A 144,179-nucleotide genomic window follows, 5' to 3' on the forward strand; every position below is an offset into this window, starting at 1 on the left:
ACAGAGCAAGAAGGCATCTAGGTCTCAGGAATAAGGAATAACGAAGACCTAGAGAGCTATCAGACTGCCTTTCTCTGCATGACTGCTTCACTCATTTGCATTTCTTTATTCTCAGGAACTTTCTCTACCTCTTTGGATCATGGACAGAAGTTTACGTGTTATACATCCACATAGACAGATTTGTAATCTCTGAATGGCAATTCCACATTTCCAGGATAGGGAAACATATTGGCCCAGTTTACTTCAGGTTTCTATTCCTAATCCTACCAGCTGTGGTTGATGGAGTGAGATCACATATATGAAAGTAGCTAAAAGAGAAATACCCCTAAAGATGGGGAGGTAGTTCCCAGAGAAAAGAGATTGTTTAGAGGTAAGCAGATAGTCTCTAAATTGTCCTTATACATCATATATTTAGCCCAGAATAAGCGTTGTGGGAACAAAAGAGATGCTTGTGTTATAATCCCTGTCATTTTACAAAGGTCGTAATCTCATAGAGCCTCACATACACATGAAGGAGTAAAATTTAGTACTATGATTAAGCACTGAAGTGATGGCTCTGATCAAAAGGGAGCTGGATATAGTGGAAATGTGATGAAATATAAAATGAAAAGACGTGTTCAAATCTTGGCTCTGGCTCCTACTCCTTATGCGTCCTTAGACGGGCCACAGATTCTTCATTTGTGGGTCTTTGTTTTATTGGTATAATGTGGATGATTATATTTAACTTAAAGGCATTTTGTGATCATTAAATGCAGCACCTCCCAAATACATAGTACACAGTGGAATCCAGGTTACCACAGTGTGGTTCAATGAGCATGTGTTCAACACACAACCTTGGTGAGGCACTGGACAAGATGCTGGCAATAGAATTAAGACATAGGTCTTCGTTGTCCTTAGGGAAATCACAGCCTGTTGGCGCAGGAATGGGGAGGTGGGAAGGAGACAGATGAACAGGTAATTTCAATAAAATTGAGTACGTTTGTTGACTCTGATTCTGGATGGGGTTTGGATTGATCTGAGAAGGTTTCAGGGAGGTGCTAGGACACGAGCTAGGCCTTATGTAAGTAGACAGGATTTGAACAGGAACATTCCATATCAAACTGAGGTAAAACCTTGAACTGAGCTGACTCAGCTCTGAAAGGTTGATAGTTCATGTTTTCTCTGGCAAGGAAGCTAAAGTAGCAATTAAAAAAGACTTTTTCCAAACACTGCTGTGCTGAAATAAAGGGGCTAAAAGAGATACCAAAAGAATTTTTAAGCAGGTTTTTACATGGTAAAGAAAGCCAGAAAATCCACAGTGTAGATAATCTCCCTTTCGGTGATTGAGAACATATTTTCTGTGCTCAGTGAAAATGAAAATACTCAAGAACAGAAATGTACATTTGATTTAATAGTATAAGTTTATAAAATTTATGTCACAATCTAACAACTAGACAAGTTTCAAAACCACTCTTTAGTAGATTTAACTGGGAAAAAAAAGAAGGAAATGATAGGAACATTTCACTATTTTAAAGTTGCTGCTTCAATACACTAGTCAAAGCGATTTACCATCTCAGAACAATTTGTTCACTTCACTTAGAAATTAGAAGTGTGTTTTGGCCAAAAAACCTAAATTTACTTTGTAGTAGTCATTTTTCTTAATGGAAGTGTTTTCCAGATGTTGCCTAAGTCTAGTCGTCTGGGCCCTGTTCCAAAAAATGAGGAAAGTTTGATTTCATAGGTTGTCACTGTTGATTTTGTCTAACCTTTGGACTAATTGGTTCATCTCAATATATTTGCACTGATATATAAGACCTCCAGGACACTGGAGAAATTCATCTATCCTTTTACAGGTAAGTGTCAAAGTTAACTTGCTTCATGGAATTAAATGTGTTTTCAATTCAATAGGGATATCGCTTATTAAAGGTGTTGGAAAAAGATTTATAAGGATAGCAGTTGGAAAGTTTTGAAAAGGATCACATTTATGCAATACACCTGTTGGAAGCTTGTAAATTTATACGGAAAGTTAAGGGAAAGTTGGAATGATAACTCCTCGGCTTGTTAAATTAAATTTTACTGAAGCTGGTTATTTTTTTCCCCGAGATAGGATTTAAACCTCGCACTGTAAGTACATGCTATAATTTGAATAGAGTTTTAAGATAAGTATGTTTTCTATTTGGGGGAATTCTAAATATTAAAATGGTCAATAACATGACTGAAATGGTTAGTTGATGATTTCTTCAGCATAAGATTAAATCTAATGGTCAAATATTGTAGAATTAAGGCTGATTACTTTTAAAACTCTTGTTTCAAGAAGGGGATGGTTTTATCATTAAATTGCATTTTGAGAGTTACTGAAACAATGTATGTAACACTGGCATAAATAAGTAGTGAGATTAAAGAGCAGTTTTCTGATACTTTTCTTTTCTTTTCAATGAGGGCTCAGTACCTGAAAACAACCATGGAGTGGAAAATACTTCCCATTTATTTGTTGCTGCTGCTGTCTGTTTTCTTGATTCAGGAAGCTTCTTCTCAAGGTAACATAGCCATCAAAAATACTTTTGTTTAACAACTATTGCTAATCATTCAATTCTGACTTTTATGAAAAAGAAATAGATTTCTAAAAACATACATTTGTTTGAGCATAATGCATAGTCAACCTCAAAATTTTGTAAAGCATTGTAGCATATTTATAAGCATTTTGGAATTCTCACTTGTTTCTCATGTATTATGGAATGTTTCAAGAAGTTTTGAGCTTTTCTGTATAATAATTTTTGTATTCATTATTCCTATGGTTCTCTCAAAAGTTTAAAAAAATACAGGCACTTATGTGATAAAACTATGCTGGAGTGATACAATATCGTTAGATTAACTGAAAAAAACAATATTTAAATAGCATATAATTTTTGCCTACATGTTTGTGAAGAAATTTAACTAGTCTTTTACATCAAATAAATTATTGATAAATAAGTTATTTTTTAGCATCATGTAGATACAGATATCATATTACAATGAACATTTATGGTGTCTCAAACGGCATTTTATTAATCTTGAAGATGCGCTCTCTTTCTTGCAAGGGCTATTCATCCAGATATAGACTTACACAGAAGCGAAGGTCATTTTATAGCATAATATAGAACTATTCACAGTCTTCCAAAAATAGAGTCAGTCCAGGATGACAGTTCTTGTTATTCATCTTTAGAGAATGTTGAGGTACATTCAATGTAATCACTTTAGCAAAAGTCTCTAGTATGTGAACAAGGTTGATTAGTGACAACAATACCAAGCTTAGGATTTTCATTTCCTTTTTTTTTCTTTGATTAGCAAAATCTGAGAGAAGAAAAATCAAGGTGCATAATTGTTATGATGAAATTACATTTATAAAGTAGGCATTTCCAGTAAAATGACTAAAATTCTCATGAACCTGAGCATGAGAGATGACTGCCTGCTATGGACATAGTTTCAGAATCACTTAGATAAGAAAAGGTGGAAAAACGCATGAAAGCAAATATAAACATTTCATAAGGAATGATGACTACTCTGGTATCTCCAGACTCTTTTGCTCTCTGATAATAATATTACAAGGTTCATAACACTGGGGGCACTCCCTAATCTACCTTCCGTAATAAAATTGGTTGTTCACTAAGACAGTTTCACTTTGCTTTAAATAAATGAATTTAAAATTAGTTGTTAAAAGTAATAGGAATAAAAGTAGGACAGACATTTAATTTATGAAAATAAGCATTTCCTGTAAAGATAATTGATTTCCCATTTCAGAAATCTGCTAAGTGTAAAAGAATAACATTTTGATGTTGTCTTGCCTGCTTTTCTTGCCTTCTCAACCTCTTCCCATTCTGTTTTTTCTTTATATATAATATATGTATTTATATACATACACTATATATGCATTTTTGTTATGTATTGTGCACATATGTATGCAAAAAGTTCTGAAAGTCGACCTAATATTTACTGTTTTATTTGTGTATTAAGACTTTACCTTTCCTGGACTCACTATTTTGAGATTTTTTCAGTGTTTCAACATCCCTCTATGGATTCAGGACATTGCGCCTGCCAATTTCTATTCCAGAGATGGATTCAGTTGTTGCATTGCTGTGGTTATCTCTCAGGGAGGTTTTCAAGGTGTTTTCCAAATGATTTTAAAAACACAGTTGAAGATGATTACGCTTTTGTTCTTGTTTTGGTTTTGTTTTACCTAGAATAACTCCATTCATGCCCTTTATATTCATACCCAGACGCTATTTCAAGAATTATCTATTTTGTACTCACTTTGGCAATGGTTATAAGCATCTGACTGCTCCATTTACCCCACCAGTAAAGGGAGGAGGAAGTCTAGGAAAGTTCGTGCTGGCGTAACCAGCTTGCTTTAAAATCATCATCAGGAATGAGAGGCAATGTGATTGGGTGGGAAAAGTTTGGGCTTTAGAATCAAATAGATCCAAGTTCAAATTCTAGGTGGGCAGTTTACTTAGGATGACCCTCTCATTTATTATCCAAATCAGGACACTTCTGAAAGTGAAGGAGATCAATACAAATAATCAATAGGTGCTAGTCGACCTGTGCTACATATACACTGGAACTACTAACTAGCTGGGTGGCCTTGAGCATTATTACAATTTTGTGTTTCAGCTTCCTTATCTCTAAAAAGGGCTCTTAATACTCTCCTGGCAACATTTTCATAAGCATTAGAGATAACGTATGACTCAGTGCCCAGCACAGAGATGCCCACTAAATGGCAACTAGCCCTCGTCTTAACAGCATCAGTAGAGCTGTAGCTGCCACCTCTCCCCAGGAATATCACTCTCTTTATGCAAAGCCATTACTTTGCCTGATTTTCAAAAGTGTGGTTATCTTCTCAGTCTGGTAAAGGATAAAATAGCACCATCAAGGTCGCCTGAGAGATCAGGCAAAAATCACTTGGACCCATTGCCAACCCTCATTCCCAACATTTTCTAGTCAATATAATTCTCCCTCACCTCTCACCCCTGGCTTTGTTCTCCTCATTAGATCTCTTCCTTTCCATAAAGTGGTTTGGCCATGTTTACGCTAGTATTGTATAATTTTAGATGTATCAAGCTGTGCAGGGAGATGTGGGGAAGGGTATTCTAGAGATGCCACCTGCAACTGTGATTATAACTGCCAATACTTCATGGAGTGCTGCCCTGATTTCAAGAAAGTCTGCACCTCGGGTAAGTCCTGAGAGCTGGTGTCTCCTCTGTCAAGCAACACTGTTCTGTGAGAGTCCCCGTGCACCCCCTTGCAGAGCTGTTTTCACACTATTTCACACTTCTTTTTGCTTAAGTGCCTTTCCCTTCACTTGCATAAATGTTGCAGTGTGCTGTACGTAACCATGGTGTCAAAGCTTGTGACTACTGGGGGAGGGTAAGGCAAGTCTGGAAATCTGTCACTTGCACAAGGTTATTGACTAGTGCCAAGTAAAATGTCTTGTTTTAAATAGAGAATAGTGTGACTTGGGAGTCATTAAGTCAATAGTAACGAGTAATTATTTACTGCCAATCAAAGATGTAATTGCTTAGTGGTGGGGCCCTTCAATAGTTTCATCAAAAGAATCCGTGGATATAAAATAATCTAGTCTACTATATGACTTTTTGACATTAATATGTTTCTAAATTACCTGAAAAAGGCAATTGAAAGATGAAGCATTACTGTTTAATGAAGAATTTCAGTTAAAACTCAAAGAATCTGAATTTTAAATTATGAGTGGTATTTCATTTGAATATATTTTCGTCAATTTTGTTATTAACACAGAAACATTTCATATTTAATTTATGAAAATTATAATTAAAATTGTTTCAAAGTTACATTTGTTTTAGAATTTACATGTTGAAGCTAATAGATATGTTGTTGTACAATTTATGTGATGTGTAAGGTAATTATTTCAAATAGGCCTCAGTGAGTCATTGTGCCTCTATGAGGCTTTTTTGGAAATGAGTAGCCCTCTGTCACCATAGTCCATGCCGTGGGATTAGGCTAAAATCTTTCAACTCTACATCTCGCCTAGTTTGTTGTAATAAAGGTCTCTGCATTATTAATAATTTTTGAGCCTAAACAGTGACCCGTTTATATTAAGCCAGCTCTTTGGAATATATTGTAGGATCTGAACGTTCAATGAACAAAAGTCTATTACAAAGCAGTGGTGTGTAGAGGAAAGGGTGGAGGGATTTCATATGAAGAGTACTTCACTATTTAGACATTTCCCAATTTTCCGTTGTGCATACATGTAAATGACTCAGGCAGCATTGGGGTGTCTCTTGGAGCCTTGAAGGGCAAGAAAATTTTCCCTAAGTCACATTTCTTTCTTGACTTGGGCTGTCTCCACTTGGGAAACCACCCATTTTTTTACTGGGTGATGTCATCCAAATTGCAAATAAAGGACTCAGAAATGCACTTTTGGAACTCTAGTCAGCCTTAAGATGGGAAATGGCTGTTAATACATGGGTGTGGCTGCATCATCAATAATCTATAATGTCTTATTTTGCTCTGGGTAGAGCTTTCCTGTAAAGGCCGCTGCTTCGAGTCCTTCGCAAGAGGAAGGGAGTGTGACTGTGATGCAGACTGCAAGAAGTATGGCAAGTGCTGTTCCGATTATGAGAATTTCTGTGAAGAAGGTAAGCATCACAGTACCCATGATGCTTTTGGGTACAACCGGATCTGGGCACCTGTCTGCGCTCCACTGACAATTTCTACACGCAGTCCATCTAAGGTCTTGATTTTACTAACATACAAGCTATTTCACACTAATTTTGTTTCACCAAGGTGAATTAAAAAAGGAAAGCCTCTTCTAACAGCAATCCCTGGCTCAGCCAGGCTCCAGGAACACCAGAAATCACTGGTTGACTAACAGAGAATAGGGGCCAAGTGTACAAGCTTTTTTCTTCAGGTGTGGTTCAATTTCAGGTTAAATCAACAGTAACCAACTCACTTGATGGTTTCTTGTCTCACCCTAATGGTGCTGACTTCACAAAGTCAACTGTTCTTTGAGCTATCTGTGCTTTTGGCTTCAGTGTTTTTGAGTGTATATTTTAGGACAGAATTGACACTTGCAGCTTCTCTGACCTAGTGAATTTCTGAGTTAGTTTAAAGCACTAAATTTACAGGCAAACCGCCCAAGAAGTTGTTAACTATTCATTGTTATGTCTCTTCCCATCTCTACAGTCCCCTCAATAGTGTCTATCCGAATGTCTGTGTGTGATAGAGTCAATAAAAAGGCATAGTCCCATTTTGAAATCCTCTTCTCTAGTCACAGGTCCTGAAGGAGTACTCTGAGAGTATAAACCCTCCAGATTTTACAAAAAACAAGATTTAAAAATTTACTTAAATAATGATTCCTTTCTTTTACCAAATGTTTGTTCTTAAATCCTACTTAATTAAAAAAAGAATATTTATGGAGGTAAAAGTGAAAATAAGCATCGCTTGCATAATCTTGTCATTTTATTTAAACAAGGCTGTACCTCCTGCTTCTTTCGAACAGTGGAGAAATAGGGTGGAAAACTGTTAATTAGCAAAGTTGGGGGACATTTCTTTTTTTTTTTTTTCCTGCATTTTTTTTTAATTTATTTTTTATTTTTTTTATTTTTTGTTTATTGCAGTAACATTGGTTTATAACATTGTAAAAATTTCAGGTGTACATCATTGTACTTCTATTTCTTAGTATTTTGGAGGGACATTTCTTAACTGCTCAGTGTTTGCATTGGAAAGCATTCCAAAAATAATGGAAACAACACCCCGGTAATCAAAAACTTAGAGTGCAGAGTTCCTGCAGCTTTCAGAAGGACCTGTGATGAGTGATACATATTTATTCATTGCCCTGATAATTGTTTTGGCTATGAGACCAAAAATACTAAGCATTTATTTGGGGCAGAGGATGGGTGGGGAGGGAGGATGGTTAGAGAGTGATGAGGCATTGTTAGAACATCTTAATAACGACAATACTTTATGCTACTAAGTGGTGGGTCAGATTACCTGAGATTTAGGTAGAACTCAGTGAAAAAAATTGATGAAGATGATGCTTCATTTACAGAATTCACAGAGATAGTCAGGATTCCACCTGAAAGTAAAGCAAGGACCCAGAGCTTCAATACTTTATTTTTTAAATATAACAACCAGACTATCTTGCAACTCATCATTTAGTTGTTTCAAGATTGCTATAGATACTGTTGTAGGCATCTATATGTCTCAAAATCAAAACATTTCAAGAATCAAAAGAATCACAGCAGTCAAGTGCCTCCGATTGTGGGTGAGAAAACAGTCCAAGAGGTTAATTGTTTTGTTCCAGATCACTTAGCTAGTACATGGCAGAACTGTTTCTCAAATTGAAGTATTGGTATTTTTCTTGGGTGGGAGGAGACAGAGGGAGAGTTATGGCGGTCAGTTCCCAGAGACTGCAGCAATAGAGCTCTGAGGAGATGCTGGGTACAAACAGCAGGCTTTATCACAACTCTTCTCTACCCAGAGCATCCCCACTCTTCTCTGCTTTCTTGTCTTTCAGGAGTCCCTTTCTTTCTCCTGGCTCCTCATGATCGAAACATGTCCCACGTCTTCTCTTCTAGACATGAAAAGGGCTAGGACGAGGGACAATAAAAGGTTTAAAACATACACATCACACCATTAACAGTTGTTTAACTTGGAGAAGGGCAACAAATTTTGAGAAAAGCATACTGTGAAGGTGTGAAATTTTTACAAGTAAATATTCGTGTAAATCTTTTGTAATTAAAAAAATTAATGAAAAGTTATTTGGCATCATTTGATTTAAATTAACAGGAAAAATGTAGTTATTATATTTCTCTTCTTGAGATCACAAATACCTGTCATCCACATGTGGTAATTATTTTTATCATCACAGAAGGCTGGCACAAGCGATGGACCTCATAGAGTCAAGTATTTTTTAGTCAGGGAAACACCTTCAGAAATCATCTAGAATAAACATCTCAATTTGCAGACAAGAAAATGAAGCTCAAGAGGGGTTAACCCATTTGCCCAAGGTCTCAGTGGCAAGCCTTGCAGGCCTCGGACTGGAGTTCAGGTCTTCTGACTCCTGAGCCTTTTCTCCGTGTCATAACTTATAATTTAAGAACCAGTATTTTATAGCAATGCATCCTTAGAATTAATTGGTTTGCAGTAATTAGTGTTGGGCTAGAGCCTGCCTGCGCTAGTTTTCACCAGCATCTACTCTTGGAGCCAAATGCATCTGAGCCTTTCACAGTTAGAGTCACTGATGAATATGAACAAGATGTTAACCAACCTGTCTTGCTTGGCCTCAGTGCATAATCCCACATCACCACCATCTTCAAAGACTGCACCTCCGCCTCCAGGAGCATCTCAAACCACCAAATCAACAGCCAAACGTTCACCCAAATCACCAAACAAGAAGAAGACTAAGAAAGTTATAGAATCAGAGGAAATAACAGAAGGTAGGAAGATGACAGATGTAACAAAAGGAAGTTTCTGAGATGAAACAACCGTAGATGGACTACTTTTATGACTCCTCACAGAATAGGGTAATCTTATGAGTCATTAAAGGCCCATTACATTTTGTTTATGTTTTTTAAGTCAACGTTTAAGCCAAAGTATAAACCCTCAGGTATTTATTTTCCTTTTTTCCAAACCCAGTATGGATGGGTCTAGGTTAAAATAATCAGAAGAAACAAGTGTTACTGTAAAACAAAAACAAAAACAAACAAAAAAGCCCATGATTTTCTTTGCAGAATCATTAGATTCTGTGAGATATCAGAAAGTTGAGAGAAAGTCATATAGTTATATTGTGAGTATCTGTGATAAGCTCATGTGTTGTTTTTAACTGACAATTAAATTAAAATGGCAATTGATTACATTATTGATAAAATAAAGGCAGAACACAGACATTTGTAGACCAGTAAACAGCATTTCTTGTTGTATTTGGACTGGCAATTCTTTTTTGCTTTAAATCACAGTTGGTGTGATCAACCTTTTTATTTGATTTATAGAACATTCTGTTTCTGAAAATCAAGAGTCTTCCTCCTCCTCTTCCTCTTCCTCTTCAAGTATTTGGAAAGTCAAGTCTTCCAAAAATTCAGCTGCTAATAGAGAATTAAAGAAGAAACCCAAAGGTTTGAGCATTGATAAAGATCCAAGACTATATCAATGCCATGCTAACAATAATTATCTAAAAGTAATGTGTGTTGGTAGAATGATTTGAGGACATTTCAAGATTTGGGGGGTATATAACTTTATAAAAATTATTTTAGAAGATACCAGTGAAAACTTCCATAGGAAATTTGTGTCAAGCAGCTAAGAAACCACTCTTTAAAGCAAAGCATAAAAAGATGCTATAGCAGCAACTGTGGAACCACAGGCTGGCACCAGAGATGATTGTATATGGTTTTCTATTTGGATTCCTGTCTATCTGATATAATGTTTCTTTCTTCTCCTTCTCTCTCTATCATCCTTGTGTTTTCATTTTTCTTTCCTCAGATTTTTTCTTTTAACAAACACTTATACTGCTTTAAGTGTTTTAAAATGTTAATCCATTAAATTCTCGTACACCTCTCTGGGAAAGGCAATATTATCATCCACATTTCACAGATCCTCTTTATTATTTTCCTAATAAATTATACGTCATATCTGGCTGATTTTTCTGTAGCAGAGAAAGAACTACAGAGTAGGCTATTACCTCCTGAAAAGAGATTCTCTTTGTTCTGCTTTTTATAATTTCCTGAATTTCTAAAATATATTCTCTTTCTCCAGGAAATACTGAATTTTGGATACTGGAGTTTTGAAGAGCTTATTTCCTGGGTGGTTCTGACTTCCCTTGAAGTCTTCTCTCTAGCTGAATAGCCAGATGTTTAATCTTTGAGTCATCCAGAGAGTCTTGCTTACAATAGAAGTGCAATACATGTTTGCTAAATGGAACTCATCTCAGTGATGCGCCCCTTGGTCTTTTTAGTTCACCTATGGGGTAGCTGCTATGGGAAATCCTGTTAAATAGAGTCTTTTTGCTGCCATGGCATCCTAATCTCCGCTCGATATCCCCTGGGACTGTCGAGTTTAGATGGGCAGAGGAAAGAGAGCAGCTAACAGCCATGTGTATGGAAACCGGGCTCAGCAGGGATCATGGGGGTGACTGGAGCAGAGTCCTTGGGTGTAGTTGTAGAGGCCTCTGAGGTAATTCGTGCAGTGAATCTACAAGACGTTGGAACTAGGTTTCCAGGAGGAAGGAAAGGGCACTGAGCAATGAGGAATAAGAGGAGTAAAGAAAGTGAGGGGCAAAGAGCATTAATATAAAGAGATGCATTAGTGTTATTGATTGTGTTGGTAATTTCAGTTGCCACTTGTTTCCATGTGTTACTTGTATAGCGTTTTACTTGTGCTTTTCACCCTTTATCTCATTTATTCCCTAAAATAGTCCAATAAGATAGGTTGAGTATTTACCATTTCACAGTAAATTAATAGACATATTAGAGGCTAGCAATTTGCCTAGAGACACGTAGCTAGTCAGTGATAAAGATGGGATCTTTATGTCACCATTAAAGAAAAAATAACTATTACAAAATAAAAGATGTATATATTTTTTTCTCTAGTAAAAGACACTAAGAAGAAAAGAACTCCTAAAAAGAAACTTACCCCAGAACCACCAGCTGTAGATGAAGCTGGAAGTGGACTGGACGAAGGTGATTTCAAGCTCACCCCAACTCCTAACATTCCTACCACCCAACGCAACAAAGTTACCATATCTCCCAAGATTACAACAGTAAAACCAACAAATCCCAAACCCAGTCTTCCACCTAATTCTGATACACCCAAAGAGACATCTTCGACAGCCAATAAGGAGACAACAGTTGAAACTACAGAGACTTCGATAACAAATAAACAGACTGCAACTAGCGCAAAAGAGAAGACTACTTCAGCTAAAGAGAGTGCAGAGAAAACATCTGATACAGATTTTGCACCCACATCTGAAGCTCCTACTAAATCTACACTCCAAGCTGAAACTACAACCAAATCCCCTGCTCTCACCACCACCAAGGAGCCCGCTCCCGCCACTCCCAAGGGTCCTGCTCCCACCACCACCAAGGAGCCTGCTCCCACCACCACCAAGGAGCCTACTTCCACCACCACCAAGGAGCCTGCACCCACCACTCCCAAAGAGCCTGCTCCCACTACTGTCAAGGAAACTGCTCCCACCACTCCCAAAGAGCCCTCACCCACCACTACCAAGGAGCCTACACCCACCACCCCTAAGGAGCCTGCACCCACTACTGTCAAAGAAACTGCTCCCACCACTCCCAAAGAGCCCTCACCCACCACTACCAAGGAGCCTACACCCACAACCCCTAAGGAGCCTGCACCCACTACTGTCAAAGAAACTGCTCCCACCACTCCTAAAGAGCCCTCACCCACCACTACCAAGGAGCCTACACCCACCACCCCTAAGGAGCCTGTACCCACCACCCCCAAAGAGCCTGCTCCCACTACTCTCAAGGAAACTGCTCCCACCACTCCCAAAGAGCCCTCACCCACCACTACCAAGGAGCCTACACCCACCACCCCTAAGGAGCCTGCACGCACCACTCCTAAGGAGCCTGTACCCACCACCACCAAGGAGCCTTCACCCACCACCCCCAAAGAGCCTGTTCCTACTACTCTCAAGGAAACTGCTCCCACCACTCCCAAAGAGCCCTCACCCACCACTACCAAGGAGCCTACACCCACCACCCCTAAGGAGCCTGCACCCACTACTGTCAAAGAAACTGCTCCCACCACTCCCAAAGAGCCCTCACCCACCACTACCAAGGAGCCTACACCCACAACCCCTAAGGAGCCTGCACCCACTACTGTCAAAGAAACTGCTCCCACCACTCCTAAAGAGCCCTCACCCACCACTACCAAGGAGCCTACACCCACCACCCCTAAGGAGCCTGTACCCACCACCCCCAAAGAGCCTGCTCCCACTACTCTCAAGGAAACTGCTCCCACCACTCCCAAAGAGCCCTCACCCACCACTACCAAGGAGCCTACACCCACCACCCCTAAGGAGCCTGCACCCACCACTCCTAAGGAGCCTGTACCCACCACCACCAAGGAGCCTGCACCCACCACCCCCAAAGAGCCTGTTCCTACTACTCTCCAGGAAACTGCTCCCACCACTCCCAAAGAGCCCTCACCCACCACCTCTAAGGAGCCTGCACCCACCACCACCAAGGAGCCTATACCCACCACCCCTAAGGAGCCTGCACCCACTACTCCTGAGGGGCCTGCACCCACCACCCCCAAGGAGGCTGCACTCACGTCCCCTAAGGAGCCTGCACCCACCACCCCAAAGGAGCCTGCACCCACCACCCCCAAGGAGCCCACTGCCATCACCCCTAAAGAGCCTGCACCCACCCCCTCTAAGGAGCCTCCACCCACCCCCACCAAGGAACCTACACCCACCACCCCTAAGGAGCCTGCACCCACTACGCCTAAGGAGCCTGCGCCCACCACCCCGAAGGAGCCCGCACCCACGACCCCTAAGGAGCCCGCACCCACCACCCCCAAGGAACCCGCACCCACTACCCCTAAGGAGCCTGCGCCCACCACCCCAAAGGAGCCTGCACCCATGACCCCTAAGGAGCCCGCACCCACCACCCCTAAGGAGCCTGCACCTAGCACCACAAAGGAACCTGCTCTTACCACTTCCAAAAAGCCTCCTCCCACCCCCAAGAAGCCTGCTCCAACTTCTCCTGAGACACCTGCTCTAACCACCTCAGAGGCCTCTACTCCAACTACCACCATGGAGCTTCCCACTACTCCCAAGAATCTTGATGAATCAACTCCTGAGTTTCCTGCAAAACCCACACCAAAGACTCTTGAAAATATTCCTCAGGAGGCTGCTGTACCTACAACCAAGGCTCCTGAAGTGACCAAACCTGAAGTGACTACAACAGCTAAAGACAAGGTAACAGGAAAAGACATACATACTATACCTGAAACTACAACGGCTGTACAGAAAATTACAACAAAAGAGACAGCAACTACAACAGAAGAAAAGACCACTGAATCCAAAATAACAAGTACAATCAGGCCAGTAACATCTACAATTGAAGATACCACGACATCATCCAAAATTACTCCTAAAGCAACTACTCTTGCACCCAAAGTAATGACTGCCACAAAAAAGACAACTACAACCGAAGAGATTATGAGTAAACTGGAAGAAACAGCAGCGATACCAAAAGATACAGCTACTAGTTCTAAAGTGACAACTCTCAAACCTAAGAAGCCAACCAAAGCACCCAAAAAGCCCACTTCTACCAAAAAGCCAAGCAGAACACCTAAGAGAAAACCAAAGACTACACCAATTCCCCCAAAGATAACTACAACAACAATGCCCAGATCCAACCCTACCTCTTTAGCAGAAGCCATGCTGCAAACCACCACCAGCCCTAAGCAAACTCCTAACCCAGCAATAGTTGAAGTAATTCCAAAGAAGGAAGAGGCAGATGCTGCTGAAGGACAAAAACCTCCCATGATTCTCAGGCCCCATGTGTTAACTCCTATCGTTATTCCAGGCACTGATTTCTTAGTGAGAGGACCCAATCAAGGCATTGGCGTCAACCCCATGCTTCCAGGTAATAAGAATCAGTTACTTTCATTTTAAAAATTGGTAATGTTATCTTAAATCTATCTGAACTAACATGCCCTGATTTAGGATCACTCTATTGATATACATTGCCTAGAAGCCCGAACTTAACTTGTGAAGTTTTACAGCTTCGCTGTGGGTAAGCAGAGGAGTAATCACAATAAGCTTATTTGGTCTTTGGAAAATTGAATAATAACTTAGTGTCAGGAATTTAGCGCATCTGTGTCTGTAAGAAGAAGAGATGGTGCGTAGAATGTCAGAAACATCAGTTGGGAGTCTATCCTTAAAATACAATGCAAAGCAAAAATCTGCAATAGTATTTTCTTTTCCAAACCAATTCCCAAGGGCAATCAGAACTGAAAAGGAGTTTCATGTTGAGATCAAACAACCAATAATTGTCTAATTTACATGAAGATCAGGTAACCTGGCCCATTCCAATTCATAATTTATTTTTGTATGATACTTTTAAAATACTATCAGCTTTAAGTAAAAAAATTATGAAATATATCACTTCTTTGTCACTTCTGAAATACACATACCTCAAACTATACCCTTCAAGAGCTTACAAAAGGGTGAACAAAGGAAATGGAACCCCTGTGGGAGGATTTACAGAAGACATTCTTTTCTCATTTTGTTTTACATTGGTTTAATTTTTTGTCAAAATTTGTTTTAGATGAGACTAATTTATGCAACGGTAAGCCAGTAGATGGACTGACTACTTTGCGCAATGGGACATTAGTTGCATTTCGAGGTGAGCTATGCACACATTTCTTTTTCTGCCTGTCATTTTGTTCTTGGTATTTATGAGAACTGAAGCCATAGGAGAGTGGAAGTTCGGATTGAGCTTTCTGGAAAGGAACCTGATTGACGAACTTACCTCACACAATATTATGAGAACCTGAGAGTAAATACCAAAATATTGGATTAACAAAATTAGACACATTGTAACAAACAAAATAAATAGCTTGAACTGATACTACTAAGATTTTTCCTACTGTTAGGAATTAAAAGGTAGTTCAAATTTTAATTTCGTATCACATGAAATGACATCAGGATTTGCATTGCCTGCTCTATTTTATTTGAAAAGAACATCTTGATTGTGATGTGCTCAACAGTGTTATACTCTTTGTGGGAGAGGAATAGAACAGCCGTTATTTCATGTTAATTCTCTGCTGTACCATCTGCTAGTCTAGTCTTCTTCGATTTGGATTAAATTTGAACGGAAACAAATCACAGACTCCCACAGTAGAGGCTCAAGAGATTTTTGTAGTCATTTAACTCAATTCTAAAAGATAAAGAAATAGAGAGATAAGTGACTTTCTGTTACAAAGCCAGAAGGCTCTTTCTAGAGAAACTGGAAAACTAAAATATTTCAAATGTTATGCTAAATTTCAGACTTGAGAAATACCTACTCTCAGAAATGCTCAAATACTACCTTCTGTACTAGCACTCACAGTTCTGACTCAACTTCTAATCATACAATGCTTGTTAACACATTCAATCTGTTTTTATGATAAACTATTTCAATTTTCTTCTTCTTAGTTTCTTTTGGGACGTATGTTAGTATTCATTCAGCTTGTAGGCTGATCCATCACTTTCACTCTTAGGTCACTATTTCTGGACGCTAAGTCCATTCAGGCCACCATCTCCACCTCGCAGAATTACTGAAGTCTGGGGTATTCCCTCCCCCATTGATACTGTCTTTACTAGATGCAACTGTGAAGGAAAAACTTTCTTCTTTAAGGTAAGAGAAACATCTCTGTGAGAGAAATCAGCAAATAGTTATTTTATGTTTATTATGACAACATAAATTAGCTTAACCTCTCATTTTAGAATGGTCTCCGTATTTTAATGAATTATCCTATCACCAAAATTTAATAAAAAGTTAATTTGATAACACGAACGGTCGACTTATTCAAACACTTAACCAAGTTAAAACTTTCTCCCTATACTTAAATCTAAGAATAAGTTCCTAACCTTTTTTCCCCAAAACTGTTAACATCATTTTCTCTTTCAACATATCAGGATTCTCAGTACTGGCGTTTCACCAATGATGTAAAAGATGCAGGGTATCCCAAACAAATTTCAAAAGGATTTGGAGGACTAAATGGAAAAATAGTGGCAGCTCTCTCAATAGCTACATACAAGAACAGACCCGAATCTGTGTATTTTTTCAAGAGAGGTATGTGCTACATAATTGACAAAAATTACAAAACTTTTAAGAATTTGCCAGGGAAATTTTATTCAATATTCTCATTTATTATGAGGTTTACTGTCAGAAGATACCTTTAATGGCTAGAATCAAGTATTTTCAATGAAAAAATAAAAATTGAGGGCAGTAAGAACCCTTTAGATCTCATGACATACAAGTTACAATTTCTTCTGAGTTCTCAGGTCATTGATACAAAGAATGTCGTCATTTATATTCAAACAAAGTTAAATGTGTAACTATGCAATTTGTTGGCTTTATTCATTCAACAAGTATTTCAGGATTCAGTAATTATTTTTATAGTACGTACGCTTGACTAATAGCCATCATTAACGTCTGGACATATTTTATGAAAAATATGAAAAACAGTGATTGTTTCCTCCACCTTATAAAGGCTCTTTTCAATCGTTTTTTGGGGATTAAAATTAATTTTCATATTATATGTGATTTTCTAATATACAACAGGTGGCAGCATTCAGCAGTATATTTATAAACAGGAACCTGTCAAAAAGTGCACTGGAAGAAGGCCTGCTATAAATTATTCAGTGTATGGAGAAACGACACAGATTAGGAGACGTCGCTTTGAACGGGCTATAGGACCTTCTCAAACACACACCATCAGAATTCACTATTCACCCGTCAGAGTCACTTATCAAGACAAAGGTAATGTTTTTTACTGTTAAAAATTCTTACATATGAAGTAGATGTAATACAGTTTCTTGCAGATTAAGCCATATTAAATATAAATACTGACCAAATAGCCCTAATACTTTAAGCTTATTGATGCAAAACATCAATTTGCCTCAGTGAACTACCAAAGATCAACACTCTTTTTCTGTGGATAAGGAATGCACTTTATTCATGTTTGTTAATTTTAGTAAATACCATTTATCAAGTACCTCTCACCAAGAACATTATATACAAATCTGTAACCCTCGAATAATCCTAAAAGGCAGGTATTCATGCCATGTTTGAGAGGGCAAAAACCGAAGTTAAATATCTCACCCAAGGTAACAGAGCTACTAAGTGACCGAACTAGGATTAAAGCAGTTCTGTCTGACTAACAGCTGCTCTTTCCAACATAGTACATTGTCTTTCAATCTGAGATCTTTAAAGTGTCATCTACAGGTTTCCTCCATAATGAAGTTGAAGTGAGTACACTCTGGAGAGGACTTCCAAATATGGTTACTTCAGCTATATCACTGCCCAACATCAGAAAACCTGATGGCTACGATTACTATGCCTTTTCTAAGGGTAAGTTATCTTAAGTAAAATCTTAATAGTTTCCCAAAGATGAGATATAATATCTGCAATGTGAATATAATCAAAGCAAAAACACCAAGTGTTCAGTGGTGACTGAAGGTGAGAAGTTAAACTGTAACACTTACTCTAATTGTTCTGAAGAAGAGAAACTTTAGATTTTTGCTTTACTTTCAATTAAATTGAATAGATTGCAATTCAATTCTGCCCTATCCTTCACATGAGATTAAAAACCTATTATGATAAAACAATCAATTAATTGAGTAAAATTGCTACTGAAAACAATAGTTTATTTCTATTATCTGTGGTCTTTAATGGAGGCCTAGTTTGCCACAAAATTATACTGATCTGCATCAATACACAGTCTGTAAGACCAGAAAGAAGATCCAGAGAAACTAATTTTGTTAATTAAATTATACTATTTTTCCTTGAAAAATCCAGAAATCTAAGTTATTCTGTCTATGTAAATGACATCAGAATGTATTTTTTTAAAAGGATAAAACCCAAGTGAATTATTTTTTAAACTAACTTGTTTTTCTCAAATTCTTACTTTGAAAAAGGAGAGTTGAACCTAATTTTACTGAAAGATGGTGAAAGGTCAATCTGTCCAAGTAATTGTTTTTCTTTTTTTGTCTGAAAGTTCAAGTTAATTATTAATACAAACATTTCTGATATTAAAATGACAAACACTGAGTATAATAATCAATATAAACTATTTTTAAGTTCAAGTGTTTTATTTTCTTTTTAATTAAAAAAAATGATTTCTCTTCTATTTAGATCAATATTATAGCATCGATGTGCCTAGCAGAACAGCAAGAGCAATTACTACTCGTTCTGGGCAGACCTTATCCCAAGTCTGGTACAGCTGTCCTTAGACTGATGGGCAAAGGAAGAGTCGACTAATTAAAACGAAGAAAAGAATGATACATTTTGACACTGAAATACGTTTTATTAATAAAGAATGTTGAGATAAGCATACCAATTTAAATACAAAAATGTTTTTAAACTCGACAATCATTACACTAAAACAGATTTGACAATCTTATTCACAGTTATTGCAGTTTACAGAACATTTAACTAATATTTCCTCTATTTATTCCTCCTCTCCCTCCCATTGCATGGCTCACACCTGTAAGAGAAAAAAAAGAATTAAACAATGCATCTTTTAAGAAGTTAGCTCAAAACTAGAGTATTCATTTATCCTAGGTTATTATAAAAATTTTTCTCAATATCAAATATCTAGGCATGTAGATATAAAACTGTGCTATTTCACATCTTTAGTGGAAACTATTACAACAATTAGAAATATTTTTATGACATGAATGCAATTTCTAATAATTACATTAGAAATCAGAGATATTAAAATTTTACATTTTTTTACTTGCTAAACAAAGTCACAAAGCCTTATTCTACTGAATAAAAAGTATAATAACGACAGGCAGAGATGTAACAAATGACTATATAGCACTATAACACTTTAGTTTCTCCAAATCTTACTTTGAATTCAAGGAAGAAATGGAGAAATATATAAGCACATATTCATTGTATACCTATGGTATACAATTCCATCTGTAAGCTTATAGATTAGTAAACATCACATGCTCAATGTGTAATTATTTAATCAATCCTTGGAACATTTTTTTTTAAAAACTAGATACAAGTTGTAAGCTTAAGGACTAGAAAGTTTGTTCTATTTATTAGTATCTCACATCCTATCACGTACTCAATGTTAGAAATTTACCTCTCTGTCTGTTAAACTGACGACCACGAACACCTTGTCTCAATGTTGTCTGAAGTCTGACTCGTCTGAAAGGCTTTGGCTGATTACTGCTAGTATCTAAGAAGAAAAACATTAAGATATAAGAAAGCAAGTTAAAAAACAAGAAAGCAGTTATAATGGCAAAAACTAATTACTAAATGAATGCATGGATAAAATGAAGAGGTGTCTATTTGCTTTCAGTATTTAAAAGTTGTTTGTTTTTAAACAAGAGACATTTAACAAACAAAAAAGGGTAAAAAGGAAAAAAAAATTTATTTGAAAAAAAAGGTGCTTGACTTTTTTCATTCATTCACTCAACTAATTTAATAAATATTTATTTGGTGCCTAAGACACTGTGCTAGGGGTTGGGAAATACAATAGACAACAAAATATCACGTCCCTCAGGAAACAACAGTCCATTACAATATAACATGACTCACATCTGACTCTTCTCTTTTCTGGACACCCCAAATCCAATTATTAGCAAATCTTCCCAGCTCTAATTTAAATATATATCTTAAATTGACCTCTTTTCACAACCTTAACTCTATCATCCAGCCTAAAATACCATCATCTTTACCCTGAATTATTGCAACATCTTCCAAACTTTCTCCCTGTTGCTGCCCAATACTCATTTTCAGTCTCTTCTCTACACAGCAGCCAAACTGATACTGTTAAGTCTTTAAGTTAGATCATGTCACTACTCGATCTGAAGCCCTCCAAAAGCTTATATCCCGGAAAGCCAAAGCAATTCCAGTGATCTACCAGATCCATCCTCCCCAACCCCCATCCCATCTCCTGTGAGGCTCTCTCCGTCCTTGCTGGGCTGCGGCCGCACTGGGCTCCCTGCTGACCTTGGACACCACACGCTGCTGCCTTATGGACTTGGCATCTGCTATTTCTCTCGTCCTGGAACACTCTTCCCTCACGTCACTGTGTGGCTTCTCTCCCTTAGCTCTTTCACGCCTTCGCTTAAATGTCTCTTTCTTAGTAATGCTTTCTGTGAAATTGCCCAGCAGTCGAATATTTGTTGACCAAAGGAATAACTGCTCAGATGCGAAGGTTTAGTATTTTAGATTATCAAATAAACTTAAAGATATCTTAATTTCATATCATACTGTAAAAGGTAACAAGAACTATATTTTCTGATGCAAGCCCTGGTAAGATATAACTAGTATCCATTCTTCCGTTGAGGAAAGAATTCTCATGGGACATCAGAATATAACTGGGGGTACAGAAATTCAGTAAATGTATTATTAATAATTATGATAGGTAGAATTTTTTTCAGCCTTGTGTGTAAAGCATTGAGATGTATACTTTACATACATTCTTTCTTTTTTTTTTTAATGGTATTTTTTTTTTTTTTGTGAGGAAGATCAGCCCTGAGCTAACATCCATGCTAATCCTCCTCTTTTTGCTGAGGAAGACCGGCCCTGAGCCAACATCCATTGCCAATCCTCCTCCTTTTCTTTTTTTCCCCCCCCCCGAAGCCCCAGTAGATAGTTGTACGTCACAGTTGCACATCCTTCTAGTTGCTGTATGTGGGACACGGCCTCAGCATGGCCAGAGAAGTGGTGTGCCGGTGCGCGCCCAGGATCCAAACCCGGGCCGTCAGTAGCGGAGCGCGCGCACTTAACCACTAAGCCACAGGGCCGGCCCTACATACATTATTTCTAATCTTGACTGAAAGATTAGTTATCAATGTCCATACTTCATAATGAAATGTGCAGAGATTTAGTTACTAGCTGTTAAAAGGTGGATATGGGACTTAAATCTAGGGATGTTGGCTAAGAATTTGACATGTCATAGAAAAGCAGCTGAGAGGGAGAAGAAGAGATTTTGAGATAGCAAAGTTCCATGACTGAAAAAAGTAACAACTGAATAGATCTTCCATAAATCCTGAGAGTTCCAGGACAGTTTGAAAAGTACTGTTATAAAAAATTCAAAATGAAAATAATCAGAGTGGATGACTGAGTACTACTGTATTTCTTCAATAATAAGAGTAATTCCCTACCTAAAAATTGTGAGGTAGACAAGCTAGTATAGTGTTTAAAAGTGGAGTTTCTGGAGCCAAATTTCTCGAGTATGCATCCTGGCTTGCCCATAATTTACTAGCTATGTGACTTTGGAGAAGTTATTCAACCTTTCTGTGCCTCAGTTTCCATATCTATAAAATGGGGATAAGTCCTTACCACATTGGGTTGTGTGAAAATTAAATGAGTAAATAACATGTAAAGGGCTTAGAATACTGCCTGATACACAGTAAGTGCTCAATAAATGTTACTTATGTTTTAAAAAGTGATACAGAAATAATTTTTATTGTAGGAAAGGTACAAAAAATAGCCTTTTTCAAAGTTAACTTAAAAAGCTACACTTTGAAACTGTTTATATCAGTAAATTTCAAACATTTTTTTGAAGCAACAACCTCCCATCCCTCAACTCTCCGTATCAAATCTCAAGTAGAACAAATAAAAATGGAGCTGCTCTGGTTTCAACAGAGGCAGGAGACCTGAAGTAATACTCCTTAGCTTCCCTTCCAGTAATCCATCCCCCACAGCCCCTGGAGCACCTCTAATACAACCAATTTCCTTTAATATAAACCAAGTTCCCTTTAATATAATAAAATTTCCCTTTTAAATAAAGCATTTTAGGGGCCGGCCCTGTGGCTTAGTGGTTAAGTGTGCGTGCTCCACTACTGGCACCTCGGGTTGGGATCCCGGGCGCGCACCGACGCACCGCTTCTCTGGCCATGCTGAGGCCGTGTCCCACATGGCCTCATGGTCCCCGTGTGTTTTGCAAACAAGTTTGATGTATTGAAGTCAAGAGCAGGAACTTACCTACAGAAGAACTGGAAGGAGGATCCTGGCTGGTGGAAGGAAGGTCTGACTCATCAGATGCTTGAACAGGCTCTTCTTCCTGCTGGCTATCAATTTCCAGGCCTGCTTCAGAAGTAATACTAAGAAAGGAAAACAAAAATTGATTAGAAAATATCAAACTCATCCTAGAATGCATTCTAAATTATTCCCAAACTCTTTCTGATATAGTTTGACACTCAAATAACCTAGAGCTCCCATCCAATTCAAAATTGCAGCTTGATATTGGCAACCATATATTTTTTTTTTCAGGGACGGGGGAAAGACAGCTCAAGTTGCTTTCCTCACTCTGAGTTCTCACTAGGATATGTTCCGATTTAAGTTTTTGTTTTTCCTCTTCTTTTGTTCTTTTTGACAAAGGATATTCACATTCTTGACATTCACAAGAGATACATTATCCAGATTTTGATAAATCTCAGAAGAATTTTCTAGGAAAGCAGAGAACTAAAATAATTCACAACTATTAACGATACACTACTAACTCACCATGGGCTCTAGCCCAGATGAGACAGGCTGTGGGTATGTGAATTCCTGGTTCAATGGCTATAACTCCATCTCTCTTGCTCCCATTTAAGAAAGCACACCAAAAAGCAAGTGAGGAAGATAAGAGTACAAGAATAACTTGGATCTGCTCCAGTTTTTATCATTTGAAAACTTCAGTACAGTTATTAGTAACAATGCACCTGAAAGATCTCTCTCGAGATCTCTCTACGTGCTGAAGTTGGGAAGTGCCCGTGAAGTGTAAAGCACATCAGGCTGAAGTCAGGAGTCAAATCCAGTCTGAGCCAGTTACCAGTGGCATAGCTTAAGCAAGTTATTTTAACATGCTCTGAGTCTAAGCTTTCTCATTTGTAAAATGGAGACAATACTTTGCAGAGATATTGTGTGGGTTAGAAATGTCATATATAAAGTGACTTGCATATATGGTAGGAATTAATGGCAGCTAGTATTCTCAGTAGGGTCTGTAACCTCCAAAAAATTAAGTAGCGCTGTGTTAGAGCATAATAATAAACGTGCTTTTTTCCTCATATACTAGAGTTGGCCTATAGTTACACTAAGAAACACTGCTAAGTAAAACAAAATCTTTGAGCTTTACCTAGGAAATCTGAGTTCTATTTTGAGCTATACTTCTGACATGAAGTAGTCTTTTTATTTTATAAAGAATTAGGTTCCACCTTGACAGATAAACTTCTCCAAGACCACTGTCCAGTGGTTCTTTATACTAAATTATTCCACTTCCTTTGGCTTAAGAAAGATCCAGATGATCTATCACAAAATATTTCTTTTGTCAAATTTTGTTTATAACTAATGTGTTAAAAATGTAGTCAGGTCTTGAAAACTACTAGAAAATTTCTAATTTTTAAGAAGTCAGTTTTTCAGACACCAAGTTCTAAATGCACATAAATAAACAATAAGTGAGGTACACTTGAGAGCCCACTACTTAATGGAAAGTGAGTCATTTCCTAATATTCCTATTTTCAACAGAAAGACTTCTTTCTTGGGGAAAAGTTCAAGTAGCTACGTTAATGGAATGGTACCAATAATTTTAAAGAAATACTTTTTTTTTGACTACGACATGCAATTTTCAGGGAGATAACCATTTTTAACATTGTCTTCTGTAATAACAATCTTCAAGTCCTAAAACATATTACTCTATGCAAAAATTAGTCTTTCAATATGTATGGCTCCATTTACTTTTTAATAGGATCCTTTTGAAAATACAGCTCAACAAATTGTTTCCTGGCTAAAGGAAAACAAATGTAAAAGACTAACAAATCTAAAGCAAGCAAAAATTACAAAGTAAACATTTACCCTTCAGATTCTGCCTCCACAAATACTTCATCTCCATCATCACCTGTTGCTGTTTCATTTGTTGTGGATAAAGTGCCAGTGGATGTTGTCACCATTGGAACAGACTGAGAGGCATGCTCTGAAGCATCAGAGGTGGTACTCTCAGTAAATACGGTTACTTCAAAAAGAAAAGACCAAAAAAGCAATGAGAACTTTAACTTTGTGGTTTACCTAATTTTTAGCCAGAAGATGTCTCACAGGTTTCCATTTTACCAATAAAACACATAATCTACTAATCTGCCTTTGATACCTACCTGGGGCTGCTACTTGCAGAGGAGTAGTGGGAACACTTCGGCCACCTGACTCTTCTTCATGAGCTAGGAAGAGGGGTGTTTCATACATTCCTAAACCTAAAGACAATTCTAAATATTAATGAATGATTGAAAAAACATAAAACTGTCAATATGCCAGGTATCTGAAAGAAAAAAATTAATCAGCAGAGACATACAACTTTGTTGAAGCCCACCAAGCAAAAATCAATCCCTCAAAATTGTAAATACAATTTAAACACATCTTTTAAGCTCCCTAACACTAACAATAATTTAAGTACCCTAAAAAACCAGCCAAAATGCTGCTCTTACAGTTTCATACAAGCTAACTTTATTGAGTCCCCAACTATGAACTAGGTACTGTGTTAGAATCTACTCCTCACCAAAACTGCAAGGTATTATTAGTCCCCCTCTTCCTAAAGAAACTGAATTTCAAGGAGATTAATTAACTTTTCCCAAGTTACAAAGCTAGTAAGTGGTGGCATTCCAATTTAAGCCTAGATCTAACTTCCAAGTCTAGGAATTGCCCTATAATACAAAGTCATATTAAAATTTGAATATATATGAAGTCAATTCACAATTTTATATTGGTAGAGGTATGCAGTGTTAGAACTAATATCCTAAAACACCAGGGACTAAAATATGTTGTATGACTTATATGAGGACTGCAGATTAATCTTTTGTTTTGGGCTTATTATTAAAGTAGTAATTCCTATTCACCTACAAAATGCTGACATAGCTTCCCAGCAACATAGTGGGTTATATGGACGCCAACTGAGTATTAAAGGTAACTCCAGAAATAGCATAATTCATGTCCAAATAGCCAACTACTATTACTTAATTTAGGGGTCATTTTATTCCACATTATTTTTAACATTTTATTTTCTGTATTTTTAATATTAATGGCGATATCTAACTAGTTTTATAAATTTAACTAAGAATGTTAAATGTCAAACTGAACAGAAAATACGCTGCATTCCTTCCAATAACTTAAAAACGGCTGGTAGTACCTATGTATATTAATTAGTTCAACCAATATTCCTGAATACTTAGTCATGACGATACTATAGTAGGAGGCAGAAGAGAAACAAATGTAAAAGCTAGTCCTTACGCTCAAAGAACTCAGAACTTTGTTGGAAAGATAAGACTTATATGCAAGGCAATGTTTAATAAGCAGTAAATATATTATAGCTTTTTCCATAAAGTAGCATAGGGTTATTTAAATATCAACTTTTTTATATTTGCTCACTTAAAAAAAAATCACATCAGAATAGTTTAGTACTGTATACATGCAAATCCAGCACATCTAAGCTTTTATTTAGCTATTTACCTCCTTGAGAAGCAAGCTGGCCAAGATCAGAGTGACTAGAACTTGTTTGTGGCATATCTTCAGGTGGCCCAAACCGGAATCTAGGAACACCAGCAACCTGTGGAGAACTAAATAGACAAAAATTAATTTAAGATGAAATTTAAAGTTATCCTATTTAAACTGCAATGATAGAAAAAATACAGAAAGAAAGAATGAGCATAAATGAAGTGGGAAGGAAACAGACTGAAATAAAGTTGACAAAGGAATTCTTACTTATAAAGATATTTTGAAAATATCAGTTGTCATTTAGTAATAATATGAATCATATGATTCACAGTATATGTGCTTTATACATAAATTTCAGCTCTCTTGAACTATACCTCACATTTCTTGAATCTGCTCGAAATCTCTATAGATTTCTATCTCTATCTCTGTAGATAAACTGAAAGCAACACAAATGCAACGAGATGTAACCAAAAAAGTTGGAATGAAGTCACGAGACAAAGTTTTGTCTCAGTTTTCACTGTTTAATCATAGATAAATCAGGTCACCTCTCTAGCCCATTTCTTATCTGAAAGAGTTCACTAAATGGCTTCCAACGTCTAAAAACAAGCTAATATTAGATTGCTAGAAACTTGTTTTCCCCCTGTTGTAATAACACTATCATCCATCTTCCTGCCCATAATTCAGGATATAAAACAGTATAATCTCATTCTTTCCCCACTCCTTACCCTATCCTTCCTTAGCTAGCCAGCTCCTAATGTTTATGGAATATACCTCTATAATAACTCTTGAATCTATCTGCTTTTCCATTTCAACACTATTCCTTTAGTTAAGGCCATTCTCTTTCAGGTGGATTTTTAAACTTGTCTCCATAAAGTTATTCTTCTACAGAAGAACTTTGAGTTCCTCTAAGCTATACGAGAACACTACTGCTTGGCTGGCACTCAGAAACTGTTTCTAAGAATGAGTCTATTTCTGACTGGCTGACTTTTGGAAGGGAGGGACTGACACTGATTGGTTGGCTTGTAAAACTGTGTCAGCTGAGGTGAGTTGTGGTTACTTAAGCAAATTTAAAACTGGTTCTGATAGCCATGTTACCACATATTACAGAACAATCTTTTTTTTTTTTTTTTTGTGAGGAAGATCAGCCCTGAGCTAACATCCGTGCTAATCCTCCTCTTTTTGCTGAGGGAGGCCTGCTCTGAGCTAACATCTATTGCCAATCCTCCTCCTTTTTTCTCCCCAAAGCCCCAGTAGATAGTTGTATGTCATAGTTGCACATCCTTCTAGTTGCTGTATGTGGGACGCGGCCTCAGCATGGCCGGAGAAGCGGTGCGTCGATGTGCGCCCGGGATCCGAACCCCAGCTGCCAGTAGCGGAGCGCGCGCACTTAACCGCTAAGCCACGGGGCCAGCCCCAGATCAATCAATCTTTTCCCAAGTTGGTGGAAACTCTTTTACTCCTATCTACGCAACTAATACTTCAGCCACAATTTAACATGTGTACTTTCATGGAAAGCCTTTTTATGCTTTAAGAGGAGTGGTACAGAACAACAGTTAACATAGGTACTAGAGCCAGACTGACTGGTTTAACACCAAAAACTGCCACTTCTTGGCTGTCTGATCTCTGGCAAATTCATTAACATCTCTGTGCTTCCTTATCTGTAAAAGGGCAACAATAATAGTGTCTACTCTCATAGTTATAAAGATTAAATAAACTGATTCATAGAAATGTTCAATAAGTGTTAGGTCTTCTTTTCCAAGACTCAGTTCAATGCTGTCCCCATTAAGTCCTCTCAATTCTTTTCCTCCAACTATTGGAATGAATCACTTCTTCATTTGTATTAACAAAGCCTCTTGCTTTATGCCTCTATTCTCCAAGATTGTTTAGGTTATAGTTAGCTGCCCACATGCTCAGCTTTCACAATAATACTATTCATCACGATCACTAACTACCAACACCTTCGCGAACATCTATAACATCTAAACATGTTAAAATAAATTAATTCATTTAATTCTCACAACTTATAAGTAGGAACTATTGTATTATTATTCCCATTAGTAAAATGAGGATACTCAGGAACAGAGAACCTAAGCAACCTGACACAGCTAGAAGGCAGTACAGCTAGGTTTCAAACCCAGGCATGCTGACTCTAAAGTCTGAGTTCTTAACCATTATTATCCTGCCTTTAAACTGCAAATTTCTGATGGAAGCAACTGTATTTCATTCACCTCTATATAATTTTCCCAGCACAATTACATCCTCAACCCTCCTACCCACAAGTGCTTAATACACAGTAGAGAAGGACTCAACAAATAACGAGTTAATCAAATGTAAACAAATTAACAGGGAAACAGGAAGAATTTAATAGTCAGTCACAAAATATCTTTCTCTTTCATTAACTTACTGAATTGCTTCAGCAAATCCATCAGTACGATGTGGCACCACAAGAGTTGGGGTACTTGGAACTGTTCTGTCTTCATCATCAAAAAAATGCTGCTGCTGAAACAGAAAACAGGAACTAAACAGGCATGACAGGAACATACACATGGACTATACAAATATCTGCTGAACAAATGAATCGCTTTTATGTAGTGGATAGGTACTTACCATGCCACCTATTCCTGGAGTCAATTGAAGCCCACGTCCTACAGACTGCCTCCGTGTCATCTGAATTCTCTGTGTCAAGAAAGGAATTACATTTATTTTAAGGAATTAGGCAATGAAACACACACCAAATATCAACAGATAACGCTTATTATGCTGGTAATAAAGTAGTTGAAATATTAGCAGATAATGTAATCATCAGGATACTTTCTTAGGAAAAACAGCTACTAATCTTGTACTAAGGAAATCAGTTTTAAACAGTGACAAATTTTTAATTATATAGACTATAGTATTAACCAAGAGACAAATATTTTATTAACCAATAGACAAAATATTAACCAATATTTAAAACCAATCTCTGATCTTACGTATATGTAACTAATTTAGTTCCTATCTCCTTAATGTAAATGTTACTAAGTATGCCTTTGGATCTTAAGGCTTAATTATCCTTTGGGGTTCAAACAGCAGTACTGACTACATATAAATTGTTTCCCAATTTAGACATTTCTAAATTGATAGACTTGGTATATTTTGCAGGATCCATACACAATCTTTTAAGCCTTTGTATTTTCACATAATGAGGGCTTAATCTTCACCAGTGGTATTTTAGTAGAATCTATACTTGACAGTGTTCAGTACACTAAAAGGTAAGACTTAAGCTAGATTATTAATAGAGGCTTTGTACTTATCCTACTGTTTTTGCAGGAGCTTCTCATTAAGAGATGTCTAACCTTACTACAAAGAGTGCTACATATAAAGGGTCATGCACACCTTCATTAATTTTAAAAGTGGAAATTAATATGTGACTGCAAAAAAGTGAGAGGAAAAAGTGTTAAACAGAATAGAAATTTCATGTTTTTTAAAAACGTGTGCATCTGAGAGAAAAAAATCTTCAAAAGAGGTAGTGGTCAGTTGCTAAAATACATTTTACTTGAATTAAAATTCAAGAAAATCTTTTTCTTTTTTAACCTGTAGAAACAGTGACCAGACTTCTATTTGCTCTGACTATAATCACTTCAAGTTATACACAACTTTTAGTAAGCCCTGCCTTTCCAAAGTTCACTCCATTTATGAAGTAAATTATTGCCATATTTCAATGAAAAGAAATCAGATTAGTTTCAGCACAAAAAATTTTATGAAAAATGACAAAACATTAAAAAGTTCATTTAATTTCTGGGGAAAAAAAGTAACATCCAATGGAAAGAAAGGAAGAAAAGCCAAGATTCTTTAAAGTTCATTTTTCAGAATGACCAGTACTTTTAATACCTGAACTGGTGGTCCCAATTCTTGAGGTGGAGCATGAATGGTCAGTCTTGGGGGAAGTGGGTGTGGTGGGCGTCTTGGTGACTGAGGTGCTCGAGGGGTCTGTCTTTCAGATGCTGATGATGGCTGCTGCTCTCTAGCAATCTCCTGGGAAAAAGACGACTCTGCAGTACCTGTATTTCCTTCACCTACAGGAAAAGAGAAGCTTATTTGGAACTATTAAATTTACCACAAAATAACTTGGACAATCCCTGGAAGAATAAATCTTGCCACTAGGAATGTTCACCTCACTCATATTTTCAGAAGGAAAGTAGCGAGGCATGGTGGACCCAGAGATAATCAATTATCAATTATCAACTGTATGATCTTAGGCAACTCCTTTAACCTCCTTGAGTCTATTTCTTTGGTTAGTTAATGGAACAAAGGTAACCTACAAGAAAAGTTTTTCTGAAGATTTCAAACAACGGATATAAAGCACTTAGCCTAACACATGATAAAATAAACATTTAATAAATTTTGGTTCATATTATTAAAATGGGAAAATTACTCAAAGTCAGACCATTATGATACCAGTATTATATTCAAATAGGGTGAAGGAGATTAGGAAAAAGCCTTACGATGACACATACACGCATGCATACATACATACATTTATTTATTTATTTATGTGAGGAAGATCAGCTCTGAGCTAACATCCACTGCCGATCCCCCTCTTTTTGCTGAGGAAGATTGGCCCTGGGCTAAGATCCGGGCCCACCTTCCTCTACTTTTTTTATATGGGACGCTGCCACAGCATGGCTTGACAAGCGGTGCACTGGTCCATGCCCGGGATCCGAACCTGTGAACCCCAGGCTGCCAAAGCGGAGCGCGCGAACTTAACCGCTATGCCACCGGGCTGGCCCTACGATGATACTTTTATATTCTGGTTTTCCTAAATTTTCAACTTCAGCGGTCCTTCAGATGCCTGGGTCTTCTACATACATGGCAGAAACAAAAGAAGTTGTTCCCACTGTGAAAAGTTGAATAGGACATCACAGAATTTAGTAGTTTAAAAGTCTGAGGTCTAGAATCAGATTCTAGCTCTAACCTTAACAGCTATGTAACCTCAGTTAAGTCACTTTGCTTCTGTTTCTCAGATTCTTTCTTGGTACCTAAACCTGATAAGTTTACCGTAAGAATTAATTAAATACAAGTACAGTTTCTCAGAAAAAGCATTTTTTGTAACTATCGACAATGTACCAAATCCATCCACTAACTTAATTTTATCCAGACTATTAGGACTATTTTTGCTTGATTGTAAAAAAGAAAAGAAAGTCTCCAACAAGAAAGTATTCAATGAGCATCTGTTATATGCTTTGTATCTGGGAAAAATGGCTATGAACACTTGCCCTCAAAAGATTTAACTTTTAATAATAATACCTAAAGAGGCAAAAAATTTTCCTCTATATCCCAATTACGTGATACACAAAAGATGTTTCCTAAATCTACAAAATGTTTTATAAAATGCACATTATTACCCAAAGTATCCTCCTCTTCCCTTATCTCCTTATCTCCCTTAAAAAGTAATACTATTCTTCATTATATGGTTTAATATTAGTTTATTTTTCTCTTAAAAAATTTAAAAGTTGAAAAGGTTGCCTGCCCTTGCTTTCCTTAATTCAAATGCGCATATATATACCTTGTACTTTTAAATACAGAGGGCTATATGGAAATTCAGATATACTGTTTTCCCATTAGTCTAAATATATAAAGTTTTACTATATTACTATTAATGATTTTGGCTCCGTATTATCTATAAAACCAGGATATTATACCAGATGATCACCAATTCTTTAAAACACAATTTAAAACGATTGTAAAATAAAATTATTTTCTATAAATTCCATAATCCTTTACCACCTACAACATTTAGCGGACCTCCAAGGACTCATCCTTTCAACACTTAACAAAAGGCGTGCTATATTGATCAAAAAATCTTTTATTCACTGCGAAACTAGACAACACTGCAAAGCTCCAATATCCACAAATCTTGAAACATAGCTTGAACAGACTGACCTCTTCTGGTGGTGAACTGCTGTTACCACTGTTGAAAGTCCCCAATTTAATTTTTCCACTTAATAAGAATAGTAGCAACACATGGCATTAATAATACTTTATAGATTTCAAAATGTTTGAATCTGACAGCAGTCTAATGAGGCAGAAAAGATAGTATAATGACTGAATTTTACAGATAAAAATATAGTAGACTTCATGAGAGAATAATAGTGATAAAGCTAAACAAGAGCCAATCTCTTGCTTGCCAATTTACTAACCAAGTTTTATTACCTATGTGATAATTAAATGCAATCCTACTTTAGAAAATATTATCAGAAATATTCAATTAAAAACAACAAACAAAAATCTCACCACTGTTTTGAGAATCAGCAGCTCTCTGATTACTTTCACCTCCACCCATACTTTCTTCTGTCTCTGTACCTGGATCAGTCCCATCGCCACCCTAAAAACAAAATATGAATACTAAGAGCAATAAATCAAATAATTATCTTAAAAAATAAACAAACTAAATTACGGTAAAAAGAAACCTATAGGTATAAAAATTGTAATGTTCTGAGAATACAAGCCTTTTTATATCCTTGGAAAACAGTAAGTTTTTTAAGCCAATTCTTAAAGAAAATGGATGGTCAAAATTCTAGCCAGTTACCTCAGCATCATCGGCTTCATATCCATCATTGCCATCTGCACTACCAGTGCCTTCATTACTATCTTCACCCTCATCTCCCATCCCTGTGTCATCTTCATCATCATCATCATCTTCTTCATCTTCTTCATAATCCTAGTAAAAAATCCCCAAGTATAAATAAAGATCTAGGATACGGCACACATGTTCTGCACATCTTCCTACCATTCTTAGACATTTAAGTGACACATCATTGATCAGGATACAGTTGTCCTGTGGAGTTGTGTGGGATTAGTTCAGTGGCAGCAAATATCAAAACTGCAAAGCTTACTGGAATTAGTACAATAACGATCGATTCTGAATTGTAACTGTTCACACGAGGTTGGTTCAAAGATTAAAGCTCCTAGATGTTCACAAAGGTGTCCAGTGATCCACTTTAATCCTAAAGTTAAAATGTGGTGTTACAGAAGAAAATAATGAAATTATATTATACTATGAGTTTTAAAAAAATATTTTGATTAATGAAAAAAACCTAAAATGAGAAGCTGTCAATACAAGATTAACTCTCAAAATAAAATACAAACTTTCACTTAAAATATGCTTCAGTTATCAAGATATCCCAATTTCTTTTAAAAAGAATTATGGGGCTCCATGAGAAAAAAAAATCCTAGTTTCTTCTTTTTTCCTCCAGAAACAATAGAGCTTACAATTAAATCCACAGTCACTTATCAATAAGATTTAGGATTAAGTTTAATTAATCTAACCAATCCTAAAGTGCTTAGCAATCATTTAAAAAAAAAGAACCCTGGGATTTTTTTATCACCTGTTTTACACTCAATTTGATTATAAAATATTAACTTCAGAGGTAATCAGGATAAAAAAAAGCAAAATAATCTATTTAAACTGACAGGGAATCAGAACTTACTGGTTGATGCCTTAGTAGTCCCAAGGATTTCAGCATTTCATTTGGCAGTTTAAAAATACTGAATGATTTCAAACCAAAATTACCTCATGTTCTCCATCATTGTCATCATCATCCTCCTCTTCATCATCACTGTCAATTACAATGACATCATCTCCTTTGCCTTGACCATCTTGGGATGAAGTTGTTGTTTGCTGATCTGATTGAAGGGGTCCAAGGTCTATTTGTAGAGACTGAGAGGTTTCTTCACTGTCTTCCATTGGAGTATAATCTCCCTGGGTGACTCCCTTTAAAAATAAAAAAATCAAAAATTAAAAAAAAAATTTTTTAAGTCAAGTATACCTGAAACTATCAGTGACATACCGTAGATCTAAGAGTACAAAGTACTTGTGGACTACTACCATTTTATTTTTAAAAATATGGTTTTTAAAAGCAGAATTAATTTAAAATATATGCTAAAAAAGTAAACCTTTGGGTTTCTTTACTGTCTTCATATAGAAGAACTATTATAAATCACACTGGGTAATACTCCAATAAAAGAGAAAAAAATATATACAGACATATATGTGTGTCAAAAGTACCAGAGTGATAGTGAAGATCAGTGTTGTCCAACAGAAATATAATGTAAGCCATAATGTGATTCACGTTTGTAATTTAAATTTTCTAATGCAGGTGAAACCAATTTTAATAATACACTAAATACAGCCAAAATATTGTTTCAATATGTAATCACCATAAAAATTATTAATTAGATATTCTACATTTTAAAATTTGTAGTAAGTCTTCAAAATCCGATGTATATTTTATGCTTATAATATATCTCAGTTTGGACTAGCTGTATTTCAAGTGCTCAATAGTCACGGTGGTCAGTTGACAGTACAGTTGCAGACCAAAATCAGAAGAAACAATATTCACGGGCCTGCAACATATAATTAAAAAAAAATTTCCCCCAAACCAGAGTCTGAAAATCACACTAAATAAAATAAGTTATTATTACTGCCTTTTTATAATGACACTTCTCCACTGAAAAAACTGACTGTCCTAAGCCATCAAACTACATTAAAGATACCAGACATAAGAATAACTCTTTGCTTAATCTAGTTCCTCACAATTCCATTTTGTTAGCTACTGAAACAAACTGTAATTTTAACTTTATTTTTGATATTTACTATAAAAAATTAAATGTCTATTTTTTAGTTAAGCACTTGGCAAAATCTATTTTTTATACAAGACAGAAATAATGTCTTGTGAACTAAATCATTCATAAAGATTATGTTTAGTGTAATGGAAAAAATGAGTAAGTCACGGTATAATTAAAAATGTGCCTTAAAGTAACATGCTCATTTCAAAAAAAGCAACACTTATAAAGAACATTTGCTTCATTGTCAGAAAATCAGAAAAATAAACTGTCATACATTCAGTAGATAGTGTTAGAAGGCAGTAATGGTACTTCTGAGTTATAGACAATTTTACCAATCTCAAGTAAAAGCTTTGCACAAAAGATTTTGGTATAATTTAACCAAGTCTGGCAACAAAATAGAAATTCACGTTTTATTATTTCAAAACTGCTATTATGCTCTTCAGATAAGACACTCTCTGAAAGATAAATGAAATAGATGTCATTTAGAGTATATGTATTCATTCTGAAGGTTAAGTTTTGTGTTTTTAGCCAAGGAAAACTGGAAAAATTAACTTAAAAAATTAATGCATCTGGGAAAATAAAATTTACTTGCAATCTATAGTTACTTATGATTAGCTTAAGATAATTCCTTAATTTTATACAGACAAAATAATTTCAGAATAAAATGATCCTGAAAACTTATCCAGACAGAAAATATTGTTTCAAGCTTAAGAACAATCGGAAACCAGAGAGCCTGAGTTCAAATCCCAGCTGCAATGCTATGTGAACTTAGGTAAGTGACTTATCTGGACCCTGGTTTCTTCACCTTCAGAATAGGATTACGAGGATTAAATTAGCTAATAAATGCAAATTTATTAGAACAACACTTGGCATATAGTAATAAGTTCCGTGTTAACTATTGATAGTTAAACTATTAATATTACTATATTATGAATTCTCAATATGCAGGACAGAGGGATAGAAGAAAAGTAAGTAATATTTTGAGTGCCTAATATGTGACAGGTACTATTTTAGGTACTTTACAGTACTAAAAATTATATCATTCCAACAGATGAGAAAATTGAGGCTTAAGGATAATTAATGACTTGCTTGTAGTCATACAGCTTCTAAGAGGTGGAGTTAGGAATGGAACCTAGCGCTTTATAACTTCAATCTGATGCATTGCCACTAGTGAGGTTGCCTCTGGAGAGGCCTCAGCGACAATTCAAAAAATGAAGAAGTGTACACATTCATTTCCTTTCATAGATTATTTTAATTCAGTAAGGGAAGTGATAGAGGAAAACAACAGAGGACCACCAAATGGGGCACTATGGATGAACTCAAGACTCAACCAGCACTCATCCTTCCAAATAATTAAGAGTGGATAATCTTTACTCATGACAACTCTTAGCTTAGAAAATCTGTGCTAAGTATAAACAAAAACATTTCTTTAATAAAGTTTAGAAGGCAGTATACTAATTAGGAGTAAAACAAAGTAGAAATTGCATTGGTAATTCTAATAACATTTTATTAAATATAAAAGCAGTAAGTGAAAAAAAGTCCAAATAACACGTCAATTTGTCAAAGCTTTTCTCATTCATTAAAAGCAACAATTTGCTACTTTAACTATGTCTTACTTACTTCTCCAATGGAATCTTGAGAATCTTGGTTGTATACTTGAGTTTCTACCTCTCCATCAGTACTTTCTTCTGCCATAACTTCTTCCTGAGTCATGATATACAAGCGTGTCAACCACATCAGTTCACTAGATGAAGTGTCACCTGTTCAGCTAATTCTCCCAATGAAACAAAACTCAGATCTATAATTTTATAAAGCTGTACATCAGAAATGTTCATTTATATTTATACACAAAATATAATCAATCACATTTCTTCTAAATATATACAAAATAAGGTTTATGAACATTAACTAAATACATGCTAATGAAATTAATTTAGTAGTCTCAATGTTTGTTAGTAAAACAATTCATTACCATTCATCCTCCACAAAAGAAACTAAAGGAATATAATTTTGGTTAATCTGAGAAAAAGATGCAGGTAAAGTTTAAAATGTCCAGAAGAATATAAACTTCCTTATTCTTTGAATTAAAAAGAAAAATCAACTGAAATGGAATTCAATTTATGTTTTGGTAATGGTGTTTTTTTAATTGAAATGGAAACTAATTGAATTAAAGATATACAAAGGAAAGAAAACATTGTTGGCAACAGCAACAATACCTGGGCTGTCAGTGGAAACTCTGTGGTAAGTTCAACAAGAGAGTTTTCTGGATTTTGGACCCCAGAGATCCATTCACCTAATAATGTTGTAACTGAAAGAATATCTTAGCTCTACTGGTAGAAGTAAAAATAAACAGACACACCTCAGTTCCTACAGGTGTAACACTTTTCAACTTCTTTGGAAGAGGCATTTCCACTGTGTCATCAGAGACCTGGTCTGATGCTTCTATGGTGCTATCCTCTTCCTCTTCACGTGTACGTTTTGGCAAAGAAGAACTTGGGGTAGCTGAAACTTTGAAATTACATAATTTAAATCTTGAATTAGAGCATCATAATAAACACAACTTAGACAAAGTTAATTTTAAAAACATTTTGGTCATTTAACTAAAGAAAGACACACTAAACATTTATTTGGACAAATCAACATAATTTGTTCCTGCTAATCTATGTGTAAATAAAGAGCAACTTATGCTCTGAATCAATGGGCTTATACCTAACCTTTAGTTAATAAAGCCAATCAACTTTAGAGTAACACATCTGATTCACTGTGATTGTACTGATATATAATTCCTATTCACAAAGATTACAGAGGGTCTTCTATAGACATAAAACCCAGGACTCCTTGAATACAAGTAAATTTTGTATGTTTAGATTTGGAAAATTCTTATATGGTCTTCTCTTAGATGTCTTTTATTTCTCAGGACCTGTATTAAGTTACATATGTTATGGGTTATATCACCTTTAAAATCAGTCAAAAAATAACTGGAGGGGAAGAAAGATCTTAATGACAAAAATGAATGATCCAAAACAGAATTCAGTAGTAAACATGAAATAAAATGTTAGGAATATATTCATCCATTCTAATACTTGGTGGAAAACAAGTACGGACAAATGATACTTGAAATGACAAAAATGAACGATCCAAAACAGAATTCAGTAGTAAACATGAAATAAAATGTTAGGAATATATTCATCCATTCTAACACTTGGTAGAAAACAAGTACGGACAAACAATACTTGAAACTATAACTGCACAGGTCTACTAGAATTTCATTTTAAAATTAAACTTACCAGTGCCAAACACTGCTGTGGAAGTAGAAGGTCGCTCAACTGGTGAACTCTGAACCACTTCTACTATGTTTGAGGATGGCTCTTGATTTGTAGGCTCAATCTGAGGATGACTCTGTTGAGTGGGCTGCACAAAAGCAGTGGCCTGTGTTTGTTGCTGAACAGTTAAAATGGGTTGAGGGATAGAAGGCTGGACATTAGGACTAGTTGAACGAACAGATCCACTTGTGCTTCCAAAAACTGGAACATGTTCCACAGGCCCTTCTGACTGCATAGCTGAAAAATAATTATCATATTTAATATATTAAGTCTTCTATTCTTACCAAAGCTGGAATTATCCTTCCCTATTCTGTGTTATAGGTGACATTCTGCATTTCTGCATAGTTATTTGTGTACATATCTCTTACCACTCACTAGACAAAAACAGAGGGTAAAGGTAATGGATTATGCATTTTTGTATTGCCTATGTGACTGATATGATAGTGTGCAGTAAACTGTTGGCTGAATTAAATAAATATCTGAAACTATCTTTACATCTATTATTCTATTTAAATTATAACCAAATCAAGTAAGTGAAATTAAGAAGCTCAAAGTCAAATTATAAGTGTTTATTAAGTACCATTTTGTTTTTAATTGATATAAAATAACCATTAAGTTAAATGGTAATATATCTGATAATCATTTTATTGAATGCAGTTGAAATAAAACATTCTGCACTTTCATAGCATATACACATATATATTTCTAAACACTTGAATAATTTACTGAATTCTAACATTTGTTAAGAATCTATGGGAGGAGAAGTCATGATGGCGGCGTAAGCAGACCCTGAACTCACCTCCTCCCGCGGACACAGCCAATTTACAACTACTCGTGGAAAAATTACCCCTGAAACAGAACTGAAAACTGGATGAGAGCAACTCCTGCAGCAAAGGACAATCCTAATTGAGGTGGAGGAGACAGAAATTCCCTTCTAGAGAGGAAAAACGCTGCTTTCACAAGCCGCAGCGCCTCATGGCTGCCCAGGATGAACCCAAAGGTATGCAGCCCTCCCTGGAGGTGCAGGGCCCTGAGCCGGGGAGCGGCCCCGCTGTGGGCATTTTGTGGACCCAGCACAATCGAGACGAGTGGCATAATATCTGACTTTCCCTGCTACTAAAACATTGGGGAGTACCCCCAGAAAAGCTGGTTCACAAAGAAATTAAAACCGGCTCTTAAAGGGCCCACGCGCAAACTCACCTATTTGAGAAAGCAACCTAAAATCACCAGAAAGGTGCACAATGCTTTGGTGAAAAGAGACTCACCTGATAGGCCCTGAGTGCATCTCGGTGAGAGGTGAGACCTCTCCAGGGACTGGACATTGGCGGAGGCCATTGTTGTGGCCTAGTGTGGGCATGCTGACACAGCCGCCATTGGAGTTCTCCCTGGGGCCTGCTAGCCCAGGTCTGCCCCACCCACTAGAGCACCGATTTAATCCAGCTCAGCCAGGGCAGGCAGCCCACCCTAGAGACTGGCCCCACCAAACAAGAAGCCCTCCAGCAACTTGTGGGCCTGCATAGATTGCTGACTGGATTCTCTGCAGCCTGGCAACTGAGCCCACTTCAGTGGGGCAGGGAGTGCACAAGGAGTGGGTAGAGAGTGTGGGGCGGTGGTGGAGTGTGTGGGGCTCCCGTCGTGGAGAGACTGGGTCCACTTCTGGAGGTCAGGGCGCGCACACGGGGCAGGACTATGTTGACTGTGTGTGGGGACCTGTGGGCGGCAGGGCCTGTCAGCTGCAGAAGACTTGTGCTTCTCAAAGACCCACATATGGGGTTTGCCCCATCTTCCAAAGCCTGAAACAACTGGGTGCTCCCGTGCCTGACGCCAGCCCCACCCAGCTGCAATCCTCAGAGAGCTGACAAGAGACCTAAAGGCTGGGGGCTTACAGCAATTGTAAGCCCCTGAGCCTAACAACCTGCCACACTGGGGGTCTTCTCACTTAAAAGAAAAACTGCAACACAAATGTGGTATTAGAACTTGCAGCCAACTGTGCTGGGGCTCCCCACACATGATAAAGAGACTGAAGGGCCCACAACAACTACAAGCAGCTGAGCATTACAACAGCTGGCCAGGAGCATAACTCGGCCTCCCTGGGCACCTACAGGGAGAGCAAACAGGTCACAACAGAAGGACACACGTAGCCCACATAGGGGTCACCCATGGAACATTGAGAACTGAGGGGAGCACACTGCAGGCCTCTTAAGGCATCATTTATATGAGGTCACCTATCCAAGAGCAGGAGACGTAGCTGACCTACCTAATACGCAGACACAAGCACAGGGAAAGAGGCAAAATGAGGAGGCAAAGGAATACATTCCAAGTAAGGGAACAGGACAAAACCCCAGAAAAGGAACTAAGTGAAACAGAAATGAGCAACCTACCCAACAGAGAGTTCAAACAAAGAGTGTTAAGGATGCTCACTGATCTGGGGAGAAGAATAGATGAACTCAGTGAGAATGTCAACAAAGAAATGGAAGATATAAAAAAGAACCAATCAGAAATGAAGAATACAATACTGGAAATGAAAAATTCACTAGAGGGACTCAAAAGCAGAGTAGAGGATACAGAAGAACGGATCTGCGAGCTGAATGAAAGACTAGAAGAAATTACCCAAGCTGAACAGGTAAAAGAGAAAAGAATTAAAAAGAGTGAGGACAGTCTAAGGGACCTCTGGGACAACATCAAGCGCACTAACATCCGTGTTATAGGTGTCCTGGAAGGAGAAGAGCGAGACAAAGGGGCAGAGAATCTATGTCAAGAAATAATAGATGAAAACTTCCCTAACCTAAGGAAGGAAACAGACATCCAGGTACAGGAAACACAGAGAGCCCCAAACAAGATAAACGCAAAGAGGCCCACACCAAGACACATCATAATCAAAAAGTCCAGAATTAAAGATAAACAGAGAATCCTAAAAGCTGCAAGAGAAAGACAAGTTACATACAAAGGAAACCCCATAAGGCTATCAGCTGACGTCTCAGCAGAAACCTTACAGACTAGAAGAGAGTGGCACGATATATTTAAAGTGCTAAAAGGAAAAAACTTACAGCCGAGAATACTCTACCTAGCAAGGTTATCATTCAAAATGGAAGGAAAGATCAAAAATTTCCCAGACAAGCAAAAATTAAAGGAGTTTGTCACCAATAAACCAGTGCTACAAGACATGTTAAAGGGACTGATTTAAGGGGAAAAGTGAAGACCACAAATAGGAAAAATTATGTATTTCCACGATAAGAGGGTAATGGATACAAATGCACAAAAAAGAGGTTAGATATATCAAAAACATAAAAGGAGGGAGGAGGGGAGTTAAAGAGTAGAGCTTTCAGACAGAGGTCAAACTAAAGAGACCATCAATTCTGTACAGAAGGAGAAAGAAACAGAAAAGGACTATTAAAACACTAAGGAAAAAAGAAGTTAAAAAATGGCAGTAAGTACATACTTACCAATAGCTACCTTAAACGTCAATGGACTAAATGCTCCAATTAAAAGGCGGAGGGTGGCTGACTGGATAAAACAACAAGACCCATATATATGCTGCATACAAGAGACACACTTCAGACCCAAAGACACTCACAAACTGAAAGTGAAGGGATGGAAAAAGATACTCCACGCAAATGGCAATGAGAAGAAAGCTGGGGTAGCAGTACTCATATCAGACAAAAGAGACTTTAAAATAAAAACTGTAAAAAGAGACAAAGAAGGGGATTACATAACAATCAAGGGACCAATCCAACAAGAGGATATAACACTTGTAAATATCTACTCACCCAATGTAGGTGCACCTAGATATATAAAGCAATTATTAACAGACATAAAAAGAGAAATAGTAACACAATAATAGTAGGGGACTTTAACACTCCACTTATACCAACGGATAGATCATCCAAAGAGAAGATCAATAAAGAAACATTGGCCTTAAATGACACAATAGAACAGATGAACCTAGTAAATATATACAGAGCATTCCATCCAAAAACCTAAGAATACACGTTCTTTTCAAAGGCACATGGAACATTCTCAAGGATTTATCACATATTAGGCCACAAAACAAGTCTCCATAAATTTAAGAAGATTGAAATAATACCAAGCATCTTTTCTGACCACAACGGTATGAAACTGGAAATCAACTATAGGAAGAAAATCAGAAAAGCCACAAATATGTGGAGATTAAACAAAATGCTACTGAACAACAACTGGGTCAACAAAGAAATCAAAGAAGAAATCAAAAAATACCTGGAGACAAATGAAAATGAAAATACAACATGCCAGAATTTATGGGATACAGCAAAAGCGGTTCTAAAGGAAGTTTATAGCAATACAGGCCTATCTCAACAAACAAGAAAAACCTCAAATCAACAATCTAACAGTGCACCTAAAGGAACTGGAAAAAGAAGAACAAAGCAAGCCCCAAATCAATAGAAGGGAAATAATAAAAATCTGAGCAGAAATAAACGGAATAGAGACTAAAAAAACAGTACAAAAAATTAATAAAACCAAGAGCTGGTTCTTTGAAAAGATAAACAAAATTGACAAACCTTTAGCTAGACTCACCAAGAAAAAAAGAGAGAAGGCACAAACAAGTAAAATCAGAAATGAAAGAGGAGAAATTACAACAGAAACCTCAGAAATACAAAAGATTATAAGCGAATACTATGAAAAGCTATATGCCAACCAATTCGACAATCTGGAAGAAATGGGTAAATTCTTAGAATCATACAACCTTCGAAAACTGGATCAAGAAGTAGAGAATTTGAATAGACCAATCACCAGTAAGGAGATCGAAACAGTAATCACAAACCTCCCCAAAAATAAAAGTCCAGGACCAGACGGCTTCCCTGGTGAATTCTACCAAACATTCAAAGAAGACTTAATACCTATCCTTCACAAACTCTTCCAAAAAATTGAGGAGTGGGGGAAGCTCCCTAACTCATTCTACGAAGCCGACATTACCCTGATACCAAAACCAGACAAGGACAACACAAAAAAAGAAAATTACAGGCCAATATCACTGATGAACATCGATGCAAAAATCCTCAACAAAATACTAGCAAATCGCATACAACAATACGTTAAAAAGATTATACACCATGATCAAGTGGGATTTATTCCAGGTATGCAGGGATGGTTCAACATTCGCAAATCAATCAATGTAATACACCACATTAATAAAATGAAGAACAAAAATCACAGGATCATCTCCACAGATGCAGAGAAAGCATTTGACAAGATACAGCATCCATTTATGATAAAAACTCTGAATAAAATGGGTATAGAAGGAAAGTACCTCAACATAATAAAGGCCATATATGACAAACCCACAGCTAATATCATCCTCAATGGTGAAAAACTGAAAGCTATCCCTCTAAGAACAGGAACCAGACAAGGATGCCCACTCTCACCACTCCTATTTAACATAGTACTGGAAGTCCTAGCCAGAGCAATCAGGCAAGAAAAAGAAATAAAGGGGATCCAAATTGGAAAGGAAGAAGTGAAACTGTCACTATTTGCAGATGACATGATTTTATATATAGAACACCCTAAGAATCCACCAGAAAACTTTTAGAAGTAATAAACGAATACAGTAAAGTTGCAGGATACAAAACCAACATACAAAAATCAGTTGCATTTCTATACACTAACAACGAAGTAGCAGAAAGAGAAATTAAGAATACAATCCCATTTACAATTGCAACAAAAAGAATAAAATACCTAGGAATAAACTTGACCAAAGACGTGAAAGATCTGTACACCGAAAACTATAAAACATTGCTGAAAGAAATTGAAGAAGACACAAAGAAATGGAAAGATATTCCACGCTCTTGGATTGGAAGAATTAACATAGTTAAGATGTCCATACTTCCTAAAGCCATCTATAGATTGAATGCAATCCCTATCAAAGTTCCAACAAGATTTTTCACAGAAATAGAACAAAGAATCCTAAAATTTATTTGGAACAAGAAAAGACCCCGAGGAAGTAAAGGAATCCTGAGAAAAAAGAAGAAAGCTGGGGGTATCACACTTCCTGATTTCAAAATACACTATTATAGTAACCAAAACAGCATGGTACTGGCACAAAAACAGACACACAGATCAATGGAATAGAATTGAAAGCCCAGAAATAAACCCACACATCTACGGACAGCTAATCTTTGACAAAGGAACCAAGAACATACAATGGAGAAAAGAAAGTCTCTTCAATAAATGGTGTTGGGAAAACTGGATAGCCATATGAAAAAAAATGAAAGTAGACCCTTACCTTACACCATACACAAAAATTAACTCCAAATGGATTAAAGACTTGAATGTAAGACCTGAAACTATGAAACTTCTAGAAGAAAACGTAGGCAGTACACTGTTCGACATCGGTCTTAGCAACATATTTTCAAGCACCATGTCTGACCGGGCAAGAGAAACAATAGAAAAAATAAACAAATGGGACTACATCAAACTAAAAAGCTTCTGCACAGCAAAGGAAACCATCAACAAAACGAAAAGACAACCTAACAATTGCGAGAAGATATTTGCAAACCATACATCTGATAAGGGCTTAATCTCCAAAATATATAAAGAAGTCATGCATCTCAACAACAAAAAAACTAAAAACCCAATTAAAAAATGGGCAAAAGACCTGAACAGACATCTCTCCAAAGAAGATATACAGATGGCCAACAGGCACATGAAAAGATGTTCAAAATCATTAACTATCAGGGAAATGCAAATCAAAACTACAATGAGATATCACCTCACGCCTGTCAGAATGGCTATAATTAACAAGACAGGAAACAACATGTGTTGGAGAGGATGTGGAGAGAAGGGAACTCTCATACACTGCTGGTGGGAGTGCAAACTGGTGCAGCCACTATGGAAAACAGTATGGAGATTCCTCAAAAAATCCAGGATAGAACTACCATATGATCCAGCTATTCCACTGCTGGGTATGTATCCAAAGAACTTGAAAACACCAATTTGTAAAGGTACATGCACCCCTGTGTTCATTGCAGCGTTATTCACAATAGCCAAGACTTGGAAGCAACCTAAGTGCCCATCAAGGGACGAATGGATAAAGAAGATGTGGTATATATACAAAATGGAATACTACTCAGCCATAAAAAACGATGGAATCCAGCCATTTGTGACAACATGGATGGACATTGAGGGTATTATGCAAAGTGAAATAAGTCAGAGGGAGAAGGTAAATACCCTATGATTTCCTTCATTAAATAGTAGATAACAACAACAATAAACAAACACATAGAGACAGAGATTGGATTGGTGGTTACCAGAGGGGAAGGGGGGAGGGAGGAGGGCAAAAGGGATAATTCGGCACATGTGTGTGGTGATGGGTTGTAATTAGTATTTGGGTGGTGAACATGATATAATCTATGCAGAAATAGAAGTATAATGATGTATACCTGAAATTTATACGTTACTGCAATAAACAAAAAATTTAAAAAAAAAATCTATGGAAACTGCGTTCAGTAAAGTTTTACTGAACACTTATCTTGTGGCTGGGTAAAGAGATTAAACAATGAAAAATAAGATTCTTACCCTTGAGGAGCTCAATCTGGTGAAATAAAAAGGCATGTATTTAACTGAATAAAATGCATTTGTAATCACTATAAGTAAGAAAGTGCCAGGGAACAAAGTGGAGAAAGCAATGTAAAGGTCAGTTTCAGTGAAAAAGTGATGTTTGGGATGAACCAGTGATTTAGCATAGTTTTCCAAAACGGATGTCATATCATCTTTCTTAGCCATTACAAGTGAAAATTTTGGTCCTGGAAAAACATGCCATTTATTTATTGTGGTGTTATTTCCCCACTTCTTTAGCTTAAAAAATGAAAGCAGAAAGGAAGGGAGGAAATTTGCTGCATTAACAAGTATCCTGGGAGGCACACACTTGAAAATATTAACTGTCCACTTTTATTATGATGTCTGATTTTAACTTTGGTGGAAGCCTCATTTATTCTTGAAGTTACTGTCATCTTCTCATAATAAACCTAAATAAGCAGTCAGTTCAATCAGATCTGTATTGTTTTACTTACTTTCTTGTGATTCCACTTGTGTAGTGGGCATCACGGTAGCTGTTGGGGTAGTAGTAGGATTTGTAACAGTTGCAGGTGTAACCATCGGGCGGATACTAGCCCTGGGTGTTGACTTATTCCCAGCCATAGCTGCAGCTGTCACTTTACTTGGAGTAGACACAACAGGAGTTGGCTTGATATTGGCTGTTGGTGGGTCTGATGTGCTGGCACTTACAGAGGGGAAGATGCAAGAATAATGATTCAGAAAAAATTACTACAAATATTCCTTACAAAGTATATACACTCTACGAAAAGCAAAGCACATATGTTTCCTGAAGTGAGTGTTCAGCAAGTACGACTTTAATATGCGTTCAGATCTTATTAATTCTGTTTTTCCAAGCACTGCTTTGGATAAACTTTTGGTAGCTTAAAAAAAAAAATCAAAGACACAGTGAGCATCGTTTTTTATTTTTTGTTCACTAATTATTTCAAAACTCTTATTGAAGAGGCTTTGAATTTAAGCATTAAAAACTGTGCAGGAAATGCTCTGCAGTGGTATATCCTGACAATGCAAAACATATTCAACTGTTGATCACTAAACCTACGTGAGTCTCAGCCTAGCCTAGCCTCTTATATTGGGACCATATATCATCCCAAGGAAAAACAGTAGCCTATCTGAGATGTCAATCACAAACTAAAAGATGAAAGATGTTTTCTCCATCACAAGGCTCTATCTGATAGGACTGAAAGTTTGCTGAAAACAAGAGTTCTGGAAAAACAAACGTTGGCAACTACATGATGTAGTTTCGCACGAATAAATAGCTCTTTAGTATATATTTTTATAATCGAATATAGATTTCTCTTTTCTCCCCAAACATTACTAGATCTTCCCTGAACTTTAAAAGAAAAACAGGTAACAGACTGTAAAGGAACAAAAACTCACATTCCTCTTTCACCGGAAGCTGGAGTTGTTTTCAATGTGATCTGTCTCTGCTGTTCTGGGACCTACAAAAAGAAAACTATGAATTGTTGTGCCGACCCCACAAGAGTCCATTAAACAATGTCATCAAAATATTTTACTGTTGTTACTTCTCTCTGTATACTTTATTTAGCCAAAATTCGCTCTGACAAAAGCTCCTAAATCATGACACCTTTCAAGTAAAATGTACAAAGAAAAAAATGATTTATCATTTAAACAGAATTAGCTTATTACCTTACTACTAGGTTCTTGAGGCTCATCTCTCTGCTCAAGGTGTCTCTCTTGATGCTCCCTGAGTTCTCTTTCCAAGCGACTAATTCGACCTTCATATTGGGATTTAAGAGCAGTCATACGAACATCCAGTTCATCTTTCTGCTGATCTAAGGCCCCATTCCTTTGTTTAAGCTCCTCATTTTCTTTAGTTAGCTGATCTTTTACACCTAAAGAAGTAACCATGTGATTCTATTAATATCATAATCAAACATTGGAAATAAAGAACATTTACGTGTTTAATAGGTACCACAAGGTCGTTACCAGAGGCTATTCCTGCACTGTAATATCTACAGTAATTCTGATACACTATACATCTCAATAAGCAAAGTTCTAAACATATTGGTATTTATTTCTCCAATATAAAAAAAATATACTTACTCCAACATAAAACTACATTCACACTTTCTAAGATCCCAAAATCATAAAGTATCCACCATAAACTGTAGTCAACAGAAGCTCTTTTATATGGCCTTTAATATTTCAATACACTATTAAGTACAAGGATATTATGAATTACAAAACTTTCATTTCATATAATCTATAGCATATATTCAAAAATAATTAGGTAACTTTTTTTATGAAATAAGTTGGTGGGAAACTATCTTAGAGATCATCACAAATATTGCTCATGACAAAATCCAACTGATCAGGCATTTTATTTAACCTGCTAAGCAGAATGGCAAGCAAGGTGTAAGGCCCTGAGCATTGCAGCACTGGGGTTCTCATAAATCTGACATGATATTCTCCCTGAAGTGCTAGAGGGCCCTCAGTGAAGTGAGGCACAGAAAAATCACTGAGCTGTTAAGATCCAATACCATCTAAGAGTTTATAGAAGGCCTCTGAACAGCACGCTGTGGACCCAAAGGATCTCCATCCATCAGGAGGTAGTAACAGTTACACATTAAAGCAGAAGGATAGCAGTACTTCCTATCTACCACCAGTTAACAATTAAGAAAGACTTCCTAAATAAAGCAAGGACATACTTGTCACTTGAAAATTAAGATTGCTCTAATTTTGTGTCTAAATAAATCTATTTAAAGCGCACACACATAGAATCACTTTATAGTATTCACTTTTTTTCTTTCCCATTTAATTTTAAGCCTGCATCAAATAACCAACTTTCACTATCAAGTTCAAACCTTCAAGTATATAGAAATTTACCAGCTAAATGCGCAATTTTTGATTTTGCTGCTACAATAGCCTTTCTTGTTTTTTCTTCTTTTTCAGTTATCTGCTGTCGGAGCTGCTCTTCCTGTGTGGTTCTATCTTGAAGATCCTGACGAAGTCGTGAAAGTTCAGATTGAAGCTGCACAGTCTGTTCCTGGAGATTTCTCGCTTCCGTCTCTTTCTCAGATAATGTCTTTTAAAGGAAAACAAGGTATTCATGATGTAATTCAATCAAATTGATAAAAACTGTACGCCCTACAGATTTAAAATGTAAAACTTATTAATTTGCTTATTTAGATTAAATGGAAATATAAACATAAAATGGTGGTCAAACCAAGTAAGTGGACACTTGAAGATGATTAGATACTATTTACACACTCGAGTCATTCAAAGTAAAAAGGATATAAAATACACACATTTCCATATAAGAGAAACTATCAGTGTTTAACACATGTATATATTTTTAAAATTCCTTTTTATGACTGAATAATATTCCACTGTATTTCTTTAGGTATTCAATAAGGAAAGAATTAGGGACGTACACCTTTCACTACTCTCACACTCATACCTTCTGCAGATTCTCTACTTGACTCTCGAGTGATTTTGACTTTGTTTCAGCTTGGTTAAGGGTTTCTTTGAGCTCCTGCATTTCCTGGACTGAGATATGCTGTTCCTGATGGTCTCCAGAAGACTGAGCTGAGGTCTCTATGACCTACAGTGACAAACAGTAATAATGTACTTCCACATTTATATTCAGTATTCCACTTCTGCAAGTTTATCTAAGGAAACAATCATAACTATGCAAAGAAATTTGTCTTTAAGAATATTCATAAATGAATTTTCTATGGAACAATTTTAACGTCCAAAAGTATAGTTACTAGTTAAATAGGTTAGGGTTTTCCATACAACTGGATATTAACCAGCTAATCAAAATGATGATGCATTGTTTGACATAGAATTGTTTAGAAAAACAAATTACTCATATTTTAAAGAAAAGCACACTAAAGTAGTTAACACTGAGAAGCAAGAATTTTAGCTTTTTTTCTTTATATATCTTCTTATCTAATGTGCTAAATAGGTAATTAAGTCAATATTCAAGTTCTTTGCCTTTGGGAATCAAAAAAAAAATTCAGATTCAAAATATAACAAAGATTTTAAAATTCTTTTTGATAGGTGGTTAACATAGATTACTTATTTAAAACTTTAACACAACCTGATTAATTATAAAAAATTATCTTTTTGATATACACAATTTTAATCAGCAGTGAGTTAGAAGACCACAGTTTTGAAAAGGGACAATATTTGAAACTGAGAAACTGAACTAAAATACCTAGCATTTACTAAAATTTCTTTACAAATTTATAGTGCATTTTAGGACATATTAAAGAGCTAATCTTAAGCCAAATAAAGATATCATATATAAGCTGACACTCAAGTTTAGAATCTAAAAACCAATAATCAAAATTATGAAGAAATAAGATTTTTATAAGAGTCATCCTAACATATATAAAAAACTGCATGTGAACTGTGTAGATCAAAACTGTGTTTATCAAAAAATGATATACATAAAGATGGCTTCAAAATACCTTATCCTGTTGTGCTTTAAGTTCTTCATATTGAGTCTTGTACCTACGTCCTATTTTCTTGACTTGAGTAATAGTTTTGACTTTTTCTTGGATATCAATTATTTTGGCATCTAAGTCCTTCTGGATGCTTTCCTTTTCAGTTCTTACTTTATTTAAATCTTCCTTTAGACTCTGGATTAAGTTCTGGTTGTTAGTCAAAGATGCATTTGATCTAAACAAAAAAAATGGGGTAAAGGAGAAAAACTTAACATATGAGAATTTTTTCAAATTTTAAAATCCTTTAATTTACATTTTCATTGAGTTGCTTTAGCACACTTCTTTTTTTTTTTTTTTTAATTCTTCTCCCCACCCCGCCCCAAAGCCCCAGTAGATAGTTGTATGTCATAGCTGCACGTCCTTCTAGTTGCTGTATGTGGGACGCGGCCTCAGCAAGGCCGGAGAAGCGGTGCGTCAGTGCGCGCCCGGGATCTGAACCCGGGCCGCCAGCAGCGGAGCGTGCGCACTTAACCGCTAAGCCACGGGGCCGGCCCAACTTTAATACACTTCTTATTTAAAAATCCTAACAAGACCACACATACACTTTCAGAGATAATTCCTTCACTTATGAATCTATGGTCCTTTAGAAAGATCTTATTGGCTTATTACATAGGCATACATGCCCATTTCAGAGATGAGAGAAATTGAGCTACAAGTGATCAAATGTCATGCACAATTTCACATAATAATTGAGTGTTGATACACAGATTTTAATCCACATCAGCCTGATAGCAAAATCTGCACTCTTTCTACTCTATCGGGTGTTGAGTAAATTCGCTAGGCTTTGTAGGCCATATACAGTCTTTATCATGTTCTTCTTCCTTTTCACAATGCTTTAAAAATGTAGAAATCATTCTTAGCTTATAGGCTGTATAAAAACAGGCCTGTGGGTTACAGTTTGCCAATCCTCTGTACTTTTATCATGAGCTGAAATTGAAATCAGCAGATCTGAATTAAGAGTATGGTTTTAACAACTACTAACTCTGTAACTCTGGGTACTTTTCTGAATCTAGCTTCCTTATCTTTAAAATTAAGTAATATTATCTCTCCTATTTAGAATGCCAGACTACTGTTAACAAAAAAGTAAAAGAATATAACCGGAAAAATTTGTAAGCTGCCAAGCATTATATATACAGGGGCTATGACATGGACAAGTGACACTAAAGCTCAAAAAAGGTAAACCAGAAACATTAATTTTAATATTAAATTTCTTATCATTAAAAAGGCAACACTTCACTATAAGTTCATTTAAAAAAATTTTTAACTTAAAAACTTCCTTTATTAAAACTTTCAAAATAGTTTCATGAATATACGCTAACTAAAAGAAAAATAAAAGAAAAATCTACTTGCAGAAGTTATTTTGACTGTTCAGAAAATAAATATATTTATCTTTAGATTTATACCAACTATGTAGTTTTTTAAAAAGTATTAAAATATAGAGAAATAATTCACATATGAAGGCACAAAATTAAATTACTGCTTGCTTGGTTCCATAAAGTAATAATGGGAAAGCCACATGTAAGGGCTGTAGAACTTTCCATTCTTTCTAAAATCAGGAAGCACTTAGTGAGTCATATAAGGAGCAGAAATAAACTTCTTTAAGATTTCACATAGTACATTCAATTTAAGGCTTCTTCCATATACCTTGCAATTTCAGCTTTGAGTCTCCCAATTTCTTCAGTCAACTGTTGAATACGCTTAGTATGAACTTCCTTTTCAGAAAGGAGCTTCCGATATTCTTCTGTATCTGGATCTTTCTGTTGACTTACTAAATGCTAAAATAGCAAAAATACATAATATGGTTTTATAGGTTTTATGAAAGTTAATGTGCTATAATAAAAGAGCTAAATACCTAATTATCTTTACATTAGATGTCTTGATAGATAGTGATCAAGCACCAAACTCCAAGATAAGATCAAAGCTTTAGTTTAACTATAAAGTCTAGATAAAATGGAAGGGGTAAATAAAGTAAAAGTCATCAACTATTCATTATATTTTTATAGTTGGAAATGAACATTTCAGAACAGGTACAATGATGCCAAATAAAGGGATCCAAAGAATCTATAAGCTTTTAATAATTAAATATCTAATTTCATTAAAGTGACATTTACAAGGGAAAAAAAGTTCAGATAATAATGGTTACCATTCTAGAGCATTTTCTAGGCGCCAGGTGCTGAGTGAACTGCTTTACATTTATTATTTAATATTTGTAACGTAAAAAGTGGTATTATGTCCTCATTTTTACAAATGAGGAAAACTGGCTCAGAAAGATTAAGAAACTCCTACAAATCAACCAGTACGTGGCAAGGCCGATTTCCAATCTTTTGTGTGAATATAGAGCTGGAGTTTCTAACCACACTATGCTATACGGTTTTGTCCCACCAAAAAGGTTTCAGTGAACAAGTCATCTTAAAGTGCTTCAATAAAGTATATAAATCTATTTTTTCATGTACAAAATATTTTAAAGATAAAGTGAAAGCCTAAATTTGGAATTAAATGAAACAAATTAGGTGTTTTTAAAAAATTTAAAAATGTAACCAAAATTTCAAAAATTGAGTTGTAAGTTTAATGTCTGTCACATACGTACATGTAACATTTCAGACTTTCACTGATAAACACAATAATTTTCACTAGTTCTTCAAATGTTTTTATCCCTTTAAATTTTATCCTATTATTTAAAACCAACATGTTTCCATGTTTTGGAATGGTTTAATTGCATTTACCTGGTTACGTGCTTTCCAACGTTTGACATCTTCTTCTAATAACTTCTTTTCTGCTTGTAACATACCACTTTTTTCACTCAGCTCAGCATTCGCTTCTTGTAAGGGTAAAATATCTAACTCCAGTTTCCTCACCTAAAAATAGTGCCAGTATTTTTTTAAGACCTGATGTAAAAGTTCATTTATAACATTATTAAAAACAACGTCTGTACTCTTTTTTTTTTGTGAGTGAGGAAGATCAGCCCTGTGCTAACATATGCCAATCCTCCTCTTTTTTTGCTGAGGAAGACTGGCCCTGGGCTAACATCTGTGCCCATCTTCCTCCGCTTTATATAGGACGCCACCACAGCACGGCTTGACAAGCAGTGCGTCAGTGCGCGCCCGGGTTCCAAACCGGTGAACCCTGGGCTGCCGCAGTGGAGCACGCACACTTAACAGCTTGCACCACAAGGCCCCAACATGTCTCTACTCTTGATTAGTAAGTTACAAACCTTCGCTTGCATCTGCTGTAGATCCTGTTCTAGCCTCTCCTTTTCCTCTCTTAGCATCTTATTGGTCTCCATAACTACATTCATTGTTTCGGTTTTCTTCATCAGTTCTTCATGTTGGGCCATTGTTTTTGCAGTTACCTAAAGATTTTAAACACATGAATACACCAACATCTAACAATAGGTGATGACTTACCCTTTCCTACTAGTTCTAATCTTCTCAAAAAGTAAAAAGGATTTAAATGTCAACTTTTAAAACTGAAATTTTTCAAAGTTTTACATGTTTATTTTTCTGTGATGCATGCTAATTACAAAGAGTTAAAACGAAAGAAATTAGAAAGATGAAAGTAAAAAGATACTACAAATCCCACCAACAGATAATCAGTATTTTAACATTAGGTAAAAACATCAATCCACATCTCTCTCTATATCTATTCTTTTTCTTGCTGTACTCAATCTATTAACAGTTCTAAAATGATGTTATTTTGGTCCTTTCTCCACCTTCTTCAGAAATTCTTTTTCATTAATTCAGTTGTTTCACCATTTTGGTTTTGAGCCATTTTACTGAATATTTGTTCTATTGTGAAGAACTTTTTTTCTGTTCTCATTGGGTGTAACTATCCATCTTTGGCACATGTTATGTTAGTCCCTCACCATTTTTAATGGCTCATTGCTGCCATGCTACACTGTTCACGCTTGGGTAGACATTCTACTATTTTTGATATAGTGCGTGTTACTTCTTGACTTTCGTTATATGCAAGAGTTGTTTTTTCCCGTCTGAACTTGTTTGTGGGCTAGGCATTTTCTAGTATTACTTGCCTTTCTATCGCCCAAAGGAACAGCAAAGGAAGCAGAAGAGACTGAGAGAATATGCAATCTTTATTAGAAACTCTGATTCTGCCCTTTTTCCTCCAAGTGTTAACTCTACTGAATTGGAGGGTCTGTTTATTATTTCCCTGATGAGATATATTTGAATTTGGAATGTTTTCTCAACAGGATGTAATTCTGGAACTTTTAATTTCTGTCTGAAAACCTAAATCCCATAAATCTAATGACTCACTTTCACCTGTTTCAACGGTTTTTCTCTAGCAGTCATTCTACCTACCTATTAGTTACAAGAAGATAAATAATTCAAGGTCTTAACTGCCTTCCTTCCAGATGTGGGGTTATATTACCACATCTCCTCAGAATGAGCTCCTGCAATATTAAGCTTTTGGGCGGTAGTGTGGGTTAAGGAGTAAAGCTTGTGTTGCAACCACCCATTCTCCACAGCATCTTCTTTTCCTTTCTTTGGGTGATAGTTTTGACTATTTTTTACTCCTTTGCTGAAGAAGAAATATTTTACAGCAGTTTCAATCTACCATTTTATCCTAGAATGACTATCCAAATGGATATATAATGACAACTATAATAATAAGATAACTGAAATTTATTAAACACTCACTATACACCAGACATGATTTTAAATGCTTCATGTGCACTCACTCACTTAGTCCTCATTATTATTATCCCAATATTACAGATGAGGAAATTTAAGAGCAGGGAAGTTAAACAACATACCCAAGGCATACATCTAATGGTATGAAGCTAAAATTTGAAACCAGGTAGCCTGGTTACCACTAGTCTCTTACCACTACACTGTATCAGTGTTTAATACTGTTTAATGAATTTAGGAAGAATGCTTATTTCAAATTAAATTTTATGTTATTAAAACTGAAATGAGCTCTTCTAGTAACTGCTTTCTTAAAGCTGAGGATACATACCTGGACTTTCTCTCTTTCCACATTTAGACTATCCTGCAGTTCCTGAAGCTCTCTTTCTAAAAGTTCAACCCTTTGTCGGTAACGCAGACTTTCAACTTGAGCCACCTCAAACCTAGTTTCAGCAATTTCTTTTTCTCGTCGTATAAATCTACACGAATATACAAGATTTTATTTGAATAAAAAATGCCAACAACGTAACATTTCAAAACTTGGATAATTTTTAAGATGACAAAATCATTCACTTTAGTAACTATTTTTACATAATGTTTTCATTAGTAAATAATAATGGGAGATACATTTTCTTACTATAGACAGTGGCTTTAGAAACGTATATCTTTAAAATGATCTGAAAGGCATTAGTTTTTCAAAGAACCCACTCAAGTTCTTACTATCAGATTTAACTCATTTATTTAAATTGGCATATGTCCAAATGTCAAAAGTGACCGCTAATTGGGTGGTAGCGGGTTTTTTGGCCAATAAGAGATGAAGTCAGCTTTACATCTAAATAGCATATAACCTATACTTCTCTAATTTATTTATAGTTTCATTTCATAGTTGTTGTTATACCAAAGAAATAAAGCATTAAGAATATATCGGAATTACCTGAGAATTTCTAAAATTTGTTCTTGAGATTTCCCTTCTTCACTGAGAGAGACATTCAATGGACCTTGTACACGTTCCTTCATAGAGGCAACGACCTTGTCACTTAATTTTTCAATCTGATCGTGAAGTAATCTGTTTTGTTTCTCTAGATCTTCACAGCGAGACACACTCTTGGAAACTTCATCCTGTAAGCCAAGAGTCTATCATAATAGCAGATTTTCCAATGTACATTAAAAAAAAACCCCAAACCAAACCTTTGAATTCTCCAGAACATTCTATCATAATGTACAATAATACCTTTAACATTCTCTCTCTTTCCTCCCAAGATGCTTTAAACTCCAACAGTTGTGATTCTGCTTTCTGGGTGGTTTCTTCCAAATGCTGACGGACTGATGCCATTTTGGAAACCTGTTCCTTGGCAGCTTGTAGAGCTTCAACATCAGCAGCATGTAGCATCAATTCTCTCTCATACTTATTCTGAGCTTCCACAGCTATTTTAGCCTGTAAGAAATTATTTCCCCATTGACACAAAAGATTAAAAACCCATAAAGCTAGCTAGTATTTTCTGAAAAGAAAAGATGCACACTGCATTATTTAAAATAATAAAAGTGAAGACAATCTAAATGCACCAAAATAGGAGAATAATTAAAAGTTACGCTATATCTGTTACATGAAATATTAAAGAACTGTTCAAAATGAAACTTATGAAGACTATGTAGCAACTTAGGACAATAAAGGCTAAACATAACTCAGTTACGTAAAATACATGCATACACACACACAAAGTGAACAAAGGGAAATGAAAATAATTTATTTGAATATTGAATTATGCGTATAGTCTTTGATTTTAATTTCCAATGATGTGCTGTTTGGCAATAAGGCAAAAAAATTCATTTTTGTCCAATTTACCTTTGAAGCATTTTTCTCTGTATTCTATTTTAAAAGTAACTTTGATACATATACATGTTATGTATATGTAAGCAATGAAGAATACTAATCAAAATGAATGGCTACTAATATACTACCCAACTTAAAAATGAGAACATTACCAGTATCCTTACATGTATTCCTTTCCCATTCTACTTCAATAATCCCCATTCTCCTGAATTGTGTTTTATCATTGTTGTTCATTAAAAATTTTAAAAAGCTTTATCACATGTGTGTGTGTACATGTGTGTATATATACTTAAAACAAATGTGGTTTTGTATTTTTAAAGCTTTATAAGAAGTGGCATATAGAAATCTATGTAAGCTTAGTAATGCATTAAAAATGTTTTCAAGAGGGCCTTGTTTTGCTGAAGGTCTCTCTGACTATCTTGTCTATAATACAGTTTTACAACCAAAACTAGTGAAGGACTGCAATAGCAAAAGAATGTTTGCAAATGACAGCAAGTACACATTTAACCTCCTACTTCTATTTTTATATTTTTTCCCATTTGCCAAGATTGCTTTGTTAATGGATATTGCACTATCTACTTTTAGCCTTCATCTATACTTTTCAACTGATCTTAGTTCCACAAGAGCGGAAATAACTTTGCATTTCTGTAAGGTTCACCAATCCCCCAAAATGCATTAATATACTCCAAGAACTGTTCCCTAGGATCAAAGCTCACGTCTCAATAACCGGCTTTAAGAACAACTACTTACTTGTTCCTGACAGTCACGTCTGGCTTGCTGTTCATTACTCAAAGCTGTGCTTGCTCTCTGAAGAGCTTCTTGTACTTCACTCTGAACACTATTAAGTGTTTTCTTTAACTCAGATAACTAAATCAGAAGAACAAGATTAAAACCAGAGTTAATTGCAAACTTACTTTAAAAATACTGAAGATAGTTTTATAATGAAGATAGATTTTTAAAAATCCATTTAGGCCAAAGAGTAATACTAAATTTAAAAGTTATAACCTGATTTAATCTACTGTACAAATTTTGCACATCTATATTTACTCCTTACTAATATTTGCAAAAGTCAATTCTCAGGCAGAGGGTTCTAAAGTAGCACTGATACCTACTACCATAAAGTAGCCTAAAATATCAAAAGGAAACATGTACAGATGTACACAGCAAAGTAAAACAAAACTAAAACTATTGGGTATGTGTTCAATCATTATCTGTTGAGATGAACTGAATGGTAACTAATGAGCTAAAGAATTCAAATCCTTATGCAAAGAAAAAAACATTGATATGATAATAACCTAACTTACCTGTTGTTCCATGCTCTCTATGGCTTTTCTCTTATCATCCTGAAGTTCCTGTTTTTCCTTCTCTACTTCCATTAACTTTTTTTCCAACTGTGTCTGAAACTCAGCTGACTCTTTTAAACGAACTTCAATATTCTTATGTACTTCTTCTGTCACCTTCACCATCACCCAAACGGGATAAAAAAAATTATACACATTCAAAATTATACAGTTATCCTCTCTAAATCTAAATTTGAAAAGTACTAAAATTAGTGTTTGCCTTGTATTTAAAAAAATACATCAAATGCTGATTAAAGAGTTCAAAAACACGCTTTAAAACTACAAGCATAATTTACCTCTCAATTTGGCTACTGGCCATTTTTCTCTTTTGAAGTGAAATTTCCAATTCTCATTTCTCCCTCAATCCTCATATCCACTTGCCAAATCTGTCCATTCTACCATTGAGAGGTCCCCCCTCCACATATTTTGATTTCTATGATGCCAACCACAAAAGGATCTTTTAAACCTGTGGCCCTAGTGTTATATCCCCCAAAAAGAATTTTGTATCCTCCAATCTACTACATTAATCTTTTTAATTAAAACAATTCTGGTTATGACATGCTGGGAAACAAAACATCAATGGTTCTTAATAATCTTACAGAATATAATTTGACGTTCAAAACCTTTCACATTTCGTTCTCCACTACATTTATAATCATATTCCTCACTATTTCACTTCACGAATTCAGGACACTAGTCAAAGTGTTATCATCTGAAGTCTTTGTATCTTGACTGAGGGCTCCCACTACACGGAATAACTTTCTATCTTTGACTATCCAAATGATACTTTCTTTCAAGACTGTGCACAATTGCCATCTCTTGTGAAGTCATGCATACTCAGGAGACAACCTCACCTACCTTCCACTCATATCAACATTTGGTCTGCACCTTTCCTATAGCAATTATACCCTCTCTTGTTTTATAAATTTTGTGGGTTTTTTTAATCTGGTTTAGACTCAAGCACTTTTTAGAGGTAAGCACCATGTCAGTCCAACTCATACTTACCACATAGCAGTGCCTTATATGTAGCAGGCTGCTAATTAAAAAAAAGTTAATAAATGCATTCAAATTGAACTCAAAATCGTATATACCTGTTTTTCCTTATTGAGGGATTCTTCTAAACTAGTAACCATTGCTCGATACTGTTCCACATTACTGGTACTTGTTTTGAGTCTCTCCTTCAAATCATTCACCTGCTCTTCTGTCTGCCTTAGCTGACTGAGAAGATCATCCACATCGTCTTTGTTGTTAGGCTGACCTAAAAGATTTAACAGCTTTCTTAAAATTAACATTTGAAATGATATTAGAGATGATTATCATCATAGAGTTTGTGAAATTAGGATTAAGGCTCAAATGTAAAAGTACTTAACTACCTAGAAATTATATTTCAACCCATGCTGAATGCCAAAATAAAGACAGGTATTTTGTCAGTATGTTATTTCTTAAAAAAAAAAATTAAAATATTTGAAATCTACTGTTGCAAATACCAAAAATAAGGATATTTAAAAGAAAAGAATATAAAATATTTCCACTAAACTGAGGTAGCTCCTTGAAATTATCAGATTCTTTATTTATTATTTAAACATTGTTTACTCTAAAACAGTAAATCTTAGCTCATTTAGCCCAATTTTCACTCTAAAATCCACAGAAAAGGAAGAAACTGCAGACTGAAAAGAATGTTTTCTTATCATATATCAATAAGAAATGACTATGAGATAATTATATATCTACTATATAGATATCAGATATATATATCTATATATACACACATATATAAACATACATATATACACTTATTACATTATGTTTTTTTTCCTCCTCTATTAAGAAATAAAAACGGGGCTGGCCCAGTGGTGTAGTGAAGTTCGTGTGCTCCACTTTGGTGGCCTGGGGTTCACAGGTCAGACCCCAGGCATGGACCTACGCATCGCTCATCAAGGCATGCTGTGGTAGGTGTCCCATGTGTATAAAATAGAGGAAGATGGGCACAGATGTTAGCTCAGGGCCAATCTTCCTCAGCAAAAAGAGGGAGATTGGCAACAGATGTTAGCTCAGGGCTAATCTTCCTCACACACGCAAAAAAAAGAAGAAATAAAACCACGCAGAAAGATTATCTGGACACAAGGCTTTGCATTTGAAATGGTGTACTCACAAAGAGAAGCAAAATCTAATTAAAAAAATCTTTTACCTGAGACTATTAACAAGAGATTTTCACAAACTGAGGTATATGGGGTAACTATTCGGGTTCAAAACTGATTCAGCTTGAACTAAAGAAGCCTGAATCACGGCCTATCGAACATACATTGTACATCTCCTTTAATCATTAAAGAGTGCACTCTCTTAACATAAGAATTCATACTTCTCCTCCTACACTCTATTGGTGGTACTGGTAATGCCCATATTAATCCCTCTCTGACATCAGGGTCCTGTGGACCTGCTAACTTGCAACTGAATACCTCTTTGAAACTTCGGTGAATATATATCCTGGGCATGTTTACTGTATGTTCTTTGTTCTAAAAAGGTATAAGACTGCTCTGACAACCATGCTTCTCCGGAATGTTGTCTTCCTTTTTGGAAAAGGCCTTTCAGGATTATAATCCTCACCTTGGCTCAAGTAAAACTCACCTCTCATCTATAGAATGGTTATTGGTTATTTTGTGTTGACACTATCACTGAGCAAAAATTAGGAATACTGCTCTAAAAGAGAACAAATCAATTATTTCTCTAAGTGAGCCTTATTATTACAGATTTAACAAGTAACCACATCTTAAAAGGAGAGTTAAAAATGCAAATATTAACCCTCCTCAAAAGAAGCATTTTTAAAGTATCAATAAATGGTTTTAACAATTAGAAAACTAACAGCATACCTTGCTCAGGTGCCATGCAGAACTATTTTGAATCTTCCAAGTATGCAAGTTTATTAATTTAAGCCTAAAACTGAGCTTTACTCAGTTTTAGGCTGAAAAGTAAAAGCGTTTTTTTTTTCTTTTGCTAGTATCCACAAAGAATAGGTTATTTATTTACAGGATATGTTAAAAACCTAAAGAAGTACTTTATTATCAGTCTACTTATTTATTTACCTTTACCAGATCTCTGTGAGGACTGAGAAGCAAGCTGTACTTCCATGTTACTGAGGTGCTGTTTCAAAGTAGCAATTTCCTTTTGAGCATTTTTTAACAGTTCTTTTGTGTTAAGATGAAGATTTGTCTCAGTGTCCAGCTGTCTCTTTGTATCTAAAAGTTGAACCTATAAGAAAAAATACATTAACCCTACAAACACTATCTTTCAGGTTCTTAAGTGGCTAGAGATCCAAGTTATTTTTCTACAGAACTTTAAAATTCTGGCCAAGATAGAGGAACAGAAACCAGATTTACCTTCCCATCTGAAACAATGAAGAAAACCCAAACAAAACACATGAAACAACTGTGATACCTCAGACAGGAAACAAAGAGGCGAGCCCTACCATTTCCCTAGTTTATAGACTTACGAGTGTCCAGGCTACATACAGGGGAAGGGAAATGAGACAGAGCCCAGCAGACTCCCTGAATTGAGAAAACACAGAACTGAGAGTACAGCAAGACTAAATTAGCTTGAATTCATTAGGCAGACTATCACAGAGAAGAGAGCTGCACAGATAAGAGTACCCTGGAGATTTGCATGCAGGTGAAATTACTCCAGAAAGGGTAAAGAATTATCTGAAGACACTGGAGTGAAAAGTGTCTGGCGCTCACCAAGAGTCAGGAATAATGCCTGTTTCAACAGCCAGACTGAAAAAACTCATAATTCATTGGACACTGGGACTAGTACTCAAGAAAGGTCTTGCCTCAGCAGTGGGAAATAATTAATTCTAGACTGAGCACTGCTTTGGGCCCGCCTAATAAATCATAAAAAGCAACACTCAAGAGAATCAAACTATTTCCAATTAAATTTACTGCATCCCAGAATGAAGCTCAAGATTTATAGGAATACAAAAATATCCAGTACCCAACAGGATAAAACTCAGTGTATGGCACCCAACCAAAAATTACTATGCACACAAAGAGGCAAGAAAACCTTGAGTTTGTAAGAAGTTTCTTCAAAACCATGGTTCAACATGAGATAGCATTGTGTCCATAAGCCAGCCTAACTGTTGAACATAAATAATGTACAGAAATTCAGAACATTGATAAACTCACATCTAGATTTCTAGTAAGCGTATGCCTTTGTTCCACCTCATTTTCCAACTTCTTCTTTAGATGAGATATCTCATTTTCCAGTTTTTCTATCTGGTTACTAAGCCTTTGTTTGGTTTCTGTTTCAGATCGCTCTAGTATTCCCTAAGGTAAAGAAAAGATTTTTGGTTATGCTTAAGAAAAAAAGTCAAAAAAGCAACACAAAGAAAATTAAAGGCTACAGGGGATTTCAAGATTATAAGTCATTTCTACATGAAAAAGTTAAGATCAAGAACATTTACCAAGAAAGCATTTTGACGTTTTTCACATTAAGACAACTATTTAATAGAGAGGAAAAAAAACCACATTACAATAGTCATTCAGATTTCCTGAAGTTTTAAAAGAAAAAATAAAAACCAAAATTTAATCTTGTAAATAATTAAACTGCACAGGATTCTGTAAATATGGACCTGAGGATCAAAACTGCCAATTGCATGGTTTCAATCAGTTCTCTTTCAATGTTTTATTTAGAATACTGACATGTCTTAATAAACCTCAAAATTCAATGATCATCATAATGCGTGACAAAAGTGACAGATAAATTTTCTAATTAGGAAAACTGAAAGGATACGATGTTAAAACCATTTAAATTTAACTTTAAAAAATTTTTTCTACACATGCTTTTTTATTTGGTACCTGAATCGTCCGCAGATTAGTTAGCAGCAAGTTTTGCCCTCTTTGTTCAGCTAACAAAGACTCTCTTTGCTGAGAAAGACGGACTTCTGATAATTTAAGCAGTTCCTTTTCTTTTTTCAAATTTTCTGCTCTTACCTTGAGGCAAATACAAGAAAAAGTGTTGGAAAACAATAGTCAAATGTAATAATACAATTATAAAAGTAAAATGATCCTTGATTACTACATATTTCTTAATGCTAATTAGAGACTATATCTCTTCATTATATAAGGAAATATAACTCTTAGTTTCATGTGTTGAAATATGAAGCAAAAACTACTGGGAACACCAATAGATCAAAGGAAAAAACCTTGAAATTATCACAAATACTTATGATTTCTTTGCTCTAACAAATTAGACTTTAAATCAAGCAACAAAAAAATCTAAAATGTCAGAGTAAAAGAAATAAAACTGCAAAATTATGCTAGCCATACCTGCATACTATTAAATTATGTAAGTTTTAGAAGCCACGCGTGGTTTCTAAGTATCTGTTTGAGAGTGCTGACTGATCTATTTTAACTTTTTTTTCCCCTAAAGAGTACACTCTAAGTCTCAGGGGATCTGGCAGGGTGTTTTGAAAATCAATATCCTCAAAGTATTCATACTTACATGACGAGTCATAAACTATCAATTAATAAAACTTATTCCACCTATTTGAAAAAGGGTTGCTGTTCATTCCCCACAAAGGAGTGGGAGCAAGATGAGAATGAAATATAGCTAACAGAATTAGAAAACCTAGGTTTAAGTCCCAACCAACCCATCTCTCGTGACCGCCCCAAATTAAGCAAATTACTTAGCTTCTGAGTCTGTTTCTCAACAAGTAAAATGGGGGACAACTACACCTAGCTCACAAGTAATGATCAAAAAGTTGTGAGATAAAACTTAATAAAAAAGTACAACTATAACCACTCAAATATCTAAGTCCTACCAATCAGTAAAATCAAAGTAATAACCAAAAATAACTGTCAAATGCAATTTATAATGCAAGTCAGATGAGGGAAATTGATCTCACTTCTGCAACAGCTAGCTTTTCATTTGCTCCTTTCAAATCTTGTGTCATCGTATTGATGATCTGCTCCTGCTTTTGAGTCGTTGCAGTGAGTTTCTGATTTCTCTCATGTAGGGATGTTATTTCTCGACGATACCCTTCAACATTATCTTGTAGCATTTCATAACTTACATGAAAGAAAAATAATTCTATAAGCAACCGAAATACTATATCCTAGCCTAGTTCCTTGAAGAATTTCACAACAGCTTAATTATTAATTACATGATGAGCAATATGAAAAAAGTGGCTTATGATAATTTAAAACCTTCATTCTTTTCTCTAAACTCCAAATTTAGCAGTTAAATTCAAATTCTAAATAAGCTCAGTATTTCATGCTGAATTAACTTTTTCATCTTATTCATTTACAAGAATTTTAATCATATTCAAAATAATGCCAATCCAATGTTGATACACCAGACACCCTACCACAATGTAGTATAGAAGATAACATAATTATGCATGGTTAGTGATGGATTTTTGTCAATCCTTTCTTCCTCTATAATTCTTCATCTTATTTTCTTATGTGCTTGAAAGCTTAGAAAATAGCTGGCTATAGCCGAGTTATCAATATAGGAAACAAAGGTGCTTTTATTTGGGGTATCAAACTGTTGGAATGTATAGAAATAACTGCTGCCATATCCTTACAAAAACATAGCTTTATCATGTAGGCTACGTAGAAATAAATTTTGTCCTAACTTGATAAACTAACAAGTATTCAATGGATTTAATAACTATGGAATAAAATTAACTATTATTCCTTTGTAAGTGACCAAGGAAGTGAATTTTCTCAAAATTAACTATCTAGTGCCTGCTTCTCTTTGTCCTAGAATAGAAAAAGCTGAATGAAATTTGCTCACATTCCTCTCATCCTCTGGTGCATTTATAAAATAATTAAGTTCTACAGACACAGTAGGTCCTTCAACCTCAGGAAAGAAAACAACATTCCTCACGTGAACTTCAACTTATTAAATAACTACCTGGACCCTTTCTTTAGCAATGCCCAGGAGAATCATTAACCAATATTGAAAAACAAATCCCTATAGCTTCTCATCCGGGATTACGGTCCACAAAAAAGTAACACTATAGCAAATTAACCTTTGAATTTCATTCATTTGAATACTGAAGTATGACATTTAGAATTTATTAATTTTTGAACAAAAGAAAATTTACCGTTTAGAAGCAAAATCTAGCTGGGTAGAAATTTTAGTGTTTTGTGATCGCAAATCTGTAACTTGCTCCTGAAGTTTTTCAAGTTGCTCATTTTGTATTTTTTCATTATCAGCCTTTTCTTTTTTGTAGTTCTCAAAAATTTCCTGCAACTAAATATTGGAGAAATTATTAGACGACACTCTTGTGTTCTGGACAAACCTAACCCAAGATAAAGGTGTCAAGGTGTGATCTTTACCTGTTTAAGGGCAGCTTTGGCTTCTATAGCCTCTGCTGACTCAACTACAGGTACTGGAGCAGGAGTGGAAACAGTCTGTGATGTACTTGAACGTTTTGGAGTTGACACAAGAGAAATATCATCTAAGCTTGAAGCTTCAGAAACATAAAAAGAATGATACAACATTTGTTTGCAAATACATCATTACCAAAACCAACAAGCTAGACTTATTTAAATGAAATCATAAGATTGTAGAAATTATGAAATAATTAATCTACTAAACAACCTACTAAGATTATTTTTGGCTGCTGATTAGAGATATCTGCAGATTAAATGTTAGAACATAACCAAAATAAATATCGTTAATTCACTGATTCTAAGATGCACACTTTTCAACAATGGTCAGCATTTCTTCCCTTTTAATAATACCTAAAATAATGGTGTTTTAGAACTGATAATATGTTATGATCAATCATATATGGTAGTCAAATTTGAAGTTACCATCATTAGAGTGGATACTGCTTATGTTGCAAAATCCATTCCCTAATATACATTTCAGAAATATTTCTCAAAAATACTTGAAAACTTTTAAGATAACACATAAAAACCTACCTTGTAAAGGAATGGAAACTCCTGTTGTTTGTGACAACAAAATACGGTACATATCACGCTGACGAACTATGGAATCAACAAGCTGCATTTGATGTTGTCGTGACTCACGGAGTTGTTCCAATTCAGTGAGAGCGCTCTCAAGTTTGAGCTGAAGCTCAGTGATTCTGCAGGAAAAGAAATCAGTCTATTTCACAGGACTGAGAATGAAAGGCAGTTATAATTTCTACTGTACATTGACTAAGCATTTTACTGTCTATCATTAAGCATAATATTTTCATTTCTCTTATCCTTTCTTCCTTTTGTTGCTGATATTTTAAGAATCACTTCTAAAACCCCCACCATACAGGACTTAGGTACTCACCAATGACATCTGAAAACCTGTTTGCAAAAATTAAACCAATTCCACTTAGTCCAAACTCCAGTCCTCCTGCTTTCACAGCCATTCCTCCTCCTCTAGCACCAAATACACTTTTAAAAAAAATTCTTTACTCTGCTTGAGTAATTCCTACATAGCTTCTCCATGATGCCTGGTCTATTCCCTAAAATCTAGGCTAGGTCCTCCACCTCTATGCTCCCACAGATAGTAAGCTTTTCTCTATCATAGAACTAATCACACTGAACTAAAATTATCTACTTATTGATTTATCTTATTATCTATCTTATTATCATTCTCATCCACAAACTGAGGACTCTGAGAGTAGAATTTTTTGGGGGGTAGTGTTGCTCAATTTTTTTCTCCTAAATCACTACATTCCCAGTATCCAGCACTGTTAGAGGCACAGAAAAAGTTTTCAATAAATGTTTGCTGAATAAACCGAGGTAGTCAATTGCTTACTTAGATGAAGTTGTTTCTTGTTCTTCTCTTTCTCTGGTTTCCCCAAGTTCCCTAAGAGCCACTAAGAGACGTTGATTTTGTTGTTGAAGCTCTTCAATATTTCTGTAAGATACTAGATGCTGGGATATTACTTCAGATGAACTACTTATGTCAGCAGAGCTTACTTCCTCGTCACGAATTACATGGTTACCCCTTGCTTCTTCAAGTTCCATCAAAAGCACCCTAATCTAAAAACAAAGTTTTAATGTTATCAAAATAGTACTGGCTTTGAGTCTGGAAATGTCTACAAGAAAATGAAAATTTTCAAATGAAAATACTCCTTTATGAACACCATCAACTTATATTAACTTATCTTAAAAAACAAAACATCAAGCATATCATTTTAGATATTAAAACGTAAACAAATTTTAATGGAAAAAAATTACTTTTAATTTCTATAAAAGTGTGTAATGACGGCTGTTATTTTTTTAAAAGCAGTGAAATTATATTCCAGAAACATGGCTCCATTTTTGTAAAACAATGACCAAATAACACACCCAGAAATACACAGCTAATGTGTGTGCATGTGTATGCTTGCACTTGCAAGCCTATGTATGCATTATGTGGTGGAGAGCATGGGAAATGGATTTTAATTCCATTAATGTGAAATTTTTATGTGTGTGTTGTATGCATGTATATACCCACACACAAAATTACAGTAAAATATATGAACAAAATAGAACTACATTTCCTGACTCATTCAGTTAAAAAAAAAGTGGTAGAGTAATGCATAAGCATGATTTTATTTCAGTAAAAACAAAGAATGCTTACGTATGTTGATACACACTCAGGTGTGTTTGCACATAGAAGAGAGATGTGAAAGAACATACTCCAGTCTGTCAACACTGGTTACACTGTGGGACTTGGGCAGGGGGCAGAAAACCCATTTATCTTCGAATTATTTCATTTATTACAACCAACACCTACAATCTGAAAATTTATCAAACACTTAAAGAAAAAAGAAAAAAAGAGAGGGGCTATGAAAAAACAATGACTAGGGTAAAATTCTGCAAGAGCGGTATTCTGAACTGAATGAGAATTTCATATGTGGTAGTTCTATCTTAGATACCTGCAAACAGATTCAAACATTACTGGGCAGTCAGTTTAGAAAGAAATAGGAAAAGAAACAAAAAATTATAACCTGTTGTGAAAGATCTTTTATTTGTATTTCCATTCTTTGATTCTCTCTTTCAAGCACAGATGAATGTTTGTTGGCTTTATCAGTGTCCTCCTGCAAACGCTGAATCTCCTTTAAAATGTAAATTCAAGTGAAAATTCTACACTTCCTTCTAAGATCCAAACACATGAAGTAGCTATACAAATAACACAAATATACAGTGCTCAAATACCATAGCAGTTAACTTATAAACTAAAAACATGCTAGTATAATACAGTAGCCTCTAATGAGAAATTATAAATATGAGCACACGTATTTCTTAATATCTCAAATATTGCTCATCAATATAATGCTCATCACTGTGTGAAAACGATGAGGAATTTGCCACTTCCCCCCAAATTAACTATCAATTTTAATCTTACAGCCACACCAAATTCATAGTGTACCATTAAATGATAGAACTACATACCCTCAAAAGCTTCGTTACTAAGACAAAAACAAAGGAATACATTACAGTGATAACCATTATTATACTGGTTATCTGGTAATAAAGGTCAAAAGTAAAAAATGGTGGGTAAGATGCATAAATGACTTGATTTTATTAAAAAAAAACAATCAGGAATTAATTCTAAAGAAGCAGCAGCCAATGTCACAAGGCTGTTAAAAAAAAAAAAGAAATTATAGCATATGCAGTGCTTTTGCAAAGTTTTGCATCACAACACCATTAGGTATTAGGGGCACAGTTTTAAGGAGCCTGATATAAGCACAAAAAATTTTGACATCTTATGCTTTATCTCAAATTCATACAAATTTTGCTTCTTATTGTGTTGTTTCTACATAATAATGTTTTAAATAGAATTCAAGTGAAAGATGGCTCATATTTATCCTGGTGTTTCAAGTACCTGTGAGCACACTGCCCTAAAGGTATGCATAAGTCAATTTCAGTAGGAACAACTCTGTGAAAAAATGAAGTAGGCAAATACTTATGAAAAACAGCAATGATATACATCTACTGAGTTCAAAATGGGATTAATTAAGATGCCAAGGAAGGAAGTAATTTGGTTATAAAACCCTAAGAATCGAACAAATGAGCATCACAGAATCTAGACTGGAGGATACATGATGTATGTTACTGACAGAAGATGCAGCTATGAAAAAGATACAGAAATTATCTTTAAATTCTTTGGCAGTTATGAAAAAAGTATGTAAGGGATTTTTATTATCGTACCTGTACATTACTCAAGAAGGATCAAATAGGCTTTTCCCACAATGAACAGCTCCTATTATCTGATTCTTAAAACCCTCTACCTCACTATCCCCTTCAGACAATAAGCTCCAGGCAAAACACTCACTCGCAACAGCGAGAAACTCAAGAAGATCTAACTAGACCCAAGGGACCTCTTTTTGAACCACACAGTTGGGGAGAGGGGGGTCAAAAAGCCAATATTCTGTCCAGGTGAAACTGTTAGAGGTTATTTGATTCAGGAGAAAGAGATCATTTGATATAATATAATCTGACTTAAACTGTTGTCTAAATTCTAACAGTAACAGCAACAAAAGTTTAAATTTGAATTAACGTTACAATTTATACCATTCTCCAAAAAAAGGAAAGAAAGAAATTTATCAGTTTAGAACAGCAGACAAACTGATTTAACTGAATTTTCTCAATACAACTTGTTCAATAAATCTTGAAGATTTCTCAGTAATAGTGATAATTGTACCCTAAAAGCAAAATTATCAGAGTATAAATACTCTTTTTTAATCATTATCTATTAAAAAAGAATCTTAAGAGGCAAAGGATATATATGAATTTCCTTGGTACTTCTAATATGTAAAGGAAAAGTAACAAAGTAACGTATATAAAGATTTGTCAAATTGTGAACTGGTATAAAGACAGAATATCAGAACTGCCTGACAAAAAACGGCTACGCTAAATTTAGGAGAGTTCTATTACAAAGAGAGATTGTTGTTTTAATTTGAATAGTGGTACAAGAAGATTTGGCTATTTATCATCCACTAGAGAACCCTATAGAACACTTCCCAAATGTCTTAAAAAATGTAAAAGGCTCTCACAATTTAGCTGAATAAAGGTAGAATATTTTGCAATTATAGGTGTTTAATAATGTAATGACAAGCTTTAAAATATATAATTACCCTATCACTGAAAAAGCAGATTTAGCCTTTTCTGACACAAATACTTTAATTCTAAGGAAGAACTACCTAATAAATCATTTCTATGTATTTTTCCCACAGCTAAAATTTAGGAATGGAACCAACCTTCATAGCTTGTTCAAGCTTAACAGATAAACTTGCCACAGCTTTCTGTGCACGTTCGTATTCCTCGCGCTGGCGTTTCAAAATCGGTGCTTTGGCTTCAACTTCTTTCACTATTTCATCTAGATACTTATTAATTCTTTTGTTCTCCAGTTTCTCCAAAAGCAACTGATCCTGAGTTTCCACATAAGCATTATACAGCTGAAAAAAGAAGAGAGGTCATTTCAAATCTAAGCATAACAACAGAAGTACATAGTCTATCTAGCTTCATAATAAACATTTGTTAGCACTTACACAAGATGGAAATGTTTACTATATGTAATACAGAACCAGTAAGCAAGAAAGCCTTTCCTAGGATGATCCATTAATCAGATGACTTTAAGAATAATTTTTCTGGGGACTAAGTTTCAGAGGGACCTTAACACTTTTGCTGATGGAAAAGAACAAGATTTAATACCATTCTTACCTCAGTTAATTTCATGCCAGGTTTCACTATCTTAGCTACGGCTGCTGCAGTAGGAGACATGGCTGCAAGCTCTTCTTCAGATAATATGGCTCCTGTGCCAACATATAGAAATCTAGTATATGTTTGTAAAATTTCAAACTAACACCACTAATACTTTTTTCAAGACAGGTAAGAAGTCATATCTACTGTACACTACATATAAATTCATATCAAGATTTTAAAATACAATAAAATACCAAATAGTCATGTAACACAAGCCAATTCTAAAAATCATGCAGTAATTATAGTTAAAAGACAGCCTTGGTGGTCTAATGGTTAAGATTTGGTGCTCTTACCACCGCGGCCTGGGTTTGTTTCCTGGTCAGGGAATCACACCACCTGTCTGCTGGTTGTCATACTGTGGCAGCTATGTGTTGCTGTGATGCTGAAAGTTATGCCACTAGTATTTCAAATATCAGCAGGGACACCCCTGGTAGACAAGTTTCAGTGGACCTTCCAGATTAAGACAGAGTAGGAAGAAGGACTTGGCCACCCACAATGAAAACTCTATAAATAGCAGTGGAGCATTGTCTGATATAGCACCAGAAGGTGAGAGGATGGTGCAAAAAGATTGGGCAAGGTTCCACTCTGCTGTACACAGGGTCACTAGGAGTCAGAATTGACTCAACGGCACTAACAAAATTATAGTTAAAGCTGTTCTGGAAATTGACACACAATTATGTGTGATCACAAAGTACATATATCTGACAATATAGTAAAGGTACAGATAGATTATTAATTTTAAACTAAAAATAAACTCTAATGCTATAACTTGATGGAGTTTCCTATATCACAACGTGACAGAGAAATACTATTAGTGAAACTGTAAACTGTGTAGGGAAGTTCTAGTATTTCAAGCCATCAATAAGCATCTATTAATCCATACCTTTACGTTTTGTGGCAGAAAGCAGGTCATTTGCATTCTCTAATTCCTTCTCCAATTTCCCTATTTTCTCCAGCATTTCTTTTTCCATTTGATCTTTAGATTCCTCCACCTCTAGAAGATGATCTTGTATTGCTTTATTGGCTAAAAATATTTTTAAAGACAGAATATCCAAATATATAATTAAAATCTGAGAGTTTATAAAACCTAACAGAATAGTCATTCTTTTTCCCTTCAGCAGATAACATTAAATTCCAGAGAGGCTGCAGTTGATAGTTATTACCTACTAAAAGCTCCTGCTCTACTTATAATTCCTGAAATGTCTTGGCCTGGTGAATCTATTTCTCTTTTTGATGTCTCTTATCCATGGAGAAAATAAGGGAACTCAAATTTCAAAAAAGTGGCTCTAAGTATCTCTTTGGTTTTAATCTGATCTTTAGTCTAGAACATAGGAAATGACTGGAAAAGATCATACATAAAAAACTTACATTTTAAAAAAAGCAAAAATATAAAAAAATCAAAAACTTTAAAATACACTATAACTTAAAAAGTGAGGGTTATTTATGGATTAAAAGACTACCCAAACTGTAAACCCATATGTACTTATCAAAGCAAATGTTTCAAAAATGGAAGAAAAATTTCCTATTAGAAATCAAAATATGTATAAGGTTACTAGATGAAAGAAAGAGCAAAACAAGTTATCTTTATTTTCAAATAATTTTAAATTATATAAATATAATTTGAAATTTGTGAAAATATTTTAAATTTCTTAATCCAAGGATCTCTCTTCTATACCAAATTTTGTCCCTAATAAAGTTAATCTGACTTATAAATCCAACAATCTATACAAAAGGTAAAGAAAAAAGTACTTTCTATCTAAAAACAAAATAATCTTCCCCTAACTGAAAACTCTTACCTTCTCCAGCTTCTTTCAAAAGTTTGTGTAGTTCATCCACTGCTCTGGTCAGTTCATTGCTCTTTGCCTCTGAGTCATCAGCAGCACTCTAAAAGTTAATCTTAAAAAGTTACCCAATATCCAATAATACAACATTAGAACACGAAAATGTGTGTTAGGGTATTTACCTTATAAAGGTTAGAGAGTTTTATGTGAGCATTTAATTCATTGTGGAATTTCTCTTCCATACTGGCCTGCTGTTCCTTGGCCTGAAAAAAAACCCCAATTATAGCAGTCTCGTTTGAACTGAATTTAGAATGCTGGTTTACCAAATCCCAAAATAAAAAAATCGAGTTTGTAAAGTGACAAGATAAAGATTAAAACACTAAAATTAAAATCAGTTTTAATAATAAAGATGAAATACTTTAAGGATAAAATTTTTTTTTTTTAAAGATTTTATTTATTTATTTTCCCCCTAAAGCCCCAGTAGATAGTTGTATGTCATAGCTGCACATCCTTCTAGTTGCTGTATGCGGGACGCGGCCTCAGCATGGCCGGAGAAGTGGTGCGTCGGTGAGCGCCTGGGATCAGAACCCGGGCTGCTAGCAGCGAAGCGCACGCACTTAACCGCTAAGCCACGGGGCCGGCCCTAAGGATAAAATATTAATGATATTTTTATCTAAAGTGGAATACTTAAGGGATATTAAAATTAACCATACTCATTTTTAGATAGTACTTTGGATAAAGCATATAATTGCCATTTCTGATTCTAGCTATTTAAGCCTAGCTACATCATATGGAAGTGTCCTGGCCATTTTACGATGCCAGGAACAGTTCAAAACATGAAATCATTTTATAAAATAACAGCTTCGTAAGTGCTTTAATATTTTTGTAAAAGAGACATTTTAAGTAGTCATCTACACCTCTTTCAGTTTGGTCAACAAATCCTCTACATGCTTTTGAAGATTCTCATTTGACGTTTTCAAGCCATTCATCTGTTCTTCCATTCTAGAAACCTAGAAACAAAAAGTGGAGTTGGTTGGGAGGAGGATGTTGTATTAAGTGAAATTAATTTGATATGAAGTTAAGCTGCCAAGTAAAAGCAAAATAATCCCTCACACCCAAAAAAAGTATTTTACATAAAATATGTATATTTAATCATGAAAATAACAGCTCACAGAACACATTTGGATTTAGCACACAAAAACTTACCACCACTTCTTAAACATGTTTCTTAGGAAAGATGTATCATAAGACAGTAGGTAGTATTAAAATTCATCAAAGACTATCTTAAATTCTTTACTTAAACGCAAACGGTTAATTTCCTAGGCCAAATGTTTATGAGTTATGTCCTCCACATTTGACCCCTAATCTTACCTTTAATTTGGTATACCAATAAATAAATTTTTAATAAACTGATACACAAATGTAAGTTGTAACCCAACATGAAGTTACAATTTTACTAACTTACCTCCTCTTTTTTGTTTTCAAGATTACATTTAAGTTCTAGAATCTCATTTCCTTTTTCTCTGCCAAGAGCCAGAAGTTCATCAGTTTTGGTTTTCAACTCTGTATTCAGCCATGTATTCTGATTATGTAACAATTCCTTTTCTTGCTCCAAGCGTTTTTCTCGATACTAAACAAATCCAAGAAAAAAGCATTTATAGTTGAAGATAATATATGGTCATTCAAAAGAGTCTGTTTGTAGCTAAGGAACACAAGTAGAATTTTATTTCACAACAGAAATAAATATTTGAATTCTTAACAGAAAACATCAGATAAGAACTGTAAGAAACAAATATCACATAAGCAAAACAATTCAATTAAAATTGTCTTAATGCTTAATTTCCTGACATTAAAAAAAACCCAAAACAGCTATTAATTACTTTATAGATAACTTGCCTATATTTAAATTTTAATTTAGGTGAGTTTAAGCAAAAATTGCATTTTGTGCATTAGGAATTATTGGTTACTTGCCTTAACAGAAACATCAGAAGCTTGAAGTTCGTCCAATTTTAACTGAAGATCGCCCTTTGTTGCATTACTTTCTTTAAGTTTTTCATTTAGACGTTTAACATCCTCTAAAAAGGTCAGAAGAGAATTTGAAAAAAATGACTAATTCATGTTCAGAGGAACCATCAAAAAATATCTATAGGAAAATAAACATTTAATACAAAGCAAGTAGTTCTTAACTCCTCTATTTTGTTTCTGCTGTACTTAATTACAAATTTAATTCTAACGAATAGATGATAAAGAAGCCCAATTCGTGCACCCAACCAAACACGTAAATTATATGGATTATTTTATTTTAAATGCAGTAACTTAAGCTAAATATACAAAATTACCATTAATTTTCCTGATATATACCCAACAATCTATTAAAGTTTCACAAATAGCCATTTTTAAATAAGTTAAAAAGCAGTGATACATATAAAAACCTCTACTCAAAACAGCCAGAATATACGTGCTTAATTTTCTTATATTCCTTACATCAAGGTTTTTATGAAAAACATTCTTTTAATTTTACCTACTCACTAATTTTACCTGATCAACATCATCAACAAATACTCTGAAGTAACTTTTTTTCTGAGACTGGAAAAGTATAGTTGCCTCATTGAATATTATTGTATAGCAACATAAATACTTTGAAAATTCTTCCTTTAATAGAAATAAACATTTTCAAAAATCTTATAAAAAGGAACCAAAGGAGTTGCTTAAGAGTCATGTTCACCTGAACGCATCAACTGTACTATATACAATATTCAATGTTTATATATCTTACATTCCTGCCTCCTCACTCCTTCAGCCTGTTTTTAAAGATGGGCTCTCCTTTTAGGTTCTTATATTGAATGCTTATGGACAGCTTATACCAGCAGGAGTACCTGCTTAAAATGAAGGAGCGCAGCTTCTACAACTGAACATGTAAACTGCTTTCAACTTGATACTATAAATAACATTGTAGTAAGTATCTTTGCACGTAAACCTTGGTCCAATTACTACTTCTTTGAGATGTTTTCATTTGTATACTTGTCTAGACACTTCTTTAAATCTCTGCTAATGATATAAAAATAAAGGAGTGGGAGAAACAATACGCTATTACTCTGAACACTATTCTGAGCTATGACAAAGAAACACCAACAGAACAAACAGCAACAGAAATGGACTGGGGATTAACTCCTAGCACTGTTAGAAGAGAAAGGAAAGAGTGTAGTTAGAGACTAAAGCACTTCTTCATACCTGTTAAATATTCAAGTTCTTGAGATAGTCTCTCATTGGTTCTAATTAAGTCTCTTTTCTCAGCTTCTAATTCTTCCTTTGTCCTTGTAAATTGGCTCTGTCATACAAATAAGAAAATCAAGTTCATCAATCAATATAGGAACTTGAACATGAATTGTCACTTTAGTTAACATTAAGTGTGGTTTAAAAATGGTTTCCTTTTTCTTATAACTTATACATCAAAAAGTTTAAACATTACCCATAATTTTAACACTTCCATTCATATTTTGGAATTTTTTTTTTTGGCAGGGAAGGATTCCCCCTGAGCTAACATCTGTTGCCAATCTTCCTCCTTTTTTTTTTTCCTTCTTCCCAAAGCCCCAGTGCATGGTTATATATCCTAGCTGTAAGCCCTTCTATGTGAGCCACCGCCACAGCATGGCAACTGACAGATGGGTGGTAGTGTTCTGCAACTGGGAATCGAACCCGGGCCACCAAGGTGGTGACAGCGCCGAACCTTAACCACTAGACCATCAGGGCTGGCCCTGTATTTTGGATTTTTAAAAATTATTTTTCCTAGGCTCATGAAAAAAATTTCCCATGTCACTTTTTGTGACTTGGAAGTGTCCTAATTACTTACATATGCCTTTGTAGGACATTTAACTTACTTCTAATTTTAAGCTGTTATAAAATAAAATTTCGATGAATATCACTGCATATACACCTCGGTTCAAATTATTTCTCAAGAAAGATTCCTAGAAATGGAATTACTCAAGACCCTTATAAATTTTGTCAAATTGCTTTACAGCAAGACAAGGGCAATTTATACGCTTTTCTTTGAGTTATAAGTGCCAATCTAAGCCACCCATGCCACAATTGAAGATTATTCTTAAAAACAAAAAAGTAAGAAATCAATGTTCACATGAGGAGGTGAAAAACAATTACATTATTATTTTATCTGCATTTTTCTGATTACAAGTGAAGCAGAGCAAATTTCATATTGCCACTGGCCATTTGTGCAGCTTCCTGTCTCTTTTCTTTTAATTCCTTTGCCTATATCCCCCTTGAATGATTTTTCTTATAATTTGAAAGTAGTCACGTATTAAGGATATAAATAGTCATATTTTTATTGAAAAAAATATTTCTAGTAGTTTATTTGCATTTCAGTTCTTTTTATGTAGAGAATTTTAAATTTATATTGGTCAAGTCTATCACTCTTTCCCATTATAAGTATCTTTTATACATCAAGTATTTTTTAACTCAAATCAAATGCAAATTTTAAAAAAGTGATGGCAAGAGCCTAAAGTTCTATCTGGTTAAAGGATCACTGAGTACGACCACTTTATTAAACAAATTGGTCAGTAATCCTTCTGATCATATTCAATCTTGTTATTCTTATATCACTACCCTAAGGAAATGATTTCAGATATGGATTCACCCATATCCTCAACTGTATCACAATACTTAAAATAAGCCTGGGCAATAGCAAGCATTAAATAGATAATCTCTAAAAGAAAGGAAGGAAGGTAAGTAGGTAAGTGGGTGAGTGGGTGGTTGGATAGATGGATCTACGAACATCTATCCTACTTAAAATTCTACAGCCCTTTACTTACAATTCGAATTTTTTGGAAAATCACAATTTAAGAGCTACAGAGCTAAAAGTAAGTGTTTTTTTATATCAAGCACCAATATGTTCCAATGAGTAAAAGGAATGTCCAATCTATCAATACAACATATAAAGACCCAATTAAGGAATTTATGTATACATGCTTTTGTTAGTAGCTTCTCTCAAAGAACATCTGTTTTATCTTTCTGTTGACTAAATAACTAATAAGTACAATCAGAATAGAAAACTTCCTCAAGTAACATGGTCACAATTAATTCTATTCATAGGAATAACTTTTACCTGAATGGCAATATTGCGATCCTGAGCAACTTCAAGTTCTTTGTTTTTCTCAGTTAGCGCCTTCAGTTGATTGCCTGAATAAAAGGAATTTTATGAACATACACATGTAAGCTTAAAACTTGCAATGCCAGTTTTTATCCAACTGCCACCCATACACATTTTAAATAAGAAACTGAGTCTCAAAAAGGCTGAGATGTATAACATCGCATTCTAAATTCAGGAATACATCCCAAATTTACTGTATTTCTACACCAAACTTTTAAATATGCTATCCTGTCTCCAAAATCATATTTGTGATCATTCTAGCCAACGTTTACAGGAAAAATCATATACAACTATTAATTTCCTTATTTTTCAATGACATCTTCTAAGCCAATCATAAAAAACAGCGAATTATACTTACAAATAAAAAAACCGAGTAAAAAAAGACAAGATCAAGAGAGTAAATAACATTTAAATTACATAAAATGTATACAGAGTAAACCACAATAATGGGTAATTCACCTTGTTTATCACTCTAAAGAAAGCCTTTAACATGGAGGAAAGAAAATTATGCTTGATACTGAATTATCAATCCCACAATCTCCACTCATAATGGGCTATCTCTCCTTATACAGTTTCTCTTCTAAACACATGCAGATAATTAGGAAGAGGATACTTTTTGAAACTTTCTTCATATCTATATTATGTGCTAGCAACTTAATGAACAAACACATTATTACTACTTTCAAGCTTAAGTTCTATTTAAACAATTGCCTTATTAAAAGAAAAAACCCGCTAAATTAGTCTAAATTTTCTATTTTGCTTTAATGTTATTTAGTGCTTTCCAAACACAGATCCAGAATGATAAACTAAAAAATACAAACATAACTATATACCCCAAGAAGGCATATTAGATGTCTGTGTAGGTTTATCCTCATCTTCCTCTCCCTCTCCCTTTTCCAAATCTCATAAAAGAAACTAATCACAGTCATTTTCTTGAAATTCTTTGGCACCACTGTTCTACAGACCTTTTTATTATGCCAAGGAAAAACTACTACATATAGATAATGAACTCGATCAAGCTACTCAACAAGACCAACAATGATCAAGACCCTTTATGGTCTTAGCAGTATCTTTTCGAATACCATGTCTACTCAGGCAAGGGAAATAAAAGAAAAAATAAACGAGCGGGACTACATCAGACTAAAAATCTTCTGCATAGCAAAGGAAACTATCAACAAAACAAAAAGACAACCCACTAACTGGGAGAAAATATTTGTAAATCATATATCTGACAAGAGGTTAATTTCCAAAATATATAAAGAACACATACAACTCAATAACAAAAAAAATGAACCACCTATCAAAAAATGGCCAGAGGATATGAACAGATATTTTTCCAAAGAAGATATACAGATGGCCAACAGGCAAATGAAAAGATGTTCAATGTCACTATTTATTAGGGAAATGCAAACCAAAACTACAATGACACGTCACCTCACAACCGTTAGAACTGCTGTAATTAACAAGACAAGAATTAAGAAATGTTGGAGAGGATGTGCAGAAAAGGGAACCCTCATACACTGTTGATGGGAATGCAAACTGGTGCAGCCACTATGGAAAATAGTATGGAGACTTCCCAAACAATTAAAAATAGAAATACCATACGATCCAGCTATCCTACTACTGGGTATTTATCCAAAGAACATGAAATACAATAATTTGAAAAGATATATGCACCCCCACATTCATCGCAGCATTATTTACAATAGCCAAGATGTGGAAGCAACCCAAGTGCCCATCAACAGATGGATGGATAAAGAAGATGTGGCAATATATACAATGGACTACTACTCAGCCATAAAAAAGACAAAATCGTGCCATTTGCAACAACACTGGTGGACTTTGAGGGTATTATGCTAAGTGAAATAAGTCAGACAGAGAAAGACAAATACAGTATGATTTCACTCATATGTGGAAGATAAACAAATAAACATAGATAGAACAGATTAGCGGTTATCAGAGAGAAGGGGGTGGGGGCAGGGCGAAAGGGGTAAAGGGGTACATACGTATGGTGACAGGTAAAAATTGGACTGTTGGTAGTAAACACAACGCAGTTTATACAAAAATTGAAATGTAGTGAGGTACACCTGAAATATATACAGTGCTGTAAGCCAATATGACCCCAAAAAAATAATTAAAAAAATAAGTATTTATGCTGTCACTACACCTGTATACATACTATCATAGAAATATGTCATATGTTTTAAAAATGAGATGTGCCAAAATCAGCTGAAAAAAGTTATAACCCAAACAAATAGCTGATGGGCAAACATCAGTTAAGAAAGAAGGTTGAAGTCTGAACTATTCTCTTGATTATGGTTTCCCGTGTTCCCCATCAAATTAAAATCCAGCTATATCTAATAACAAATATTATGCCTCTACTCTATAAAGATCTTTCCTGAAACCTGCTTTCTTCTGTTATAAACACTGCACGTAATACACACATCATCCTCCCAGGAAATGTCAGGACCTTTAACTAAGATCTTGTGTACCTTCTAGGACTTCATGATGTAAGAAAACAAATTAAGAAGAAAATCAGCTACTTATCTTTCATAAGAACTAGGCCTTAGAAAGGAAATATCCTGAGATTCATAAATATTTATAAAAATTATAACAAAGAGAGTTAAAACATAAATATAGTAACAGAACTGATAGGCTGTAATTTTTCAACAACATAAAATAAGTCACTCTCTTTAATTACTTTTTCAGTTGCATAATTCTTTAGCCTTTTCAAAAGGCATTCAAACATCTCATTTGATCTGTTCAGCTGCGTTAAGTATACGGACATGTGGTTCTAGCCATTTTATAAACAACAATCACACAACGTTATGATTTACATATGGCAAAAGAGCTTTTAATAGCAATTAGAATTAGAACCCAGGCCTCCTGATCATTAAGCCCTATGTTCTTACAAAGTTTTTATCATTGAGTGAAAAATCAAAATATCACCATAAATGAACACAACGTCACTTAATCAACATTTTCATATATAGTAAGTAAATGTTTCCAAAGCATACAAAGGAACGTCTGAAAATCTCAATACTCCAAGAATACTATAAAGATGTAATTAAATACTTACTGAGCTTCTCTAGCTCAAGCCGAAAGCTTTGGCACTCTCGGGTTTCATTCACAAGTCTCTCCTGACTGTGGGACAGCCTCTTCTCTATCTCGAAGTACTGTTGTTCTACAGAAAAGCAAATAAAAAATAAAATCAAACACATATGTACACACATTGTCAATACGGCTACGTATTTTTAATAACTTGATTTTAAAATTTAAGACAGTATTAGAATTGCACTCCAAATAAGAATTTGATTAGAGATAAATCGAGCACTGAAAAGGACTTTAATGAACATTTCCAACTGACTTATACATACATGACAAAAGAAAATAAAGCCTAAAGGGGTTTTACAAATTACTTGTCTATCTCACAAGATTATGAACTCCTTCAGGGCAAGCAACATGTCTTATTTATCTTAGTATTTTTCCCACACAACAGTAGACTTCTTAGCAAAACAGACCAAAAAAAATACCAAAGGGAGAAAATATTATTTAGATTAAAAACTGCATTACTTTAAAAGGCTTGTATTAAAATAGTCAAAATCATACCTGAAAGCACAAAATTACCAAGTTTATGTAAAAATAAATGTGTTAACTTCCCATGGGAAGGGACAGAGTGCAGAGTGTTCAGCAGAGTATCGGGCACAGGGAAGACACTAAATATTTACTGTGTAAATCAATAGAAGGCAGTGTACTATATTCATGTTGGGATTCAGAGAATTAGTTTTCAACATCAATTCTGCTTGATAATTACATTTTTTTGACGTGAAAACTTCTTCCGAATTTTCAATCAACTTGGCAAAAACCAGTACCAATCCCCCACACAACCGGTAAACCAAGACACACAAGAGAAAGTTTGCGTTACTAATGGTAATTACTATGCTCTTAATCTTTCTTCAAGGATGTTCAAGTCACTAGTGTCTGTAACTTTCTTATTTGTGGGCCTCCTGTAGGTATTTATAAACAGGTCTTAATCTATTTTCTATCAAACTCCAACTTTTAGGGAGAATTCCGATATATTAAACTTATTCCCGATATATTAAACTTATTCACTGCCCGTTCACTGTGTTTGCAGCGCCGTCTGATGCGCCTCCTCATTTCTGTGAACATCTACCTCGTTACCGGAGCACAGCGACACACACACACACACCCACACTCACACTCAGAACAAGTGCACCAAGGCGTCAATTAGACAAAGGCCTTTGAAGGCAGGCGACTTGAAGGCTGAGCGGAAATTACTACCATCTTACGTGCAACGTACAGACAGGGTACTCTAGCCTTAGAGAGACAGGGGTCGCATACTCTCGCCAGTCTGGTTGCAACAGACCCAATTCTTCACCATTTCTGTTTGCCGGACAACGTTGTGTCCAGATACGAGACCACCCTAATGACAGGGAAAACGGAACTAAATGTGGATTCACATTTAAACAAACAAAAGCCTCCTCGGCATCAGACTGGGAGAGCAGCGGGTAAGGGCAGGCCTCGGGACCCCGGGGGGCCGGGCAGCGATGCCCCCGGGGAGTCGTGGGCAGACCGCGCGCTTGCGAGGGGAGAAGCCCAGCCACAGCGGCGGAGTCGGGCCCAGAACCCGGGGCGGGAAGAGCGTGGCACTTACCGCTCTCCACCTTAAATTTCTCGTGCCGCCCCTTCAGGCCGTCGATCTCGGACTGCTGGTCAGCAAGGAACTTCTCAAGTTTGTTCTGGACGGACTTGGGCAGCTTGTTCAGCTCCGCGCGTTCCAGGACTTGCTGCAACACCGCCGCCATGTCGCTCGGGCCGGGGGCCGCGGCGGCAGCGGCCGACGGAGCAGAAACCGAGAAGAAAGGCGAAGACCAAGAGGACCCAGAAGCCTGGGCGGCCGCCTCCGTCGCCTCGCTCAGCGGCTCGCGCGCGCCAGCCCGCCGGGGACTCCCGCGGCGGGACCCTGGGAAATCGAGTCCTCTGATAGCGGCGGCACCAAAGGCGCTCCAACGCCCGCGCCCGAGGTGCGCGCGCAGCCGCCAGCAGCTGTGCACCCTGGGAATCCGAGTTCAGAGGCGGCCTCTGACCCTGTCGGGCACTCCGATTTCCGGCTCCCCTTTCCCCCCACTTCAAGCCTCGCAGGCCTCTGGGAAACGTAGTGTTTTCCTCAATCCCTTCCGTGAGCGCAACGCCGCACCACCCGTTCCGCTTCCTCTTTTCTCCCCGCCCCGCCGGCTCTCCCCGCCCGGCCGCGTGACCACTGTCCGCGAGGTGGCGCCACACAGTACTCGACAACCCCCGTCCCTCTATGAAGAGCAGGGCGACCTTACCGTCAAAGCTCCGGGATGCCATGGGGCGTCCTCTTTGGCGGCTTCTGGACACTGAGCCACTAGAGGGCATCGGTCTCGACAGGGCTGGACGGCAGGCGCCAGGTTACCGCCACGCTCTCAATGGCGCCCGCAAGGGGGCGGGGTGGCAACCGCAGTCGCTTTGGCTGAGGCGCTGCGGTAAAAGGAGGGGGGGCAGCGCGCGTCATCAGTCTGCGCCACCTGACTCCAGAGACCCTGGGTTTGGAGTGGGAAGTGAAGTGTGGGCAGTCCGTCGCTTTCTGATGAACTCATGGGCTGTCGAATTGGGACCCGAAGGGAATCTGGCGCCTGGAGGCTGGTGTTTGCGCCCTAAACTCGCTTTTCAGGCGGACTGACTGTTGAACGGACTTGTCTGCCACGCGTGCACATTCTAAGTACAGGTGAGTGAACCTCAGGGCGTGAGGGTTGAATGTGTGCACTCAGGCACCGAGACCTTCGTTTGCAAGGAAGAAAAAGACGGGGTGTAAGAAACATATGGACAGACACTCCGGCACAGCTCACTCAAGTCCAGTCATGACAAACTTACCTTATTTTAAAAGGTGCACTTAAATGCCTTTTGGAGGGTGGGGGGGAGCGCAGGGTGGATAACGGTGATGCAGCAGGAATTTAAGGAGCCCCGTTCATTGTTCAGGAAGAGGATTTAAAGAAACCGGGAGGAGTTTGAGTGTAGGCTTTGTTTTAAGGTAATATTGCAGAAAATGTTACCTTACGTTTATATTTTTTAAATTGAAAAACTGTTGTAACCAAAGTTTTTAAACACATTCTTAAAAGCCACTGCTCACTCGGCCACCGTAACAGGACTACTTGTTTCCAGACGTAATTCTGTGACTTCTAAACTGCATCTGTAGATTGTTGCAGGTTCCATTACTCTTCTAAAAGAATTTATTAAATTCTTTATTGAAAATAAAGCACTCCTAATGTCGTCCTGCCTGTAATTCCCACAGTCGCAGCTTTTTGTGAATATCAGTAAGGAGCTTAAGGTTGATTATTCCCCAAAATATTTTATAGAAGCACTTCAATTGAAGTGGCTGGTATGTGCAGTACTGTACTGTGTGCTAGGCCCACAATATTATCATATTTTTGATCTACGATTTGGAAAATTCTGGTATTCTGTACTTGGACTCATAGAACCCTAAAATTAGATAGGTTTTCAGACCTGTTGTGATCCATATTCTTTGTTTTGTAGCCTAGGAACCCAGAGTCCAGGGAGGATGAGTTATCCCAAGTCACAGTGCTTGGGCAACTTGCAAAGCTTCTACTGATGTACATGTCAGGAAAAATTGAACTGTATAAGGCAAGGTCTATGTTTTTGTAGTGTCCTTTATAAAGTATGGTTGGCTACATTTAAAAGTTTTGAAGGAGCACTACAGAAAAAGAAAATTATCTAACATTCAACCAGATTTCATAATCTAATAGAATTTCATCTTCCTATTACATTCAGTTTCTTACACATTTACATGGCTAGTAGGTGATACTTTGGAAAAAATAAGATTAGAAAGTTGCATATTCTAACTTTGGAGTCACTGTCACTGCTATTTCTTGCAAGAATTAAGAAATTATTAGGGCAGAAGGAAAAGGGGTAGAATAGCATGATGAAGTAGAGGAAAGTTTAGTACACAGAAATGCATACCTTAAGGCACTACTAAAAGTGGAAACTCCTTAACTTTATAGAAGCATTAATGATTTAGACAGGCAGTTCTAGACTTAGTCTCAAAAAAGGTGGGCAAACCCAATTTACTTGCACAATTTTCAGAAAAGAGCTAGGAAGAAATTTAGTGCATTTTGAGACAAAACTGAACAGGCTCTTTGAAAAAACAGCATCCCATAGGCCGTTTCAAACTGGAACCAATTCTCTGATCTTTAGTTTTAGAGTAATGCAAAATCACTGTGACTTGAAGATTACTGGTGTCAGATATACCATCCCAGCACATCTATAGTTGCCTTCACTTTGTTGTACTAAAAAAGATTGAAATTTTTTACAGAACTCAAATGACTATTCTCGCTGTTCAGAATGCTGCAACAGTGTTCCTACAGACTCTCTATTTTATAGCTTTCTTGAATATTATCTTTTTATATTTTTGTCTCACACTGTATGTAGACTCCTTGAGGTCATCATTCATTATTGCCTTGCTCTTTTATTCAGCATCTTTGGTTTTAAGCTACAGAAACTCAAAATCAAAGGAGTGTGAGCCAGTAAGAGGAATATATTGGTTCTCATCCACAAACTGGAGAGAGAGCAGAACAGGAGTTACCCTCAGTAAAGGTTTAATTGAGAGACTGGGTATGAATCCTTGGTATGAGCGTAGTGTTTAAGGGCATGAATTCTAGAGCTGGACTGCCTAAGTTTAAATCCCACCTTTGCCACTTGGATAAGTGTTATGAGAGGTTCGGGGATTCGATTGGAGACGTAAAAGAAACTTTCCACTCCAAACAAATGGACCGAAGGTATATTTTATTATATAGAGGATAGTAAAGGCGATAGTCCGCAAACAGATGCGAATAGGTCAAATAATAAGAGGGAAAAAACACCAGCTCGACTGGAAAGGGAAAACATCCACGTCGGCTGAGATAGCAGCAGATCAGAATAGGTCATATAATAAGAGGGAAAAACATCAGATCGATCGTAAAGGGAAACACCAGATCGACTGAAGGGAAATGACACAAATCAACTGGAAAGAGAAACACCAGGTTGACCGAAAAGAGAACACATCAGATCAATTACTTCACAATAAATCAATTACTCACAACATCCACGCCCCACTGCCGGGAGAGCCCTGTCAATCGACACGGCTGGGCAAGGATCACACGTCCTGGGCAAGGCGTCCCTTCCACGGGTGGAACTCTCACCGGGTCTCAGTTTCCAGCAGTTTTTATACCATCAGTAATTTTCAGAGTGAGCAATTGCAGAGTTTGCAGAGCAAGCATTTAGTGTTTCCATGCACAAATGGTTATCAGTGGTGTACGTGCACTGAGCCCTCTGGCTAATGTCCCAGCCCAGTAATTGTGTACGTGCATTGTTCTCTTTGGTTATCGTCCTAGCCCGGCACAGATGGCCAGTCCATCCCGTGCTACGACGCTCCAAGAGCCTTGAAATGTTACAACTTGCAACTCTCTCCGTGGGAGAAAGGCCAGTTCCCACCACACAGAAAGCAGCTTTATATTTCTTTGTGTGCTGGTGGCTGTAGGTCAATGGAGCGGCCAAACATAGCTGTACTCATGTCAAGACAACAAGTTACATTACCTCTCTTCATTTTAGTTTCTTCATCTATAAAATGAAAATTATAATAATAGTACCTACTTCATGGGGTTTTTGTGAATATTGAATGTTACTACATGTAAAGTACTTAGAACCACACCTTATACAAAGTAGAAGCTATACAAATGTTCTTTATTATTGCATTGCTATTTATCTACGTCTGTAACTCTTGTACTATCAGTTACTCAAGGACAGAGGTCAAATATTATTCCTCTTTGTGCTGTCCCACCTGGCACAATTTCTAGCACATAGTAGCTCTTCATAGTATGCTTCTTGAGTAAATGAATTTGATTCTCTCTCCCTCCCAATGAGCAACTCAGAAATTATCATCTTTCCTGTTTTAGAAATGAGCACACTGATGCTCAGGAATAGATTATCAAACATCGTACAACTAGGGAGTAGTGGATCCAAATAAGAAATCAGGTGTATTGACTATTAGTTTAGTGTCCTCTCCCTTATCCTAGGTATGGAAATAGGTTTTATCTCTCATGTCAATTCTGGTTGATTGGTAGTCATTTCCTGCAGCAGTGTGTTGAGAATTCTGAAGCTACATTTAACTTTGCAAGAAAGAACACCCTATTTAATAAGCAGTCACTGCAAGGCATGGGATAATAGCAGGGTAGTACCGCTTCTCTCACTATTCTGTCCTCATGAGAAAAACATTGCAAATTATATTTTTACCTAAAAATGCTATGTGTTTTTTCTTGTAATTTAGGAGATTGAATCAGTTCTCAGTAATGGGAAGAACCTACATTGTAGAAGAGACTGTTGGCCAGTATCTTTCAAACATCAATCTCCAAGGAAATGCTTTTGTCTCTGGGCTTTTAATAGGACAGGTATGTATTTTTTACTGTGCATTTATTGATAAACAAATTACTTGTTTATTTAAAGTTAAAATATGCTATTTAATGATAAACTCAAGATTAGGAGGTGGAGGAATGGAATGTAGAAGAAGTAAATTTAAGATGGATCTTTGAGGGAAAACATGGAGAAGTAGGACAAACCAAGCCCGGGTTTGCTCAAGTCAGAACACATCTCCCTTTTCCCTTTTGGCAAAGAAAAGTAGTTTATAATGTAGAAACTCCAAAATTAAAATTTTACTGACCAGATTATTTATCTTATTGTCTTTCCAAAGTGTTTTGTACTCTCTTCCAATCTTTATTAATTCCTGGTTGTCCCATTTTTTTAGAAAAGTAGCTTTTGACAATTTTATGCCCATTCTGGTTTATCTCAGACTTGTAGCAACAGTGGTTATGTATTTTGTTACGTACTATAGTACTCATCTTACTGAATTTTTTTTTTTGGTGAGGAAGATCAGCCCTGTGCTAACATCTGCCAATCCTCCTCTTTTTTTGCTGAGGAAGACTGGCCCTGGGCTAACATCCATGCCCATCTTCCTCTACTTTATATGGGACACTGCCACAGCATGGCTTGACAAGCGGTGCGTCAGTGCGCGCCCAGGATCCGAACCGGCGAACCCCGGGCCGCCACAGTGGAACGCGCGCACTTAACTGCTTGTGCCACAGGGCCGACCCCTGAATTTTTTTTAACGTTAATTCAATGGAGAGCAAGGGAAAGGGATTGGGAGAAATTTGGAAATTAGGAAAATTCTATTTCCCTCTTAGAGTTAAGCCTCAAAGATTAACACAAAATGGAACAGAGATTTGGGCAGTTAGTTTAAAAAGCATAAGCACCCACTAATTCATTATAATTGAAGGATGTGTTAATCAGCAGGGAGGACTGGTCAGCAGTCCAAAACAACAAAAAAGGAGAGTCATGGAGACAAACTGGCTACGCCCCTCTAAACACTATATTTTTTGTGTGTGTGTGAGGAAGATCAGCCCTGAGCTAACATCCGTGCTAATCCTCCTCTTTTTGCTGAGGAAGACCGGCTCTGAGCTAACATCTATTGCCAATCCTCCTTTTTTTCCCCAAAGCCCCAGGAGATAGTTGTGCGTCCTTCTAGTTGCTGTATGTGGGACGCGGCCTCAGCATGGCTGGAGAAGCGGTGCGTCGGTGGGTGCCCGGGATCCGAACCTGGGCCACCAGTAGGGGAGCGTGCACACTTAACTGCTAAGCCACGGGGCCCGCCCCTCTAAACACTATTTAGGGGAGAGTGCACTATGGCCAAGGACTTGATTTTGAGGCCTAGTAGGAAATAAAACTCTATTGTGACAGTTTGTTTCTGGATATTTTATCATGATGCCTGAGAACCTTCAAATTGCATAATTAGCTTTCCTTGTTCTAATTCTGTCCACATTCCCAATCTACTTTCTCTTATAATTTGATGTTCTATGTTACCTACTTGTAAAGAAGACACTGTCCAGAGGACTCATGTGTTCACACCCCTTCATGGTATTCTAATTTTCAACGTCATTCCAAATGAGCTTCTAGCCTGAGAGACAGGTTCATTCTAAGAGTTTTCACAAATCCGATCTCTTAGCTTGTGAGACAAAGGGCAGACCCTGCACCGTTCACCCAGTTAGTACTACCCCATGAGGCCTCTCGTTAGACAGTCAGACCACCTCTCTTGGCAACAATTTGAACTTCTTTTTGATTCAGGTTACTTAACATCTAATATGGGGCTTTTTTTTGCTAGGAATTTTATTTAAGGATTTTTCCTTCCCTTTATTTTAAAAATTTAAGGGAAAGAGGGTCTTAGAGAAAGATGTGATCAGTAAAGTTAAAAGGTCAGGGAGAAATACCCTCTTCCAAACTTGCCTTACTGCGCGTAGACTGTTTCTAGAGCTCAGTGAAACCACCACCTTACAAATAAGTCTCCCACAGTTTTGGACCTTCCTTCCAGTCTTTCTTCATGCTGCCTTTTTATTCCTTCCAATATTCTACATGTTTCTTCTTCCTCTTTATTCCAGGGTTCATCACTTTTTTCTCTTTCCACTCAAGCTTGCCTGTGTGTCACTCGCAGGGTCAGTTTCTTTTTCTTTTCAAAGTCTTAGATTTTATGAAAAGGAAGAGCTTTCTTAATCAGCACCTGCCTTTTCCTGTAAGCATTTGAATGTAACTCCCTGGAAATAACTTTTGTAGAAGTAATTTCTCTTCCTTTATTTTCTATTCCAGGATGACCCTAAAGATGGGAATTTCAGGTCATGCATGAGGTTGACACCATGCTAACTTGTATTATCAGCTTTATTTTTATTCTTTCTTTGTAAGAAACTTTCACTGTAATGAGACTGAGCTGTTAAATATTCCTTAATTTATCTTTCGATTGCCCACCTTTGGTTACCATTTAACTGCTATTAAAACGGAACACAAATCTGATATCACTTCAATTACATGTCCCACATCCCCTTTGTTTTCCTGTGGACACACATGTGCAAATTCCCCACTGTTATCATTTCCATGAATGTAAGATGGGCAAGGTCATTTGTTGCTTTATTTTACTGAGTTTTTATATTTGCTGAACCATCCATCTGATCAAAGTATTTAGAAAATAAATATTATAATTAGAAAATTGACCAAGCATATTATCTTTTAGTTTAAATGCAGTTCATTCACTCATCCAGTAAGCCATTTTTAAGGACCACTATGTGCAACACATGACTGGATAGGTATTAACAATTTAAACTGCTGTAAATATTACTCAGTTTTTGCATGTCATAAGAGCTTTACATTTCTCAATCAGATATCGCTCTAATAAGCTTTTCTGTTTTGTTTTTAAGTGTTCTTCACAAAAGGATTATGTGATTCTTGCCACTAGAACGCCACCCAAAGAGGAACAAAATGAGAACCTCAAACATCCCAAAGCTAAGTTGGATAACTTGGATGAAGAATGGACCACAGAACATGCCAACCAGGTCATCATATTTGTCTCTACATAGTTAAGTTTGTGTTTATTGACTAACAAAATGAAAGCACTTTATTTATTGAGTAGACTAGGATTTCAGGGTACTCATTCTTAAGTGTTCACAACTTGCATAGTAGATAAAAAATAGAAGTATTTCCTGCTGTGTTTCATCCATGATTATATTTTTTATTTGTTGATTACTTGTGTCTAATTTTTAAAAAGCATTTTCTTATTTGAAGTTAAGTAAACCACCCAAGATTATATAATAAGTGATGAAACTTGGATGGCAGTCTGACTTGAAAGCTTTTAATCTTATATGCTATACTTTTACATTGTATTTTTTAAGCTATCTCCTGTTATTGGTCATTTAACTTACTTCCAGTTTTTCTTTACTTTAAAATAGTATTAGTTATTGATAATATAGTTGCTGGTCAGATTGTTAAAAACTTAATCTAGGTACTGAGGGAATAAAATGAGGGTTAAATTTTTTTTAAATGTCCTGAGAATTTATATGTTAACCACCGTGAAAGACATTACTACGAAAACCAATTATAAGAGAAATGAGATAAAAGTAGAAAAGTGCTATAGGAATGTAGAGTGGGGAATGATTAAATATCTGCCAATGGCTGGATTCAAACAGCTTCACAGAAGGCTCTGAACTTGAAAGATGAATAAGATTTTGCCAGTAGAAGTCAGGGGACTCACTGAATGCCCAAAGGACAGTAGGGATAAATGATCCAAAGGCATGAAAGTTAAAGGTATGTTAGGAGACTAGCAAGCAATTGGGTGTAATTGAAACACAGGTTTTGTAAAAGAATGTATTTAGACAGAAGACTGTAGGGGGGCCAGTTTATGAATGGTTTTGGAGTGCCATCCTAAGAAGTAGGGAATTTGTTTGGTAGACAGTAACTCAATGGTAGACTTTCAGAGCTCCCTATTTTGAGAAGGAGTTAGTATGATTGACCTGCCAATAATTTAGAAAATAATTTCAATGCCTTGGTACAGTGTAAATGGAGAGCAGAGAGACTGGAGACAGAGCAGAACACATACAGTTACAGTGATAGTTCAAAAAAAGGTGATGTGAGTCTAAACTAGACTAAGTTTCGTGAGGACAGGGGTCACGTCTGTTTTGTTTATGGCTATATCTTCAGTGCCAAGCATAGTATTTCCATGGTTTGTAAGGAGAATTCCAAAATATTGGAAAAACGGATGCATGAATAAACAAACTAATGCAGTGGGCTAAAACTTCATTGCCAAAACATTTCAGAGAAAGAGCTAGTATCTAGATGATTTAGTGACCAGGTAGATTGGGAGTGAAGAGGTATTAGGGAGAGTAGCTAAAGATTACTGAGACTTTTAGCCTGGGTATCTAGGAAGATGATGTTGCTATTACATGAGGAGAAAACAGATTTGGGGGTGGGTGAGGGAGTGATGAGTGAATTCACTTAAAAGTAGTTATTGAATGGGTTATATCATCTAATAAAGAATGTTAGAGTAAGGTAAAAGTAGAATTATTTTAGTCTCCAATCAACTTTAAATCTTTTAAATATACAAACATGTTTTTCTGTGTCTGTGTGTATGTGTTCATGATGAGAGTTGGTATGTAGTTTACAAAAAAATCCAAGAAATATTTAATACCATCTTCTAATGACAATTTTAAATATTTTAAACTTAAATTACCAATGGTTTATAAGTAACTTTCTACTCTAATTTTGCTTTTGGTCTCTTATAAATTATATACAGTCATGCATCACTTAATGACGGGGATATGTTCTGAGAAAGGCATCATTAGGCTATTTCGTCATTGTGGGAGCATCATGGAGTCTACTTACACAAACCTACATAGTGTAGTCTACTACACTACACACCTAGGCTGTATGGTACTAATCTTACATGACCATTGTCATATATGCGATCTGTAATTGACCAAAACATCATGTGGCGCATAACTGTATATCTATACATATACATATATATAGAGAGAGATGTGTATTTTCTATATATGTATATACACACACACAAAATTTATATAGCAAAATGAATTGACCATTTTGCTTCTAGAAAGAAATGGTTAATTTTGTGTATTGGTGATTTTGAAAAGATATGCAGGCTTCCCATGCTAAATATGAAAACTTTATTCTTTATTTATATGTCAAGCTTGTGTTACTACAGTGAGTAGAATTTATGAAATCAGTGGGAACCATCAGCAGACACAATGCAAATACATTAGGGATTAGACTATGGTGTCTAATTTTCTGAAGACTTAGCTTTGTGATCAGTTTGCTTATACATTAAGTACACAAAAGATAACCAAAGCACTCTGACCTCTGAGTATAGATGGCAGAAAGAAATCCTTGTGGCATTAAGAACTAGCCACAATCATGTGAAGGGAAATAATAGATATTGTGGAGGATAAACTGGTAGTGTGTATCAAAAACCTTAAAAATATGCATAACTGCTTTTTTTTTTGGTGAGGAAGATTGGCCCTGAGCTAACATCCATTGCCAGTCTTCCTCTTTTTGCTTGAGGAAGATTGTCCCTGAGCTAACACCTGTGCCAATCTTCCTCTATTTTGTATGTGGGACACTGCCACAGCATGGGTTGATGAGCAGTGTGTAGGTCCACACCCAGGATCTGAACCCGCAAACCCTAGGCCCCTGAAGTAGCACATGAACTTAACCGCTACACCCCTGGGCTGACCCTATGCATGACTCCTTAACCTGGTAATCCACCTCAAGAGATTTATCCTAAGCAAATAATCTTGTGAACACAGAAGGACTTGCTAGGATTTTTAACCAGTATTATTTTAGAGTAAAGAAAAATTGGAAATAACATAAATGCCCAATATCAATAAATAGGTTTAAAAAATTGAGGTAAACCTAAACAATAGGAAACAATGGATTCTCAGGTTGCACTCCCTCTGTTCAAATCCCAGGCTCTAGTATTCTGTTGAATGTTATAGGGATACAAAGGTAGTTAAGAATCACTTCTTCCTTCTTCCCTTAAGGATCTCCCAGACCAGCTAGTAAGGTATACTGATAACTATAATGCAGGCTCATGTGATAAGCTCCTGGGAAAACTGCATCAAAGTCCTGTGGGAGTTCGGAGATCAAAAGGTCAGGGAAGACAGCTTCCTTAAGCCAAGTTTGAAGTATCCAATAGATTTCAGACATGTCGAAGTGTAAGAGAAAGTCAGTTCCGGCCGAGGGAGCAGGTTTAGTAAAGATATCGAGTTAGAAAGCCTAGGTATATGTATGGAGAACAGTGAGAAGTTTTTGACTGATACTTGAATGTTTCAGGGAAAGAAGTGTCAAATAAGGCTCTGAATATCAGATTAGCCAGATTTTAGAGTCTGAAATACCAGTCTAAGATAAAATTTGTGTTTTATTTAGCTGATAGTGGAAGCCATTGAAAAATGTTAGAAGATATTTCAGTCTTTGATCTCATGCGAAACAGGTTTGTTTATTGATGTAGCCAAAGGATGTCATTATGAAATGGTTTTATTTATAAAGTGGTTTTAAGGTAAAAAGTTAAGGACACTCTAGGAATATTGTGTACATAATGACACCCCATTCCTCTTGGCTGTCATCCATTTCTCAATGTTTTAACCAGTTTTTCAAAACCCGTACCTCAATGCTCTGCATATGGTTGGTACTCAGTAGGTATTTGCTGATTTACTATTTAGCCTCTCAGACACAAAGGATTGCATGTAATACCAATGCTTATGTTAGCTAATACTGTATTTCTATTTTTAGGTATCCAGAATGCTGCCAGGGGGACTTTTAGTCCTTGGAGTATTTATAATTACAACTTTAGAAATGGGAAATGATTTTCAAAATGCCCTGCGGAGAGTAAGTCTGAGATATCAAAAATTCTTAATATGTTCAAAGTTGCATCTTATTTTAATTGATTATACTTGTATACAATGATTGATCCTAGGCATATTTAGATTAATGTTTGTAATTCTTTATGCTGGGATTATGTCGAGACAGCTTTTTCTACCCAATTGCTTGGTATTTTAAGTGTAATAAATGTCAATATTTATATTTTCATTCAAAGCTACATATTTTAAAAGTCTTTTTTATTTTAAAGATAATTTTTTACTATTATGAAACAAGTTATAATGATTTAACAATTTTTGTTGTACAATAGCAGTATTCTGCTAGACCTTCCATTCAGTGCCAAGTGATTGGTGTAATGTGAAATGAATAGGTTTTACGATTCTTCACCTGTTCAGTTCTCTCAAGATCTTGAGAATAAAACATAAAGCAATAACAATCAGATACTTATTCTTTATTCCTGGGCAGAGTAGCTATCATGAAGCTCTTGCTTTTTGTTTTATTCCTACATCAGGGAATTGGGTAACATAGTCTAGAAGTAAATATGAAGGTCCACAAGCTGTTTCCCCTTAAGCCAAACCTAAAGCCAACTCTGTGCAGCCAGCTTTCATCTCTCTTAGTACTCAAGATCCAAATGAGCCTTCAGAAAGTTATTTCCACCCCGAGAGAGGGGGACCCCACAATCTTGAAAAGTGCAAAACCCCACAGAATCCCAAAAGAACTTTGTGGTAAAAAAGTGTGCAGAGAAGAATCCCAGATGCTACAGACTGGTCCAGTTTTGTAACCTTCTTTCCTTTTTTTCTTTTCTTTTTTTCAAAAGCTTACTTTATTTTTTTATTTTTATTTTTTGTGAGGAAGACCAGCCCTGAGCTAACATGCAATGCCAGTCCTCCTCTTTTTTTTTTTTTTTTTTTTTTTTTGCTGAGGAAGACTGGCCTTGGGCTAACATCTGTGCCCATCTTCCTCTACTTTATATGGGACGCCACCACAGCATGGCTTAACAAGTGGTGCGTCGGTGCGTGCCTGGGATCCGAACCTGCAAACCCCGGGCCACTGCAGCAGAGTGTGTGCACTTAACCGCTTGCACCACTGGGCCGGCCCCTGTAACCTTCTTGCCTATGAATGTCCCACCCTCAAACCTTTGATATTTGTACCTAAGAGAATAAGGAAAGAAAATGGAGATGTTCCTCTCCCTGGCAAGTTATTCAACCTTCTGCCATTTTTTTTTTTTTTTTTTTTTTAATAAATGTACCTTTTACAGTTGTTCATCCTCTTTGGCATGTTGAAATCTGATCTAAATCTGTGTGTATGTAATAACATTGGTTGTGCATCCTTTTGTGGTTGGTGCTGGATTGAATGAGGTGCATGTGGGCTCAGTGCTAGACACAGTCAGGTCCTCCTTTCTTTTACTTTTCTATCTCTTTTGTTCCTAAGAAACATATAAGATTTCAGAAATGCTGTATTTCAGAAATCGAGTTTCAGTTACCTAACTTTGTTTCCATTGGCCTGCATTGAGGGACACTATAAGAAATAACCTTATAGGGCTGGCCCCGTGGCTTAGCGGTTAAGTGCACTTGCTCTGCTACTGGCAGCCTGGGATTGGATCCCGGGTGCGCACTGATGCACCGCTTGTCCGGCCATGCTGAGGCCACGTTCCACATACAGCAACTAGAAGGATGTGCAACTGTGGCATACAACTATCTACTGGGGCTTTGGGGAGAAAAAGGAGGAGGATTGGCAATAGATGTTAGCTCAGAGCTGGTCTTCCTCAACAAAAAGAGGAGGATTGGCATGGATGTTAGCTCAGGGCTGATCTTCCTCCCCCCCAAAAAAAAAAGAAGGAAATAACCCTATAAAACTTGTCAGTGTCTCCTGTAAGGTCGTGGTTAAGAACTTTGTTCATTATGTTACGTGATATCATCTTTGAAGAAATTTCTTTTGATATCATTATCAAGAAAGTTGTGCATCTTCTGATCAATTGTTTGTTTTCAGCTTATGGACCATGTGAATTAGGTAACGAATTAGGTTTCCCTGTGCACATTATTGTTAGAAAGCTTAGAGCTACATTTATGACCCCTCTCCCCATATCAGATATGCATTTTTATAATTCTTAATTCTGGCATAAAATTATGTCACTATTTCTGATTTTTTTCACTTTTAATTTATGTTATTACTATATTTTATGTGTCCTTATATATTGCCTTACATCTTTTGTGACATTTAAATAAGAAATGCCAAATGGGTGACATGCTCTGTTTTTGTAGGTTAAAAATCACTTGTCATTTCTGATTCTAATTAAAATAAAATCTTTATTCTATACTTCACTTAAATGTTAGTTGCTCAGAATTAGTTTTTCATGTTCAATTGGCCGTTAATGACAGTGAATTATATTTTTCCATTTAAAACCCAATTTTTGTATATCTCTAAAAAGGAAATCCAAGTAGTTAATAATCACTTTCACTCCTTTTTTAAAGAAAAGAAAATTTAATGATAGAACCATGGAATTTTAAAGCTGGATAGGAGCTTAGGGACCTTATAATTGTCTTTTTCTGCACTCACTTTCCTTCTTTCATTTTACATTCAATTGATGTGTGTTTTTTATCTCTTTCAGCTAGTATTTGCTATGGAAAAATCTATGAATAAAAAGAGACTGTGGAATTTCACAGAGGAAGAGGTCTCAGAACGAGTGACACTTCACATTTGCTCTTCTACAAAAAAGTATCTTTTATTGAGGTGTTTATGTTTTAAAGTGTACAATAGCAAAATAATGTTCCTGCAAGTTTTTCCCCCAAACATTTATTTAAATCATCATTTAAAAAATAGGCATAGTTTGTAAGTTTTTCTGTAAATAACACATAATTAGGACTGCCAATAATAATAATGGTTGTTAATCATGTTTCAGTGTTGTAAAGAGTTTGAGAGAGATGGCAAGAACGGGGATTCTGAACTCTTTACCAGTGATCTACTGTCCATGGAAGCATAATAGGTCCCCTACGGAGAGTTAGATGACAGCTTAGGCAAGTAATGTTTTTATTATATGTTAAATTTTCACCTCCAATTCCCGTAGATAAAATGTTCAATTCAAAGCACAGATGCACTGAGCTGGACAGTGTAGGACATCCAAAAAATTTTTGCTTTTGGCCAAGATCAAGTGACGCTAAAAGCCAGTTATAGGGCCTCCGTAGCTTCTTTCCTCTACATCTTGCCAGGGCACGGTACCTCCCAATTAGGAGGCAGGTCGTTAAGGGAGTGAAGCAATGGAAGGGGCCAGTACATTAGGACTTGCAAAAGATAAAATTCAAAAAGTGATCATTCCTGCAGGAGCTGGGCTTTTAACTCTTTTGATATTTGACTAGAAAGTTTCATGTACACGCCTTTTGATCCAATAAACAGTCTCAGGCTTGGCTCCATTCAAAACGGCATTCCTGTTTGTTATAGAGGGTGTATATTTGAGGAAAATTTTGCAAGTGCTTCCATTCTATTCATTTTGATTAGCAGGATTTATAAGCAGTAGGAAATAGTTGAAAGTACCACTAGTACTATAGGCAGAACAGTTATATATATATATTTGTACAAATACATACATGCATACACATTTATGTATGTATATATCTTTATGTGTATAAAGTGGTATGATTTTATAAAATCTCTTGGATGCATGGACTTTATTTTTATTTTTTAATGGTTTGTTTTCTTTTGATTATCAAGAATTGTTTGTTTTTTTAGTCGTTTCTATCCTTAATTAGTAAAGAATATTTTGTCGAACTTATGATATCCATGATCCAAAGGTAAGAAAAATTACTCTTTGAAGATTTTTCTGTGTTGCAAACTGTTTTTAAAATAAAGTTCAATTGTTTTAATAATTTTCAGTGCTATCACTTCCTATTGTTGTCCACAACTGTTTGTAATATTTTTTTTTAAATATGATTAATTCATTACAAGCAAGGAAAATTTATGTTTTTTTATTGTTCAACTCCCCCTACCTTGTTTATGAGTTGAGTGTTATATTTGAAAGGCTGGTAGTAAAAGTGTCTGAGCTTTTGGTAGCTACAATGCCTAGTAAGCAAGCTACCTATAGCAGAATCTAGACTAACATTTTGCTAAGGTGTTTAAAAGCAACATGAATAAGTAAATTTGCAGTATTCTGCTAGCAAAGATGGGACAGAAAGGAAAATGTCTGGTACCTAGTAGTCGCTCAGTGATTATTTGCTCCACATCAGAAGCTTCAGAATTAATATGTTGAAGCTACAGATGGAAACTAGAGGACCAGAGGACTTGTCAGAATTCTAAACAGGGAACTATCTGATCCTTTTTTAAGCCTGCCACTGGGGAAGGGAGTTGCAAGGTTGCCTGGGATGTACTGAAGAATACTGAACTTAATGCATGCTTTACTTTTATTTAGTTCTAACCTCTTGCCCTTTGATGAAAGAATTTGCCCAGATATGTTGCATATCAGCTTGTATGAGTTATTAGGTTGTACATTTTATGATGTTTTTATTGATATGTGTATTTACCTAAATCACATATTTTATGTTTCCCCCCTTCCCCACTGCTAAAGAGTTCAGCAAAACCAGCAGATTGGAAGTATCAAAATGGGCTATCAGCTTCATGGCTTTCTTTAGAGTGTACAGTTCATATTAATATTCACATCCCGCTGTCTGCTACTTCTGTCAGCTATACTCTGGAGAAAAATACAAAGGTATCAGGGTAAAATGAATTTTCTTTAGTGATTAGTGAATAGATAATCTGCTTTTATTCTGGTTATCTGTGCCATTCATTTTTTAATCCTTAAAAATTGCATTCTAATTATAGTGATATTGTTATGGGTGACTAATTTATTACCTCAGCCAGATTAGAAATATAGAGGTGACACAATGTTATAATTCTAGTGTATTTAGCATAATAAATGTTCCCTAAATATTTTTTAATTAACATGTAGTTCTATACATTATAAAATATAGCTATGTAAAATATAATTATGTAAGAAGATATACTGTTTGCTCTTTTTACTTTCTCTTGGTCTTTAGTTTTGTTTTCCCTTTTTCAGTCTTTTTTTTTGTATTTCTATACCATTCTATTATTCATATCTCATTTCTTTTTTCCTATTGAAGGAGGCAAATGGAGCTTGCTTATTTTTTCCTCTTTAATACTGCTGTATATATTTATTTGAGGCTCTTTCTCTTTTCTGACTTTTTTTAAGATAATGGAAATTATTCAATTTAATTTGACTGTGGTCATGTAGTTATAAAGCCTCCTAAGTCTGTGATATGAATGTTAGTTTAGGATAAGGATTAGAAAAACTATTATTACATGTGGATAAGGTGCCAAAAATTGGACATATACTTTTTTTGTTGTTTATGAGACTGAATTAAATACCACATTACAGATACTTAGGGATTTTTAATATTTCAGTGTATTAGATGGGAAAAAATAGACTCTAGAGAGTTTAATTGAGATGGCATTATTTCTAAAAGATATCCATGTTGTGTTTCTTTTAAGAATGGACTTGCACGCTGGGCCAAGCAAATAGAAAATGGTGTTTATTTGATTAATGGACAAGTTAAAGATGAAGATTGTGACCTATTAGAAGGACAGGTGAATTAAGACAAAATCATCTTACTAAAGAAGTTATTTGTGTTTAAGGAAAAATAAGATATGACTTATCTTTAGTTCTTCAGTCCTTGCCTTTGTGAAAACAGTTTTCATCTACTTGTTATTTCTAAGATCTTTTAAAGTAAAAAGCAAATGTTTTTCTCAGAAAACGATGGGAGATTATTTCTGAAGTAATTGGAATCTGGAAGCCTGAAGAAGAGAGTGTCATCTAAATTCTGTCTGATTTCCAAATGGTAAACTACTTAAAACTGTTAGGCCCATGTTCTGACCTGGTAGCTGTTTAAAGACTAAGTTTGGCCTTTTCATAGGAAGCATCTATATGGGCTTCTAAAATAGCTTTGATCTGAAGAGAGTCTTTAGTGATCTCTCTCTTTAGAGCAAAGGTCAGTGAACTTTATAGAAAGAACCAAATAGTAAATATTTTAGACTTTGCGGGCCTTTAGTCTCTGTTGCAGCTGTTCAGCTCTGCTGTTGTAGCATGAAAGAAGCCACAGATGATAGGTAAATGAATGCTCTTGGTTGTGTTCCAGTAAAACTTTATTTACAAGACTGATGTACTCTGGATTTGACCCATAGGCCATAGTTTGACAAACCTTGCTTTAGAGGAATAAAAGTAGGGAATTAATGGTTTTTAAGAGTACCCATTGATTGATATAGAATACATGAAGTAACATATCTATAGAAAAAGATAAAATAAAACAAATAATAAGACTTTTTTTCCTCTAAGTTACTTGATGTATGTAGGATAGTTCCTAAATTGTCTTTTATGTTCCACTCCAATCTCAACAATTTAGTTTTTTAACTTTTGTGTTTTTTCAGAAAAAATCTTCTAGAGGAAATGCTCAAGCGACTAATCATTCCTTTGATGTCAAAGTGCTAACACAGTTGGTAAATATTTTAAAATACTGCTTAGCTAAATACATTATTTCTTAGAATAACCGTAATGAAATTGTTTTTGTCTTTATGTTTATAATTAGAGAATCAAAGAATTTTAGAGATATAAGAGACTGTAAAAAACATCCAGTTCTAGGAGAGTTGTTCCCAAGAAACATTATTTTAATGAAACTTATTTGGGTCTTTTGCATCAAGGCTATTAAAATTTTAACATCAAGTAGATAGCAATTTAAAAATATATGTGTGCTTATACATACGTACTACGCGTGTATGCATATTTATGTGTAATATTTTGGGTTGTAAGTTTTATAAGCAAAGTTATAATTCTTAACAACTTAAAAGTAAAAGGTGTGTACACACATGTGGCAAGAGTTGTCATATACTTAATTTGAAGTAGGTTTATACCTCTTCTGATTTGGCAATCACAAAGTATTAGCAAGTTTCATATTTTTAGATGGTGGTTTTAAATTATACATCTCTTCAGAAATTGAAATTTGGATATCTTGAAGAATAAAAAGTTAAAGCCACTAATTATTCCTAAAAGTGTGCATGCCTTTAATTTTAATCCTGCTTGAAATTATCATAGAGAACAGACAGGGTATAAAATTCATCCATGTTTGTAGAAAACTTTTCATTTCAGTATTATACTGGAAATGTTGGAACAGGGAAATACTACCAGGACTTGTGTATTTTTTTAACTGAATAAAATAGATTTTGGCATATGAGGATGTTTTAATTTCTTCTCTTCTTTCTCTGTGTTTAGCAATAGTTGATTAATAAATTGTTATTGGACTTAATGTCACTCAACATGTGCTCTCAATTTCTTTCTCAATACCTTAAAAGTATTTTTAGTCTTTTGTTTTCCTCCTTCCTTTTGGTTTTAGTAGTGTCCTTTGTTTTAAGGCTATTCCTCTATCTGTATGCTTTTTAGTAGTTATGTGACCTCTTGGTTTATTAAACAATTCAGTTAAAATTCTTTTAGTAATAAAATTGTAGTTAGGAGATGTATAGAGTGTGGGAACATAGAAGAGTGGAGGATAATATCATAAGACATCATTTATTGTTATAATATTTAATGTTATGTAGTGTAATATATTTTTGTCAATCATTCCACTGGTCAGCCAGCTGGAAACTTTAAAATGACCAATATATAATAAGTAGTCAACAAGTACTTGATGTCACTTTCCTCCCACTCAACCACCATCAAGTCTTGTTTCTTTCTTTGCAGTGTTAAGCTCATCTTTTATTTTCCATCTAGTACCGCTGCCATTAGCCTTACAATGTTATTATTTTAAATGATAAGTTTAAAGAGATCTGTGAAACATCTCAAAACCAAGTATGAAGTAATACTCCTTAGAGTAAAGAAAGAGACTGAGATGAAAATGATTGCTTACAACCACTAATATCATTTTCTGGTGACAGGCATAGTTGACTTGCTTTTTTCCTGCTGTAGAGCATATAGCAATACTTTTAGTCGATGATAGTTACGAGTTGAAAGTGTTTAAGTGAGTGTCTATACGTTGCTTGTAATTTTACCATATTTATCACATCCTGCATTGTATTCCAGTTATTTTTGTGCAAATCTTATATTGTATACCTTATATCTTCCACTAGATCATGTCTTCTTTATGTATCTTTTCATCTTAATGGTACTTATCTGAGTAATCTGCAAATGATATATTTTTAGTGAATATATTGGTGAGCGAATATTTTAGTGAATGAATATTGGTACTTTAAATGGTTACGTTAGTAAGAAAAAATTGAGATGTAATTGTGTTTAATTTCAGAGTACATTCAAAATACTCAGAAAATAATATATAACTTACAAGGAGAAATATGAAGGCCTTTTAAAAATTTATGGAGAATATATTCAAGCACTTGGTTCTGTTAAAAATTTCTTCTTGCTTCGTAAAATGGCTTATATAATGTTGAAATGTTTCGTATAGTTAATAGTTCTTGACTATTAGAACTTACACAGATTTTGTCTTTCAGCTTCTGAATTCAGACCACAGATCCACAGCCACAGTCCAGATCTGCAGCGGCTCTGTAAACCTAAAGGGTGCTGTGAAATGCAGAGCTTATGTTCATAGCAATAAACCCAAGGTTAAAGATGCTGTGCAGGTACAAAAAGAATAACTGATATATGAAAAACAGAAACATGTTAACATAATGATTCAAAAATCTTAAAATTTTATCTTTTTTCAATCTCACATTTCATAATTATTAATTTGATTTTAACTGATAAAGGCCCAATCTGTTGGACAGTCCAGATATATCTAATTGGTCCCCAGATTTTCATATGTAGAATATCTATTTTATGTCTTTTTTAAAGTGATGATTATACAAGTTTATTAAGTGTTCCACAGCTGTGAAATATTAGTACATTTGATACATGTCTTCTGAGGGAAATTGAAATTTTTAAATAACAGGAAAAGTATTCCTAGGAAGAATTATTAGGTAGTGTTCTATAATCTATATAATTCAGAAATTTAAAAAATGATGACTGACACTTTTGTCATAGTTACACATTTCCTAATTTGGCACACTAGCATAATTTGTTTAGATGAAAAATTTTATTCATTTATTTGGTTTTAATTTGCTATTTAGATGAAGTCTAGGCACATTTGCTGTTAAACTATTAATGTATTAATAAGCATGTTAAATAAATGGACATTAAAATGGAATGATGTACCAGTTATTTTAGTGGACATGATTATACAGGGAAGCCAATTATGTCGGTTTTTTTGGTCAATAAAATAATGCAAATCTAAAGTAATGGATTATATTTCTTACTGTGATTTGTTTTGTTTTTCCATAGGCAGTGAAGAGAGATATATTGAATACCATTGCTGACCGTTGTGAAATACTATTTGAGGATCTGCTTATGAATGAAATTCCAGAAAAAAAAGTTATGAGTATAAAATTAAGTACTTTTTTTTGCATGTTCAATTAATATAATAATAGGATGTCAAGATATAATGCATATCTCGTCATCTTTTATAACTACCTATATCCATCTTTTATAACAGTATGTCACCTTTACTTTTATTATTGAATGAAAATTTTTCAGTTGCCACCCAAAAGAAAGTTTTTGAATACCTTATACAGTCATGCATCACCTAAGGACCAGGATATGTTCTGAGAAATAGATCATTAGGTGATTTTGTGGTGCGAACATCATACCTAGATGGTATAGCCTACTACACACCTGGGCTCTATGGTACTAATCTGTGGGACCACTGTCTTATACGCAGTCTCTTTGACTGAAATGTCATTGTGCAGTGTGTAACTGTAATAGCAAATCTGTCAACATTTAACAATTTTAGGGAGGATTTTTTTAAAAAATTCTGCATGAATAGCTGTTAGAATGGATAAACTGTATTAACATTTTAAAGCTAATATTTTTTATTAATACCTATGAGGTTTTTTCTAAGAATTTATTCATAATCAAAATATTTATTTATTAGTGCTGAGTGTTATATAATAGATTCTTTAATAGGTATTTGTGGTGTATATGCAATTGATCTCTCTTATGAAATTTTTTTTGTGTACTAGTTTGTATACTTCTCATCTATTACTCTAACAAACTTTATTAGATTTTTAAAAGGCTGGGTCATGATGTGTTAACCTTTTATAATTATTCCATCTTTTGAGAAACATAAACAATTTATACCATTTCAGTAATTTGTATTAAAAATAATTTTTTTACTCTTAAAGAAATTATAATATTGAGTATGCTTTTTGAAGCCACACATATCTCCACCTTCCATACGATTCAGATCTGAGTGGACTTGCAATCACAGTTGAATATGTATATAATTGAAACATATATTAGCTTGTTAAGGGTATATTTTTAAGTTTATAGGGAAAAAAAAGCTCCTCTATATGTCTTTTAGTATTACTGATAGCCAGTATATTAGGTTTTAGTGGACTAATTATAATCTTTTTTATTCCTAGTATGATAGATTCCTGGAATTGCCAGATTTAACATTGTCTTTCCCTTGATTCACAAATAACCCTGCAGTTCCATCCACTAATAATGTACAGTTTTGCTGAGACATGAATTTGAATCTCATATGCAGCAACTGGATTGAGATTTTTGGTTTTGGAAGTATGTGGAACCTGGTCACTTAGCCACCCAGTCAGCCTAGCAGCCTCATCTCAGTGTGGCTTTGCTTTTGCTACTTGACTTTGTGTATGTGATAACTCGCATGGTGTTAAACATTACTTCACTTTCTGAGCAGCAGTATGTATTACAACTGAACTGTGAATTTTAGGATTTTCAGGGACATAGGATGTATCCACCATTTAATGTCAAAGATCTGTCTTATCACACACATTACTTAAATACTCTATTCCATTGAAAAATGCTTCCTAAAAATGATATTATCTGACCGTCCTGGTATTATTTTATGTTAAGTTAGTATTTTGAATTTTTTGCTGATGTCCACATCAGTAAAATTAATTACTTCTAATAGCGGTTGTGATATTTATTTATTAAATTTGATATGTTAGGAGTTAATGTTATTATCTAATCCTAAATTTTTTAAAAATGAAAAAAAAGTTTTAGCTAGTAAGTGAATGGGCTTTGACGTCTCTGTGAAGAGAATAGGCAGTGTAGTTTGGTGGAAAGAGGAAAGACTGAAGTTCTTGGGTTCTGTGTCTATTCTGCCACTAGTGGAGTGACTTCAAGTAAATGATTCAGCCTATCTAAGCATCCATTGTCCTATATGGAAAATGGGGATTATAGTAGCTACTTTTTGAGGCTGTGAGATTAAATAAAATGATGTTTTTTAAAGCCTGTAATATGAGTTGGTAAGCCAAGTCCTCAGTAAGTGGTAGTTGCTGTTATGTTGGAGGTGAGGAAAGAAGAGAATTACTTAATGATAGTTGTCTTTAAAACTTCTTAACTTTAATTTTTGGGAAGTGTAGCATTATATTTCAAAAGAAACCAAGTGTAAATATATATTTTTTAAACTTTAGTAACAGGATGATTATTCTAGCAACATGTTAGTTGATCTGAAGATACCAAGATAAAAGAATAAATTGCAAATATAATAATACAAACAAATGTAAATTTTGAAATTGAATATATATATACACCAAATTGTTAATCTTAGATTTAGTCCTTATTTTGCTTAGCTTATCTTTCTTATATACTTGTAAAATAGTATAGATTTTATAATATGGTAAAATGTAGAGTGTATGCCATGAAATTAACCTGAACTAGAAAATTTTTCCATGCATAAGGAGTCTGCAAAGAGCATATTAACTTTACATTCCTAATCTTTGAAGTAAACATAGTGTTTGAATTCTGGCTATCCAGATGAAAGAACTTAATATTTCAATGACAGTAAAAAAAATATAAGAACTCCAATCATTCCTTTTACTTATTGTGGTCTTCCCCTTCTCTGATTCCCCTTAAGAAGTAGACCTCCTTCATTATTCTCTATCAGTCTTCATTTAGTCCTGCCCAACTTACTCTCAGTAGATGACCTGCTCATTGTGAAAATTGAGGTCACCAATTGTAAAATCTCTTACCTTCTTCCGTCCCTATACCAACATCCATCCATATCACTTATCTTCTCAGAACATTTGTAATCCTCTTTGCCTGTGGTCATGGTTCCACTCTCTGGATGGCACTTCTCATCCCTTCATGCAAATGTCTACTTATCCTTTAAGAGTCAGCTCAGACATCACTTGTCTATGAAATTTTCTATAATAATCTGGTATGAGTTGGGATTCTATTCTTAACCAGCAGAAAACCAATTCTTATCACATTGGCTTAAATTTAAATTTTTTTCTTGGTTTTGAACTTATTCAAATAATGTTGAACTAGATACTCTGCTGTGGGAATATTCCTAAAGGATTCTTCTTTAGAATACTTTTTGAGATGTGCTTTTTCAAAATGATCCCCCTTCCCATTTTTAACCTCAAACCAACTAGAAAACTTGGTCTTATTTAGATAATAAATGGCTAATTTAGCTTTTTAATTTGAAAATTACAAGTACTTTTTCTTTTTTTAATTAGTAATTTAAATTCATTGCAACCAATTCTTTAACATTGGATTTTATAGCAAGCATATTTGCTCTCTTTTCTAGGCAAACCTAAAATTAATGCAGTTTGAAATAGTTTAAAATTTTGCATGCCAGTTACACATACACATAGCTATCTTTGAAAATTTTGAACTTAATCTGTTCCAGGAAACTGTGGCCCAAAATAAAATAATATACTCCTAATTTCAATATGTAGACAAATTGACATGCTACAGTACAAATTGCAGTAATATAATTTTACAGCTAGGAGGCAGTCTGGTCAAAGAGTAAAATTATTCTTACAGTTCTCATATGAAAACAAGATAATAAGCAGAATCTGGCAGGAACACGTAATTTAAGTCATGGCATTTCCTGTGACACTTAAGGCATTCTTCATCATCTTCTGTTCGTAGTTATTTAAAGCTATGATTAGTTTCTTGACAAGGAAATGTAGGTTATTATAAAGTGAGCCCTAGTTGTCTGCTTGATCTGTACATTGATAAATTTTCAAATCATATCCATTACTGAAGGAGGTCGTTCTTCACACAAAATCTCTTTGTTGATAGAGCATTAGAATCATGGTGTTGAACCAAACAATAATAGGTGTTTATGTGGACCAGTGACTATGTTAGAAATTGGGGGAAATAGTATATTTTACTTTATGAGTATTCAGAGAAGAATGAAACATAGTTATTCCTTATTTATTTAGATCTAGATTATTTTTGCTAAAAATGACTTAAGTCGATTTACAAAAAGGCGTTACAAGTTAACAGGATAAAATAAATATTAGTAATAAGAACAAGGCAAAGAGGAAATGTAAAAGAAAGCAAGATGGAGTTGGTAAGATTAATACACAAAGCATCTGTCTTGATGTCCTACGCATGCTGGTATAGGGGCTACATCTAGTAAGATGAAGTCAGTGGTGAGATTAGTACAAATATTTGTGCTATCATGTCCTATGCACTTGATGTAGGTGGGCCATTAATTTGACTCCAAACTTGCATGAAGAAGGGAAAAATTGTTTATAAAATTCAGTACTTGTAAAGTCAAAACAAACAAGAAAAACAACTGTTTCTGAGACCGGGGACAAAATTCTCTCCTAGGTATTCCTTCATAGGACAGTGGATAATACGAGAATGTATAAGCAACAACATCCTCGCATTGAAGGCAGTGATAAGTTTATGTTTCATAGGAGTAGCATTTAGGTCCCTTGCAGAGGCCAGAGGTATTGAGGTAAAGCAGAATTCAGTAAGAGCAATTTTGTGCCAGATCAACTAGAAAATGAAAAGACTTTTTAGGTTTTATTTCTATTAGTATATGCTTTCATATAGTTATAAAATATGTATCAGTGATACCAGTGACAGACCTATCTAAATATTGGTTCCTTCTCCTTTTAGATTCTGAAAAAGAGTTCCACATCCTCCCTCACCGAGTTTTTGTCCCCATTCCGGGATCCACTGTAATGTTATGTGATTACAAATTTGGTGATGAGTCAGCTGAAGAAATCAGAGACCATTTTATAGAGATGTTAGATCATATGATTCAAATAGAAGATTTGGAAATTGCAGAGGAAATAAACACAGGTAATTATATGATGTTATTTAAGAACCTGATTAGACTACTGCTAAGATTACCTATGAGACGTCTAGTTTAAATATCATGTTTTTAGATTTCCTTAAAGCCAGTTCTGTTTGACACTTCAAGGCATTTAAAAATGTGTCTTTTTGATTTCTAAATCTATAAACATGCAGTCAGTATTTTCCTGGAAAATTGTACCAAAATTTAAGATACTTTAGGTTTTTCCAAACCTCACAAGTAGATCTTAAAACAAGTTCAGCCTTAAGTAGGTGAAAATATATAGCTTTAAGATATTTCTTTTATTATAAGGAAAGTTTTCTTAAAACTCATTATCTTAATTACTTATTTGGTTAAGCATCATGTCACAAAGTTTTTTAAACACTTTATTAAACGTCTTCTCCATACTATTTACCTTTATTTTCCTCTCCCCTTCATATTATTGTGATATTAAGCTGAAATGGGCAATTCCAAAAATTAGGTCAAAATTATTTTTCTAGAGCATCGATTTGCCATACTATCTAACTGTGTAATGTATTTTTCTCCTAGCCATCACTTTCACATTTGACCTTACATTTTGGAAGGCTGGTTTTTTGTTTTGTTTTTTGCTTTGCTTTGCTTTGTTTTTGTTTTTGTTTCTAATAAGAGCAGGATATAAAAACATGTCTATATTAAACGTGTAAGTGTATGATGGTCTTCCTGAAACATTTAAAAACACAAGATAAATGTAATTATTTGCAAATATCAATAAATATTGAGTACATAGCTATTTATTAATCTTGAAATTTCTGATATAGTAGAAAGTCTTTAGATTACTTTTGAATATGGATGTTTATGAAATTTGAATATGGCAATTTTTAAGTCCTTTTTCTGATTCTAATTTCTTAGTTATCCCTCTGTTGCTTAACTAATTCCTACCCCTCACAAGAGTATTTGATTCAGAGTGCCCGTTACTATGGTGAGTCAAATAAGTATTTGGTTGGTGAATTTCAAATCTGTCAGTGAAGCCTCACGTCAGGTGGGGACCACCAGGTGTGTTTTTTCAACAATTCCAAGTTAGTATTAATCATGAGGTGGAACAGGAAGTTTGTTTTAAAGGAAAAAAAAAACACTCTAATTTGCTCAGTACCGGATGTTAAAGCAGCAGCTGTGTTTCAGTCCTTTGAAAACTAATATTTTAAACGGTAGAGCTGTAGCATATTCCCTAACTGGTAGAGATTTTGAAAGTAGACTGGTAAAAGTGTTTGCTACTTTCTGAAATGTGTTTTCCCAGGTTAGTGGCTACACTATCTTTGCAAACCAAACTTAGAATCTGAGGGCAGGAATTTTTGTTTGTTTTGTTCGCTTCTGTCACAAGTGCCTAACAATAGTTTTTGACCCATTCTGTTGTTGATAACCTGAATGAATTTTATGTGTGGTCAAGTTGACCTAGTTAATCCTTTTTCTTATAATACTGAAATCTATATCCTTAGCCGATTGATATTCAGACTCTGTTCTTCCTTGTTATGAATACCAGTCTGCCTTCCTGTAACCTATACTTTGTTCAGTAATATGGAGCAATAAAACATGAATACTGCTTCTTTCTTGAGGCCATGCCTTATGTTTGAGTGCAACTGTCGTGTTCTGAATATTTCAAAGCCAAATATTCCCACACACCTTTAACTGTTCTCTTTATTATAGTTTCCAGATCTCATTTTAAAACGATATAATAGTCATAGCTCTATGAATCAATAGTTCAGAACATTTTAAGGAGTATAGAACATTTAAAATATATGACAATATGTAGCACTAATTGTTGCGCCAGAAATATTAATTCTAGTTTACAGCATTTAGTATTTCTGTTTATCAAATATTTATTAAGCGATTGCTCTGTTTAAGGCAATGTGATAGATACAAATCAATGACCAGATTCCTTTCCTCAAGAAGCCTATAATGTGATTTGAAAGATAGAATGTGTATGCGTTATTAATTACATAGAGCATGTAGTAAGATCCTAAGAGTAACCGAGAACTTCATCAAGATTAATGATTAGAATTTTAGGGCCTCCAGTGATTTGGTTAATAATTCAATTAGAAGAAGATTTTTTGACCGTGAGTTAGCAATAACTTATAATCTACAGTAACAAAATTTTGGAATGAGTATTTTCAAATTTTAGTAAATTCTAAATTCATTTTTTCATTCTTCATTATTAGTACTTTTATGTTTCACTTTAAGTGAAAGCACACACTTGTGTAAGTTGATGCTCTATAATATACAACGGATAATCCCAAATATGTTAAAAGACCCGTAGTTTTGAAGGATTCTTTGAATTCTTTGAAATATTTTTGAAAATAATTAAAAGACTTATTTTTAGCCTCAAGATAATATATTTCTTATCTGCTATTATCAGATTTAAATGCTATTCCCTAATGAGTGGTTTTATCATTTATATGTGTAGTAAATATAGTGTAATCCTGTTTCTTAGCTTTCCTTCAGTAAGCTTTATCTTTAGCATTGTACCATGTTAAATATTAGCATGAACTAGTAACTATGAAGTATTTTAAAATAATTTTTTAATCTTAGATGATACATAAATATTAATGCATTTGTCTTTTTTCTGAGTTTCAATTTTCATAAGTTTTTAATATTGGTACTTAGTTATATGTTTTGCACTGTATTTTAAAATTATTTTCTATCTATATTTCTTTTTTTTATGCTGACAGTCTAGTATAGAGAGCATTAACTGAGTAGGAAGAGTTTAATATTACAAGAAGAAAGGAAACAAAGCAGCAATTTTGAAAGTTTAGGTGTGTATAGTTAGATGTATGCTGTGTCAAACTCATGGTTTCTAGATAGTATTATATATTTTTCTAATATTATGTAATGTACTGAAGATACTAATTCAGTATGGTAGGTATGAGTCTTTTAAGACTCTGCCCTGTTTTTGAAACTTACGTAAATCTCAACTGCGTGATCAACTATTTGTTGATTGCCTGTTATGTATTAGGCATTAGGGTTCTAGAGATGAGATATGTAAGCCCTGACTCTCAGTATGGTGGGAAATACAGAGAAATGGTTTATTCCAAAATAGAGTGATTAGTTCTATAATAGAGGAATGAGCAGAGAATTATCAGAACATTTAGCACAGGCAATATGCTTGTAAGGGATTCAGAGAAAGCTTCTCAGAGCAGGTGACATTTGAGTTCATTTTGAAAGATGAATACAGTAAAAGTAACCCTAGGCTTTTTAGGAATTGAACACTGGCATCATATGTATCGTGGCCAAGAATATGACTTGTCTAGAATTATATTAGCTTTGCTTCATCAAGTAGTTGTTGAATTACAAGGAATGATTTAGTAATTAGTGTATTTTTAATTGTGAAATAACACATTCCCAAATTATGGGATAGAGTAAAAACAAACATTTTAGTATAAAAATTAAGTGCTTTTACATAAACATCCTATTGGTTTAGAATTATATTCGCTTACTCATTCACTCATTTACTCATTCATTTATTAATTTACTTAAAAATATTAGATACATAATTTTACCAAGATAGTATTTTAGCTGAGTCCAGGTTACAGCTGTATAACCTTAAACAGATCTACTCTGAACCCTAGATTCTCTTGGGGTTGGTTTGAGAATTTAGTACAAATGTTAGGGAAAATACTTTCTAAACAGAAAGAGGTATGTAAATGTAGGGTGATATTAACTAGCATTATTATAAGACTTTTAAATAATGAACCTTCTGAATTATAATGGCAAACATTGATATTAAAGTACAGAAAGAATGTTTTATAGTGTGCATAGATTTTCCTAAGTATTTGAAGTTAGGGTTTCCTTATAAAATAAACCATAGAAACTAGAGTTCAAATATTCAAATTCAAAAATTGAAATCAATTACTATACATTTAGGAATGTTAAACTTGTTATAAGCTTTATTTTCTAAGTATTTGGTGTTATTATTTGTTTGATTATTATTTAATTATTTCTGTTCTATAATATAGTTGCCAAGTAGTTGCTATGTTTAAAATGCATACTTTGCCAAGTATCTTAAAATAACATACTTTTAAATGACTTAAAGGATGAAGAACAATTTGTTTGTCAAAATGACTCACTTAAGGTGAGGGATAACTATGGCTTTAAAATTTCTTAGATGCATTAGTCATCTCCTAGTAGATATTGACTTAATAATTCAGGTGTACTTTATCCACAGTATCAGCTAAAAATTTGGAGACACACCTTTAAAGTCTGGTGAAGCTAATCTTTGCCAATTCTGTCTTGATATCAGAGCTGATATTAATTTTTCTTGTTTGGTTAAACAGTGATAATTTAATTATAAAGGGTAAAGAAGTAATACTGATGTATTTTTATGGGTAAGTCACTGACTGTCATGAAACCTCATTACTTTAGGATTCAGGGATGGGGAAGAAGACAACTAAGGAGTTCAAGTCCTAACATTTCATTGTAAGCTTCTAAATAGTCCTGCCTAACTATCAGCAGCTTAAAATGAAATCTGAACACATCTACAACTTAGTATGCATTTATCATGGCTCTTGTTTTCTCTTTTGTGGACAGTTGCTCAAGAAGGTTGCTTTCCTGGGGCCGGCCCGGTGGTGTAGCGGTTAAGTTCACGTGCTCTGCTTCAGCAGCCTGGGTTCGCAGGTTCGGATCCTGGGCGCAGACCTACGCACCGCTCATCACGCCATGCTGTGACGGCATTCCATATAAAAACGTAGAGGAAGATGGACACAGTTGTTAGCCCAGGGCCCATCTTCCTCAGCAAAAAGAGGAAGATTGGCAACAGATGTTAGCTGAGGGCTAATCTTCCTTACACACACACAAAAAAGAAGAAAGTTGCTTTCTTACATGATTAATTTGGGATTTTTCTAAAGTTAAAATTACCTGGTTTTAAGAAATGGTTAAGATCTAATTTCCTATTGACTCACATGTTATTTGCATTTAAATTTCAGGTAACATTTAATTTTCAGTATTGGTGAAATGACATAGTAAGTAAGATTTGAATTAAAATTCTACAGGCTCCCACCAAAAACAAACACAAATAAATTGTTATGACAAGGCCTTATTCATCCTTAAAAAATGCTCTACGTCAGTAAAATTATCTCAAATTTGTATCAAATCAACATAATTTTGTATGACATTTAAAAATGGAAGTAGAGCAATGAAATGACTTTGTTTATGGAAGTAAGTTATTTGTGCAGAGGACGTACTAGAGCCTGATCTTCACATATAACAATTCAATATTAAATATATAAGTAACATATCATGACAAATAAAACCATTTTTGTGCTCTTTATATACCCAAGTGAAAAAAAACTCCTGTACCAAATAGATATAATTCATCCATTATTTTTGTTTATTTGTTATCTAATGTAAGGATTTTAGTGGCCCAAAGCAAAAGCTTTTTAGCAGTGATATTTACTAATAGAAAAGCCAAAATGTGTGTGTGTGTGTTTGTGAGGAAGATCAGCCCTGAGCTAACGTCCATGCCAATCCTCCTCTTTTTGCTGAGGAAGACTGGCTCTGAGCTAACATCTATTGCCATTCCTCCTCCTTTTTTTCCCCAAAGCCCCAGTAGATAGTTGTATGTCATAGTTGCACATCCCTCCAGTTGCTGCATGTGGGACGCGGCCTCAGCATGGCCAGAGAAGCGGTGCGTCGGTGCGCGCCCGGGATCCGAACCCGGGCCGCCAGTAGTGGAGCGCGTGCGCTTAACCGCTAAGCCACAGGGCCGGCCCTGTGTGTGTGTGTTTTAACATGAATAAAATTGTACTCTCTATTCAACTTTTAGACCTATAGATGAAGTTAGGGGAAATTTGAAGCTGCTGGGCTAATGTAGTCTAGAATTAAAGTATTATAATAAGAATTTGTTGGTCTTTGTGACTTATTTGATATGGGAGTAGAAAAAAAGAGAAGAAGGTTTATGGGGTTTTTTTGTGTGTGTGAGGAAGATTGGCCCTGGGCTAATATCTGTTGCCAATCTTCCTCTTTTCGCTTGAGAAGGGTGGTCCCTGAGCTAACATCTGTGCCCATCTTCCTCTGCTTTGTATATGGGACGCTGCCACAGCCTGGCTTGATGAGTGGTGTGTAGGTCCTCGCCCAGGATCCAAACCCGCAAACCCCAGGCTGCCGAAGCGGAGCACAAGAACTTAACCTATATGCCACTGGGCCGGGTCCTGTTTGTTTTTAAAGTACTTGAGTCATATGCTCGAAGAGGAAAAAAAAAGAATGATGGTACCCTTGATTCTAATAAGTTTGTTACTAAGGATTATTTCTGAAAATGACAGTAAACTTTTTTTCATGGGAAGCTGAGAAGTAGGCCATTTTTTTCTTTTTCTTTCATTCATTTTGGTATCACAGATATGTATTTCAATAAGTTGATGTGTCATCCTTATGAGCCTGTGCTAGTATGTTGGGATACAAAGATGTCTGTAAGGACCTTTTAAATCCAAACAATAGGTTATTTTACTTTGAATTTAAACAGTAGTATTTACTGTCTCTCACTCTGTGGTTCTCTTCTCTTCTTTGTAAATAAAGGGATCAACATGAAGTAGTTGCTTTCAAGCATAGTTCCCTGGAGTTCTAGAGAACAGCACTCCACTAGTGCTTTCTCCCACCTCTGAGGGGAAGAAGGGAGTTTGGCTTGAGGAGCCCTCCATCCTTGCTTCAACCTGAGTTAATTCTACTTTCATCTATTTTACATACTGGGATTTTCTGTCAGATTCTTTAGCGCTAGGGAAAAAAAAGAAAGCCACTGGTCTGTGTGATCTCTAAAGATGTTTTCAGTTCAAATACTTTTAATCAGTGTTGTATAAATTCAACTAGGCTAACCTATGTAAATGTTTGCCAGCATAGTGAAGTAGAAAGAGAACTTGTGTTTGAATCCTCAGTCTGCTGCCCATGACCCTCAAATATCCACTTAATTTCCCAGATCTTATTTTTCATTTGTAAAATGAGGTAATATACTTGCCTTGCTTAACAGTGAGTTGTTTTAAGGTCAAATTTATGATTTTATTTTGCTTATATATTTCAAATTTCAAGTTAGATCAAGAGTCAGCAAACTTTTTCTGTATAGGGCTAAATAGTAAATATTTTAGGCTTTGTGGAGCACATAAGTTCTGGCCCATGGGCTGTGGTTTGCTGATCCCTGCTTTTATTATTAATATCTAATTATTTGAAATTACTAATTTTCAAAACCACCAATAAGAATGATGTAAAATTAATGCAGATTGAGTGAAGGTTACCATGCTCCTATCTGGTTTGATTTTTGGTGTCAGTTTATCTCTACTACCATATAGTAAACAAATTATAGTTTGTGGGATTCATTCAGAACTGGCCGTGTGGCTCTCTGGTTTTGGTCAGTTATAAAACTACATAAAGTATTTTTTAAATTATGTCAGTTTGACATATGTTCCACCAAATTTAATTTGCCTACATTTGATAATGAGCAAATTCATTATGTTATAAAAAAGTCAAGTTGAAGGAAAATGGAGCTCATTGTATATATTCTTTATAATGTTCTTCGTTAAAACTCATTTTAAAATGGTAATTATTCTCATTTTATTTAGGATTTATTATCATTATCCTTTTGCAGCTTGTTTGAGTTCATCTATGAATACTGAAGCTTCATTGGACAGCACAGATGATGAACAACCAAAACAACCAATTAAAACTACAGTGTTATTGAAAATTCAGCACAACATAGGTATCTTATTTTTTTTATAACATTGAAAAGGTGGTATTTTAGATTTGAGTTTTCTTGTTACTTTAAAATTATTTTCATTGCATTTTGCTTTCTGAAAGTGCTAAATTAAGCCAATATTTATTGAGTATTATGGAAAGTGCTAGGCCCTAGAGACAGAAAGATTTATAAATAATTTTCCCAAGTGCACTCAAAGGTGACACTACCTATTAATTTTTTTTGGTGTTTTTAGAAGAAAAACACGTTGAGTTCCGGGAATCAATTAGTATAGTAGGGCCAGTGTTTTCCAAACTGGTGTTCCCAGGACTGATATTGCAGAAGATTTTGAAATGTGTTTTGTGGAAAAAGTCAAATTCAAATCTGGAAATTTATAATTCACTTTAGTATTTTAAAGGCTCCAAGAGCTGTGGCAGTTACTTGAACGTTTTTCAGACATATTGATCAAAGAACATGTAGACTTCTTGTTTAGTGGAATGCCAATTTGAGAAATGCTTTATAAGCATTAAACTTTTGACTGAGAGTTAGTAGCCAGAAGCGTTAGTTATTTTTCTTGTCACTTACTCATTAGATAAACTTAAGTTAATTACCTAAATTCTTTTACCTAAGCGTGTGTGTTATGTGTGTGCGCGCGTCTGGACTACTCTGGTCTGTTTTGTTTTGTTTTGTTTCGTTTTAACTTATAATAATCAGGAAAAAATAAATAAAAATAAAAGTTACCAACCTAGGCTTACTAATTCTTAGATTTTATAATGATAGAATCTGACTTTCTGTAGTTTTCAATAGCTGTGCAAAGGACTTCTTATTGTAATTGACTGAAAACCACTGCCCGTTGGAGCTGTCTTTTTGGTTTAAGCTAAGTGGCATGAGACAGCTGGAATGTCACTATAAATATTTATAGAAGCCTTTTAAAGTGTGTGTTAGTTTTTCTCTTAGATGTGTGTGAGTGCACACGTGTGTAAGAGAGACACTTTTTTTTCGGGTTTTGCTAAGGTGATGAAGTACATGCTTACCAGTCCAGCCTTTACAATCTACTTTTCAACCTTTTGCTCTATTTTCCTCTAAGACCGTGCTGGCTTCTAGTACATATATGTGTGTGTAGGTATATGTGTTCGTGTGTGTGTGTTTGTTGTTTAGGTCATCAGTTACCTACATTTCGCAGCGTAGGATCAGTGAGGCCTTTCTTTTGCTCATTCCATTTCCATTTGTTTTGTGTTTGTTTCACTTGTAGGTGTGGTTGCAGCATTTGCAGTGGCAGTCCTTGCTGCGGGTGTCTCCTTTCATTACTTCAGTGATTAGGGTGAGACACAGAGAGCTTCCTGTCATCCAGAGAGCACTGACCAACAATTATAAATAATAAAGATGAAACAATCCATCTGCATTTAAGGCAATAGCAGCCAGATTTGCTTCCATAATGCCTATTAGGTGTGTTTCTGACTAAAATGAAATCACCAACTGCCTTGTGCTTATATTATAGATGGCTCAGGCTTCCAAAAATAAAGTTATGCATCTAGATGGAAGTTGCATTAACAAATCATTATTATCTATTTTTTAAAATGTTCAAAATGATGGTTTATTTTCATAGATTTTAGTCCTTTTGATCTGGATCACATATTGATCAGGACATTCAAAATTTGAATAGTCAGGGTTGACTGAATATCTTAGTAATAGAACAACAGGAGAAATTTCTACAAAGTGGGGCAACAACCTGTTGGGTAAGTTCATACTCTAGGACCTTTATAATGTATGCTCAGTTCCAAAATACTGATCGAGTTCCGATTGAGGGGTAACAAATCTTTCCACAGAGGTTTAAATCAGTAAGAATTGCCATAAATCATGTGCTTTCTCAAGTTAGTATAACTGTTTTAGTATATTTTTTTTTTTTTTTTAAAGATTTTATTTATTTTATTTTTTCCCCCCAAAGCCCCAGTGGATAGTTGTATGTCGTAGCTGCACATCCTTCTAGTTGCTGTATGTGGGTCTCGGCCTCAGGATGAACGGAGAAGTGGTGCCTCGATGCGCACCCGGGATCCGAACCCGGGCCACCAGCATCGCAGCGCGCGCACTTAACCACCAAGCCACAGGGCCGGCCCTGTTTTAGTATATTAAATATGACTTGCTTCCAACATTATGTTAGACTAGGTACTGGAAAACAAGTAGATCCTGAATAAAATCTACTTTTGAATGCATTAATAGGCTCAAAGAAAGTAGAGGAAATCTCCAAGAACTTCTATTTTTTCCTCTCCCACAAAAATGAATACATTTTGAGTTGGGAATTGGAAATACTGTATTAAGCTTATAGGTGGACAGTGGGTGCCTGAATGGCCAATACTATTGTAGTGCTGCCAAATGTAATTTGCTGTGGATCAGGAATGAGATAAATCTGAATCTGAGATGCTACCCTAGCCAGGACAGTTCAGGTGGCCCTCAGTTTTAGTTCCCTATAGCTCCTGGAAGATGCAAGATATAGTCCCAAGATTCCTGTAGGTTAAGATAAAGCAATATTATTTCATGACTAGAGATCACCAGGAGCAAGTTGAAACTAGCTAGCATGAAAAAGAACCTATAGAAATACAAATTTTGGATTCAGTTCTCTAAGGTCTCATTACCAACATACATGAAGGATGGAACCAGAGGCAGATCTGAAAAATAAATAAACAGAACTGCTAGAAATAAGAAATAAGTTACTTGAAATGAAAAAAAAAAAAAAAACCTCACATGCGAGTATCATATGAGACTCAGCTGAAGAGAATAAATAAACTGGAAGCTAGATCTAAAGAAATTACCCAGTGTGCAGCAAGGAGAAATGAAGAGTTAGAAAATATAAATATTAAAAGAGCAGTTAGGAGATATGGAGGGAAGAATTGTAAAGACTAGAAGTACTAGGAGGAGAGAATAGAGAGGATGGAGGAGTGGCAATATTTGAAGAGATAACAGAATTTTCCACATTTGTTGGAAAAACATGAATTGATAAATTCAGGAAGTGCGATATATCCCAAGCATATACAGATAAAATCCATGCTTAAACTCAATATAGTGTAACTGTAAGATACCAAGCACAAGATTTTAAAAACAAAAGGAGAAAAAGATCATCAATGAAGGCAAGACAATCAAATACTTAGTAGGCTTATCAAAAGAAACAACGTACTCAAAAGATGGTGGAATAATGCCTCCAAAATTGTGAGAAGAACTAATTATCAACTTAGAGTTTGTACCAAGCAAAACTGAAATAAAGGCATGTTCAGATGAAAAACAGATTTTACTGTCAACAGACCTTCATTAAAGAAACTGCAAAAGGATGGTCTTCAAGAAGGAAAATGCTTCCAAAAGGATGATCTGAAATCAAAGAACTAGTGAGCAAATAAAAGGATAAACATATGTAAATCAGAAGTGTTATTTATATAAAACAGTCATAATGAAAGAAGTGTTTATAAGAAATAAAATTGTAAACAACTGTAAAACAATAAACATTTTATGTAACATTAATGTGGACTTTTAAAATAAGATGTAATTGAAAAACTGGACAGTAGCTTATACGATGGGAAGACGGTGATTAGAATTAAAGTGTTCTGTGGTGCTTTTATTCAGAAAATGGGTTAAGATACTGTTTAACTTTTAAATTATGTTAAATATGTATAGTAAAATTTCAAGTATGACTGCAAAAATAATCGATTTGGGATGAATCATTCCAAGGGAAAAGAAGTTTAAAATATGGAATAGGAAGACAATAACTCAATACAGAAAAGGGGAGAAATTGTGGGATGGGGGTTGGGGAGCGACAGAATTAGTAAGATAATAGTAATAAGTCAAATGATAATTAAAACAAATATGAATAGACTAAACCCAGTTAAACAACAGATTGATTAGATTTTTTAAAATCCAGTTATAGGCTGGATTTTTTAAAAGATGAAAAAAAAACCCATTAGGCAAACAGCAAAAGACAGCCTGTATAGCTTTAGTGATATTAAATCAAAATTAGACTTTATGATAGTATTATGAAAGATGGAGAAGGCCACTAAATAATGGTAAAAGGATCAATTCACTAGGAGTATATAACAATTTTAAATTTGCATGTACTTTATAAAATGGCTTCAAAATATATAAACTATAAGATTAAACCAACAAATTGAACACAGTGGAAGATTTCAGTAGCACTCAATTATTGATAAAGAGGCCAAAGAATGAGGGAAAACACAGCTTTGAATAATGCAATTAACAATATTGATTCAATGGACATATTTAGAATAATCAACAATTAGAGAATATTCTTCTTAAGCATTGTATATTAGCAAAAATTGACCATGTAACTCACAATAAATTTTAAAAAATTAGTATTAGATAATCATAAATAAGTCAGTAATAAAGGTTGAGTTTTTTAAAATCATATATTTACAAGTTCAAAAAACCTTCATAGATGAAAGAAGAAAATATAAATACTTAGAATCTAGTTAGAAGTACTACATTTGGAAAAATTGGGTGATGCAGCAGAAGCAGCACTTTGAAGGAAATGGCTTTAAATACTTAAGGAAAAAGGCTAAGTGTGTAACTTACATTAGGTGACAACAGAATAAGCACAATGTAGAAGCAAAAAGAAATCAATGAATTAGGAAAAGATACAGAATTACAATGTCTTGTAAGTTGCTTTCATGACAAAACAATATAATTGGCATAATTGAACAGGAAGAAAACAGCACAAGTAAACAACATAAAGATTGAAAAGGGGGTCCTAACCCATAGATAGAGCAGAGATGAAAATGATAAGAGACTACCAGGAGCATCTTAATATATTTGAGAACTTAGGCAAAACAGATAAAAGTCTGGGAAAATGCAATTTCCTTAAACTGGCTCCAGAAGAAATAAAAAGCTAGACTTATTCAATAGTATTGCAGAGTATGACTTAAAATTCTTTGACAAAAAGAACATCTAGCCCACATTTACAGATGTTTTATCCCTCTTTCAAGGACCATACTATTTCAACATTTTATACAAACTCTTCCAAACAATAGACTCTCCAGCTCATTTTATGAGGGCAGTGTAACTTTTATTAGTACTAGAATCAGACACATTCAGTAGGAGAAAAGAAAATTGCAGACTAATAGCATTTATTAACACAAATGTGAAAGTCAAAAGCACTATTAATAAACTGGACTCAACATTATATAAAAAAGGATAATGTATTATGACTAAGTTGAATACATTAAAAATCAGGAACACAACAAGAATGCCTATTATCACCACTTCTATTTATCATTGTCCTGTAGAAAAATGAGCAAAAGACAGAAACCAGGTATTTTAAGAGGATGTGACTGAACGCTTGAAAAGATGTTTAATCTCATAAAGGATCAACTAATTAAGACCACAATGAATACCATTTTACATCCAAAAGATTGAAAAATTAAGAAATATGACCATACCAACGAAGAAGATATGCGTCAAGACGACATCTACAGGTGGGGTTGTAAACTGATACACTGGAAAGCAATTTGGCATTATCTTGTCAAGTTAATCATTCACATACTCTGATACCTAGCCATTTCTACTTCTACATATATACCTTAGAGAAATTCTTGCATTTATGCACAAGAGTACACGTGTGAGAATGTTGAAGGCAACCTGTTTGTAACCACCCAAATGTCCATTGACAAGATAATAAAAAATAAATTCTGGGTTTTGTAATTTTATTTCGCAGGGGAGTGACCTGTGAAAGTGATAATTAAATAAAGCAAGTCTCAGAGGCCTACATGCAGTATGATACAGTTTTTATGAAGCTTAAAAACAAGCAAATCTCAACTATATTATATAGGAGTACATATGTTTGTGATAAAACTTTTTTTTAATGTGAAGGAGTGATATAGCAAAAATTCAGGATTGTGGTTACCATTTCAGAGTGGGAGTGATGGCAGGACAGGAAGAGAAGGAACAAATGAATAGATGAAACAATATTGATATTTTAGTTCTTGAGTTGAAATGAGTTTCTTGGTTTTGTTTTTGTTTTTGCTTTTTTGTGAGGAAGATTATCCCTGAGCTAACATCCGATGACAATCCTCTTTGCTGAGGAAGATTGGCGCTGGGCTAACATCCGTGCCCATCTTCCTTTACTTTATACAGGCCGCCGCCACAGCATGGCTTGACAAGCAGTGCGTCCGTCCGCGCCTGGGCTCTGAACCTGCAAACCCTGGGCCGCTGAAGCAGAGCGTGGGAACTTGACTGCTACGCCACTGGGCTGGCCCCCAAAATGGGTTTTTTGATGTTCATTTTGCTTACTTAATGGCATTAACATAATAATTATTTTGGTTATCTATTACCAAAAAAACACCCCCAAACTTAATTGGCTTGAAAAAAACAACCATTTGATTTTCCCCACAATTCTGAGTTGTCAAGGGCAGTTGGATGGTTCTGCTCCATGTGATGTTGGCTGGAGCTACAATGTTCTAAGAGCTTGATTGGGCTTGAAACATCCAAGATAACTCATTCACATGGTTGGTAGTTGATGCTGGCTGTCAGCTGGGAACTCAGCTATCACACCTCAGTTCTCTTCTACGTGTCCTCTCCATGTGGCTTGGGGTTCTTCCATCGTGGGCTTCTTCCTATCATGATGGCTGGGCTCCAAAAAATAGCATCCCAAGTGTGAGCATTCCGAGAAGAGAAAAGTATAAGCTGTGAGTCCTCTTGAGGCCCTGGCTTGGAAGTCTCAGAACATCATTCCCACTGCATTGTATTGGTCAAAGTAATCTACAGGACCAGCCTAGATTAAAGGGGAGGGGAAAAAAGAATCTTTACCTCTCTGTGGGCATGCATATACAAGAAGGAAAGGGCTTGATGGCAGCCATCTTTGGAGATTAGTTACCATAATGTATCCTCTGGCCATAGCAATTTATGTTGTGGACATATGGAAAATGCATTCACCACCTCCCAAAACACCTTACAGGACCTAATTCTTCCTGAGAGTGGTTCTCAGCTCTGGGCTCTTTCCTACGAGATTTTGACTTGACTCTGAGTCATCCTTTTCCATGAGAAATGGCCTATGTTTGAAGCTGAGTAGCTTTCTCAACCTGCTTCCTGATTTTTGAAGGTTGAAGGCCCAGAAGCCTTTTTATTTTCAACTGTCTCTCCCTTTTAGACTAAATTGATATAATTCCTTTAAAAATGTCATGTATTTCTTGTTAATCAAATTATAATCCACTCCGTTAGATTAAAGGCACACCCACAAATCCGTTCAAGACAGGCCTCTCTCTCTAAGCTGAGAGTCAGAGTGCTGAAGGACAAAACCCTTAAGATTCTTAGATAACATTTTATAGCTAAGTTGACTACAGTCCATGCTCATAAGATTCTTAGAAATCTTTTCATCCAGCTAAGAGATCTATGAGGCACTGGCTTAAATATTTCTGACATCTTAAAGGTTATTACAGCTGCACCCTTTATCCTAACTTTCCCTGATGCTATGTTTTACTAGCAATTCCCTGGATTTGATCTTTGCCCAGAAGTCATGTCTTCCTTGAAAACCTCTTGCTGGCTGGAGAAGGTGTTCTAGGGCCTTTTATATTTTCTATAAATTTTGCTCCCAAACTGAACAGTTTCTTATTTAGTTCATCTCTCTCATCCCATATTTGATCATAGCCAGCCAGAAGAATTCAGTTGACATTTTCAGTATTTTGCCTGGAAATCTTGCCCAGATCCACTAGTTTCTTAGGTTACTTCTTCCCTTTAGTAATTTCCCACAAGTTTATTAGTTCTAGCTTTCACATTACTGCAGGTGCAAGTGTTGCCTTTCATAACAAGGGTTGCCTTTCAATAACAGTTTCCTTATTGTTCTTCTAGCCACCACCGTTTCCTGAAGGCCCTAAAGCCTCCATCTCCTGCTCAGTTCCAAAGTTAAGGCTACATATTTTGTTTTTGGTCCAGTGGCACCATATTTCTAGGTACCAGTTTCTATTTTGGTTATCTCTTGCTTCATAACAAACAACCTCGAAAGTCATTGGCATTAACCATTTTATTAGCTCTCATGATTCTGTGGGTAGACTGGACTCAGCTGGCTCAGTTGAAAGGTTCTTCTGCCCACATGAGGTTGGCCAGGGCTTCAATTATCTAAGGGCTGTGACATCCAAGATAGCTCATCCACATGGTTGGCAGTTGATCTCTTTCTCATCCACATGACCTCTCCATAGGGCTGAGGCGTCTCATGGCATGGTGGTTGAATTTCAAAAGGAAGAGCCTCGGGAGTCAGTGTTCAAAGAGAAAGGAAATGGAAATTTTTAATCTCTTAAGGCCTGGTATCAGAAGTTGCAGAATGTCATTCTTCTCTATTCTACTGGTCAAAGCAAACAGGGCCAGCCTAGTTACCATGAGAGGGAAAAAAAAGCCCATCTCTCAATGGGGGAGTAGCACATGCATATAGGGAGGGAAAGAATTGATGGCATTTCTCACTGGAGACTTACTACACATATATTCTTTAGTATATATCAAATTTTTAAAATGATCAAAAATACAAGAGAAAGGAGAGACAATTAAAGAAGTTCCCTAGGGAGATTACTATTATTACTCACAAAACATAATCCACATATTAGCCTTACCACAATCTGCCTTTTACTATAGCACCTCTGTCTCCCTTCTTTCTGTTGTGACATTTCTGTGGATATACAGAATGTCTTTTCGTTTTACCTACTCCTACATGCTCAAAGGTCAATAGGTTCGTTACTATATTACCAAAATAGTTGGGAATAACCAAGCTCTATTACAATGCTTATTATGTTTGTTGACTTTTATCTAAAGGATTTGTCTAAATATAAATTAGGCAAAATACAATAAATATCTAGTAAATTGTTCTTGATTTCTGACTTTAACCTAATAATTATATTGGGACTATCATGTATGTTAATGATATCAAGTAAGTTAATAATATCAAGTAAGTTAATGATATTCACTAAAGGTAGTCAATGAGTTGTCATACAGTTCATAACCTATTAAAAGGTAAATTAATATTTTAATAGGTTTTGATTTATTGGTAAGGACGAGATAAAAGTAGAGTTAGAAATGACAGTTGTTTGTCTCTGCTTTTGCCATTTCTAAAGTGTTTTCACATATCTTCTCTCATTGGATTTTTACAACACTCGTGTCTTAAGCGGGGCAAAGATTTATTGAATGGATCCAAATTTGATGGATACAATTGAAGCACGCATTAATTATTATGTATTATACCCAAGGACACATATTTAGGAAAAGTAGACATTTGGGTAAGTAACTATTATCTGTCTCAAGAATCAGAAATAGATTATTCTTTCTTTTTTTATCTTTGTAAAAATGTTTTGTAAATATTTTACATACTTACCATCAAATGAAGCTAGACTTTATACTATTGCTGTGGAACTTGTGATCCCAAAAGAGCCCTGTACAAAAATTCTTTATTAAGAAGACTTGATCTTTTAGGAAAAGATCTTTCACTCAAGTTGTTCAGTTTGTTAAGATTTTCTGTTTACAGAATTGTGAAGGGGAACTTAATGATAGGGATGAAAGTAGTTTAATCAGCTCTTAGAGTCTATTTTAGTCAAATCCAGTTTAATTGCAGATACACCAGATGCCTGTCCCCATGATTAAAGTTCTGAATGTGAACAAGCTAAGATGCTAGACTGCAATATCTATATCTAAACAAAAATAACAAGATTTAAAAAAATGTTTTGGGCCGGCCCCGTGGCTTAGCGGTTGAGTGCGCGCACTCCGCTGCTGGCGGCCCGGGTTCAATCCCGGGCGCACGCTGACGCACCGCTTCTCTGGCCATGCTGAGGTCGCGTCCCACATACAGCAACTGGAAGGATGTGCAACTATGACATACAACTATCTACTGGGGCTTTGGGGGAAAAAATAAATAAAATTATAAAAAAAAATAAAAAAATAAAAAATGTTTCTATGCTTTCAAGTTAGCACTATTTTTCTAGATTTTAAGTACAAGTGCAATAATAGCTAATGAATATGGAGAGTTGAGTTGTACCCCTAAATCTTCCAATCAAGAAACAATAAAACCTTGGGAAGCCACTCAATTCCTTTGATCTTTAGATTAGAACAAATTCTAACAACATTAAACTAACTCTTATTCTATATTGCTTTACAGTTTACAAAGTACTTTCATTTTTATCATGCCCTTTTTAACAATTCAGAAACTGAGGTTCAGGAAAGTGACTTGCTAAACCTAGTAGTTAGTGGGGCATATATATATTAAGGAGAAAGATACTGATGAAAGGAGTGATTGAGTATATAGAAACAAGAGGGATATCTGTACCGGAAGTAAGAAAACATGACTGTAAGATTCCTGAGAAGGTGGGAGGGGATAGTCTCTAAAGCATAGACAGCTACTGGCCGTGAGAGAAGGAACATCTATTGTAACAGCTCAGAGAGAAGAAAATTGGTGCAGGTGTATATGGGATTGTAGGTTTGGTAGTAGAAAGTTGAAGATTATTTCATCTGATGACTTCAGATTTCTATGAAGTTGGCAAGGTCACCTGTGGAGAGTGAAGAAAGAGGAAAATAAAGAAGATTTCAAAGAATTGTTGCAAAGAATAGGAGATTGTGTTGACTGAAGAAACATAATGGGATTGCCAGACAGTGGTAAGGCCTCATTTGAGGTTAGTGATAATAAATGAATGAAATTGTGTGATTTTTTTCCCCTAATAGTCTTTGTCTTCACAGATTTAAGAATAGAAAAAGTTAATAGCCATATTGGAGCATCTTGTCTAACAGGTAAGTTGAAAACAAAGAAGGGCTAGGAAATTTAGGATATTGGCAAGAATATTATTTAAAAATATTATTTAAATGATGAACCATGAAATCTAAGCTGAATAAAAAAGGAAGTGAAGAGAGAGAAGTGGGGAGAACAGAGAGAAAGAGAGAGAGAGAATATGCTTTGATGAATTGTAAATGTAAAGTCATCAATGCAGTGGAGATCTAGAAGAAATCAAAGACCCAAAATTTTGGTAGTAGTTGACAAGTAAATAAGGAGACATGATTGCAATCCTAAGTAAGGATGTTTGGAATACTGATTTGGGAAGAAAGAATATATAGATGATAGCAAATGAAATGAGTAGCTGAGGTGAAGTAGGTTATTGGAGGTTAAGAGATGAGGAGGTCAAGGAACAGAGAGTCCAGATTATGGAAAGGTGGTCTGCTAGAATTGTGACAATACCCAACATGATGGTAGAACTTAAAGCACAAAGGAAGGCTCTATGAGTCAAGTATCTAATTTTTGATGAAGGGGGGAGAGTGATTAGAAGGTCAGTAGTTGACAGTTATGAGGATGAAGGAAAAGTGATACAGACAAATGGCAAGAGCCTTTAAAAAAGTACATAAGATTTTTTACAGAAGCAAGTGGGAATAATGATTTGGAGTAAAGGAGAGCGTCAAGAATGATATTTGGATTTTGAAAGAATAAACAATCAGTACTTGAAAGTGATGAAGGGAAAGTGTACCTTCTTTGAAGAACCAGTTTTCAGTTATGGCAAAGATGTGGAAGGAATGCTTGGAGACAAGGCTGAAAATAAAGGGAAGTGTGCTGCTTTTAGAGAGGAAGGGGAAGGTGCAGAGGATGGGGATGATGGTGCAGTGGAGTATTATGGCAAACTCAAGTTGGGAGTGGGCAAGTAGTAGTAAGTGGGAAGAGGTAGGGGGAGCTTTCACTTTGGGTGTTGACTGTGATGAATGCAATGTTAAGAATCATTGCAGATGTAATCTCAGTGTTTTTGAGGAGGTTGGATTCTGGGTCCAGTGATCAGGGGACTTGGCTCACTCAGCCTGAGTGAGTAGCTATTGCAGTTGCAATAAATTTTGGTAGCTGCACCTGTATGGCTTGGAGGTGGGAAGGGGCCCAGGTAGTGACGCAGCAACTAAAGACATCAAGGCTAGGGTAGGAGTATAACCTGTACATAGTTATGAATCTTATACACTCAGCCTTACATTCTAGGGATAAACCCAATTTGGTCATCTCTTATCTTTTTTACATACACTGTTAGATTCAATTTGCTAATATTTTATTTAGAACTTTTGCACCCATTTGAATAAATGACATTAGCCTATAATTTTCCTTTCTCATTTACTGTCCTTGTCCAGTTTTGATATCACGATTATGCTAGTTTAATAAAATGAATTGGTGATTATTCTCTCTGTTTCTGTTATCTGGAGAAGCCTATATAAAATGATCTGTTTCTTGTTAGTTTGATAGAATTAATTGTAAATGCCTCTGGACCTTGGTTTTTTGAGGGTCATATTTTGTCACTACTTTTCTGGTTTCTTTGCTTGTTACAGGATTCTTCAGACTTTCAATTTTTTTTAAGTCAATTCTGGTAAGTTATGTTTTTCTAGAAATTTTTCTATTTTCTCTGTTTTCAAATGTATTGGCATTAAGTTGTTCATTGTCTTTCATATCTTTTTAATCTCAGCTGTCTGTATATATGTTTTTAAAAAATTCCTAATGTTATTTATTTATGCTTCCCCGCTTGCTGTCAATCAGGCCGATATTTCTCTGTCCGTTAGTCTTTTTAAAGAACCAACTTTTGGCTTTGTGGATTCTATCTATAGACAGAATTTATATTTCGTTGATTTCTGCTCATATCTATTTCCTCATTTTTCTATTTTGTTGGTTTACCTTATGTTTTTAACTTAAGTTGAACACATTTATTTTTTTTCTCTCTTCTTTTGTAATTTGTTTTTAAAAATATAATTTTCTCTGGTACAGCCTTTTGCTCTATCCCAGAAGTTTTGATATATTTATTATTTTTCAGTTTTAATAATTTTAAATTTCCAGTATAATTTTATTCCTTGACACAGGAGTTATTTAGTAGTATATGTATGTATTTGTCATTAGTAACAAATATATATTTGTTATTAATTCTACTTAATTGCATTGTGGTCCTAAAATGTAATCTGTCTTATAGCGTCCTAGTTTTATTAACTTTCAAAAATCTTTGTGTGCTAGAAGGGGAGAAATGGTTAGTTCACTAATTATTGGTTGCAGTGTTTTATATATGTTCCTTAGCTCAAGCTTGTTAATTATGGCGTTGCATCTACATCGATGCTAATTTTTGTTACTTGATCTGTTAAGGGCTGAAAGAACCGTACTGAATTCTCTGATGATGCAGTAGTCACTTTCTCCCTGTATTCTATCAATTTGTACTGTGTATATTTTATGACGTTTTATTAGGTATACATATGTTTAAAATTGATAGATCTTCCTGGTGAAACGTACCATTTTATCATTATGTAACGCCCATTTCTATATTGTTATATCTAATGTATAATATTAGATATAATTTTTTCTTTTTAAGCTTATTTGCCTGATTTTAATTTAGTGATACTTACTTTAAAAAATTATTTGCTACTTATAGCTTTTTCATCATTTTACTTTGAACTTTTCTATGTCCTTATGCGCTAAATGTATTTCTTTTGAACAGCAAGTACTTGGATTTTTAAAAGTCTGATGTGACAATATGTGCCTTTTAACGAGTGAGTTTAAGTCATTTATGTTTCTTGTTACTGTGTTTTATGTTTGGAACTATTTCTGCTTTAAATTTTCACTATGAAACTGAGAAGAGTAGTAAAATAACTCTAGTTTCAAATGGATAGCAATTCACTGCTGCTGCACCTCAGGAAAAATCAAAGGGAGGTTTAAAAGTTCTCCCCATTTCCCCACCAGAACAAAAGCCATAACAAAATAAAATTAAAAAAAAAAAAACCTTTCCCCTGGAATGCTCAAAGTAGGAACAACGATGAGCAAAAATGGCATCTTTATTCTTTTTTAATGAAAGGTAAATGTAATGTAAAGCCATGGTCCTGTGCTTCTAAACTTTTGTGGGACTTACACAATTTATTATGTAAGTCTCTGTAATTCAAGTTACCTAGCGAGTTCAATTTTAAGTGTGATTATCACTGCCTGTTGAAAGTGCATTAATTTGTTAGAACAGGAACCCTGTAGGGGAGATAATTATATGTGTCAACAATGAATAAATGACAACATTTAAAAATGAATTATTGTATTTGCTGTAACATGATTAAATAAAGCTAGTATGTGCTCAGGGGTTGGGAGTAGGGAGTGGATACTCCAAGAAATAAAATAGCCTAGGGTGAAACACCTGGTTTTATGAAAACTAATTTTTAGAAGCACTCTCTTATATACCATGGCAAGAGCCCTGAAAGGTAAAAAGACTTGGACACTTATTATAGCTGAGAGCCTCGAGTAAACATAAAACTTAATGTTCTCTTTAAATGCTATTGCCCAAATAAGGAAAATCCATAATTAACAACTGAGATTACTGTATACTTAGCCTTGTTCTCTCGGCCAGAGCTGTGACCACTGCATTAGTTGTTGGAATTGTAAGACTTACTGAGACATCATCTGAGTTCCAGGTAACTTTGTTGTTGTTGTTGTTTTTCTTCAGAATTGACATATGGACCTGAAATATATTGAGACAGATTTCCTAATCTTAGGGAATCCCAAATTTGGTTGTTAATGTGTTCTTTGGGTTGGTGACTGCTAGGTAAGGAGTGTAATGTAATGCGAAGAGTGTAGGCACTGGAATTGGGAGGCCCAAAGTTAAGTTCAAACTCTACATTTTACTAGCTGTATAAACCTGGACATGTCACCTAACCACAAACACTTCAATTCTCCATCGTCTGTGTTAATTAATTTGATTGCGTGGTGGCGTGGGATCCTTACACAATGTATATGTATATCAAATCATCACATTGTGCACTTTAGGGGTCTTACAATTTTATTTGTCAATCATACCTCAATAAAGCTGAAAAAAATGTTCTCCATCCTTGAACAGCATATATTAAAACCATTGCTCTGTCCACCTCATAGAATAATTGTGAGAATCAAATGAGATAATGTATGTGAAATTGTTATGTATTATAACACACATAAAAATGTTGGCTATGTTATTTGGGGTCTCCAAAACTACTATTCCGCAGCATGGATGGTATTGCCTTCACGTGAATTCTTTAGTAATCATGACTTATATAGTGTTTTGCCTTTATATCTGTTTCAGAAATTTAATATTTAAATGGTTTGTGAAGTGTTTTATTTTCATAACAGGATATACAACCAATGCCCATGACAAATATATTTGTTTCTAAATAATTCAAAACTTTCTTATTAAAGGCACAAGCATTATTGAAATAGAATATATGTATATATAGATATTATATATATTCACCAAATTTTTTCAAGTTCAATTGCTGTAAAAAATAATAACTTTTGTTATAAAACCTACATATCTTTATCTAAATTTATGTCAATACCATAGTAGCCTTTATAATCTTTTCAGGTTTTAAACTTTTGGTTAAAAATCCAACTCATGAGAATTGACTAGAGAAAGATTGCTGTTAAGTTTATGTTCTTTGTTTTTTTTTTTTTTTATAATTTTATTTATTTATTTATTTTTCCCCCCAAAGCCCCAGTAGATAGTTGTATGTCATAGCTGCACATCCTTCTAGTTGCTGTATGTGGGACGCGGCCTCAGCATGGCCGGAGAAGCAGTGCATGGGTGCGCGCCCGGGATCCGAACCCGGGCCGCCAGCAGTGGAGCGCACTCACTTAACCGCTAAGCCACGGGGCCGGCCCAAGTTTATGTTCTTTTGAAAGAATATGTTTTTCTAGTAATGGGAGGTACTGTATTTCTGCACATAGTCATTTCACCATTTCACTCCCACAAGTCACAAGTCATTAAGAAGAGTGTCTATATCCCCAAATGTTATTTGTCAAGAATCCTTACAATTTTACTTCTTTTTATTTGTCTCACAGATGTTCCAAGAAGACTTTCCATTGCATGGCCCAACAGCCTTGGGATTTCCTCACTGACCTGCAATCCTTTATGGCTCATTTTGGCATCCATGTGAAGATTGGGAGTCATGGAGCCCAGTTAGAAAATGATTCAATGGTCCAGGTGAAGGATGATGGATAATTAAATTTCTATTTTCATAGAACTCAGGAGACAGAAGATAATATATTTTATATGTAGAGGTAAGTGGTTCTTGACTGGGGGTGATTTTGCCTTCCAGAGGACACTTGGCATTGTCTGGAGATAGTTTTAGTTGTCACCAATGGGGTAGAGGTGCTACTGGCATCTAGAGGGTAGAGACCAATGATACTGCTAAACATCCTACAATGTACAGGACAACCCCCTATAACAAAGAATTATCTGGCCCAAAATGTTAATAGTAGCATATTTGAACAGCTAAGTATATGATCATAATCATATTCTGCAATAAATTCAGTATAAAATTCCTTAAAATTCTGTAGATTTCTTTCTCATTTGTGTGTTAATGTTTATTTTGCACTTCTGTTTTCAGAACTAATTTAATTTATATTTATTGTGGTATCTACAGTCAATTCGAAATGGCAGTTATTTAGGATTTCTCTCTTTCAATTCAAATATATAGGATTTTTAATAAGGTCCTTATATAGAGGGATGTGAGTGGTGTGTTTGGGATATTTGGATTGCATCCTAACTTCATAGATTAGCTGCTATTTACATAAGCATGTCTTTAAGATCTTATGATCTTATATCTATGTACTGTCTGCACCATTTTACTTCATATATATCTGTTAGTCATAATAACAATAATAACTAACGTTTGAATAATACTTATTATGTGACAGGCACTGCTCTAAATAGTTTACATGGTGTACTCATTCTTTCTTCATAACAATCCAGTGAGGATGTGTTATTATTATCCTTATTTTACAGATGAGGAAACAGGTACAGAGAGGTTAACTAACTTGCCCAAGATGATAAAATTAGTGAGTGGATTCAAATCTAGGAAATCTGGCACCAGTGCTCAGGCTATTAACCACCACTGTTACTATAGACATAGATATAGACACAAATGTAGATGCGTTTATCATCCATTGCTGGTTTAAATGTCTGTTTTCTTTGCCCTGAGCTTCCAAAGGTCAAGGACACTGCATGGCACACGGCAGCTGGTTGTTAACGATCTCATGAACAAATGAATGAATGAGCTTCTCACTTTCCAGGATAATTTTGCTATTCCTTACAAATTTTCCTGTTATTTTCATATTTTACAACTAACGCTCTTGGCTTTTCTTTCATGTCTTTTTTTCCAGTTATTATTTGGGGGGTTTGTTATGAGACATGTTATGACATTTTACAACCTTTACATTTAAAACTTCATTTTTTTGCTGAGACAGAAATGATCTCTTCCTCTCCTCCTGCCAAATATAATAGCAGATTAAGTGTTTACATGAGGGGAGTTTGTAATCCAGGATTTCTGCAGCAGCAGGTTTCAGATATTCTAGTCAAATCCTGCCTTTTGTCCGACTCTTCCTGATGAGTGTTGCCATCAAAGCTTCACTCTGGCATCCATTAGTCACCAAGTGCTTATTTTGAGAATGGTTGCTATCATCACTTACTCCCTACACAGGTGCCACCTAGATACTTTTGTTTTGGCAATTGTGGGTTAAATACATTCCTGGGTTTAGTCCTGCTTAAGCTTGCTAGCTCTCTATTTTAGATTAATGCACGGTGGGTTATTTCTTACAAGAGTAAAGCTTTCATTGAACAGCAGTCTTTCAAAGCACTCATTTTTATTCTTCTTTTCCATAGCTGAGAGTCTTTCCCTGTTTCACTATGCTTTTCTACCCCTGCCCTACAAAGCTGCACTACATTGCAGTTAATAATGATGAGTAATTGAAAAGAACTTATATTTTATTCTTAAAATATCGGTCTCTTTTGAGATACATGTTTGACTATCCTTCCTCACAGCCTTGCCATCATCTTTTTAAGTATTTACTTCCAGTCCATGAAATAACTGTCAATCTAAAGAGTTGTTCCACTAAGGAGTTTTTAATTATAACTATCTTGTATAAGCATCCTGTTTTTTTTTTTTTTTTTTTTTGGTGAGGAGGATTGGCCCTGAGCTAATGTCTGTGCCCATCTTCCTCTATTTTGTATGTGGAAGGCCACCACAGCATGGCTTGATGAGCGGTGTGTAGGTCTGCTCTGGGATCCGAACCTGTGAACCCCAGGCTGCCAAAGTGAAGCACGCAAACTTAACCACTATGCCACGGGGCCAGCCCCTAGGATGCTGTTTTTTGCTATGGTTTTTTTAAGTTCAGTAATTCTCTAACAGAGAACTCTGTATGGGATTAATAAATTTGTTAGCAATTACTTGATCGGAGAAAACGTTGAACTATTTTTAAAAGCTCCTTATTTTGTGTATAATTACCCTGCATGTCTCCCTCCCAGCACTTTTTCTCCTTGTGATATGTCTAGTATTCGTCAACTTAGAAATAGGCCATAGGGTATTTAAAATGCCTTTCCCAATTTATAAAGAGGAAGAGAAAGGGGAATTTTAGATTCATGAGCAGAAACAGTACCTACCGCAGTAACTATATGTTAGGGACTGGTCAGTGTAAGCTGGCCACTGTTAGGAACTCTCTCTCACCCCTCTTTGTAGCACCAATATCTAGTATAATTGCAGACCTTCTTTTTCTTTCCCATTCTTTTCCTCCTTTCCTCTCTTCCTCTAGTTAAGACATAGGATTTTGGAGTCTAGGGGAGAAGTGAAGCTGGAAATGTGAATTTGAAAGCAGTCTGATACCGTATGATTTCCTTCATTAAGTAGTAGATAATAACAACGATAAACAAACACATAGAGACAGAGATTGGATAGGTGGTTACCAGAGGGGAAGATGGGAGGGATGAGGGAGGAGGGTGAAAGGGATAATTCGGTACATGTGTGTGGTGATGGGTTGTAATTAGTCTTTGGGTGGTGAACATGATATAATCTATGCAGAAATAGAAGTACAATGATGTACACCTGAAATTTTCACAATGTCATAAACCAATGTTACTGCAATAAACAAAAAATTAAAAAAAAAAAAAAAAGAACTCAAGGCCCATGAAGGAGACAGTCACAGGAACAGAATGAAAAACAAGGTGCTGAGTGCAATGACTTTGCAAAGGAATTGTCCACCCCTGACTGTTTAACCTGACAGTTAAAAAGAGTTGGTTTCTTAAATGTTTCGTGGAGAAGTAAGCCTGAGTCGTTAATAAAATAGTAACAATAATAAAACTAACTTCTATTGAATAAAAAAAAAAAAAAAAAAAGGAAAGCAGTCTGAATATAAATGGTATTTAAGACTATGGACAGGAGAGGGTTACCTAGGGTGAGTGTTTAAAGAAGTCAGCAAAGGAGACTTAGGAGGAATTGTCAGTAGAATAGAAGGCAGATAAGCAGAGTGTGTTTTCAAAGAAGCCAAAAGAAGTGACACACAAAGAGAGGAGGTGGTCAGGTCTGACCCATGCTTATAGGAGACAGAATAAAATAAGGAATGAAAATTGGCCTCTGAGTTTGACAAGATGACCACAACTGTAATTAGCGTGCTTGGGACAAAGGCCTGATTGGAGTGGGATGAAAAACATTGGAAGTGAGGAATAAAGATTGTGACTTTAGATACTTCTTTTGAGAGACATGATTGTAAAGGAAAGCAGAGAAGTGAGGGATGGCTGGAAATTTTAAATTATAGGTGGGCATATATATATATTTTTTTTTGTGAGGAAGATCGGCCCTGAGCTAACATCTGCCAATCCTCCTCTTTTTTTTGCTGAGGAAGACTGGCCCTGGGCTAACATCCATGCCCATCTTCCTCTACTTTATATGGGACGCCGCCACAGCATGGCTCGACAAACGGTGCGTCAGTGCGAGCCTGGGATCCCAACCTGCGAACCCCGGGCCGCCGCAGCGAAGCACGTGCACTTAACTGCTTGCACCACCGGGCCAGTAGGTGGGCATATTTTCAATATTAAGTAATTTAAAAACTCATTTATATGCCAATATGAATAATATGACATAGAGAAAGAAGAAATAGATAATGCAGAGAGAGGGAAAATAATTGCAGGAGAAAAATTACTGTGTGACTGAAAAGAATAAGATCCACAGATAGTTTGATCAATTGGCCTGAGACAGCTGCATGATCTGTCTGTCATTGTGATGTCAGTGGAAACAGTGTTTACATGCAGATACACATTTTAAATTAGTGATGGGAAGATGAGGTAGGGCTCATCTGATAACTTCTATTTTCTCAATGAAGAATGAGCAAGGTAAAGTGTTTGGACTGGGAGAAAAGGGTATAAAAGATTTAAGGAAAGAAGAGAAGCTATAAAACAGTCATTTAGGGGAATGGAGACTAAAACTTGGGACAAGTGTCTGGTTTCAAAGTTGGTCTGCCAGGGGAAAGTGTGCAAACCTGTTTTAAGCACATTTCTCACATGGACCCCATTTTTGGTTACTTATCAAACATTGTGTCTTCAATTATACACCAGATCACTTCAGCTCTCACTCACCGTTATTTTCCACTCTGATTCAGACACCTAGAAATTTCTATCTCACTCTTCAGCTCATTCATGCATTTAAAAACATTTTTCAACTTATATTGTATTTTACATTTCCATGTGTTTGCGTAGAAGAGTTTTCCAAGTGTTTTCTAGGGGAATAAAAGTAGAACTTCCACTCTACTTCTGTGTTTTTGTTTCACCATTTATAAAATGGAAGTAATACTATCCACTTGCGGAATTGTAGTTAAGAATTAGAATGATATGTATAAAATACTGGCCTATCAGAGGCAATCAATAAATGATAGTTGTAATTATTATTACTACTAAATATTATTTTGTCCAAAGAATAAAAAGACCTTACTTATACTCTGCCTTTTTTCCCAGATAAGGTTAGCTTTTGAAATTGTACTTTTAACAAATACTCATTTTTTTTTTTTAACTTTAATGCAGTACAATGTTTTTAAGTTTCTTGTGCATTAGTTTGGTTGGAATGTAAGATGCTTTACTGAATGATAATTTTTTTGTATTCTGGGTTATATAATTTTTTGGGGGCCTTGATTATGTAATACTTGAGAAAGAATAGACCTCAAATAGAAAATTTGTTTCCTCATGAGACTTTATTTTTATTACACAAGCAAAATTATAATTAATAATATAATTTGAAAAACTCAAATAATAACACTGAGGGGAAAACAAGGAGTAATAAAGCCAACACATAACTTGAGAGGGAGTTTTAAAAACTGTCACAATATTATTCGTATCCTCTTTGTCTACTAACGTGTTGCTGAAGACTATAATGTTTTGTGGTAAAGCATTATATCAATTTGAATAACTAAATACTAAGAAATGCTAATCATATAATTTTAGTGTCAATCTGATTTTGTTTCCAAATGAGAATGGCCATGGCCATACTTGGTGTTCTCTAAAGGAATATGGATACTACCAAAATCAAGATTCAACGTGTAAAGGAGAAATATGAGATACTGACAAAGTGAATCTTTATTCAACATCTTCCATGCTTGTCTGCTCTAGGGCATGTATCTCTCTTTCAGGTAGTAACCCATATTCATTTAGGAAAGACTCCACATCCCCAGCAAAAAATTCTTCAGCAAACTGTTCAGCAACACTAATAAAATTGCTTAAGAGTTCCCCACCTTTGTAGACAAGCAGTGTGGGGAGTACATCTGAGGAAAAGCGGTCCCCAGCACCTGTATCAGAAGCTTTTATTTTACAAAACTTGACCATAGGGTATTCAGCTGCAAGGCATGTTAAGCTAGTGTTTAGAGCATCGCAGCCCTTAATACCATCTTCATAAATGTGAACGACAATTGTGGTGATCTTCTGCTCCTTTTCGATGGTTTCTAGGAATTGCTCCCCAGTTTTTAGCTCATACAAAAACCCATATCTAGGCCCAAAACTCAGCTTCTGGTGCATATCTTGCATGCACTGTCTACGGTATTTACGAAGGCAATTTTCATCTTCTTTGTCTTGGTGGATTAGCTCATATTCTTGAATGCTCATCTGGGAGTAGACAAAAGAAATGATAGAGATCATTCAGTCAGAAATTTATATACCTTAGACACACCAAACCCACTCTCAACTCAAGGGGTTTGTATTTGCTGTTTTCTCTCTGCCCCCATTCCTGATGTAGTCTTCTCCTTCACCGCCTTCAAGCCTTGTTCAAATGTCACCTTCTTTGATTACTCTACCTAAAAGAGTCCCCGCCTCATGCTTTCTATTTCTTGTGCTAGTTTATTTTTCTTCATAGCAATAAACACTACCTGAAATTGTGTTATATATTTGCTTAATTGTTTAATAGTTTTTATAATTGATGTGTTCCCTGGAGGCAGGAATTTTATTTGTCTCATTCATCACTCTTCGATATCTGGCACATAAAAGGGATTCAGTAATTATTTCATGATTAGATGCATGCATAACTATTGCTGAATATAGTTGAGCCACGAGATGGTCATGGTCTCAGTCAGAAATGGGCCGCTTAACTCCTTATCACTTTGGGTGAAAAAAACCCAGCAAGGTTTACTCTGGAGTGACTTTCATTAAAAAAAAAAAAAGTATGCACACACACACACACACGTGCACACGCACACACATTTAAATGTGTCCCCAGCAAATGCCTTTGGACATTAGTGTTTCCTCCACAAAAGCTGTTAAAAAGATTATATCTCATCACTTACTGATTTTCTGGAATATATAGGATGGAATACAAGCAAGACAGCTTTTACTACTATTTGGAGTTTATCAGATTAGTCAAGAGATTAACGCTGGACCAGCAACATCAGCATCACCTAAGAAGTTCTGGGAACTGCCAACTTTTGGGCACCACCCTAGATCTACTGAATCAGACCTGTAAGGGTGAGGCTGAGCGTGCCATGTCTAAACAAGCCCATCAGGTGATTCCTGTCCACTGGTTTAGGCTAAAGTGAGAAAAGACCTAACTTCTGTCTTCCAAGACAGCTACTTTTCACTATGGCTGGAGTATAAAATTACCTGCAGAGCCTTTCTTACTAGCTACACCATTATTAACTTATTCAATAAAATGTTAAACATCCTTTCCCCCTTTCAGAAAAAAAAAGATATAAAGGAGCGATGATGGGACATAGTTGGATTGAGAGATGTGGAGCAGCCCAGAACCAGGGAGGTTGGACGGCTCCCCAGGGGTATCAGCTGCTACTGCCTTATCATCAAGTAGCCTCTCAAACAGCAACTGCTGATAATTTTAAAGTAGAGAGTTGAGATGACAAGAAACTAGTATTTATGGAAAATCTACTATGTTTTAGGTACTTTACATAGATTATTTTACTTAATCCTCACAACCAACCTATGAGGTAGATATTATTACTCTCATTTTGCAGAAGATACTGAGACTCAGGTTAAGTAGAAGTATCTGATGCTTTCACTACTTCCTTCTTTTGTTTCCGCCTCATATTTATTTTTCTAATGTCCTCATTCTCTTTCTTATCATATTATTTTTTTTCTGCTTTAAGATTATTGTCCCAATTCAATTTGTTTTAACTCTAAAAATTATTCAATGTTTTGTATAATTTTTAAGTTGCTACCATTGTTCTGTTAATTTAACAGATTGAACCACACAAATATTAATTTACAGATGCGTTTGAGCATTCTTATGAGAACTTGTTCCATTCACATATTCAGGCATAGAGATATTTAGGCATTCAGATGCATTTTTAACGCTTAACCTTAGTACAGCATCTTTAATAATTATAATGTTTCACATTTGTATAGCATTTTAGATGTTTCAAAACACTTTTCACATTTATTTTCTCTTCACATCCCTTTAAAACAAGTGGAGGAGGTGTTGTTACAGTTCCTCAGATAGGAAAATTCAATTGTCTCATCCATATCACATAGTGACTCAGTGAAGGAACCAAAACCTGAAAACCAGATCTTAGACTTGAAGATTTTTACAATGACCAGAAGCCTAGAACCAAGTATATTTCTGATGCACAGTCTGTGTTAAGAATCAGGATACAACAACTCATATATGCTGGTTTGGAGATACATAATCCGCTAAAGCGATTTTTCCCTACTATGAAAATCACTTTATGGTTTCTTTTATTAACATTGTTATTATTGTTGTTATATAAATAATACATGCTAATTATAAAGATTCAAAAATGACCTAAAAGCTAAAGGAAGGAAGGAATAAACACTGAAATTTCACCACTCTCATATTCTGAGATAATCTCTATTAACATTTTAGAGATCACCCTTAATGTATCTCTTTATGCACATAGACATACATATTATACAAAAAGTAAATAAGTGAGATTTGTTTTTTCTAAATACTGCTTTAAAACAATCGTGGATATCTTAAAAAAAAAATGTGTGACTTATTCTGCTTACTTTCTTCTTCTTCCTTGGAAAGTGGAAGTTGAGAACTCTCAACCAATCCCACTCTTCCAAATAATCAATATTGTAAACTTAGTGAGAATCTTTCCACACCTTTCTACGTACATGCTCATATAATCATATAAGCATAATAACATATACAGTGGGTTTTTTTCCATTGCTCTAGAGAATGGGATCATATATGTAACTTAAAATCTCTGTATCTTGCCTTCTCATAGTGTGGAACTGCCTCTAAGTCAACTCAGGTATTTGTAACTCATTCTTTTAATAGCTGCCACATATTTCTTAGTATGGAATGACTTCATAGGCATTCACTTCATTCCCACCTTTTTTTTTGCCAGTACAAACAATACTGTAATAAATATTTTTGAAATATATCTGTATTTTATAATGTTTCTAAAGTGATTCTTTAGAGTCATTTAGACTAAAAAACACATTGTAAATTATTTATTATTGATTTTTCCTTATCTTACCTTTCTGCTGAATCTTTCTTTTGAGTCTTTGTCATCTCTGCTCTGAGGAGAGGACATTTGTTTGAGAATCTCCTTCTTGCTAGGTAGAATTGAATCACTATCTTCACTCTCTAATTTAAATTTTCTCCAATCATTTATTACTCCTTTGGGTCCTGGAATAAAATTAGAAGCAAATTGTTTCTCTTTTTATTTTCAAAAGGGCTACTTATGCAACTGAAATTTGTATATGGATCACCATGGGAATAGACTTGTCATCTTCTGCATCAGAAACAAACATCTTGTTTGGACTAGAAATTTCTGACTGCCCTGCTTGTAAAAATGTTCTCTCACATTAGTCTTGTTAAATGGGTTTTGGCAACGAATCTTTCTGAAACATCAGCATTAATGAAAATACAAATTATGCACTTTGAATTATTGGCAAAATTTGGGGGTAAAGATATTAAAAAATTAGAGTATAGAGGTAAAACTAGAATTTTAGAAAATAGCACTTTTATTAAATAAGAAGCTTCAGCAATAAACTAAAATTGACACCACACTATTAACAAAGGAAACTAGGGTTGTTGGGGAAGCAAATTGAAATGTTATCAAGATCCAGAAAACAATAGCACACCAAAAAACAACCAGTGAGAAGGAGCCCTGACCTCAATTAAGAAAACTAAAATGGCTTTAAGAAAATTGTTACATAACCATCCAATTCCTTCTAAGAGTCTTTTACAAATATAGAAAGAGTGGGATTTGCAGATTTATGAAAATTAATTAAATCAGGGATGATCTAGCCATAATTCTGATGTTCAATTGCCTTGATAAATAATAACAGTTCTTGGAAGAAGGTCTAAATTCTTGAAAATATGCAGTTTTAAATATCCTTCACTAAAGCTTAGCTATATCCATACTTTAATATCACATTATATTTGTGGATATAGTTTCTCTTTCTGCGACATATTACTTAATAATTTTTTATTGATATAATATATAATTTTAATATAAATTTATTTGTATTAATTATATTCAAGCATTCAGGTTTTTTTTTGTTTACTTGTGTAGTCTTCATCTTCCAGATGTTTCCACATATACAAAATATGCATGTATATGGCATGTGTTAATGTGTGTAGAAACGGGAATCTTTTTTTGTCGTTTTTTGCAAATGGCAGTATATTATACATACTTTTCCTCACCTTGTTTTTACTTCATAATATATCTCAGAGATTATTCTCACATACTTATGTAAAGAGGTTCTTTCTTTTTCTAAATAGAGGCATGTATTCCATCTTGTAGATATTAATTTACTTAAACAGTTTATTATTGATGTACACTGTTCCTTCCACTTTTTTCTATGACATATAATTCTGAGCAAAGAACCTTGGACATACGTTTTTTTTCTATCTGTGCAGGTCTATCTATAGGTTATGGTAGTAAAATTGTTTGGTCGAAGAGTATATACATTTCTAATCTTGATATTGCTAAACTGCCTTACAGTTTCTACCAATTTACACTCCTACCAGTTGTGTATAAGGGTGCCCCTTTCCAAAGTGTCTTATTAAACTTTTTTACTTTTGCAAACTGTGTGAAAAATGTCTCGCTATAGTTCTAACTTTGTAAGTGCCATTTTTTTTCTGTGAATGATCCGTTCTGTCTTTTGCCCCTTGCTCCATTTGGTTGTTGGGTTTTTTCTTATTGATTTATAGGAGCTTTTAGTGTATATTAATAGGAAATTAAGCCTTTGTCTGTCAATTGAGTTGCAAATGTTTTACTCAATTTGTTAAATGCTTTTTGGATTTTGTTCCTGGTGACTTTAGTTTACTAGACAGCAGACATTTCCTTCCTTCCTTCTTTCCTGCTCTCATTTCTATAGCTGAATTTATCAATCTTCCTTTATGGTTTCTTGGTTTTGTGTCATACTTAGAAAGATATTCCTCACATTGCCATTATAAAATGAATTCCTGTGCATTTGTTTAGTACTCATATGAATTCATTCAAACTTCTGGCTAAATTTAAAGGTTCTAATTTGTATCATTAAAAGAGAGAAGGAAATATTAGTCAAGATTCAATAGAGTTAAGAGAAACCAGATTTTTATAATTTAAGCCATGCTATTTGACTTCTCAGTAGTGGCATATAGACAGCCACACACAATTTAACAGATTAAGAAAACAGGCTCTGGGGCCGGCCCCGTGGCTTGGTGGTTAAGTGAGCGCGCTCCACTGCTGGCGACCCGGGTTCGGATCCCGGGCTCGCACCGGCGCGCTGCTTCTCCGGCCATGCTGAGGCCGCGTCCCACATACAGCAACTAGAAGGATGTGCAGCTATGACACACAACTATCTACTGGGGCTTTGGGGGGAAAAATAAATAAATAAAATCTTAAAAAAAAAAAAAAAAAAAGAAAACAGGCTCTGGATGAAATGAACTGAAGTCTTAGGTTTTCTGGAGGAATATCGAAATTCATTTGATTTAATAATGTTTTATCACTCCCCTTATTTCTTTCAGATTCAAAAAATTAAAATTAAAAACTCAGTTTATTTATTTACCTTTTGGTCTATTATTGTTTACAATTGCGATGAAAGTCCATAGTGGTGGGAATTAGGAGAGAGGAAAGTGGCTTAATTATAGTGTAGACAGAGAGGTCTTGTGATAGTTGGCAGAAAGAAATTTTCAATAATTAGTGGTTTTCTTATCTTTGACATCTAAATAAAATTGTTTTAAGAGTATTTTTTTTTTTTTTTTAAAGATTTTATTTATTTTATTTTTTCCCCCCAAAGCCCCAGCAGATAGTTGCATGTCATAGCTGCACATCCTTCTAGTTGCTGTATGTGGGACTCGGCCTCAGGATGGACGGAGAAGCGGTGCCTCGATGCGCACCCGGGATCCGAACCCGGGCCGCCAGCATTGCAGCGCGTGCACTTAACCACCAAGCCACAGGGTCGGCCCCAAGAGTATTTGATTTCAAATTAATTTACCACTCAAATATTTTTTAGATGATTCTATTAAACCATTCAAAGATATTACTTAAATTTCATATTGGATAGTGGCCATAAGAACATTAGAAATCTCTAGATTTAATTTTAGTTTAATAATTATTTTTTTTCTTCTAGCTTTGCTTACCCGTATGTGTGGCCTGTCCTTCAAAGTCTTCCTCCAAACTTTGTCCTTTAGCTTCTTCCATTTTAGGGGTTGGATTCGATATAAACTATAGGACGAAGTTACAATTAAGTAATGATGAACTACAAACAAGTAATGATGATAGATGAATTCCAGGATACATATATATACACACACACATACATATATATACTTGTGTTGCCAAGTTCCATAGTAGGTTAAGGGTTATCACTAAGGGGTGAAGTGTTTACAATGTTTCTGTCTACATTATAAAACAGCATTAATTTAATCCTTGTATTATTAAAGATGTCTGGACCTGAGGATTTTACATAATTCATAGGTTTTTTTTTTACTTAAAAAGCCTTCAGTTTAGGTTTATGTACTTAGTGAACATTTTTTATTCACTTAAAAAATTTTTTATTACTGTTAGTTAATAAATTTTATAAAATTATATCCCAATATTTTATATAATAAAAATGTTTTAATTAGTAATAATTATATACTTATAGTATAATATTTTTTCTTTTTTATTTTCTTTTTTATTACTGTTAGTTACCAAACTTCATAAAATTATATTCCAATATTTTATATAATAAGAATGTTTTAATTAATAGTAATTATATAATTACTTACTATGAATACTTACTATGTGCCAGGCATTGTTCCGATTATTTTATGTGTC

The 144,179-nt window shown here is 35.3% G+C and overlaps 4 protein-coding genes and 1 long non-coding RNA gene across 7 annotated transcripts; 3 read left to right on the forward strand and 2 right to left on the reverse strand.

Annotated features, from left to right (window-relative positions):
• Positions 1–2,440: 2,440 nt before the first annotated feature.
• On the forward strand, positions 2,441–18,958 carry PRG4 (proteoglycan 4). The gene is made up of 15 exons (XM_087439048.1): positions 2,441–2,516; positions 5,064–5,186; positions 6,507–6,626; positions 9,279–9,428; positions 9,981–10,103; positions 11,574–12,001; positions 12,671–13,057; positions 13,391–13,633; positions 13,700–14,603; positions 15,288–15,365; positions 16,222–16,358; positions 16,640–16,796; positions 17,289–17,486; positions 17,952–18,077; positions 18,861–18,958. The coding sequence occupies exons 1-15, from the start codon at positions 2,441–2,443 to the stop codon at positions 18,956–18,958; spliced, it is 3,348 nt and encodes a 1,115-aa protein (XP_087295174.1).
• A 53-nt stretch (positions 18,959–19,011) lies between these two features.
• Positions 19,012–83,082, reverse strand: TPR (translocated promoter region, nuclear basket protein). 3 transcript variants are annotated; one of them, XM_087439034.1, is made up of 52 exons: positions 82,948–83,082; positions 82,272–82,580; positions 80,676–80,780; positions 77,552–77,625; positions 75,667–75,763; positions 74,407–74,510; positions 73,901–74,065; positions 73,353–73,445; positions 72,618–72,698; positions 72,451–72,538; positions 71,538–71,678; positions 70,613–70,704; positions 70,150–70,347; positions 67,897–68,004; positions 66,717–66,943; positions 65,882–66,045; positions 65,291–65,424; positions 65,056–65,204; positions 63,850–64,012; positions 62,801–62,935; positions 62,129–62,269; positions 61,034–61,199; positions 59,045–59,211; positions 57,918–58,070; positions 57,364–57,480; positions 56,014–56,217; positions 55,717–55,901; positions 55,114–55,261; positions 53,354–53,491; positions 52,866–52,997; positions 51,787–51,917; positions 50,107–50,317; positions 49,089–49,232; positions 48,515–48,713; positions 47,315–47,520; positions 47,045–47,106; positions 46,123–46,331; positions 38,045–38,317; positions 37,117–37,265; positions 36,378–36,461; positions 33,703–33,903; positions 32,719–32,850; positions 32,424–32,514; positions 30,021–30,205; positions 28,758–28,826; positions 28,555–28,646; positions 26,166–26,272; positions 24,821–24,928; positions 24,528–24,684; positions 22,680–22,798; positions 19,825–19,920; positions 19,012–19,212 (listed from the first exon to the last, which is right to left on the reverse strand). In XM_087439034.1, exons 1-52 carry the CDS (start codon positions 83,015–83,017, stop codon positions 19,157–19,159), a joined length of 7,329 nt encoding a protein of 2,442 aa, XP_087295160.1. In that variant the 5' UTR covers positions 83,018–83,082; the 3' UTR covers positions 19,012–19,156. The 3 variants fall into 3 exon arrangements, with proteins under 3 accessions (XP_087295160.1, XP_014638832.2, XP_087295153.1); XM_014783346.2 differs by having other exon boundaries at positions 24,821–24,916; positions 28,555–28,649; positions 82,948–83,081; XM_087439027.1 differs by having other exon boundaries at positions 28,555–28,649; positions 82,948–83,081.
• ODR4 (odr-4 GPCR localization factor homolog) lies at positions 83,068–119,370 on the forward strand. The gene is made up of 14 exons (XM_087439059.1): positions 83,068–83,366; positions 86,958–87,078; positions 89,923–90,057; positions 93,803–93,898; positions 96,498–96,604; positions 97,638–97,674; positions 98,445–98,585; positions 99,386–99,481; positions 100,319–100,387; positions 102,386–102,514; positions 103,212–103,300; positions 107,824–108,011; positions 115,598–115,708; positions 116,934–119,370. Exons 2-14 carry the CDS (start codon positions 86,980–86,982, stop codon positions 116,999–117,001), a joined length of 1,365 nt encoding a protein of 454 aa, XP_087295185.1. The 5' UTR covers positions 83,068–83,366; positions 86,958–86,979; the 3' UTR covers positions 117,002–119,370.
• A 6,050-nt stretch (positions 119,371–125,420) lies between these two features.
• On the forward strand, positions 125,421–132,083 carry LOC147917770 (uncharacterized). Its single transcript, XR_015554270.1, has 4 exons — positions 125,421–126,298; positions 126,380–126,430; positions 127,988–128,025; positions 131,484–132,083. It is a non-coding gene; the product is annotated as an uncharacterized LOC147917770 (long non-coding RNA).
• Positions 132,084–137,020: 4,937 nt separating this feature from the next.
• On the reverse strand, positions 137,021–143,579 carry PDC (phosducin). Its single transcript, XM_004424917.2, has 3 exons — positions 143,501–143,579; positions 140,403–140,554; positions 137,021–137,559 (listed from the first exon to the last, which is right to left on the reverse strand). Exons 1-3 carry the CDS (start codon positions 143,559–143,561, stop codon positions 137,038–137,040), a joined length of 735 nt encoding a protein of 244 aa, XP_004424974.1. The 5' UTR covers positions 143,562–143,579; the 3' UTR covers positions 137,021–137,037.
• Positions 143,580–144,179: the final 600 nt, after the last annotated feature.

This window comes from Ceratotherium simum, chromosome 2 (genome assembly GCF_057802395.1).
Source record: "Ceratotherium simum simum isolate JZ-2026a chromosome 2, ASM5780239v1, whole genome shotgun sequence".
Lineage (NCBI taxonomy): Eukaryota > Metazoa > Chordata > Mammalia > Perissodactyla > Rhinocerotidae > Ceratotherium > Ceratotherium simum.

What these genes read in the sequence shown, in the direction of transcription:
- TPR (XM_087439027.1), bottom strand. Translation starts at nt 83,017, where the DNA reads ATGCCCTCTAGTGGCTCAGTGTCCAGAAGCCGCCAAAGAGGACGCCCC. An exon ending in TGGAAAGAGAGAAAGTCCAG is followed by an intron (nt 53,492 to 55,113) that starts GTATGTATCCTC and finishes TAAAATCTTTAG; the next exon opens with GTAACTGCAAAAACAATGGC. An exon ending in TGCTGATTCTCAAAACAGTG is followed by an intron (nt 30,206 to 32,423) that starts GTGAGATTTTTG and finishes CTTTTCCTGTAG; the next exon opens with GTGAAGGAAATACAGGTACT.
- PRG4 (XM_087439048.1), top strand. Translation starts at nt 2,441, where the DNA reads ATGGAGTGGAAAATACTTCCCATTTATTTGTTGCTGCTGCTGTCTGTT. An exon ending in TCAGGAAGCTTCTTCTCAAG is followed by an intron (nt 2,517 to 5,063) that starts GTAACATAGCCA and finishes GTATAATTTTAG; the next exon opens with ATGTATCAAGCTGTGCAGGG. An exon ending in GAAAAACTTTCTTCTTTAAG is followed by an intron (nt 16,359 to 16,639) that starts GTAAGAGAAACA and finishes TCAACATATCAG; the next exon opens with GATTCTCAGTACTGGCGTTT.
- ODR4 (XM_087439059.1), top strand. Translation starts at nt 86,980, where the DNA reads ATGGGAAGAACCTACATTGTAGAAGAGACTGTTGGCCAGTATCTTTCA. An exon ending in CTCTGGAGAAAAATACAAAG is followed by an intron (nt 98,586 to 99,385) that starts GTATCAGGGTAA and finishes GTTTCTTTTAAG; the next exon opens with AATGGACTTGCACGCTGGGC. An exon ending in TCAAAGTGCTAACACAGTTG is followed by an intron (nt 100,388 to 102,385) that starts GTAAATATTTTA and finishes TTTGTCTTTCAG; the next exon opens with CTTCTGAATTCAGACCACAG.
- PDC (XM_004424917.2), bottom strand. Translation starts at nt 143,561, where the DNA reads ATGGAAGAAGCTAAAGGACAAAGTTTGGAGGAAGACTTTGAAGGACAG. An exon ending in AGGACAGGCCACACATACGG is followed by an intron (nt 140,555 to 143,500) that starts GTAAGCAAAGCT and finishes ATTTTATTCCAG; the next exon opens with GACCCAAAGGAGTAATAAAT. An exon ending in AAGAAAGATTCAGCAGAAAG is followed by an intron (nt 137,560 to 140,402) that starts GTAAGATAAGGA and finishes GTCTACTCCCAG; the next exon opens with ATGAGCATTCAAGAATATGA.